This window comes from Electrophorus electricus, chromosome 1 (assembly GCF_013358815.1).
Source record: "Electrophorus electricus isolate fEleEle1 chromosome 1, fEleEle1.pri, whole genome shotgun sequence".
In the NCBI taxonomy this organism is placed as follows: Eukaryota; Metazoa; Chordata; class Actinopteri; order Gymnotiformes; family Gymnotidae; genus Electrophorus; species Electrophorus electricus.
This window is the reverse complement of record NC_049535.1, coordinates 31,042,568-31,172,567: the sequence shown is the minus strand read 5'-3', so window position 1 is coordinate 31,172,567 and position 130,000 is coordinate 31,042,568. Positions and strand designations below refer to the sequence as shown.

The following is a 130,000-nucleotide window of genomic DNA, read 5'->3' as shown; positions in this document are numbered from 1 at the left end:
TTCAAGCTGCTTGAAACCAAAACCATCACATCATGTTTAAAACGTGTTGTTTATCCCTGCACCTTGTATATTTTTCCATAATGTCACAAAGAAATGAGTGTAAACTGTTTTGTTGTGTCCCTGCTTTGCCTTGCATTCATGTACTGCCAGCATTATACTTGGTGCAGCAGTTTTCACCAGGCCAAAGCAAACTCCTCCACCTGAGAAATACTGATGAATAAAGGGATTCTGATTGTTAACGTAAGCCGTGTGTGTCTCGGCGTACCTTCTCGGTGATGTCGACGTCACAGGAGTCGATACTGTCACGGAACAGGTCTTCTGTGCTGCCCTGGCTGCTGCTGAAGTTACTGGGGTGGAACAGCTGCCTGTGAAGAGAGACACAGACACTCAGAGCCAGAGAGACACAGACACTCAGAGCCAGAGAGACACACGGACGCTCAGAGCCAGAGAGACACAGACACTCAGAGCCAGAGAAACGCAGATACTCAGTGTCACAGACACAGGCACACAGCCAGAGAGGCTTCACTTACTGCCCAGGGTTACTACTTCTTAGAGACCAGCCATTTTAGAGAAAACTACATATCTGATTTCTAAAGGAAGTGACAGACTCTGATTCTGTTGGGTCCAGACAACTTATTACTCTCTCACACAACGTATTAAAGCTGCAGTAATTGATGTTATAGCTGGACACAGTCACAGATGGAGTCGACACATGGCCTTGAATATCGTGCCATTAACCCAAACCTTCCACCCGCGTCTCTCCATCCAAACATATGCACACTTAGGGTTAAGACTGCCTTTATACATGTAAATAACTGTCAGGCAAGAAGAGCCTCTTTGTAGCGCTTAATACAGTGGGACCATGTTAAACGTTTTAGCTGCTACAAAGACAGACATGACATAAATTGTTCTTTCAATTATTTTAATGAATGCCTCTTAGGATGTGAAGACACTTTAAGCCAATGTGTTATTAAAATAAACCTTTTTGGAGAAGATTTAGCTGTGACTGCCACTTTGCCAACCAAGCCTGTTAAAAAAACAGGACTTTCCCTGGCTATTATCAGGTCTGGCAGACCTGCAGTGTGTCTGCTGCAACACTGATGTGGAGGGACTTACCGGCCAAAGGCAGTGCTGGAGATCTTTCTGTTTGGGCTGAAAAAGGAGGACAGAGAAGGAACACAACCGTGTCATGAGGAATAGACAGCCAAGCACCAGAAGGAGGAAAACACTTTAAACGAGTCTCTCTGGGAGTCCCTCAGAAGGGTTAGCAAAGAGGTATATATTTCCAACTCTGCTCATCAAAGAGAAAGTCTGTGGTGAGAAAACACTTTCTTTAGTATTAACTGACTGACATATATGTAGTCTCACCCACAAACCCACATTTGTTTTCTTGTTCAAAACTAAACATTAACTTTCACTAATAATAATTTGAATGACAATTACATTTATTGTAGTTTGTAAATGTACTGCCCGCTCCTTTAACAGAAGCCATACAGCAACACTCTGACTAAACTGCATAAGGTAATACCAACAACAGCTCTCCTGTTAATGGGGGTGGGCACAGCTGCCATGGCAACGAGTTTACATTGGCTTGCTGTTCAACAAAAACAAAAAAATACACTTCAGTCTTCATTCACACACACACACACACACACACACACACACACACACTACATAAATGAGAGAGGCTGTAGGTCTTATGTTGTCTCTTGTGGTTATCCTCCCATGATGCACTGGGGATTACACAGATAATCAGGGCAGTTGGAATATCTACAGAGAAGTCCAGTTCAGAGCCCCAGTACACTACAGAGGACTCCAGTTCATAGCCCTAGTACACTATGATGGCCTGGGTGTTTCTAGCTTTTCTGTAATGCTCTGATCACTGTCCTACTTCCATCTCTGTTAGTACTGCATCGACCAGGTTAGCCAGCCTACTAGAGGAGCTGTAGAATCTTGTAATCTGGGTAATGAATGAGACAAAACTACAGGAACCATAGATAAACCTCTACACCCCTTAATCCCTTACAGTTCAGAATGTGCCCTATCTGTAAAACATGTCATTTTCACATGGGGGTGGGGGGTGGGTTTGAACTCCAGCATTAAGATGATGTGTGTGCTGTAGATGTTCTGGCCAATAGTGTGTGGAAGATTAATGGCCGAGGGGCACAGGCTTTTTTTCTCAAGTCTTTGTCTGGCCTAACCACCCAGAGAGGAGAACACACCAGAGCCCTCGGCTCTGCACGTGACCCCTGCCACTTCCTGCGTGATCACGGTTTAGCAGAACACAGAGCAGCTCATAAAACCCCACCAGCTCAGCCTGGCTTGGTTCCTCCAACTGAAAAAAACATCGGAGAAGTTCAAATTGAATTTCTCATCTCCTGCCGAGCGCGTCTATTGTGGTAGCAGTGTTACTTTTATGTTTTCATTCACATATTATTTTTGCTCATAATTAATCAGTGTTAATTATTATAGAAAGTTCGTGCTCTGGAATGATCTGCCTGACTGTCACTGTTCCAGATCAGAGATAACGCAGGGACTGATGTGTCATTTTTACCTATTTGTTTGTAACCGGGCAGAAATGTAAATACAATATCGTATGTTCCTTTCAGTACCCAGTTGGTTAAGTCTTCTGATGACCAGTGAAGGGTCACCACACACCATACACCACACGGCCTTTAAAAGTTTACGTCTGAAGTGCCTTCATTAGAGATGGCTTAAACACATGCCACTGGCCATGCGTGCTAAAACCTGACTAAGGCTGTGTGTTTCCTGATCAGTAGGAATTATTACACACATTCAGCATAAGAATTACACGAGGCCCAGTGGAAGACATGAAGACATGAAACATGAAGACAAAGCATCTCAGAAGAGCCCATGTGACTGCACGTTACTGGGGGTGGGGTGAGTGTTCCCAGGTGACACTCACCTGTTGGCCTTCAGGTTCTTGAGTCGAGCCTCCAGGTCGTTAAGGAGGTTGACCTTCTTGCAGCACTGAGAGCAGTAAACATCAAGCAGCTCACTGTAGTACAGGTGCCTGATCTTCTGAGGGGTCTGACCAGCACTACACACCACACAGCAATCAGAGGCAACAATGACACGTATGAATGCGCACACACACACACGTGCGCACACACACACACGCGCACGCGCACACACACACACAAACGTGCACATGCACAAGGACAGTGTCCAAGCACTAGTGACCAGAGTCCCACCGCAGACATCATACATGTGTGTAATTACCATTTTTCACTTTTTGAACAGATTTAGAACAATATGCGAAAGAAACATGAAAACAGAACACAAGAAAGTCTGTACAGACTGTGACTGCACAGCTGTCTCAGACTAGGAGTTTGCGTTTATCAGTTAATCAGTTAATCTGTATACTATTCACCAAAGACACGGGCTTCACTATACAACGCCCAGCAGCACTTACAACATGCGACACTGATCCGGCGCGTGCTGGCGTGTGTGCTCTCCTGTACGCTGGTGGGCTAATATGAGAAACCTGGTCAGTCTGTGTGCGAGCTTGTGCACCAACCTGGAGGGCAGAGAGGAGCCCAGGTCTGAGAAACCATTGGTGCGAGTGTCATCGTCAGGGCAGGGGCTGCATGGTGTGAAGTCCACATCTTCGCCCTCTCCGTAGTCTTCAAACTGCTCTTCAGCCGAGATCACGGACGCAGCACCCGAAGGGACCAGCTGGCAGGAACTGCGTGGAAGAACCCTATCAGAGCTGTTGACCCACACTGGGGTTTATACCCAACAGAAGGGCATTTCCATGGCCAACCTACAATCAGCTTTTATCTGGTATATTGTAATATCTGCCACTACCTGGTTAAAGGAAAGCTGAACCCAGATCAGCACTCTTATGTAAAGTTGCCTGACACGTTACACTCACTCCTATTAGACTAGCGAGATATATTAACCTGACTATTACCATGACAGATTAAACGCTGCCCCTAGGACGCAACAACCACAATTATTCTTCTACGTTATATGTGAAGCACTCTGAACTGCCACTGTCTGTACAGATAAACTTGTCTTTCCTTGCCTTGGGCTAATATATTCTAACCATCATCAGACTGACAGATTAAATCCCAGCTCCTGGGATATTCTACACTGACCATCATCAGACTGTCATAGGAAAGCCCCTCGGGATACTGACTTGTTTCCAGGGAGGAAGAGCCCTCCGAGTGCTTCCTCTTTATCGTCATGGCGTCCCCCATCAGAGGCCTCCGACGGGGCTCCGCTGTCCATGTCGGATTCCAGGGCGTCTCGGCGTCCCAGCTCCTCGTCCGGGTACAGTGGGCACTCTGGGTATGGCTGGGTACACATGATGATGGGTGGAGCCGGGTCTGCCTCCACCTGCTGCAATGAACACAGACTCAGTATCAATTAAGTTAAATCAATTCACTCAGTATCAATTAACAGACAGACTCTGTACATTAACAGATCACTTAACAGATACCCTGAGTATGAACACACATACTCAGTATTAATTACTACACACACTCAAGAAAAGTAAACACAAACAATATCACTTAACACACACACAGATACCTACACTCAGTATCAAATAATTTACCAAAAGAACGTTAGCAGTCCCTAAAACACACTGGGCCCAAAGAAGAGGTCCAGAGGGCCACACACAGTACATTCCCTGCTGTAACACAGCTAATATACATTGGTGTAAGGGCTTGAATTCCTACACTGCGCCTACAGAACTCAGGCGGAGGACACATATCAAACAGTCATACTGACGTACATGCAAGTCACTCGGCATGCAGTGAATGGATATGTACAGTGGTTGTCTGCAGAGCTGCACAGACACTTGGCTTTACCTAAGTGCGTTCTAACACAAAGCTGTGTAGCAATGTGGTCTTCGGTGATAGAGAATTCACACAGTTATTGTGATATGTGCTTTATAACCAACAAAAAGAAGAGCAAAGCAAATTCTGCATTAAGAAACTATCTAGGGTTGTCAGACGAAGAGAAGTAGCGTGTGAACTCCTCAGTGGGTGGTCTGCTAAGGGAGAGTGGAGGGTCATTTACGGGATCACTGCCTGACCAGTAGAGCAACTCCACCAGGCTACTGGGGAGACACTAAAGAAGATGGGTCAAAGGTCATACCAGCATTGAGACCAGTGGTCCTACTGCACAAAGAGAAGTAGTGAAGGGCACTGCACTGAAGTACTGACAATGTGAGAAGAATATATCTCTCTCTCTGTCTCTCTCTCTGTCTCTCTCTCTCTCTCTCTCTCTCTCTCTCTGTCTCTCTCTCTCTCTCTCAGTCTCTCTCTCTCTCTCTCTCTGTCTCTCTCTCTCTCTCTCTCTCTCTCTCTCTCTCTCTCTGTCTCTCTCTCTCTCTCTCTCTCTCTCTCTCTCTGTCTCTCTCTCTCTCTCTCTCTCTCTCTCTCTCTCTCTCTCTCTGTCTCTCTCTCTCTCTCTCTGTCTCTCTCTCTCTCTCTCTCTCTCTCTCTCTCTGTCTCTCTCTCTCTCTCTCTGTCTCTCTCTCTGTCTCTCTCTCTCTCTCTCAGTCTCTCTCTCTCTCTCTCTCTCTCTCTCTGTCTCTCTCTCTGTCTCTCTCTCTCTCTCTCTGTCTCTCTCTCTGTCTCTCTCTCTCTCTCTCAGTCTCTCTCTCTCTCTCTCTCTCTCTGTCTCTCTCTCTCTCTCTCTGTCTCTCTCTCTGTCTCTCTCTCTCTCTCTCAGTCTCTCTCTCTCTCTCTCTCTCTCTCAGCACAGTGGACCACAACCTAAAAGTCTCACAGTTAGCGATGCAAATAAGAGCCTGTGTTGTTGGGCTTTACGAGTTTTCTCACACAGACCAGTCTCACATGGAACAGTTTCTCACAGACTGCTTTCACGCGGACGTGCTCCAGCGGAGACATGCTCCCTTAAGCCATCCCACACCATGATGACACGCCAAATAGTCATTTGCTTATCCATCTAAAATTCATATCACACTTATATGGTAACAACATAACAGGTCTCAGCCAAACCTTTATTCACAAAGACACTGCAGAATATTAATCAGGGAGGTGGAATTTTTCAAAGGCTTTGTGTGTGTGTGTGTGTGTGTGTGCGTGCGCGTGTGTGTAAATGTCCATATTTTTATCACTTTCCTACCATGTTTAAACAATGGTTTGTCTAGTCTCAGTCTTGTCTCTTCTGTGTGTGCACAGAGAGCTCTTGTGGAGATATTTATAGTGGGCTTCATTGGATCTGTGAGTTACGGCACTTCGCTAGCGTTCACACCCATCTGGAGCACAAGTACACAAACAGAAACACACACCCCAATAAATTATCACATCTAACATTAGACCGAGTGCGGAGGGAGGGCAGAGCACCTCTTGGAATAGCTCTCACAACACCACGCTTTTGGACCAAAGCACAACTTCTGTATCGGTGCTGTAAATCTCAGGAGAGGTTAGTCAAGAAGTGAAGAATTTTTACATTCAAGATGAAGTGTCTGAGTGCATTTAAGACTAATTCACACACAGCCACACTGCACTACTCTACTGACTCTACAGCTACCTTTAGTAAATAACTTTAGTAACCGTGTACAAGATGCCCATACTGAACAGAGGTCAATATACTGGCTTCCCTTCTGTTCTGTTTCTCTCTCTAAATCTCTGAGTCTTTCTCTTTGTTGACTTTTTCATGTCTGCCAAGTTTTTCAGCGTCTCTTGCCAAAGCACTAAACATCTGAATGATACTGTGCTGTTAGCATTGAATAGTTACACAGACAGTATATCCTCTCTGAATCCGGAGCTCAGAGAGTGTATCCCTTCAGAATCCGGAGCTCAGAGAGTGTATCCCCTCAGAATCCGGAGCCCAGAGAGTGTATCCCCTCAGAATCCGGAGCCCAGAGAGTGTATCCCCTCAGAATCCGGAGCTCAGCGAGTGTATCCCCTCTGAATCCGGAGCTCAGCGAGTGTATCCCCTCTGAATCCGGAGCTCAGCGAGTGTATCCCCTCTGAATCCAGAGCTCAGCGAGTGTATCCCCTCTGAATCCGGAGCTCAGCGAGTGTATCCCCTCTGAATCCGGAGCTCAGCGAGTGTATCCCCTCTGAATCCGGAGCTCAGCGAGTGTATCCCCTCTGAATCCGGAGCTCAGCGAGTGTATCCCCTCTGAATCCGGAGCTCAGAGTGTGTATCCCCTCTGAATCCGGAGCTCAGAGAGTGTATCCCCTCTGAATCTGGAGCTCAGAGAATGTATTCCCTCAGAATCCTGAGCTCAGAGAGTGTATTCCCTTCTGAATCCTGAGCTCAGAGAGTGCATTCCATGTATAACAGTGACGTTCAGAGAGCATACAGCAGTATTCATTTGTGCACAGACACAAACATTTTTCAGAGCACTTTGACATGCATGTGTGAGTGAGTGTGTGTGTGTGTGTGTGACCTTGTGTGCCACCCGTAGTGGAGGTACTAGATGTGTAACGAGACATCCTATGGTAGTGTGTCAAATCCAGAGTCTTGTGCATGTCTTTATGCAGAGTATCTTGGGATGAACAGTATATAAAACTTTGGAGAACTCTTCTGTCTCTGCTCTGTACACCTCTGTACACCTCCCTCTGCTCTGTCAGACATTTTAAACACCTTTTCTGATTGTAAATATGCGACCCTCAATGCTACTGCATAGTATATGAAGTATAGTACATCTGCTATACTAATAGGCTCTGGAGACATAAAGCTCAGCATTCTCCAAAATGAGGCTGTCAGCGTCTTCCACTGAACACGAACTGAGTGCCTCTGCACGATGCACCAGCTCAGAACGATGCCACGGGCTTCTGGAGACGTAACGGGGTGCTGTGAGCGTCTTGCTAAACACACTTCTGATCAGCATCCAAAATGAGGTCTGTGCTGCGGTCTAGGATTTCTGTATTTGCATGAGATCTTTATGTTCTGAACATTTTAACGCCGCTCTTTTCTTTGGTGCCACCACAATGAATAAAGCCTTCATCCTCGGGCAGAGAGAAAGCAATAAAATCCGAGAGAACACTCACGAGAGATCGTAATGTGCGTGTGAGGACAAGGGTGTGTGAGTAATGCGCCGTGTGCCCGTCGTTCTGAGGCTGGTATTACTGCACCTGCAGAATAGCTCCAGTCTCACATCCATAAATAATGCACACGCTCCTGTCTGTGACGTCCAGGAAGACGCAGTAAGAGTGCACACTGTGCGTGTGTGTGTGTGTGTGTGTGTGTGTGTGTGTGTGTGTGTGTGCGTGCGCGCGCGCAGATTTTAAAGAGCATAAGAGCATTTAAACTGAATTAGTTAACAATTCTGGAATAAGAAAACACCCACACCACTCACACTACAAACCACACCCCCACACCCGCAACCCAAAACACACACTACTAGCGTAACACACACAAACACACACAGCTCTACACACGGACACATGTAGCCCAATACACACAACCTCTCTACCCCCCCCACCACGTACACACACATACTCCCAGTACTAACAGTTGGAACATAACGCACAACACGCAACACGCCTCTTCCTTCAGCTAGTGCTGTTGCCTGTGCTACCAGTCAAGCATCTTTCATGGCATCTAACGAATAAAGCCCCACTAGATCCATGACAAACTTTTACTGAAGAACCTCCCAACTCCAAACCCAACATCTCTACAGCTCTTATACTTGACTTACTGGCACTAGGGGAGTTACACATTGGCTTTTTGGAGTTGCTAATAATGCCGGACTACTTGCACTGAGAAGAAAGTAGGGTTGGGAGGGAGGGGCTTTGGGGAGAGGGTGCAGGTTTGGACTGAGGGAATTTCTTCTGATGTCTGGAGGTATTTGACGAGAACTATAAAACTGATTCGAGCTGCATTAAACACCTACCCCTACAGCACTGAATTAACTCTCACTCGTCTACGTGCAGCTGCACGTACAGCCAGTAGGTATTAATTAGGTAGGTATTCATTTGACACTTGGCTTTCTGCTGTGCAGTGACATAAAAACTCATCAGCCAAAGGCAAAGCAACTGGCGCTCTGAGCAGACCAAGTGAACGGGCTCTCTCTCTGACACCACACCCACAGAGCAATTAACCTCCTGTCCAATCCACAGCACTGCCACACAGCTCCCAGGGCTCACCGCATTACCCTTCACCTCAAACAGGATGGAGATGACAACGCAGCTAGTCTCGCATGGGCTATTCGCTAGCCATGCAATAACCGGAGCTGACACAGCAAAGCGGAGCACAACAGCGGCTCAGCAGCCTGGAGATGTAATAAGGAAGTCGCACGTGTACACAATGAGCACACGAGGGCACACAAAACAGCACACGAAAGGACACGAATAAAGAGAGACTGCTTGTTGCAGAATGGAGCCGGGCACTGTACCCTCTACAGTGGCCAATGCCACTTGCACCCAGAGGCTTACAGCCCCTACAGGACGGGTGGCAGATTGCAATCCTAAAGACCGCCCCCCAGTTTTCAAAAAACTGGAATATTACAGCATAGCTATTCCTGACGCTTAGAAAGCAAGAACCTAAGAGAATCAATACATACAAGCAAACACATAATATTATTATTATTATTATTATTATTATTATTATTATAGTTATATATCAAATTTCATACAAGAAGCACCTCAAAGTGCTTTACAAATAGCACACATGCCAACACACAAAGACCAACACACACACACACACACACACACACACACACACACACACACACACACACCCATCTTTGTAGGGACCTTTAACTGACATAATGGTTACTGGAATTAAATCTACACCTACATCTATCCTTAACCCCAAAAGCACTTGTAACCAATGTGGACCACAAGGTAAAAATGCCAAATGTCCCGATCTGTGTGGTTCCCACAGAGATAAAAACACCCACACACGCAGACAGACACACTCCATTTTAAATGTCAGCTGTATGCAAAACTCCATAGCATTGCCTCACCCCCAACAGAGAGCCCCACCCCCTCTCAAAGACATAACACCATCACCAGCTCACTCTACCGTTAGTCTATTCTAAACACTTACTTTACACCAGATACTTTGGCTGGTGTTCTAGGCTAAGGAGAGCAGGACGCTACATACTCTGTCTGCTGCCCCCTACTGGACTGTTTTTGTAATTATTATCAACCATCCAAATAACCAGAGTGCAAGCTGGGAAATGGGTAACACTTTCTGTTTTAAAGTATCAAGACATGCAGAAGGAAATTCACACAACAGGTTCACCAGCTGTTCAGTAATGGTGATGAGATCCCACATGCCCCCACCCACAGAGAGAGAGACTGGGTCATTATCATTTCAATGGCGTGACCTCTTTCCCCTGCAATGAATTACCAGACAATCCACACAGACTAAAGCAATTCAAGACGCTGCAGGTGTGATGGAGTTAGACTGGAAAGGACTGAATTCCAGAGCAGAGCTTCGAGCTTCTCAGCCACATTTACTCCTCCGTCTTCTTTCAGCCAAACCATTCGGTTTCAGTATAAAGGGAAATAAAACCTGCTCCTCCCCAAAGGTAAAGTCTCTAGACAATAAACCTTTGAACGCTACACTTCACCAGCTCAGCTATGTAAACAGGTATAAAGCAGCAGGGTTGTGTGTGATGGAGTTCCGCAGAATTCCCAAGAATTCACTCATGACAGAGGTGTCGGTAGCGGGAGAGACAGGGAGAGACAGGAGCAGAGCACAGTGGGAGATTTTTGCCTGCCACAGTTCACAGCAGTACAGACAGGAAAGAGCCGAAAGAGAGATAGCTCTCACAACATGAACACACACACACACTCACACACACACACACACACACATACACTCACACACACATATATACAAACACACACACACATACACTCACACACTCACACATACACTCACAGTCACACACACACTCACACAAATATACACACACACACACACACACACACACACACACACACATACACACACACACACATATACACACACACACACATATACACTCACACACACATACACTCACACACACATACACTCACACACACATACACTCACACACACATACACTCACACATATATACACACACAAATATACTCACACACAAATATACTCACACACAAATATACTCACACATACACTCACACACACACAAATATACACACACACACACAAATATACACACACACTCACACATACACTCACACACACACACATATACACACACACACACACATCGTGGGCTATAACAATGGAGACTCACTCGACTACAGGCCCACTCCCTCTCTCTCTCTCTCTCTCTCTCCCTCTCTCTCTCTCACTCTCCCCCGATCTCAGGGCAGCCTCCTCTGCTCTTACCCTGTTGAGGGGAGCAGGCTCCGTGTCTCCTCTCTCCTCCCTGTTGAGGGGAGCAGGCTCCGTGTCTCCTCTCTCCTCCCTGTTGAGGGGAGCAGGCTCCGTGTCCCCTCTCTCCTCCCTGTTGAGGGGAGCAGGCTCCGTGTCCCCTCTCTCCTCCCTGTTGAGGGGAGCAGGCTCCGTGTCTCCTCTCTCCTCCCTGCCCACGTTGGCTACGCCTCCATCAGCCGCAGACATCCAGCACCCGGTGGCCTCCTCCGCCCGCACGCTCCACCCGCGCTCCTCCTCGCTTCAACAGGTGCACGTCAAGCAAGCCTGCGAGGGAGGCTGTTCTCGCTCAGACAGGCGGAGACGTCCGCACGGCTTCTGCTTCCCAACGTGCGGCGTCTCCGCAGCTCATATTCTCAGCCAGACTGAGCTCCTCGCTCCCCTCAGAGTCCCGCTTACACAAAGACGCACGTGCACACACGTGCACTGCTCCAGCGCTCGTGCACTTCTACCAGGTACGTTCAAGTGCACGCACGCACACCAACACGCACAGGGGCCGTGTGGATTTGGCAACAGTTGTTAGCTGTTGGCCACTCCTCCCGGCACACCGCCTCCCTGGCTCTGCTCGCTTGCTCTATCTCTGCTGTTGCTAGGCAACTATTCAGCTGGGCCATCCCCTAGCAGTGACATCAGGCAGAGTATGTGAGAGTGTTGTGCCACTGCAACACACACACACACATTGTCACAAGCCAGACAGGAATGACATGCAATCACTTCACACTTCATACAGGGTGTCAAACCATGATCTACTAAAGGAACAAAAAAGTGCTGGAAAGGATGTATGTGTGTGTGTGTGTGTGTGTAAAAACAACCAGTGAACACTCGGACAAGAAATGCCAAGAGAGTAAGTGGTTCTAAAGTGTCATTCATATTCTCCTGCAGCAAAACCCTGCAGGAGCTCTCTCTCTCACACACACACACACACACACACACACACACACACATCTATAGGCATCCCCTAAAACTCCTCCACCTGCTCGCTCCTCCTCGCTCCTCCTGTCTCTCTGATGCTCTCATTATTTCTCTTTGTTTCCATTTCTCTCTCTTTCAAGACCCATGTTGTTCCTCTTTCAAAAAACACACTATTTCTACACACACACACACACACACACACACACACACACACACACACACACACACACACACTCTTCCCTTTTCTCTCTACATCTACCACTGTCTTGCGACTGTGTTACTCATTATTACCATGGATGAAATTCCGTTCACAGTCCATTACACCTGGACTAGCTGGGATTACATGATGAAGGGAACCCTGCCACTCTGTCTCATGTTCATGGGGGTTTTTTTAATGATAATTTTGCTAAGAACTATGGTTCATTATTAAAATATAGGTGAAATGACAACTATTCTTTATTAGTATGCCTAAAACAATAACATTTTCTCTAGTGAATCAGATTTGTCTGTTTCAGAACTATTACAGCAGAAAGATATCCCTGGAATGAAACAGAGAGACACATAATAAGAGCGAGAGAGAGAGGGGTGTGTGTGTGTGTGTGGTGGGGGGGTGTGGGTGTGTGTGTGTATGTGTGTGTGTGCGCGTGTGTGTGTGTGAGTGTGTGGGTGTGTGTGGGTATGAGTGTGTGTGTGTGTGTGTGTGAGTGAGTGTGTGTGTGGGTGAGTGAGTGTGTGAGGGTGTGAGTGTGTGTCTTTTCACCTCTCACACTGTATCAGTGCTGCCCCACTTTTCCATGTTCCAGGATACACAGTACTGCAGAAACACACCCACCCACAGTCTCTCTGCAACATGGCTGCAAGCCTTAGGGGAAGCGAAAGAGTTGTACATAGAGTTGTACATAGAGTTGTACATAGAGAAGGCACAGGAGAGAGGAGAGCTGCAGAGAGGCAAGACTAGACAATCTGATTTACACAGCAGACCATTCAAAGTGCTTTCCAAATGTGAAAATACAACGATAAAATTGATTCAAATTAATTTCAAAAGGATGTAGGGTGGGAGAGAGAGAGAGAGAGAGAGGGAGAGTGGGAAAGAAGAGAATTGGAGAGAGGGAGAAGAACAGCAGAGAGAGGAGGGTAGGAGAGAGGGGGATACAAAGAGAGAGGGGAAGGAGGGAGAGAGAGCGAGGGAGGGAGAGAGGGGATGAGAAGTGCGATGGAGTTGGCCACAATTGTTCTCACGGGTCTGCTGGAAAAAACCCTGCTGCTGTGGTCCTGATGCTGCACTGATGGAGAGACCCTCCACCCACCACACTGCCTGGCCCAGTGAACCTCGATTCAACTAATGCCACATTTAAACAATCTCTTCAGGACTTCAGGACTGAATTTTAGATGAAACAATCACTTCAGGACTTCAGGATTTCAGTTTTTGATGTTCGAAAACGAGAATGACCAGCAAAAGCATATTAAAAACGGGAGTCAGGATCTCACAGCTTTCCATTTCATTTCATTTCATTTCTGAGGGAACTGGTAAAGGTGTGATAAAACTGTAAATGGAACTGCAGCTTTGAAAAGTGACAGAAAACCCAGAGCCACGCAGAGATGTTTGTTATTTCAGCACACGTCCTGCAGTTTACATTTAACAGACTCCCACACACATTTACATTTGTCACATTTGGCAGACGCTTTTCGCCTTGGGTGACTTACGTAACCCATGACTTTAGTGTTACTAGCACCCTGCACCACCTGCACTACCATGAGAGACCCCACTAATGTTTTCACTGTGAAAGCAGCCTGGAGGAGACAACCCAGCAGCTGACGGGTACAAGAACTAGCAATGTAACAACACATCGTACCACAGTATACTGATATAATGGCCTTGTATCAAATGCCATCTGCTGACTATTGAACACTAGACTTACGCCCCAGAGAGCCTCCACCCACCCACCCACACCGTTCTTACTGCCTGATACCGAGAACGGGTGCATCACAGTGTGTCAAACACTAAACCCAGCAACAATCTGTAATTGGGCAGAGTAAGATGAGGAATACCTAATAAGATTATGAGAGAGCCTTTTATTTAAGTGAGGGAGACACAAATCCAAACAAATCAACAGAGAAATTGCTAAAAAGCTAATTTACCGACCCAAAGCTGATATTGAATACACACACGTAACAAAAGGCTCATGCAGCGGCCAGAGAAATGGGAATGGAAGTGTGTGTGTGAGAGAGAGAAAGATAGCGAGACAGAGGGAATTGTGGGTAAGAATAAAACTGGCAGTTTGAGCCCAGTGTGCATACAAATGACTGTCTCCACTCAGCGCCGCAGGTCTGCTAGCGGAGTTGCAGTCAATCGCAGGCTCAGAAATGGAGCCTTTACTCCAACAGCTGCCAGCCACTGCCTTCAAACACGGGGGTATAAGCCGAAACCACAGGAGGTCTGTTACACGACTTCAGCTGATGTGAGCTTGTATGACATTTCATTATTATACTGCTGAATCCAGGCTACACTGCGTTTGGTTTACTGTATCTCGATGCCGTTGGCTGTTGAAACCCTGCTACGCTGCGATGTGTTTTTGGTTTACTGCGTCTCAATGCTGTCGGCACTATAATAATATATAATAAGGAGACGCGGCTTCAAAGACAAGTTCTAGAATCTCCAGTCAGAAGTTCGGGCCAACAGCCTGAGACTGACAGTAGCTTTGTGTTGTAGAAAACCTCTGCGTACTTAGACATGTTTTATTTATGTCAATTATTTTCGACACAACTTAGCAAAAACGTAGAAACAAAGGAACAGCTCCAACTCTGGACTTGCTTGTAACCCTGCCACAGAGGAAGGTCAGCAGTGAGCAAGCGACTACTGAGGGGCTACAGTCCGACCCTGGTACACACAAGTAAAACTGGCCTTTCTGTGTCCGCCAGCCTCAGAGATGTGATCTTGGAGTAAGACCTGAATTGGAATATATGTCCAGAAGACAGAAAGAACCGTCATTTACTCTGAACCATTTCTCAACAACAGCCGTTTCTCATGATCTGCGCAGTGCTGGAACAAGTCTCTCAGCCCCAGAGCTTCAACTGTCTAGAACAAGTCAGGAAGATCGATCCGCCCCTATAGCCCCTGCGCCAATCCGTAACTCTGCTAAGGAGCTCTCAGCCTCCAGACACAAACCCCCACAAACACCTAACAACACACACACGCTCACCTCACATACAGAAAACATTCGCATTCTAATATTGGCTTTGGGATGTTTCAAAAAGACTTACTAAGCCAAAAAGAAGGACGGAGAGTGCGTGCTAGAGTCTGAACACACACACGCTGAACTGACATTCAGGCCCACTGGGGTTGAGGGAGGATGTGGCCAATAATCAGAGAACCCATCACACAGAGAGAATGTGTAGAGAAAAGACGAGCTTAGAGCAGACATGGACGTGAATCTCACATGGTGATTAGAGCAGAGAGGCCCATTTGTTCTCCTGCTCATCCAATACCATGTGCGCACACACACTTTACAGTCATGTAGCTAGATTAGTGGCTAAAGCTAAGCCAAATTTCACACATTCAGTGACAGCAGAGATCACTTACTAAGGACCAGTGTGTATGCATGACAGAGCCAACAGCAAACTCTCCATCATGGAGAATGGCAGACACCCTATGCACAGCACAGATGCATCATGGATAAGAAGGCTAAGTTCTGTCACACAGGTGCTCAATGGACAGACCTGGGGGATCTTTTGACCCCAGAGCCTTCTAATCTTCAAGTCTTCCCAGCAGGGGGCGGACGGGAGCAGACGCTGATAGTAAAAGATAAATACAATACATTTGTTACTTAAATAATAAAGTGCCCATTCTCAAACCCGTCTATCACTCTGACTGCATAGCAGATCAAGGTACCCCGTGCACTGTTTACTATTAACCCTGTGGTCCATTGTCATAATGTGATGTAGTGGAGTATATTATGTATATAGTTGGTAATTAAGCTCACTCATACGTACAGGAATGTATATGTACCGTGTATATGTGTATGGCTGCTATATATAAACATTTGTACATATAAGAAAGTGGTCACATTGCCCTTTAACACTTTATATCTAGTCAGTTGACCACCACTGCGACAGTGCAGGTCTGCAGACTTCACATTTATTATCTCTCTGTGTATCGTGTGAAATATATTTACTGACATGTATTTTATATCAGTCTGTAAGGTTTTGTCTTGTTATGCTCTCTTTTACAATAAAGCACCTCTCTATCTATCTATCAAAAAATAAAGACACCACTACAAAATTATCAGTTTCTCTAGTTTTATAAATGATGGGTATGTGATTTGTTTTATTCTATAAACTACTGGCAACATTTCTTCCAAATTCCAGATAAAAATATTGTGTTTTAGAGCATGTTTTTTTATGAGAAATTTCAGACCACAAATAAAGCAAAGAAAACAAGCTCATATTCCTTTACAAACGACACAGTACTAATATTCCAACTTAGGATGAGTCGAGAAATCAATATTTGGTGGAATAACCCTGATTTTTAAATCACAGCTTTCATGCATCTTGGCATGCTTTCCACCAGTCTTTCACATTGCTGTTGGGTAATTTTACGCCCCTCCTGGCACAGAAATTCTAGGAGCTCGGCTTTGTTTGATGGCTTGCGACCATCCATCTTCCTCTTGATCACATTCCAGAGGTTTTCAGTGGGGTTCAGGTCTGGAGATTGGGCTGGCCATGATAGGGTCTTGATCTGGTGGTCCCTCATCCACACTTTGATTGACCTGGCTGTGTGACATGGAGCATTGTCCTGTTGGAAAAAAAAAACAACCCAGAGTTGGGGAACACCAACCATTACACGAGCAGGTGCTGGACAAAGCTGAAAACTGGACTCATCAGAGAAGATGACCTTACTCCAGTCCTCTACGCTCCAATCCTTATGGTCTTTCGCAAACTGCAGTCTGGCTCCTCTTTGCTTCTCATTGATGAAGGCCTTTTTTCTAGCTTTGCACGTCTTCAGCCCTGCCTCCAGAAGCCTGTTTCAAACCGTCCTCGCTGTGCGATTCATCCCAGCTGCTGCATGCCATTCTTTTTGTGGGTCACTTGACGTCATCTTACGGTTAAAGTGACATTCGAATGAGATGGATCATCGCGGTCGGTAGAGAGTCGTTTTTGACCTCTGCCAGTTTGGAGCATGTGTTTGCTGCTTGACCTTGTTCTTATGAACCGTAGTTTTTGAAATTTTCAAGATTGAGCGTCAGATTGCTTCTCTGTATCCCTCTGCCAGTAAAGCTACAATTGAACCCTTCTTTTCAACTCTCTTGGCATGGTCTGTAGCTGTATTTTGACTACAGTTACTTTTTGGGTAGTCCTAGCACTGCTTTTCCCATCCAGCTGGTTCTATAACGAGAACAGTGATGACAGCAGCAGAGGTTTTTATACTGTTGCTCGTTAGAACAGGATTTTGTTAAGCTGATCACCTATTCAGCATCTCATTAATTAGAATGAGGTGTGTATGTGAAGAAATTCAACGGATCAAGTGTTTGTGAATGGAAGGGCTGCTGTACATGTAGAGATGCTGATTTAAGAACAAATTGGAGTGGTCTCTCTTTTTTTTCGGAGCTGTGTGTGTGTGTGTGTGTGTGTGTGTGTGTGTGTGTGTGTGTGTGTGTGTGTGTGTTTCAGACAAAGGAAAAAGTTAAAGTTAAAGGGAAAATAAAAAGGATTTGCCAGAATACCATGGGCTAAGGAGGGATGATACGCTTGTGTGTGTAACTGCAGTGAAACTCTGAATGTAGCTGTAAATGCAGTAAGAGGCTGGTGGATAGAGAAGCATGTGGTGTCTACAGCAGTTTTCTGCCCTATCCATCAGCATGGATGCACGCAACCACCCACCCACACAAATGCTCAGAGCCTAGCGAGCATTCGTCTCCGCTTGGATCAGTCGTCCCAGTTCAGGATGCACTCAGCCTGCCCGTTTCCCACTCACCGCAGCTGCCTAGCAAGAAGACTCCACGTCCACTTCACGCGCATAGTCCTGGCTCACAATGAGTGAGAGGCAGGTGACACCAGAGCCAAACACACAGTGTTCCCTCCTCGTCCACCCCCTATGGCGTCCTGTTCACGTGTTGTGATTATCCTAGTTTTAAGTCATGATGCGCATGGTTCATAAGGCAACTATAAAGTACCAGTAATCTGATGGAAGCTGATGGATCTCGGTTTGGAGGAAACTGTAGATGGATTTATATTACACCACTTATGAAAACGCAGGAGTAGTTTCAGCTCCCTCAGGCATGCTGGGAAAAGTAATATACTGGTATGCAAATGTCTTTAAATGCTGGCAATTCTTTTGAATCTGTAGAGCAAACACAGGTGTACAGTTCAGGTGCTAAAGCCACTCCTGCCGATGTAAAGAGCTCCTGTTCTTATTTAACATCGCTATTTAGTGTTAAACAGTTTTATGAGTTGGCAATTACATGAATCGACAAATTACATAAATGGCAAACATAAGAAACAAGTCGACACTAATCTCTTCTTTTCTGATAGACTGTAAATGTTCATACATGCTTCTGAACACCAAGCGGTTACTTTCGAGCCATGACCCCCACGTTATCAGGCAGGAATGCACACAACCCCCACATTATCAGGCAGGAATGCATCCTTTCAGTGAGCGTTTGCTCACGATTGTAGAATTATGTTGTACTAGAATTTGACTGGTATGTACTGACAATTGCTGGATAATAAACAAAACTCCGGGTAACATGACATTAAAGCCATCTGGATCTCACCTGGACTGACAGTGAACTCTCCCGGAGTGCACGTGAGGGCAGCCTACCTTGGCGTGCATTTCATAGGTTGAGCCTGAGCTGCTTCACCACGACTATCTGACCCGAACCTGCCTGGGCTTAGCGAGGGTGACCGAGGGCGAGGGATTACCCAGCCTGAGTAAGACCCCTGCCTAATTCCACTAAGCTGTCAACTCCTAACTAGCACAGCCACATACACAACCTTATACTCAAACCATTCTAAGATAGCCAAGGCTTTCTCTCTCTCTCTCTCTCTCTCTCTCTCCCCTTCTGTCTGTCTGTCTCTCCCTCTGTCTCTGACACACACACACACACACACACGATAAAGTGAGGTCAGCCAAAGCCCACTATCAGTCTATGTTCACGCAACAGTAACGGTAGTGCTAGTGCTGAAGAGCTGAACCTTTCCACACAGACACACACCCACAGATCACCCACTAGTAAGCCAGCAGTCTGACCAGTCAACAGTGAACAGATTTTCATCAGTACTGAACAATAAAAAAAACCCCAGAGAACTGAATTAAGATTTTAATAGCCTTTGTAATTGTTATTGGACAGATGGTAAGGCATGAATGACAAACTCTTAAAGTCCATAAAACCAAAATCATGTAAACAACTGGTGGTTTATGATGTACATTTTAAAACCACACAAAGTTGCCGTTATGCACTGCTGCGCTTTAAAACTCCATGAGTGTGTGCCAAAGACAGATGCCAGCGGACCAGAGAGCAACAATCTCTAAACGCTGGTGGGGAAAAAAAAGAGAGCACAGATCTCCAAACACTTGTGGAAAAAACACACATCTATAATCACTGCTAAAATAAAAACAGTGAGCACAGATCTACAAATACTGCTGGAAAAAGCACAGATCTACAAGCACTTCTGAAATAACAGAGGTCTGCACGCACTACTGGAATAAGGAGAAAGCACAAATCTTAGAAAACTGAACTGCTCAAAACATGAATGTTTCATTCTTTTTTAGTAAAAGCTGGCATTAAAGAAACACACTAAAGACACACACACAGATAAAATCAGCACCTGCTCATTTCGATTTCAGTGGGACATGCACGCACACACAAATGACAGCACATATGATCACAGTACAGCCTCATTTAGCACTGCTGAACCATTTTTATTGTCGTGTCACATGCTTGTCAAGTTTTTTTCCTCTGGGTGAAACACCCTGTGTGGTTTGTTTTTGTTCCTGCATCCCCGTTCGTGTGTGAAAGCTCCGTGCGCTTGAGGTGCAATCAGATTGATCTGCAGGGTGTGGTTATCGCTCCCTCTCCCTACCACGGAGAGCAACGCCTCCGCTCTCAATAAGCCTGGAGTTCTCACGAGCTTCACGACGTACACAGCTTATTCCGCCAGCGCACGCTTCAAAGGCTTCAAAGGGATGCTGACATTCAGGAGGCCCACCCCTCCCTCCGTCTGTCTGCCTCTGTCTCTCATTCTATCTGTGCAGCACCAACTACTACGTCTTGCCTAAGTCACTCTACCTCACTTCTGGTTGGCCCTATAACCAAAACGTTCGACAAACTGGGCTCCTGCTGTGACAGAAAATCATTCGCCGCATCATCCAGAGACTGAGAGTCTGATCGAGAGTTTGGTCGAGCGTTTCCCCGATGACGCCACAGCCATCCAAAGCCTGGAGCCCGAGAGCGCAAAATCGGCTGTCTTTTCAGGGATGGAGGGGTGGCATGCTCTCTCTCTTCTGTCAGTCATGGCGACACTGGCCAATCATGGGCGTCTGTGAGCTCATGCATCAGCAGGGCTTAGATAGCACCACCCTCTGTGGTGTGACCCCTGACACTGCATGAGCTGCATCTTGAAACGATGTGATTGGCTATCCCCTGAAAAGCAGTTGTCATGTGATAGGGGAGAATTACCTGCTGGGTGGGAATTAGCTATGACTAAAATAGGGAGAAAAACTGGGGGGAGGGGGGATTTTTAATAAACTGCAACATATCCAGAATTCAGTGGAGCAGAACACCTTCAGAACACACACACACGCCTTAAGATAGCATCATCAGAATGTACTACACTTTAGTACATCGCCATTAGAACCCAAATTCCTTAACATGATCTGTCAGAGCAAGAAGACCCTGAACCGTGGCATGCCACAGGGTGGTTCTGTCCTCCCACACACGAAGTAGTGGAGTGAGTATTGGGGTGTGCGTGACACACCACACCGTCTGATGAATGCATGATACAGAACATGGAAAACACACAAGCACCAGTTCTGTCTGTACTGATGGGCACTGCATCAGAGCAGTGTTACCATACCCTATGCCTATTTGAACATTGCCACCTAGTGGAGGTAGGATGTTACAACATTCAACTGCTCATTCTGGTGCAAAACAAAGGAAAGGTGAATCGTGTTTGTTGTAGAAGTACAAAACTGAGATCTGCTCAGTGCTTCTATTGTGTTTGTAACACAAGCACACAAAGTAAAACAGAGTCAAGGTAAAAATGTCAGATGCAAAGAACCTCAATCTGTGAAGCGTTTGTGATGGAGACTTGCATGTCTTCACATGCTGCTCCTGTGCACATCGTGCAGCACATTGTGAAATAACGCCTTCAGATTGACAACTTTCTACCTCCTCAGGTGCAGTGAGGATAAATAGCCATGGAGTCAGTGACAGCAGATGGGAATGTTTCCACCAAACCACACGTTCCATATCAAAGGAGCACACCTCCTCTGCTATAAGGAGAAAGAGTTGTCACAGGTGTGTGCGGCCAGGGAAATCACCAGAGTGTGTTGAACTCCAGCCTTACAGGAGCAGAGCTAGGCACTTCTGATCCTAAAATAAGAGTGTGTTTAAAGAAACATGGATGCACGTTTGTGTGTGGGTGAGGGGTGTGCTTGGGTCTTTGTATGCAGCCATGTTCTACATTAACTGCAGTCCAGGACCTGAGTGAGAGCTGTAAGCAGGGCTGAGGTTTGGTTGTACTGACTGTGTTCCATCACACTCCCACACATTGAGTGCTGGGTCCATGATGCCGCACACACAGTCATAAGGTCAGTTTCTGCGATTTCAAAGCTGTTTTGACTTCGTGCACAGAAGTCTACATCAAAACATTGTCTCATAAAACCCACCATGAGAGTAACACTTCACAAAATGAAGGGGAAACATCTTGTCTTGTAGAGATACTGGGAACAGATCTGAAATGACAATGCTGAAATCAACCCACTTGTTTTATTGCTACAGGAAAGTAAACAACATCCAACTATCAGCTGACCAACCCACTAACAGCTAATCAACACACTAACCAACCCACTAGCAAACCCACTATCCAACTCATTATCCAAATCCACTATCAGCTAACCAACACACTAACCAACCCCACCATCAGCTAACCAGCCAAGCTGCTGTTCATGTTCCTGGGTAAGTCTATATCTGACCTGCACAGGTAATGACCAAAATTGTTCCCCTTGCAACTTTCTAATGGGGAACAGTCCCTGCACCCAGTCCCACCACAATGCAGCCAGACACACACACACACCCAAGCCGTGTTTTCATCTCATTCGCCCCGCCTCCTCACCTTTAGGGGGTCCGTGATCTTATTTGCACAGCCATCTTATTTGAAAACCCCCTACACCCACCTACCTGGTAGTAGTAGCCATCGTCTGTCTGGTACGGCTGTCTGTCGATAGTGGGCGTCCCCAGGACGGTCCTCAGCACCTCCTCACAGCCTACAGAGCAGGGAGGGAGAAGTCAACCGCACGGATGGAACAAGCAGTGTGCGAGCGCCATCACACAAGGACGACGCGACTCCATCATATCTGGATTTTGTTTTGCCATTCTTCAGTATGACAACATATTAACTCATCTGTCTGTAACTCCACCAAGGTGTTCATGAGTACACGCCCTGTGTTTAAATCATGCGTGTGGCCTCTGCCACATTTTAAACTTCCCTAGCTGAGCCTCAGTAACCTCACTGATAAAAAAGTAGGTTAGGGGATGTGACTGCAGCTACACTCCAGAGGCTAACGCTGCCAAGACTGGGGCTGTTACTCCCAAGGATCACGCAAACCGATGTGTATCTGTGCACCATCCCAGTAACATAAGCCACTATGAAAACTCTTAATTTGCCGGATGCTGTAAATGTAGAGCATCTAGACTGTTATCAGCAGATTCAGTCATTTGTATGATATAAAGCACATTGACACAACATTGTCAGCCTTGTGTACCGAGTTAGTCACTTGAGAATATCTTCTTTCCACTCCTACACACAGTAAATAAGTCACTGTGAACATCGGGCACGCCCACTCTAACACCCCACCTCCCCCACACCCAGGAGGACAGATGGAAGCACAGAGACGGAAAAGGGGACTATTAGGACTAAAATCTTTTAACATTTCAAAGAAAATGATATGATCAGATAGAGATCTTTTCTGTAGATGTGCTATGGGGTAGCACGCTTCTAGTTTTTCTCTCTTATACACACCCACACAACCCAAACTCAGATTTGAAAAAGCACACATACCCATTAATACAAGCAAAGCTCAACAGATGAGCAAAACTGCCTGCATTGCTAAGTGAATGCATGAATGGATGAAAGACATTATATAGCTTTCTCAGAATCCAAAGACATTTTACAAATCAACACTCAGCTTTCACATCCAGTCACATGCTAACTGAATATCTCAGCGGCTTCTATTCCATACTGTGCCATACAGTGAGCTGCACAGAAAGCTCCGCCCTCTGCACAGAAAAAGCTCCGCCCTCTGCACAGAAAAAGCTCCGCCCTCTGCACAGAAAAAGCTCCGCCCTCTGCACAGAAAAAGCTCCGCCCTCTGCACAGAAAAAGCTCCGCCCTCAACCTAGCACCCCACATATGAACTAGGCAGATACACCCTGCCTGCACCAACACCACAATGACATAAGTCGTCAAGTTGAAGCCCTGCAGTAGAAAGCCAAGCAGAACCTTACAGGGCCCAAAATGAGCACCTGCCTGGCTGACTAAACTAACAGAGCTGGTCTGGACTGGCATACAGAGAGAGAGAGAGAGAGAGAGGGGAAGGGTCAGCATGCTGCTGTAGGGAACTACAATACATGCTCTAAGCACACGGTCCATTCACATGGGCATCTGGGCGCAATGCCTGCTTCCTCCACTATCCGCCTGCATCCTGCGTGCTCCTCTTTAGCCCCATGCATGGTGCGTTGGCAGGGGCACGCTGACCCAGCCTGGCACTCTGCTTGCACATGCAGCACTCCAGTGCCCAAGGCTGCCAAGGACCTGGAGTGGCTCTGTCTGCCATATGCACGTGGCACACTGCTGCTCAACGGCCCCTCCCACAGGGCGGAACATGCGCAGACACCTGCTGTCAGGGCCAGGAAACAAAACAGGGAGACAGTGAGGATTCCTGGTGCTGTCTACAACAGGATCAGTGCATCTTTCTAGCACTCTCACAATATAATTATTCCCTTCTGCTATAATTTTATTCAGCTCAGTTTTATTTATATAGTGTCTTTGACAAAACAGATGTTGTATCAACAAAACTTTACAGGTATCTAAGTCTAGGCCCTATGACAATGACAATGGCAAATTAATTAATTAATTGATTGATTAAAAAAAAAAACAATAACAAAAACAAAACAAAACAAAAACCTCCCTTGGCTGCAAGGGGGAGCTTCTTGAGAGAAGTCACTGTGAAAGGCAACCCATCTTCCCTGGGCTGACACTGGATGACACAGAGGTCATAAACACACCAATCATAACATTTTGTGTGCGTATGTATACGTGTGTGTGTGTACTGACTGACCTAAAGTCTGGTGATTTCAGCACCGCAAATGCTGACCACCAGTAATGGAACTGTTCCATCACTTAGACTTGAGTTGGTTACCGGCCCTCTGTGGGCGTGGCTGATTCAGTTGTGCTGTTTTACATCTAGTAAACAAGTTAGGAGGGGATTACAGGACCCACTACCTGGCAAAAGCTCACCATCACTCCTTTGGCTCCATGGAGAGGTGTAATTAACACAAATGTAATTTCCATAGAGCGCTATGCATCTCAGCCAATGGGGGATTCCCACTTAACTCAAAATAACAGCCCCACTGGTTGATTACCACTCTAATGTTTCAGGGCTACAATTACATGATTGTCTGACTGTCCTCTAAGGGTACAATCTATCATAATTTCCTCTGCTTGGGTGCCATTATCCTAAACCAGGCTGGATATGGAGGTGGCGTCAGCCTCAAACCAGGCCTGATATGGAGATGGATCTGTACAGTTTCGCACTTGGTGTTTACATGTAGTGTAAACACACTTGAGAGTATCATGTAGTGTAAACACACTTGAGAGTATCATGTAGTGTAAATGAGCACTTTCCCCTTCAGTGGTCTTCTGGATCTTGTGTGTGTGTGTGTGTGTGTGTGTGAGATCCTGCTCTAACACTCCTGGCGCTGCTCATTAAAGGCTTGATAATTATCTAGTCAGCTGAACTGTGTGTTAGCACATGAAAACAGTAACATGTGCAGTGTAAGTTTAGCTCAGCTCTAAGCTTTGTAACATGAATAACGACTCAAACAAAGTCTCCCCCCCCCACCATATCCTTTCTGGTGCTGGGGTCTGGCTCTTCCTCTCAGCAACCAACCTCTCCCTTAAGCATTCAGCACTGCGATTCATCCATGACCAGTGACCAGGCATAAGAAGAGAGATGTGTGCTGCTGTTAGCCACTGGCTGGCCTGCGCATCCAGAAAACAGACAGGCAACACTGAACCAGCGACTCATGTAATTAGCTGTGCAGAAATGTCACATATTCAAAAATGCAAACGTTCCCTTCAGAATGTCAACTTATTCTTGGACTTCCTTTAAAGGAGTAAGAGTGAATTATTCTTGGAGTGAAAACCTCACTCACCTTTTATGGCAAACACTCCATGACAGAAGTCTTTGAAGTTGATGCGGCCGTGGGCATTGGGGTCCAGGTACCTGGCGAACTTCTTCACCTGTGAGAGATGCAGAAACACGCATCCAAACTCCCATTAACCAAGAGAGCAGCAAGAATGACCACCACATGGTACATACATCAAGCAACATGTTTTTAATCCACTTGAGCGTGCATATAACAAACACACAAATACTGAATCAAATAAATAAATACTGGTGAAAACATGATCAAACTGGGAATATGGTGTATAAATATGCTCCCCGTTGAGAAAAGTGACAGACAGATAGGATGACAGAGCCGTCTCCTGTCAGTAGCCGTCAGGACACAGAAAAATTGACAGCTGGCTCAGTGGCACACAGTAATGCTAATATGTTACTGGCCATGACTTCACAGCACATCCCAACACACCATCTCTTCAGTCGGAGGTACACAAAGGGAAGGTCATCATGGCACTCGTTTAACAACATTTCACAGCATTTTTCTTGTGAGCCGTTGTGTACGTTTAGGTGTAGGATAAAGTTATACCAGGAAGAAAATGCCCTTACACGGTGCAGATGAGAGAGATGGCACCTTTTTCCACAAAGAGGCAAATCAGAGCTCTGCTTCACACCTAACATCTCGCGCTCTCACGCGCCTCTTTTAAGATGTCAGCCTGTTCTAAATATACTCACCCAGAGGAGGCCAAGAGCTCTTAAGTCTTTTAGTGCTTTTAACACTGTTGAACTTCACATCCTGAAAACCTGAGTGTGACTCATTGCCCTGCCGTGGACACAGAGACATGGAGCGGGACCTTGAAAGGTCACAAGGCTCTTTGGAATAAAGCTCACACACATCTGGAGGTGCAGATCAAAACCCTGGATACTGTCTCTGAGACCTCAAAGTCCGTCACCCAAGCAGAGCTGCAGGCTGCGTGCAGAGGAGAAAGCTAAATAACCATCACCTTCTGTAGCACACACTTCTTGCTGACTGACAGAGCATTAGTGGTCAACATTAGACAGATGTGTGTGTGGTGTGTCTTGGTACAGAAGAATAGTAGCAGAGGTCACTGTACGACTGCAACTATGTGTTTGTATGACTGCATGTGTGTTTGTGTGTGTAGGTACAGGAGAATTAGTTGCAGAGGTCATCATGTGCCTGTGTGTGTGTGTGTGTGTGTGTGTGTGTGTGTGTGTGTGTTGATACAGTAAAAGGCCCAGTCTGCATACTGCACTCCTATAGGCTTTATAAATTGTGTCCCCCTGAGATTCAGTGCAGTGCAAACCCAGGAGACCATTAGAGTGCAGGAGCAGCCTGATCTTTAGCATCCCACAGCCACTCCATATTCATCAGTGAGGCACGTTACATAAGCACAAAACACTGCACGTCAACAGCAGCTGATGCTGTTCTGTAAAGCAGCATTGAACATCAAAGCTGCCCGTTTTTCGATGCTACACATGTTTTTCGCCCCCCGCCAAAGCGGTTTGTCTTCTACAAAATAGCTGTTTCTTATATCAACGGCTCTCGCATACATGAGCAAGCATAAACAAACTCTAATGACAGCAGAGGTGACCAGTGGCTCTCGGAGTGGAGAAGGTGAGCGGACGTAGCATTGTGGAGGGGCCGCACATGTGGGGCATGTCATTGTACAGGGCGGTGAGATAAGGGAAGAGAGAGAGGGTGTCATTGGGTAGCTGGCGGGACATGTACGGGGGGCAGGGTCCCTATAGACACCCCTGTACGGGCAGCCAGAACATTTTAAACATGTTTAAAAAAATCTCAGGAAAGCTGATGTTCACCCACACACAAAAAAAAACAGGATCACAGTGAAAACGGGGGAGATGAGAGGAAAAGAGAAAAATGGGTAGAGAGCACGTGGGAGGAATAAAGGGAAACAAAAAGAAGAGAGATGAAAGAACATTGGAGAAATGTAGATGGGATGAGAGATGAAATATGAAGGACTGGAGCCTAAGAGAAGGGCATGATGGGAGGAAGGTTTTGGCAGACAAACAAGAGAAAAAAAAGAGTTAAATAAAACAGTGAAAAGACCAAAAGGAAGGTTGATGGCAGAGGAGTACAAAGTCAGAAAAGGCACTGAGAGATGGAGAAATCCTTCCTGCTACTCTCACACACACAGTGTGTGTAACTACACACACGTACACTGGGTAGGGTGTGTGTGAGTGGTCAGCACCGACGGCCACGCGCTGACACAGGCTCGTTTGTAAGACATCAGTTCCAGCTGGGTAGTGGGTTCCATATGGTCACACTGGCACCATACACAATACGTTGTACGTGTCCGTGGGGTGAGTTAGCTGCACTTTTGATTTACCTCTTGATCTGTGAAATTAACTAGCCATTATTGAAAATTTAATTTTTATTAAAAACCTAAAAACAGAGGCAACACATTCATATTTGATGAATGAAGCTATAAGCCATCTTGCTTTGGACTGGTATCTCTAGCATACCATAATAGCACAGTTATTTTAATCGTTGTCAGGTTTAGTAGGCTATATTATAAGGTTTTGAAAAAAGATTTTTAGCTGCTCTGCTGGTTCAAATGAATGTCTTAGAGCAATTGTTTAAAAAGAATATTCTAAGGAAATCAGATACTGAAGTCATGGTCTGATGACTCAATATATTAAAAAGTTTAAAAGACCTTTACACACACACACACACACACACACACACACACACACACACACACACACACACACACACACACACACACACACACACACACACACACACAGTATCTAACCGTATCTGTAAATACAATTATATTATCTATACAGATGTTACATATCCTGTGCTAAACATTTAGAGATTCACATAGGGCATAGACTTCTCTTTTCATAAAAGAAACCACAACAGCGGTGGTTCTTCACAGGGGTCATCAGGCAGGCACCTCCCTTCGTCTGCGTTTCACTGAATTGAGCCTACAAAACCTCCAGAAGGCTCAACAGTGAGGTCTGGCATTACAAACCAATTCCCCTTCAAGCTCACTTTTAAACCAACCAAAATCCCTCTTTAGTCATAAACCCACACTGGCCTCTCTGGTGACCAAAGCCATACCCAGTCCCACTGACACCATTAATGCGAGCTCTGTGCCACCAATTCCATATGGACTTTACACACAACACAAACAGCACACACCGAGTTAATCTCCCTCCATTTACCCACTGCACTGCTCCCATGCAGTCAACCACTTCCTAACCCGTAAAATCCATACAGGCCTGCCAATATAAACACTACGGCCATATCCAGCCACACGGGCAGCGATAATGCGCACTCAGTGCCACAACTTCCATCTGGATCTACCATTGTAGACATGACGACGACATGACACGGCAGTCCACTCACCTGCTCAGTCCTCCACACACCTGAGAAACCCAACACCTCAGCTAGTCCAAGTTTCTAATGCATTCTCCTAACTGGCCTGTGCTCTGTTTATCCACAGCCACCGACCTGCCCTTTCAGCTTCAACAGAACAGTCCTCCACAGCTGCCCATAGCTTACGACCTTTAAAACCAAATATGTGGCAGACTGAGCTACATCTCCCACAGTACCCATGTCTACTGGACCTCTACATGCCTTCCTCCCATGTTCTCTCACCTCCGTCACCAAGTCTGCAAACCCCAGCTTCTTCCTTTCGAATGCTTCATCAACCAAATTCTCAAATAGAATAGTTAACAATAAAATAAACTAATCTGTTCACTTTCAGACTACAGCATAATATCCATCCTCAGAGTTCTTAAAGCAACATACACCGAGAGCTGTAGCTTTTTCTGTAGTTACCTGCATCTGCTATCGATTTGCACTCTCGTGCTTCAATCCATACACTGATATTTATAGCCTTCACTCACTCTCCAATACACTGCCCCTCATTCCCAAACTATTCATATCACTACTGGACGAGTTAAGATCTGCGATTGACTTACTATCGAACAAGCCTAGTGAACCCTAGTACCTGATTACGATCTGCTTTGGTGCATCCTCAAACAGTCAAAGCCAATGAGGCAGCACGTCAAACTAGAGGCACCACAATTCCAGTCTACCCGTATGAACGACTTCTCAGTGCCAACAACAGCCTCCACCACTGCCTCCTTCAGGCCCGTAGCTCTGCTGCACTATACCATCGACTTAAACTCCAGTAATTCCTGCTCACACTACTCATACAATGTGTTAGGTTGAGTGACGTGAGTGATGCCCCCACCAAAGGTGAAATGAAACCCACGCCACTGGTTTTATCCTTCATCCTTGCCAACCCAAGATCGTCATTCGTCTTTTCTAGCAACTGCCAGATACCTGGCGCATGAGTTGTCGGCATTGTCGTGTCATCCATATATGCCCTGACAGGACAGAGCTGGGCATCACCTTGCACCCTCCCTCCACCTACAACCCACCACCTTTGTCGCCATGAGAAACGCTGATATGGTACAGATGGCCATTATACATATTTCCAGTCACTGCCAGGATGTAACAAACTCTCGTGCATGAAAACAAAACTTAATATCCTCAAAATAAGCCTCAACAAGCCTAGTAATCCTCTCTGGTACCTTGAAGAACCCAAATGCCTTCCAGAAGAGGATATGTGGAACTCTGCCAGATGCATTAGTCAAATGCAGGAAAAGCACATGTAGGCCCCTGCTCACTATCTTCATTGTCTGAATGTGATGCCAAATCATACTGCTATGCTCCCAACTACCTGCAAAGCCAGAAATCCCTACCTTGTGCACTGATGCGTCAATTCACTTATTCACTTTCAAATACGCATGCAATATCTGTACACTCACACTAAAGAAAATCTAATCCTCTACGTGAAGAAAGCTTATAGGCCAAAACTGCTCTTTACCCACAGTGTCTTGCTCTCTTGGCATGAGAACAGGCCATTAAGTCCTGCTGCAGAACGCCCCATGTCTTGTTCCTCACTCCACTTTGGTGGGCTGACAGCCTTTTGCCCCTCTGTGTCACCCACTGGCAGAATATCTCCTGGAAACTCCAGCTCTTTTGCTTTATCCTTATCAGGATACACAACATGGATACGCTGCTCTAAACGCTTAGTTCCACCTCCCAAATGTCTCCTTACTAAAGGTCTTCATAAACTTAATTGGATTCCCAAAGAAAGCTGCTCTAGCATGCTCCTTATCCCCCCACCTTTTCCTCAAGCCCTCTGCTCTCCTCAATACTGCCAACCTCCCTTCAGCTCTATGTGCAGCGCATTAACACCCTCCTCTCCTCCTCTATTCACCTCCACCGCTTTCTAAGTGACCTCAACTCCTGAATGAGTCTTTCTACTTGCAGTGTTGTTTTTATCACGCCTTGCCTTTTTTTCCCCTTTTCCTGCAAAATTCCAAAATTATCCGAGTGCAAAATCATCCCATATTCATAAATAACCTTACCTAAGATATTCCGTTTACACTCAGATGACCCCTTCAAAACAGCCACTGTGCCTTTTCAGGTTGTCACTAACACACCTCCAAACCACCTTGTCTGCTGTGCCTGGCCAGCTTACCTTCATTTTCTGCCCAGTTCCTTTTTCATTCACCAGCTGTTTCTCCCCATCGTGCTGGGCATCATTCCTATGGCTAACATCAGTTTCCTTCCCTTCACCTTCCTGTACATCTGTACTGGAATTCTCCTCCATAGTAGAGATAGTATCATTGTTAACAACTCTCTTAGTGGTGATAGTAACCCTATTACAACACCCGAACGTTTCCTGAGAGCACCGTAGAGTTCCGGCCACCGCCGCTGTGGGAATGTGAATGTCATTTTCAACTGCTCATCCCTCTGCAGGTTTATTTCAGTCTGATGTTATTGGACCAAAGCTGGCGAGTTAAACAGTCACGTCTGCAGCGTGTTCCCACTCAGACTAACACCACGGGCCTATGCACATGCCTCTCTAACTTCCCACAACATAGATTACGGGCTTTCAATCTGATATGATCTGAGCTGAGCTCCCACTAGCTGCTTGGTCTGCTCTAGGCAGGGAAGGTGAGCAATTTGCACTGGCACAAGCATGGCTCAGTCCTAATGTCCAGGGGTTGCATGCACATGACTAGACTAAAATAAATGCGGAAAAAAAACGCAATTAAAAACTTTGCTTGGCCACATGAAATAGCATCTCGGTCAGTCAACACCAGCGCTAAGCAGGAAGAGCTGGCGCCCGGAGTCGTCAAACCGCTCATGGCCCCATTTACGCACAACTAACCTCCAGCCACTAGCACCCATCACAGAGCCATTATTTTCTGTATAAGATTTAGTGCTTCGTGCATAATCCGTCCTGGTTTTCCCCTGTCCAGAGCACCGACAGCAGAAATGAGAGGTTGTGAATCTCATTGAAACAGCCAATGTAGCAACTTAGCTCAAAAGTCACAGGAACAGCTAAAGGTATGTCTGGGCTTCTGGCTGTAATTAAGCTAACCTATATAACGAGGCATTTTCATTAACAATTCACAACATGTGAATAGAGAACAAACCACCAGGCACCAATTACTTATTTCTTCTTCTTTTTTTCATTGCATCAGTGAAGTTTTCCAACCCACGTAGGAAAGAGCCCATTGTTTTAATCCAGAATGCAAGTAATTACATTAAGTCTCAGTGCCACTCTGGCACCTATTTGGTTGTGGAGGAACACCTCTCCCATGTAGCACCTTTACAGCAGCTCCACTCAGAACACATGCTCAACACAATTACAAGTGTAGTACAAGTGACTATAACATGAATTGACATCATATACAATTTAAGGCACATGAATAGATGGCACAGAAAAAAAGTCTTTTCTGAGACACCCAATATTGCAATGCACTGAAGCGCTCCAATTTCTTCAACACCAGATTCTGCTCAAATCTTTTCAGCCCTGAAATAAGCTCTTTTTCCCCCAGGTTCCCCTGTGATTATACCACTGTCAGGTATCCACAGTAGCAGGAGCAATGGTTTCATAGTCATTGAAACAGGCCTAATGACCTGGGACATCACAGGCTAGGGCACAATGAAGGAGCTCATAATCACTAAGTACGCCATCAGTGCCTGTCTGGGAAAGGTCATCCAGTGAGCGCCAGGTGTTTCTGGGTAATGGACGTCTTAACAGACGACAAACGCAGAGTTAACGAGGCAACGGTTGCAGCCATCATCGTTCCCACTCGTGTTGTTGGTGATGGTGCTCATTTCACTGAAGGTTACCTTTTCAACCCAGTAGGGCCACCAGCAGTCAAATAAAACACACCAACGCATTTCAAAACAGAACACTGAACTGGATTGCTTTGGAAAAGGTCTTCTCTTTACAAGAGTCAGTTAGGCTCACATTACCTCCTCTTCCTGCAGCTGGTTTACTGCAATCCAATCATGAATGTTAGTAATCACATAAGGTAAAGGCGGTCACTGACAGCACACACACAGAAATCAAATCATTAAAAGACAAAGTCTGCTGTGGAGATGCTGAGCTATGCTGATGATGTTTGCATATAAATAAGCACTTCTGGAGTGAAGAACCAAATATGTCAACATAGAAAACACATCTGAACTCTCATTAGAAATCTAATCAACTCAGTATTTGAGCCATGCACAATATAATGGCCCATTACTCACAGGTGATGGAGAAATTCTCCCCATCAGACCAATTTCTGCAGACTGCAATAAAACAAATATAATGGGAGAGTCTGTGCAGACTGTGCTCTGCAAAGTATTTGCACCCATTTGCCATTATAGAAAATAGTATCCTATAGAGAGAGAGACAGACAGACAGACAGAGAGAGAGAGACAGAAAAAATTGTAGTAAAGTACACAGAGTTTCCAAAGAAACAGAACGTTTCAGACAGAGGTCTTTTATCAGCTGTTCACTTTGCTTGCACGGCTGATGAAGGAGCTCTGTCTGAAATGTTCTGTTTTTTTGGAAACTCTGTGTACTTGACCACAGTTTTTAATATCTCTACATCTCTTACTACAGTACACTGCAGTACACTGCCTAGAATCATCTTCATATTATATATAACAAAATGTATACACACACACACACACACACACACACACACAAACAAACATCTTTACATTTTAAAGTTGACTACAACTGTAAAAAATAAAAAAATTAAAAAAAGGTATAATTATGTTTAAAAGGATACAGATTAAACAGTGCATAACATGAGTACAATTACAGTATAACTGCAGTGCCATCACAAGAATGAGTCTATGGGAATGAATAACTACAGAATATCCCCAGGGTATCTTTAAATATATTCAGCTGTTTAATGCAACATAGCGCCATTGTATTTTTAATAATGCAGCTTGTCTCTGGACATTACACTACATACCATCTGTTTCATCATTCTAGACACAAAAGACTGATTATTGCCTTGATACTGCATTTAAATGGATATGAAATTGTATTCAAGCTGCATGGTTCTGGAGTTCTAAGCTGCTATGGCAGCTAAACACAGACAGTTCAGCCATTCACTGATTATTGTACCATTGCACTCTTAATAACCTTTTGATCTAATTTTTATTTCCCTTTGCTTAACTCTAATGTTTCTATTCTAATGTTTTTATTCATTTAATTCACTACATTATTTAATTATTAGATTTTTTACAATTATTTTACAATCACCTTGTATATGGAAGGTCCTATATAATCTTTTTTTTAAGCAAAAAAAAAAGAAGAAAAAAAGTGCTATATAAATAAACCTGCTTTGCCATGCTAGTTATAGTGATAGCACTGAGAAGGACAACTATGGAATAAGCAGTGTGCTAAGAGCGTGGTCAACACCACCTGCCAACACTGTGGTTCCTAATCACACCAATCTCCAGACCCAGAGAGTTGGACTGAAACACCTTTCTAACCAATATGGCACCTTGTTCTTCTTCATCCTCCAGAACGCTGAACCCTAGAGCAAAGTTCTAAAAACATCTTCTGCAGGAACGCTACAAACCCATTTATTTCTCGTACATAAGGAATAAAAAAAACAAAAAAAAAACAGGTAGGTTAATAATTTCTCAGAACTTAAGCATAATGCTTATTTCTAGAATTACCATATTTATTGTAATATTATTATTATTATTAATAATAATAATAATAATAATAATAATAATACTTTGGCTACAGGTTAGAAATATTGTTAGCTGTGGTATTATTACGTTACGATTTTGAGTGAATTATTTATATTAATATATTCATAACTCCCGGCTGTGTTGGTACACTTCTCGTATTTTTCAGGGTTATCACAGTTTACCAGTATGAGTGAAACAAAAGCATTTTCATGCATACACGCGTGAAAATATCATTCTTAAAACGCTGCTGACTCTAGCTAGATGTAGACAGTCTTATATTATTATGAGGACATGAAAACAGAAGTGTCCGTCATTAAGAGATAAGTGGCCGTCAGAGGCCTGTGTCGATCGACAAGTCGGATGAATTTCTGAGCGAATCCGAACAGCCTGAATAAAAACTGAACTGTTTGAGCAACCTGTTCGACTACCACGAACGCACGCTTCTTCTCCAGGGATTATGGAAATCTCAGATGAAGACGCAAAGCCAGACCTGGACAACAACCGGCCATTCGCAAATGAAAAACGCAGGCGATTATTTGTTGTTTCCCGGCATTAGTAAATCATTTTCATCTTACAGAAGCTTACCTCGTCTCCCTGCGCGAACTGGAGCCCGAGGTCCACGAAGTGTTCAACCCGAACGTACCCGTCAGCGTCTTCGTCGCACACGTCGAACACCTCCCTCAGCTTTTTCAGAAAGACGAGGAGCTGTGCCTGGTCCGGGAAGAGAGCGCAGTCCATCGCGGCGAAACAGGAGATGAGGCTCGGGTCGCAGATGATAACGACAACACACCGTGGTTAGCGGTAGCCCGCCGCGGGCACCGTCATCCCCGCGCTCCTCGGTCTGCTACGGACCGCGCATCTTTGGACGAGGCGGCTGCGACGTCACGGGACGCGGCGTGACGTCACGGGACGCGGCGTGGACCACCTGCCCGCCAGCAGGGTCGCTGGGACGGTTCACACGTCTCATTTGATAATGCCTCACAGTTCACGAACTGGCTACGTCCAAAATGGTGCAAGCGTTGTTCAAAATACCAGTTGTGTTCTACGTTTGGACCAGGTGATTGAGCAATAACCCCCACAAATTAAAAATAAATAAATAAATAAATAAATTAAAAATAAATTAAAAAAAACAGCACGAGAGGCCTATTCAGGTAGGCAGATATGAATTGCGTCTTTAAATGCTTACACAACCGTACGATGCGTTTTACTACAGCAAAAAAAAAAAAAAAAAAAGTTTGTATAGATGTGTATAAAATAACATTTATTCAACTAATACATACACAGCAATTTTCTTAAAACACTTTATAATACAAAAGTGCCACTTAAGAATGAAAAACTGCAATAAAACAAATTCTTCTAGCTCGTGGCAGCTTGCCGGCACGTTCCGCCTTTTAGCCCGTGCTTTCCACGATGAGCCTTGGCTCGAGCAAAGAATCCCAGCGCTCAGTCAACTGCAGAGGAGGCATCAAAGACAGGGCTGTTGCAGCACGGCCCAACACAAGCACACACATTTCACAAAGAGCTGGAAGCTTGAACTTCAACTAAAGGGGGACTGAGTTATAATAGAGATTTATTTAAATTGCATGGGCTGTACAAGGCCTCCCGAGTTTTATCACCACAGACCTTTTTTAGTCCACAATAGCACAAACCAGGGGTGTTACCTGAGAGCCATGCGTGACTGCATACTCCACTCTCTCCGAACCATCCGGATTCTGATACACCAGGTCAAACTTGCCGGGCTCAGATCGGCCTATGAGACACAAGCAAGCTGACCTATCAGAGAACAGCCGTCACATAGCTCGAGCAAAGTTAAGATTCAACAGTGTGTTCACACACATGCAATTTCCAGGTTAGAGGTCATCAGTAATTTGGTGGAGATAATTACAAAACATACACCCTTAGATCACGACAGCAGCATTTACCTGGAGTTTGGGAGAGAAGTTCCAGTTCAATCATTTTAGTGGCATGATTAAAACCAATTATCTTCGCTTCCTGTAGGAAGAAGAAAAAAATTTTATTGCAAACTGGTCTATAAAACACAAGTGCCACTACAAATTAATGTGTAGAGCTACTTTAGTTTCACCAAGACGTTGCAAGGAACTCAATTTTAAAAAACTGGGAAATGTACTTTATCATGATACCTTTCTAGAAAACTTTAAGATCAAACACTTCTTAAAAAAAAAAAAAAAAAAAAAAAAAAAAAAAAAAAAAAAAAAAAAAAAAAACCTTACTTTATAAGCAGAAACCTCTGGTGTGTAGCTCTCTGTGAGCTCCAGAAGCTGTCAAACAAAAGAAAGACCTGATTAAAATACAAAGTCAGATGAAAGAATGATCTCTTTGTAATAGATAAAAAACTGTTTCACTCTACATATAAGCTAAACAAAGCTTTATCCCCAGTGGAGATATTGGACCAAAAGCCAAAGCCCCGAGGTCTCCCTTCCAAGCGAACCTTAAATGCGATCATCTGTCCCTCTGCTGGAGGACCTGCCAGGAGAGGTAAAACGCTGTAGTCTCGTCTGGGCTCGGGCTCTGCTGGGTTCTACAGTATGCACACAGCATATGCACTCACATTTAGTACGAGACAAACACAAATATGGAACAAAAGTGTCAAAATAGATTATAGATAGACGGATATATGGATAGGAACCCGGACCAATGAGGTCTGTTGGACATGTTTGGTGATTAGCTATCTTAGTGCTGAGGTCATGGGTCACGTCATGTGCCTTAAGAATCCGAGCCTGTGGAGTTTGACCTGCGTTACACTTTGCTATGTACCTGGAGCAACAGGCTTTTATTGGTCTGAAAATCCTGTCGTCTCTGCAGCTCCTCGCCCTCATAGTTGGAATGAAAACCCTGTTTCCAAGGAGTGCCCCTGGCCTTTCCGTAGCCGCTCCTCCCCCCACTTCGACCTCGGCCCCTCTCCGTGCCCCGCGGGTCCCCTCGTCCTCGGCCCACCGCTCCACCCCCGCGATGGGCCACTCCAGCAGGGGTAAGTCCCATGGCCTTTGGATTGGGCCTCCTGATCACCAGCTCCGTCTCACTGCTGCTGTAGGAGTCAGAGCACTCAGGCTTCCTCTGAGGCTCTTTAGCTACAGGGGTGGACAGAGTGGTCAGGCCACCCTGTTCTGTGTGGGACGATAAAGCAGCAGCAGGGGGCGTCTCAGCTGGAGCCTGTGGCCCGTCAGGGGGCGGCGACGACGACGACGACGAATCCGATGAAGGCCGTGGGCGCACCGCGGGTGGTGTTTTGGAGTTGGTTGAGACGGAGGCTTTTAGTGTGGACCCGGATGGCTTGACAGGAATGCGGACTTTGCCCGCTGCAGGTGCAGCGTCGTCCTCGGAGGACGACCATTCCGACGAGGAGCCGAGGCATCCTGCAGTTGCAGCAGGCCGCCTAGCTACTGCTGTCTTCTCGGCCCTGGCCTTGAGTTTGGGTGGAGGAGGTTTCTGAAGGGCCTCCTCGCTGCTGTCTGAGGAGTCTGAAGTTTCATTAGGTTTCCCACACGAGGCTGCTGGTTCTCCACTGGCAGAGACAGTGGAGGTCGGGGTTTTGTTACTGCCTCTGGCCGGCTGTGCCTCGGAGGCAGCGACGCTTGCATGCTCAGTCTGCTCCTCCTCTTTCTTTTTCTTCTTCTTCTTCTTCTTCTTCTCCTTGACCCCCTTTTTCTTGCTTTTATCAGCAGGTGCAGTAAAACCGTTTACTTGGTTTTCTATGTGCTCCTTCTTCGCTGGTGCTTGCGATGCACCTTCCACCTGTTCTTCCTCCTCTTCCTCTCGACATCTCTTCTTACCTGCAGTACTGTGATGCTCCACCGAATTTGCAGTCGACCAGTACACACTGGAAACCTTCACCCTATCAATAAGCACAGGATTAAGTACATCTCAAATGCTTTGCCAAAGATTTCCACAACTCTCCCACACCCAAAAACATACCCATAAGGCTGAACACAGTGTAATAAACTAGAATCTAGCAGGCTTATAAGGTCACTTTGACCTGCAGTTACCTTATGCTGTCATTGTCCCGAACCACGTAGATGCTCTCTGACGGAGGAACGTAACAGTCTTCAATGAACAAGTCTAAAACAGTTTTGCGACTGTAGTCAAACTTCTCCCTGATCACGCTCGCTAGGTCTGCCGCTAAGCGACATTTGTTCAAGTCCACCAGCAGCCAGCTCATGCGGCAATCGGGCAACGACGGTGGAGGATAGTCAAAATACAATTTAACTCGAACCGCGTTCAGACAGGAGACAGCCATTTCTGTGAATGGAGAACGAATCGCTTAACCTCTCGGTCTTATTCCGCTTTTTTAATGACTGCACCGCCCTCTATAGGCGCGGAAGAAAATTGCCGGCATTTTCGCAGGGAAACGCTTCCGATTCTTCGCTTATGTCAGCTGACCAAGGAGTCATATGATGGTGTCTCGTCGGTTTAAGCTGCACGTTTAGCCACTCGGTCGCGGTGCTGGTTCTGTGGAGCTGATCTATAATTCACCTAAAGAGAGAGAGAGAGAGAGAGAGAGACATGGCGTGGTGGAGGTCTTGCTGCTTGGGCGTTGCCGTGCTGTTTGTCCTGGGCTTTAACAGAGGTATGCCAAGGCAGGTCTCTCTTCTGCCGCACTGTTAGGAGTTTGCTTACAGGCATCTCTGAATCTCTGATCAGTCACTGCTACCGTTTGAGTTAGTCACCTTTGCCCCTTTCTCACACTGCAAACTTTTCGGTTTTGAAACAGAATCGTCCTGTAGTTTGCGTGCCCACGGTACGCTGACTGTGTCGCGAATGCCGAAAGCGAAAGAATGAGCTTGAGTGAAACTTGAGGCTATCGTTGCATTTGCATCCAGTGTTTCGTTCCTAAAGTTCCAGCAAGTAGAAGCTACGGCAGTGTAGTATGCTTTCTTCACATTACAGCGCTTTGTTCAAATTCAAAACGATATCTTCTGTGTAATTCACTAGGCTAAAATGTATTTTAATGTCTTAGCGTACCCTCTCCCGTAACAGGCTGTCCGCTTCCCGTCCAAGCTAAAGAATCGTGGGGTTATGTGGACGTCCGAGAGGGGGCGCACATGTTCTGGTGGCTGTACACTGCAAACAACTCCAGCTTCGAAAATCTGCCGCTGATCATGTGGCTTCAGGTGTGTAGATAATTAGTGTTTCAGCAGCTGGCTGTGTCTGTACAAACCAACCTGGACTTTCTCAGTCTGACTGACTTAATGGAGTCTGATTGTTGTGCACTGGATAGTATTGAGTTCTTTGAGTAAATCTAATCACGCCTAAAGCAGTTGTTCCTTTGGAACAGGGGGGTCCTGGAGGATCCAGCTGCGGTTTTGGAAACTTTGAAGAAATCGGTCCTCTTGACACTGACCTTAAACCACGAGAAACCTCCTGGGTAAAACGCATGGATATGTTTTGCATCAGGCTTTAATCTGGTGATATTGAACGTTTGAATGACTTTAGAAGTGTGTGTGTGTGTGTGTGTGTGTGTGTGTGTGTGTGTGTGTGTGTGTGTGTGTGTGTGTGTGTTAGGTTAGGGCAGCGAGTGTTCTGTTTGTGGACAACCCGGTGGGCACTGGCTACAGCTACACTGACTCCCCGGATGCCCTCACCAAGGACGTTGCCATGGTGGCAGCCGACATGATGGTCCTCCTCCGGCAGTTCTTTTCAGAAAAGTCTGAGTTTCAGGTGCGTTGAGTCAATCAAACGTTAATTATTTACAAAGCAGCTTTACGAGTGTCCGGGTCCAAGCCCTCAGAGACCAAGCGACAGTGGTGAAGAGGAAGCAAGACTGAAGGGGAACCCATCCTCCTCTGGTCCACACTGGACAGCATGATGACATGAACAGAAATGACCAATACATTTCTGACATCTGCCTCTCCCTTTACACGATCCCTGTTTAGTAGGGAGTAACGTGCCACCAGGGCTGCTTTCTTCCTTCCGTGTAGGGCATTCCTTTCTACATATTTTCGGAGTCTTACGGAGGGAAAATGGCTGCTGCCATTTCAGCGGAGCTCATCAAGGTAGAGATGTTGATGAATCAATACTCCATGTACATTCATAGTCATGCACAGGGCTGATGTGACTTAGAGAGGAACACCACGTGTGCGTGCACGTCCTCAAAAGCCCTCCAAACCTTTTGTTGTCATTTTGGACTTTCATTGCTTTTTCTGATTTAAATCTTTCTATCGGGGATGACCTTCGCTCCGTAGGCTATTCAGAAAGGTTCCATCAAGTGTAACTTTGCCGGTGTAGCACTGGGGGATTCCTGGATCTCTCCTTTAGGTAGGTGTGTTTTAAAAATAAAATGAATGAATAAAATGTTCCTTGTTCGAACCAAGCAGAATAGCGAGATGAGTAGCTCTACAGTCGAGGTCCTCTAAAGAAACACTCATATTGTTGCTGTATGAAGCCATCCATATGCTGTCTTGGTTCAACATTTGTTTTGTTTTTTTCTCCATTATTTCTTTCTCCTGCAGACTCTGTGCTGACCTGGGGACCTTATCTCTACAGTACTGTGAGTAGCACACCACATGACTGTGAATCGGCACTGGAATATGCACTATCCACTAGATGGTGCTCTCTTACTGCAACTATGAGAGTTGGGGAAATGACCCAACTTGCTGCCCAAAGTTCTCTTGAAACATTTCAACTGTGAACTATTATTAGCCATCAGCATGTACACAAATGTAAAAGTTGTGTGTGTGTGTGTGTGTGACTCCAGTCCCTGCTGGATGACTATGGACTGAAGGAGGTAATGCAGGCAGCAAAAACCGTGCAGCAGTTGGTGGAGAAGGGCCAGTATGAGAATGCCACCAAGTGGTGGGCCAACACAGAGAGTGTAGTGGAGCAGGTCAGGCCACAGGCACTGCACACCAACCACATTTCATACACATGTTTGTAAACTTAGTTCCACTGCATTGAGCCAACAGTGCAAGAAAATTAAAAATTAATGATTTTTATTGTTGCTGGTGTTTTGATTTTAAAATGCACTGCTTGTAGATTTGTCCCATTCCACATCATTATTCTGTTACAGAACACTAATGGTGTGAATTTCTACAACATCCTCACCCAAGACGACAGCGATCTGGTAAAGTCCACTGTAGGAGAGCATGGCTATCTGTGTAAGACACAACAGCTTTCAAATCAATGCATTCCCCCCCCCCCCCCCATGAGATTTTCTGCACTTACTCTGAGTGGAAAAATGTTTTCAAAAATGTCCTCTTCTGGTCACAGCTTCCCTAAAACGTCACATTCGTCCCTTGCATCGCCACTCACTTGCGCAACTGATGAACGGGCCAATCAGGAAGAAGCTTGGTATCATTCCAAAAAGTGTTACTTGGGGAGGTAAATAAACATTCTTCAGTGTCTATCTGCCCTGCCCACTTCCTGTTTTATTCATTTATAACAGTGGGTTCCCCTATGGATGGGACAGAAGCAGTTATATTTATATTGGTCTATATCTATAGATACTACAATTTTTTTTTATTAGATATCTATTTCAGTTCTTTACTTAAGGACCATATAATTCTCATAACATAATTCATAACTTGTCCTTAAATTCTACACAGATATTATGAATGCTAATGTCAGCATTTGTCACTTGTCTATAGAAGTAAGTGTGTGTGTGTGTGTGTGTGTGTCAGGCCAGGCTGAGGCTGTATTTGTCAACATGGCTGGAGACTTTATGAAGCCTGTGATAGACATCGTAGATCAGCTTTTGGCTGCAGGAGTCAATGTGACGATTTACAATGGGCAGCTGGACCTGATTGTGGACACTATGGGTAAACCACATCATCCATACATGATGATATTTAGGAATGTAAGACTATGTATGTCACATTTTTCTTTGTGTTATTTTGTCTGTGAACTATGGGGCTGCTTGAACAGGTTATAATGGGAAACCATAGCTTCCAGTAGCAAGGGTCTATCATGAATCAGTTACAGCATTAGGGAGCAACACATTTTTGCGGATCTAGTGAGAAGATGCCTGTTCCCAGGTCAGGAGATGTGGGTTAAGAAGCTGAAATGGGATGGACTCCAGGCATTCAACCAGATGAAGTGGACCGCGCTAGAAGACCCAGCTGCAGCCAAACAAACTGGAGCCTTTTTCAAGATCTACAAAAACTTTGCCTTCTACTGGATCCTCAAGGCTGGCCACATGGTAATCGGCTCTAACTGACTGATTTTTAGTTTTAAATTGAGGCACATCAAGATAGAATATTCACTACTGAGCCCACAATTGAAATCATTCATGCGAGTTCACTGTAAAATCCTGATAGTTATGCTATATACTATTATAGGTTTGACCATGTACATTAGCTGCATCTCAAACGTTTTTGAGTCAGACCAATGTTTTTGCTAGACTACACAGACGTGTGTATTTGACGGTTGGACAACAGGAGGCTGGTGTTTCTGACCATTTCTTTCTGTATGGTAGATCCCTTCTGATCAGGCGCAGATGGCCCTGAGGATGATGAAGATGGTGACTCTGCAGGCGTGATGGAGTCTAAGCCATTTTGGACAATCAACACGCATCAAAATATGATTTTACTTGTGCACCTCTGATTCTCACAGCTAAACCAAATGGAATTTTTTATTTGTGCTGGTCTTCACAATAAATCCTTTTTTAAAAATTGTCTGATTGAATTCCCACCTCTGACTGTTGCCATCTCGTAACAGGTTGTTTTTTTTTTGGGGGGGGGGGGGGGGGGGGGTGTAAAGGGACATCATCTAAAAATGATGGAAACCACCAGAGAGAGATCTCAGTAATGGTGCATGACTGGCTAATACACTGGACAACAAAATGTTAACTTTTTTTATTCACAAACTGAAATAGATGGACCTTGTATAGTACTTTTTATGCTGAATTCAAATCTGTTTTTTGAATTTTCACATGGTTTAGGTGGCAGCAATTGAATTGTATATAAATTCTATATTACTTATCTGCAAATGCGTTTATTACATTTTAAATATGTATGTACAAGTCACTTCTAAAATGTACAATGTATGGTTTGGCCTTGGGAGCATTTCTCTTCAGCGTCCAGCAGTAGTCTGCCCACATAGGAGCTTTACTCTCCTGTTTCCTTCACCATACCATATACACAATGTGCAATATCTATGACATACTAGAACAACAACAAATGGTGATTGAGGAATTCTGAAACAGTTGGATTCAGTGTGCAAAAATACATAATGGGTACATAAAAGATTTTGGTGGGGAGGGAGCACAACCTATGAACATTCAGCTTGTTTTGAAACAGTAGGGTCCTATAGATTTGATAGTTCTATAGTTGTACTTCATATTCTACTTTAAGTGCAAAAATATTTTTTACTTTTGACTTGTTTTGCTCTAAAGTACTATCCTGGGACTAAACGTGGACACTAAGAAGAGATCACATTATACTGTGCAAGCATAATTACTTGTTTTCTCTATTGAAATGTCATGTATTTAAATGAGAAAACCATAACTTGAAAACTGAATTTCGTTTAGCACTGTCAGTATATAGATGAACGGGGAGCAAAGGAAAAGGCATTTGCCCTGAATCTCTAGAATTTGGAAAATAACATGACACTTCAAATCTACAGTGCAACAATGCACATCTTAGTTGCTTTACAGAATTAATAAAACAAGTCCTTACCATTGTAAAAAGAGGATACATTTTCATGGTATATAAAACTTCAAAACCACATGAAACTATAGGATATAATAAAGAATTATGTAATGTTAATAATATTAACATTAAACTTAACATGAACTTCAGTGCAGTCATTTGAATCAACACTGAGTTGTCCTCAAACACACCCTTCCTGCTATATGAAATGTAAATAAGTGTACTGAGTAAATGTAGTACAAACAAACACTCACTCCACCTAAATAACCATGACTGTCACTTTAGTTTTTTTCAAAATTACACCATTTATTCTGTTTTAGGCCATTCACACAATAATGTTGTGCGGCGTGTCCTTCCACTCGGAATCCCTACACAGACCAGACTAAATAATATAATCCAGGGCTGAAGAATTTATTACATTTACAATTAGACTTTGCTAATAAATTACAATTCGGCAATAGGCTTGTGTGGCCAATATGGATACTTCTCCTTATCCAGCTTGGTCTCAGGGAACGCTTGGTTCAGGTCGTCAGTGGTCATCTGGTCAAAGGGAATCATGTTCTTCAACTTGTCAAGCTGTCAAGGACCAAACAGGACAGATTTAGATCTTACTTCCTAACAGCACTGAACATGTGTACACCAAATTTAAATGTAAACTGTTTATAGAAGCCTCTGTGGTAGCAACTTATAATTGGAGGTTCAACATAACTCATCACTGACATACTAAACCATTCAAAACAGAACCTTATGTTATACACTAAGAGGCAGCACTCATCAATGAACTTAGTGACAATACAATGTAATGTAATGCAATGAATGCCCAGCCTACCTCCTTCTCATAGTGAGCAATGCGAACTTTGGATGCCTCCAAATAGGCTGCAGCGCTCTGGTTCTGCAGCACGGTAACAACAGATAAACGAAAGATGAAAAGAAAGATTTGACTAACCAAAAAGGAAAGATTAAGAACCTTAACAAAAAAAAAAAAAGACAAAAGTGTAAATATGCACAAACCAACAAACTACTCTGTGGCGCAAAACTATTTAGAGTTAAAGCGGCTCGAGCTTTGAGCAGGTGGAAAGTCTGTTTATGGAGTTCCACGATTCCATAAAAAGGAAGGGGACAAAATGAAAGGAGGAGACAGAAGGTGTCACTCACAGCCTCTTGCTCCTGCACACTGATCTTAGATGTCTGGGTATCCACTGGCTCAGGAATGCTCAAAGCAGCAAACTGGAATTTGTGCGACAGAAGGGAGATGTTGACATGCTACACAGGCTTTTGCAGCACTGATGATCTAGTAGTGAGTAACTGAATATGGGACTGTTAAAGCTCACCTTCTTCTCAAACTCGTCCACCATGCCTGCTTTAGCCACCGTCTTCCTGTAGTAACTCCAGTCAATGGGTGCTGGTTTCTCTGGCAGTGAAGCAAGTCTGCAAAGAGGTGATTTTTACCTTTAATGCAGCACAAATAATGGATCAAGTAAAGACATAAATACATAAAGCCAAATCAGCCTTTTCACAAAGCAAATACTTTATAAATTTTAAGCACTAACCAATGTACCCCTTAAAGTCCTCAATGCTACGTCACAGATGTAAGCCTGTAGACAGCATGCAGGCAGATCTGATACACCAACATTCGAGAGGGCTGTGACCAGCACTCACCTGGCAGAGATGGCGTCACTGCAGGTCTTCAGGTTGTTAAACATGGCTCTCTGGTTAGGAGGGACTCTCTCTGCAAAGGCCAGCCAGTCAATGGCCTTAATGGCTGTTCGTCGTCCGGCCATCTCTCTGTTACTCTACAAACATTGAGAGCATTCCAAGTCAAATGTAAGCCATTAGAAGGGTTACAATTCCTATTTAACAGCTGAGGTTGCGTATGCGATGCACGTTCACTTGCATAGATGTTTGTTTGTTTGTTTTTTAAAGAAATGATGGGCAGTTTCTTCAAGCAGACCTAGTTGTCATGTCCTTTCAGTTTTGAACATACAAATACCGTGAGAAAAATGAGAAGAAAAAAAAAGAAAAAAAACCGATGCGGGAAATGCCGAATTAAGCAGGAGGAACCCTAGACCTACCATTAAGACTACCAAGACTTGAGATTGCAGGCTAACCTAGCTAAGTGGGTAGCTATCTTACCTGAATGGCTGTTACAGGCTTTGAATGAGCTTGGCTCTCTTTATCCAAGAAAGTTATTTACTTCCTTGCTAAACGGAATTTATCAGTAAACCCGTGCAACACAAAAGCTCTAATAACGAGAGCAGCAGGGGATCCGGACATAAGCAGCTAGCTGGGTAAGCTACATGGCTGGATGATTAGCCAACCCAGCAAAACAAGGTCATTATTTAAATGATCTCACATTTGTAAATAACCGCTCGAAATAAAACACTCCTATAAACAGCCACTTACAACAAAAAGTAAGGTTCGGTATACGATTAATATACAAGTACGCCATGAACTAGTTTTTGGATAACAAATATGCCATTGAGAGTTACTTACTTGTCAAAGACTAAGCCGCTACAAGGATGATGGCCGCCAGAAACGGAAGTTCAATTTTAATCGTGTTACCTACAGACCTACAAAGCTTTACTGCCACCTAACGGACTGGCTGAAATTCCTGTTTCGTCCCAGGCGTCCCAACAGGTTTAAAATTCTAAGGCCACGTCAAGAAAACACAACTCTGAAAATCTGGTGTAACTGTCATGTCGGAATCAAGTGTGCTGGACTGCCGAAAGGGGGATGCTAGTCTTTTGTTACTGGCCACTTTGAATTCACTAACATTTTCAGAATATCCGTGTCTAACAGTGTTCAAGAGGACATTATGTCTGTCTTTTGGCTGCTTTGGGCTCTGCCTCCTATTTTAATGTAATGCCCCATGGGTTTTGCCTCCCGTCTGTAATAACATGCTTAGGCTGTAGCTGTTTATTTTGTGGTTCACTTTGTTTATTGTATTCTGCTGCTGTTAAATGTGAGGAAGCTGGACGTGCATATACAGCATCTTTACAACTTTTCATGTAGCTAAATGCGTACTGTCAGGTTAGTTGTACCCTATAACAAGACAAAGGAAAGTTAAAAGAATCATGCACAGAATAGGACATATGAGAAACTAGGAGGAGGCTTTGGTAGGCAGTTAACATCTGAAGCCATCCATTAGCGAGTTTAAAATAAAATCCATAGTGTTTTTTTCTCTTTTAAAAACACAACATATTTATGAGCTTGCAATATATTAGTGATTCAAGGACTATGTTGGAGTGAATTTGCAAACAATAAGCCTGAATAACAATTATGAATGTATTTTTAACGTAAGGTAGGACTAATTACACCTGTCCTCCAGTCACTGATTTGCGTTTTCCTGTTTATTGTCCTTCACCTGTGGACAAAAATAAGCTCTGTAACACATGGAAAAGGACTGTAAATTGCATTTATTGTGATCAGATTCCCTGTAGTGCAAACAGGTTCTGGCTTGTCTTGTTGTTTGGGGGCAAATGCGGGAAAGATGCACGTAAAAAGTGGTAAAACACATGACAAGGACAACACTTGTTTAAAATGCATTTCTCATAGCTGTTGTAATGAAGAAACATTTAGTCACCGAGACTTTTGTTCTATAATATTACTCCAGATGGGTGTGATACTGTGATGATCCACGTGCTGATTGCCAGATAGATTCCAGCTAAAACTGAGATCGGGTAATTGAAGGCGAGAATCTGATGGGGCAGCAAATTTGAGAGGAAGAGGATAAAGTTTACGTTTAGGGTAACACAAGCTGTGCTGTCCATTTATTGTGTAGTCACACCCAATACCCTATAAACACATGGACTGTGAGAGCAAAAATGGGAAAGTAATTAGGATAGAGCATCCAGAGACTTGGAACTATGGGATACGCAAACTGGCAGGACATACATATGCATATAGTACAGTTTTAAAGATTTACCGTTGGTCATTTCTGTTTTCTACACGGACTGGAAGTGGTTGTTTAATGGGATGTTGACATATTTTGACTGATAAGTTGATTAATATTAAGTAATTACATTTTCTGACATTCACCCAGTGCTTCACATTCAGCTATGCGTTTTAGTTTCCATCTCATTGGATCTAATTTTACCTCATTGGATCATTGGCGGATCCCAGGTATCTATTTTTGTATTAAGACCATTTCTCTTACATTCTAATGGAAACTTTATTGTTTAATGATCTGTAAACTTTCGTGTCTAGTGTAACGTTTGCACAACTTTGCAATCAGTATTTTTTTTTTATCAGAACGCTCTACAAAGCATTCTAAAAAGTTGTACTTCAAATATACTAGAAGCGTTCACTGACCAGATCTGCCGTATTAGTAAAATGTTTTGTTTTTCTTGGTTAGAACGTTAGAACATTTTCCAGTTTGTTTGTTTTTTCCTATCCAGAATGTGACAGTTCAAATATTCTGGGAACAAAACACCAATACTGCTGACAGCGGTCAGTGTTCATTGAGCTGGTATAACAGGCACAGATGTCACTGCTGTGCTGAAGAAAGTCATCCATCCCCAGAATGTCCCCAGAAATATCCAGCTAACGTTGTCCCTTAGTCAGACACTGATGGCAGCTGATGAAGAGTTGCAGGATGGCTAATACAAATAATTAGAAAGACTCTATTAATTCCAGAGGCGGCAGCAGTAAACAACTGGGTTTATAGAGTCTAACTAACAATGGGCACTAAGGTAGGTACTTCTAATAAATTTGCTGGTAAGTATATATTTTGGATTTATTAGTTACTGTGATATAATTAAAGCTACAGTTAAATTAAAGGTCAATTCCTAATCATATTTGTTGGCGATATAATTTTGGGTAGCATACGTGAATGCAACTTCAGAAGTTGGTTTTACAGTGTCTCAAAGCTAGTAAAAGTTTTAAGACCTTAATCTTTCTATTTAACTCATCCATGCAGCCAGAAGCTGGAACAGAAACCCATCCAGCAAACAGAATGCAACAGGATGTGGAGGCGCCCCAGGAGCAGAGGCGCACACAGAAAAACAGGTGCAGTGCTCACTGTATGAGAGCCAGTTCTGACGCTAACCAGAACCACGAGACGTGGTACCAGAGCTCCTGTCCATAGTCCTCAGATAATGGGCAAGCCTGGAAAGGCAGCCTTAAACCTGAGAAGCAGGTCGACCAACAGAAGACCCCCAGCATGTCCAAGGAGGTGCAGTGTTCCACTGGAGAAGAGAGACATGGTGAACACCCAGCCCCTGACAGAGGCTGGACTGGGTGGTGCTGGCAGCCACCATCATGGTCATGGCTCTCACACTAGCCTTCCCCACCTGTGTTGGCATCTTCTACACAGATTTGCTGAAGGAGTTCCAGGAAAGTAACGCAGAGATGCCCTGGGTGCCGGCCATCCTAACAGCACTGCTGCACGCGGGCGGTGAATATGGGGTTTACACAGAGTCCATGTTGGGATGATCGGGTGTCATTATTGAGTCCTCCCCTCTGGTCCTATATTCTAATCTCCTTTCCAGTCATATCCTTTCCCCTCCCCTGTTCTCCCATCACCTCTTCCCTCCTCTCTCCTCTCATCTCCAGGTCTCTGCTCTTCTCTGTTCTCCATGTCTTTCTTCCTGGGACTCCTTTTTTCTGCTGAACAGTCATCGATTCTCCTCTCATTTCTTTTTAGTTATGTATTTAATTGTTTTATCAATTACACACACACACACACACACACTCACACACACACACTCACACACACACACTCACACACACACACTCACACACACACACACTCACACACACACACACACACACACACAAGGGGACTACTTTATTATTACTTTATTCGTTTTTTTTATTATAATTAGGGCTTTTCTTTATATTCCATATATAATTTTAATCTATTAATTTTAATATTAATTTTAACATTCCATAGTATATATAGAATATTAAAATTAATATTAAAATTAATAGATTAAATATATTATTATTAATAATAATAATAATAATAATAATAATAATAATAATAAAGAAATATCTTACATGTAAATGTCTTAATTTAACATTAGGATGAGACTCTGATGTCATTACTTGGTCTTAACCATCAATATTTGCTCCTTTTCTCACTCACCTCCATATCACCTGCTCTCCCTGCCCTGTCAGTATCCTCATACTCTCTCCCGTTATCTCTTTACTCTGAATGAACCAGAGTGGACAGGAAAAAAATACCATCACTAAACTAGTGACAAGAAAGAATCTTGATACATATATGAAGGCTAACAGGAGTTTGTACATCAGGATGAGACTAGTGTAATGGCATTATGGGATATTCATTATTAATATTTGTTCCTTTTCTCACTCACCTGTCAGCATCCTCATACTCTCACTCTCTCTCTCTCTCGCTCTCTCTCTCTCTCTCTCTCTCTCTCTCACTCTCTCTCTCTCACTCTCTCTACTTTGAATGAACCAGGATGAACATGAAAAAAATTATCAGTAAACAAATGATATTTCTTGCCATGATGTTCAGGAATATGTTGCCATGATGTTCAGGAGTTTTGAAGATGGCGCCGGTGAGGTCGGCTGCCGTCACGACTGCTCCGTCCACACCTGGCACTTTTTTTCGCTATCTTTTTCGTTCTTTTCGCTCTTCCCGCTACCCCTGACTTCTCCGCAGCCCTTCTCTACACACCACGGCACGTATCTCGTACAGCAGAGATGCCCTTATTTCTCTTAATCTACATAGCACTCACCTCAAGCTGTCTGTAACCCCGGACCCAAGATGGCCGACGGAGATCCTGAGGGAAAACAGAAGACGCGGCGCGGGGAAAAGGCCGCGAGGGAAGCGAGCCGGCGTCAGGAACAGGCTGAGGGCTCGGGCACACCGAGCTCCCTTACCTAGCATCCTGCTAGCCAACGTCCAGTCTCTGGATAACAAGCTCGACGACCTCCGGGCCAGGATAAAGTTCCAGAGGGACATTCGGGATTGCAATCTCCTCTGCTTCACCGAGTCGTGGCTGAACCCAGCGGTACCAAACCACGCTATCCAGCCGGCCGAGTTCTTCTCGGTTCACCGCATGGACAGGACGGCAGATTCGGGGAAGTCGAGAGGCGGCGGAGTGTGTGTGATGGTAAACAACAGCTGGTGCAACAATGCCAATGTTGTTACTCTCGCCTGCTCCTGCTCACCCAACCTGGAGCTGCTCGCCCTCAAACTTCGTCCTTTCTACCTTCCTCGGGAGTTCACTTCGGTCATCATCAACACCGTGTACATCCCACCTCAGGCTAACATGGACACTGCACTGTGGGAACTTCATGAGGCTCTCACACAGTTTCAGGCACAGCACCGGGACGCTGCACTTATTGTGGTTGGGGATTTCAACAGCGCTAACCTCAAGCGTGCGGTGCCCAACCTTTACCAGCACGTAACCTTCCCCACCAGGGGAAATAGGACACTAGATCACTGCTACACCCCATATAAGGACAGCTACAAGGCACTAGCTCATCCACCGTTTGGTAAGTCGGACCACGCCGCCATCTTCCTCCTACCAAAATATAAACAACGGCTGAAACGGGAAGCTCCGGTTCAGAGGGAGGTCGCGTGCTGGACAGACCAATCGGTGGCCGCTCTGCAGGACGCTCTGGATGACGCGGACTGGGACATGTTCCGGCGCAGCACTGATGATGTCAGCGAGTTTACGGAGGCAGTAGTAGGATTTATTGGGAAACTGGTGGACGACACGATCCCAAGAATCACCATCAAGAAGTTTTCCAACCAGAAGCCCTGGGTGGACAGAACCATCCGCGAGGCTCTGAACTCTCGAACTGCTGCCTACAATGCGGGGATCATCAGCGGGAACATGGACGAGTACAAGTCTGAAGCATACGGAGTGCGCAGGGCGGTGAGGGAGGCGAAGCGGCGCTACGGGAAGAAACTAGAGACACAGTTCCAGCGGAGTGGCTCTAGATCCCTGTGGCAGGGACTACGGATGATCACGGACTACAGGAGCCCACCCTCTGGGCTGATGAGTGCGGATGAGTCTCTGGCGAACGAGCTGAATACATTCTTTGCTCGCTTCGAGGCTACATCTAGCAGCGCTAATGCTAGCAGCACAAATGCTAACGGCGCTAGTGCTAACAGCGCCAATGCTAACGGTGCTGGTGCAAGTGGCACTATCGGCGCAGCCGGTAGCACATGCGCGGGGCCCACCATAGAACAGCGCCCTCTCATCATCACGGAGAGTGACGTGAGGAGAGTGTTTAAAAGGGTGAATACCAGGAAGGCGATGGGACCAGACGGTATCTGCGGGAGGGTCCTCAAAGCCTGCGCAGATCAGCTAGCCCCGGTATTCACCGACATCTTCAATCTCTCCCTGACGCTCGGTATTGTCCCGTCCAGCTTCAAGCGGTCCACCATCGTCCCCGTCCCGAAGAAACCTCGACCCTCCGACCTCAATGACTACCGCCCTGTCGCCCTCACATCAGTCGTGATGAAGTGCTTTGAAAAGCTAGTTAGAGACTTCATCACATCTTCACTGCCAGCCTCCACGGACCCACTGCAGTTTGCATACCGCCACAACCGCTCCACTGACAATGCGATTGCACATCTGCTCCACACTACACTGACTCACCTGGACGAAGGGAGGGGAAATTATGTTAAAATGCTATTTGTCGACTACAGTTCAGCATTTAACACTATCGTTCCCTCCCTACTCACTACTAAGTTGGGAGATCTAGGACTGCATACATCCCTGTGCGACTGGATCTCCAACTTCCTAACAGACAGACCACAATCAGTACGGGTGGGCAACTGCGCCTCATCCACCCTCACCCTCAGCACTGGAGCTCCTCAGGATTGTGTCCTAAGCCCCCTGCTCTACTCACTGTACACCCACGACTGCACAGCCACTTCCAGCTCCACCATCATTGTCAAGTTTGCTGATGACACCGTTGTCGTGGGTCTGATCTCGGACAACGATGAGAGGGCCTACCTGGAGGAGATTAAACACCTGGAAAACTGGTGCCAGGGAAATAATCTCCTCCTAAACGTCAGTAAGACAAAGGAGCTGATCGTGGATTGCAGCAAGAAGCAGGAGCGGCACTACCAACCTGTGAGGATCAGTGGAACCACGGTGGAGAGAGTAGATAGTTTCAGGTACCTTGGTGTTCACATCTCGCAGGACCTGTCCTGGTCCCGCCATACCAGCTCCCTGGCAAAGAAGGCTCGTCAGCGTCTTTACCACCTCAGACGCCTAAGGGACTTCAGACTGCCCTCCAAGGTACTGTGGAACTTCTACACCTGCACTATCAAGAGCATCCTCATGGGGAACATCACAGTCTGGTTTGGAAATAGCACCAAGCAGGACAGACAAGCACTCCAAAGGGTAGTGCGTTCAGCAGAGCGCATCACTCACTCGGAACTTCCTGACCTGCAGACCACCTACTACAAGCGGTGCCAAACCAAGGCCAGGAAAATTGTGAAGGACCCCACCCATCCCAACAATAGACTGTTCTCTCTGTTGAGGTCAGGGAGGCGCTTCCGCTCCCTGAAGGCCAAGACAGAGAGGCTGAAGAGGAGCTTCTTCCCACAGGCCATTCGGGCCCTGAATCAGGGAAACTGATAAACTGTGGGGACCACCACCACCACCACGTAACATGACTGTTACGTAACATGACTGTATATCTGTATATCTGTACCACCACGTAACATGACTGTATATCTGTACATCTGTATATATAGATTTAGATTTATACTCAATTAACCTGTTACAACAACTGTAGATATGGTACTATACAATGGATCTGTACATTCTGTAGATTGTGTACATATATACTCAACCATATACATTGTACATTGTGTATATAATCATAATATACATATATTGTACATACATTGTTAATATATTTTTGTACATACATAGAATATATATTTATCTGTATATATATATTTTTTTCTCTATGCACCCCTGGTTCTCTTCCTCAGTTTGGACAGAGCACTCTCCACCATTTCACTGCGTGTTGTACTGTGTATGACTATGTATGTGACAAATAAACCAAACTTGAAACTTGAAACTTGAATAGATTACCGACCATTTCTTATTGTCAACACATTATTCAATGTTATGACTGGTAATTATTATGTCACAAAACACTGACTCAACTCTTGTACAACTCTCTTCTACTAGTACTAGTACTTATATCATCTGACAAGTACTCATTTTCTGAGAGCTTATTTTCTTTTTTTCTTAGGTTGCCCAAAAACTGCTGAATGTCACTGCCACCCTTCCTCTTACTGATGTCTTACTGTGAATAAAAATTGACAAAAGCTGACTAATAAAAATCTGCTTTCACGTTTTCAAACTAACACTATTAAAGCAATTTATCATAAGCAGGTACAGATACACAGGTTATTATACGAATATACAATAAATTAAAGCTGTCTTTCTCTGCATGTTCACATGCATCACTACAATTACTAACACATTACTGAGACTTCAAGCAAGATTACTAACAAATATAACGAAATATAAAACATTAACCTTAGTTGGATATGACCGTGACCACTGCTGGACGCTGCATGAATGTGGGACTAACGCTAATTAACTTCCCAGGGAATTTAGCTATAATAGCTAACGTCAGTAGTGATGGTTGATTCATTTCGCATTCAAAAATTGACACATTCTCACCAAAAATGTCTGTTTTCACTTCACACAATTACTGACACCTTTTTAGTACGATATTATTTATTTCTACAATTACAGTTTCAGCGTAAAACGATGGTATTGATATTAATATTACCTTTTCCTGCAGGTCAGAGGCGTTAGCAGTGGTAGGTGTTACAATAATAAGTGTCCTACCAACAACAGATGGGAACATTGACAGCTCCTAACATTGCGCAAAGCTAGTGGGTGGAATACATGTATTTTTTACTTCAGTATATAGTGGAGACATTTTGGGGACATTATTTCAATATTGGGGGGGACGTGTCCCCCCAAAATGTATTGTGACTACGGCCTTGATTTTAGTAAAATTGCGAAATTAACCGTTTCAGCTCAGTTAGTTCGGGAATTATTTTGTGCCATTTACTGCTCTTTTAAAAGGTCCATTCTGCAGGTACTGTACATACAGCAATTGTATTCTATCCAGTTATAATTATAGCTATCCGATGATATCTGGGTTTATCACTGGTAACAATCTAAATATATTCTAGAAAGTACAGAATTTGTAAATGACACAGATGTCACCACTGAGCGAAACGTATAAAATAAATAATGTCCACGGTGGTGGACATTCTCCATTCAAATTATATAATTATATATGATACTACAATTAAGCTGTCATGGATCATCACTTAAACTTTATAATTAGGTCACTGCCAAATTCACGCCGTGCAGTTCCCCTTAAAACAGGCCTACATGATTTTCCGTGAAATGATGGTAGATAAAAAGATTGGAGACGCGTCTTAATTGGATGTAGCAGAGTTTAATGCCAGACCTCATAGCAGTTTTTCTGTTGCTATGGAGAAAAGTCAAACGAGAACATCGCGCTGGGGATTTTCTAAAAGTAGCGTTCATTTTTGACCTGCACTATTTCTCCTTTTGATTTCTAATGTTGATTTATTTTTCATAAATCTGATTTTTTATTATTTTTTAAAAAACACAACCAACAACAACACTGCTTTACAAACATCGCTGTTGTATTTTGGAAGTTATTTGTTCCAGTTCCAGGCTAAACTAAAGTCAGTAAGGGGCTGCCTATCCACGAATTCTTAGGGAGAGACAATGAAGCCCAACAACGTCCCCTGATGTTCAGTGCTTATCACTCAGACAAAGGCAATTAGCTGAGCATGGCAGGCCTGGTGAGACTGACTATCCTAACTATGAAGCTTGTTAAGTGTTATTTAATTCCGTGAAATGTAGCGAATTAATGTGTCCTAAAATGCGTGAAATATTTTTGATAAAACAGGTCAGTGAAATTAACTGATTTTCTTGTGAAATTGGTAGAGCCCTACTAATAAAGGCCTATGTATAATGGCACGTCGTTGCCGAAAGTATTTCCTACCTGTGGATAGACTGTAGTTGACCTTATTTACGGATAAACCGTTCACCCAGTGAGGTGGAGATTACAGGACCAAAAGCAACACAGCACACGATAAAGGCAAACCGCCCGACTCCGTTCTGATCGTATATGATCTTTTCGACTGGCTAACTGCTAGTGTAAGGTTTTATCCACCGGTCACAAGATGAATTTTCCATTAGAGCGGGCGTAGAATTTACGTCTAGTCAGGAGCAGGTGTAAGGTCAGATTTCATAGGTAGCTTCTATGGGGACAGACTTAAAAGTTGCAATAGCAGGGTGGCTGCGATGCAGACATCGTTGCAATTCTTTAGGTGTCTAGCTATAACAACGCAGAGCTAGGCCCAATTCAGAGACTTGGGAGCAAATTGTTTGCGGTAACCGTTCTTGTTACACAGCTTTAGACGCCAGTGTGGTTTATATGAACTATATCATTAGGTTTATGTATTTCACTGTCGGTGGGTTTTGTTTTGTTCTATACTTGGTAATCTAGTAGGAAATAGCGGACTATCTTGCCAACGGTGAGTACGAGTAGCAGTTTTGCTTAGTAGCTCAGGGTGGAGGCTCAGGATGCATGCTGGTGAATACGGCCAGATGTAACCCCAGTATTTCTCCCTCCCTCACTCCCTCCCTGCTTGCCTGCCTGTCTGCTTCACCATACTCCCTTCCTCCCTTCCTTCCTTCCTGACTACCTGCCTAGTTATGATGCAAAAACAAATATGGAGGTTACATTGCTGCATTTGGAACTGCACCACGACTTTTAATCTAGCCTTCTTAAATGTGACAGTAATGACAAGGCCTGGTTGTAAGGTGAAAGGACCAGGACACACTGGTCCAAGTCGAAACCAAAACGATATCGTAGTCGAATCTGAGTCGATACCTAGACCAGGTGTTGGATAGACTGAGAACAATTTTTTAAAAATCATAATATACAAAATAACAAGAAGGAAAAACTTTACATTCACCATATATCAAAGATAATAAACAATGTTAGATTCTATGTAATATTTTGTATGTTAAGTATAATAATGATGGAAAGATGGATGAAATAAATGGTCAATATCACTACCCAGACAGAACACTTATTACATCTGAGAAAGAGAAAGTTCAGACTACATCTGGAATCCACCAGAGCCAAACTGTAATGTGGACATTGTGTGGTCCAGCTGTAGCCATGCAGATGATGGTCATTACCAAGGTAACTACGGTCATCCACTGCTTCAGGCTCACCTAACTTGGTGGCAAGCTACCATCAGACAGTATGCTCACAGATGTAAATGCAGCAATAAGCACAATACCAACAACCTGTATAACTGAAACCAAACAAACTGGTATATGCCACTGCAGTAGTTATGCTCAGGATCACAGGATACAGAATACAAACAGACCACTTCCAATGTACCCCTTGGAAACAGGCTTGAAACCAATATAAAGCTTGAAGTCAGCAAATTGACAGATCTTCAGAAGGAATTAAAGATCAAAGGTGGGGTCTGGTTACAGAAGAAATGCACTGGGTGGCCCATAACTGAGGATCTAGAGTCTGGTCAACAAAGATCGAGAGGTCAAGAGGCTTTTTATTGTCTTTCTAGCTATAAACAGGTGTACAGAGTATTCAGTTAAATAATGTTCCTCCAGGACCATGATGCAACACAAAAGGAGAACATAAGTATAAACAATAAATATGAAATACAGGACCAATATTACATATAGGCAACACCAACCAGCGCACCATACTATGGTATTCTAACATGCATGCAGCATACAGTCACCGAGGTAACAGCCGGTACACTCATTTCAGAACACAGTATTATTAAATGGAATACAATATTTAAGTATTTGTTGAAATTTGTTGAAAATTCCTCAACTCTCTGGGAGTTGAGGAATCTGATGGCATGGGGGAAGAAACTTGCACAGTATGGCTGAAAACACCCAAATGTTTTGCTAACTCTTCTGAGACGGTAAGATAGGGAAGAGTTTGTGTGAGTGGTGTGTGGGCTCATCTATAATGCTGGTAGCATTGTGAAATCAGCATGTGTTATAAATGGAGGGGAGAGAGACCCAGAGGACTGTTTCAGCTGTTCTTACTATTCTCTTCAGTGTCTTGCAGTCCGAGACGGAGCAATTCCCAAACCAGTCAGTGAAGCAGTTGCTCAGGATGCCCTCTATTGTAGAACTTGGTGAGGATGGTGGTAGTGGGATGAGCTACAAGTAGGTTTATTATTATTATTATTATTATTATTATTATTAAGGGACTATCAAAGTATAATGATACTCTTATAACCAGAAATCTATGTATTGTTATATGAAGACAAGTTCAGATATTGTAACCAAGGTTTAGGAAATTGATGTTTTTATTTATTACAAGTAGACTTGGGAGGGCGTCTGGGACATCTGCTCTGCTCCCCTCTCATTTTCACCTCTTGACTGATCTTCTCCTCTCTAGACCCTCCTAAATGAAAACCCCTCCCGCTTCAGACTTCTGACAACTGCAATCGCGCAAGAAATATTTATTTTACAGTGTGGGGGCAAAATGTTCAGATAAGATCCTCATCTGTGGAGAATGTTTACAGAGAAATATCTTTGAATATTTGAATGGAAAGGTTGAGAGGAGCATTTGCTTTCTGATGAAGGTTGCTAGTACAAGTTACCACTGTTGGGCCCCTGAGCAAGACCTTTAACCCTCATTTGCTCAAGTTGTACTCAGTCATAATTGTAAGTCGCTTTGGATAAAAGCGTCAGCTAAATGCTGTAAATGATGAGAAAGTATAGACAAGAGGTTCTGTATTGGTTCAATTGGAGAACACTGAGTCCAGGGAGACAACAGCCAGCCAGGCGGGAGGCTGTCCTAGTGGCTTCTGATACCCAGTGTTTCATGGTGAGAACATTTATTTGTTTTTCCACTGCTTCTCAATGCAGGTGATCCTCTAAAAACTGATTTCTGCACAGTGTCATATCTTCCAGACCGTTCTCAGTTGAAGCGTTCCCTTTTTAAAGGATCATGACCTTTTTAAAATAAATAAATAAAAAAAAAACCAAAAAAAAAAAACCACTGCAAATAAATTGCCCCAATCGGGACTTCAGTAATAAATGAAATGAAGTGAGCTTAAGAAGTTTATGAGCAGTCATTGCTACATTAACTGGTGCTGAAGATGTAACGATAGCTTTGCTGTTTTTCAATCCAGAACTTATAACAGGGTTGTTCTATGTGCAATTGTAAATGATGGGAGACAATTTTAATAAAGTTTGGGGTTCCTTTAAAGGATGTTTGCTGATTGTTTAAGATACAATATTTTCTAATGCAGTGCCATGACTACAATAGGAAGAGTTCAGAGTTCAGATGGTAATTGAATGAAAAAGCATAAAATATGTGATTTGAGTGTTTCTTTGAGAACATATGGCAGTGTGTTATAGTATATATGAGGTTTAGTAAGTGTGACCTTGTTTAAAGATACAGTAAAGCCTCGGCAAAGATTGCAAGGGGAAGGGATCATTAAGGAATCTACAGTGTTAAAACATTTGACATCAAAGAGCCTTCGGAATATGTTCATTAATCTGAGTCTGTACACTCAAGTTTGAGGGATCATTCTTTTTTCAATTATTATTTTAATACTGTCAGTATAGACAAATCTGTGATCAAGGGTCTTGCAATCTCACGTTCCCTTTTGTAGTGACGACAAAGCATTTTCATCAGTTCTGTGTGTACTGTGCATTGTTTGAACATTGCTTTGCAATGGGCACCTATTCTCTTTTACCAGGGTGATCTCCATATGTGTGGATTTGCTAATAGAGTTCATTTGTTATTCAAACACTCTTATTGTTATCTTTCAGTGTTTGGGCATTTGTTTGTGGGAGGCCATTTTTATTGTTGTTTTGTATTTCAATTCCCATGTTTCTCTGTAGGCCCCTTGTGTAGTGTTCTTGTGGAGTACTACAGTTGCTGTGCAACAATAATTGTGGGTGGGGTTCTGGGCGGACTCGAAACGGTGTCCAGCTTGTGTGCTCATACCACGGTCGACCTGTACATCACCGGAACCATGGAATCAGAAGAATCTTTTCTGGAAGCAACTGTGCACTCTGCCAAAGTCATCCTAGTAATCCTGAACTTCTCTCCTCATCCAACATGACTGCCCTTCTGTCTGTGTCTCCAGCCCTCAGTCACAATGCTGGGATACTATTTCGTGCATCGCTGCACTCTCGCCAACGTCCTCTCCACCACGGGCAAGGCACTGGGTCTCAGCACTCGGCTGGAGAGTGAGTTTCCTGCTACTGGGTGGGCTCTTGCTGAACTGCTGCGAGTGCAGGGCTTTGATGAGGCCACTGGGGCCTGGGCCAAAGGGAATACCAGTCCAGCCCACAAGCCTACCTGCCTGAGCTTAAGTTCTGTGCATCCAGGAGCAACAAGCCAGGTGAAAGGGGCATCTGTAGGGCTCCCTCTCCACCCTCGGGCCTTTCCTGCGCAGGCACATGGCCTTCAACTTGATGAGCTCCAACGCCTGCTTCCGCACCCTCGCCCTGGGTTTATCGTGGATGATGCTGGGCTTCCTGTTGCCAGTGGTCTACCTGTTGTTGCACGCCATGGAGCAGGACCACGGCGCTCGCTTTCGGCCTGCCGCCAGCGCCACTTCATCTACATGTTTGCCGGAGCCCTCCTGCTCGACGGCCTGAGCAACTGTGTCTGCGGCACGGCAACAGGTTTCGGCGTGCTGCCGGACTACACGCTGGCATACGGCATCCCTATGAGCGTCGTGGGTTCACTCGTCTTCACTGGGCTGATGGAGGTGGTGGAGATGAGCTGCTTCCCGTACGCCCTGGGCCTCACCACTGTGATGGAGAGCATCACGAACACGGTGGGCCCACCTCTGGCAGGTGAAACATGCCTAACAAGGTGGCAGGATGGGACAGAGTTCACGCTTTGGCAACTAAGAGTGTAAAAGGACTCCCAAGCAAAAGGAACTGGGGGGTTGGTGTGTATGTGCGTGGGACACAGAACTACAGGGCTGTGGGGAAATGAGGGTCACATACTCTGCGTTCTTCAAAGTGGGGTATAGAGGGTTTGCACAGCAAACACACTGCCTAGTCCTCGCGTGTTACCGGTGCCATGGCAACTCCAATTTCAAGTCAGACAGAAAGGCAATATCTTTGTAGCGCGGTACTAATCCGACTGCAATTCTCCTTAATTATTAGATTAGCGCTTGGCCACTTCGTGGCTTACCTCACTGTTAATGGTATACTGGTGTTGTCTTGCAGGAGTGCTGGTGAGCTGCACTGGACAATACAGCTACGTGTTCTTTGCCTGCAGCGTGCCTTTCTGCACTGCTGGCCTCTTCATTATGGTGTCTTTCTGATCAATTGTTATTCATGGCTTTTTTGTGTTTTTGCAAACACATTTTACAAAATCATCAGATATTGCTGTTCTCTTGAAAATATATTTTCTATTAGACTGTCTAGTATTTGTGATAGTACTGTAAGTCATGTCTGATGACAGTTCAACATAACATTTAGCACAGAATGCTTTGAAAGCCATGAATAGATAGCCTTGTTTTCCAACAAGACATTTACTTGTTTTGAGTTATTTTGATTAACAGACACCTTTGTTTGATATTGGAGATAATGCTTTCACATGTGTGATAATTTCACAAATGTGAAACCGTATGATAACTGAAAATGCTTTAACTTATTTAAATATCGAATCGATTTTTATAGTAACTTTATACAAATAAATGAATCCGTTTTTGTTCTGAATATGTCTACTCATTTAATATGCAACTTTGCCGTCTAGATAATTGGCTAGCTGACCATAGACTGTATGTACAATATATTCATATAAACATGTCATCATAGTCTTGTATATACAATCTATTAGCATATTTTATAAAATACATAGCATTTTACATGCATTGACAATGACAATAAATGATTCCTTTCGGCGCAGAAAAGATGTACATTTCAAAACGAAAAACAAACAAACCGCAGACTGCGTCAACTGCTCCGCAGTCTATCTGGTATGAATAAGTGTAGTGGTTATAAGGGCTGCGAATCTGAAATACACAAAAACGTTTAGAAGCAGGCGTTTGGCACTATGTAACGTCACCCTAAGGTCGAGCTGGAGTGGTCGCTTACGGCCAGAACGCCCGATCTTTCCCGAAGCTAAGCAGGGTCGGGCTTGGGTGGTACTTGCATGGGAGACCGCCTGAGAATATCAGGTGCTGTAAGCTTTTCCGACCTCCGTGCCATCTGTCCTTAGACGTTGCTCCGTGGTTATTTCTATTCTTCCTATCATTCTGACTTGAGGCAGAAGTTATTACAGAAAGGACAGTCGACATGTACCAACCTGATAATGATGACAAATAACTTTCCTGCTTAAAACATGAAGACAAATAACTTGAGCCTGTTTGGTGCTCGCAGCATGTAACACGTTTCACAGCTAGCACACTATACGCACTTGGAAACCAGCCGTTGAAAACTAAATGTTGCCCAAAATGACCACAGAATATTTGCATTAAACAATTAGTGTTTTTACATTATTTACAATGGCGCTTTCAGCAATCGACTAAACAAACAAACGTCAACTACTTCAACCGCGTAAGAGTGCGGTGCGACCAGGCTGCTATGAATAAGCATATAGATTAAAATGGGTACGAATCTAAACCACAACAAAACGCTTCTAAATCAGACGTTCAGCACTATGGAAATAGCCTTTTAAAACCTTTACGGAGGGTGAGCCGTCGCCATACCCCACTCCCATTTTCAACCAGTACAGAATAAACAGACACGCAAGCGGGACGAATTTTGCTCGTCGTGTCCAGAGGAGGCAAGACGTCGTGGCGCACAGTCCTAAACCGCATTAGTCACGCCGGAGAAACTGGCCCTGGACGGAGACTACAGGCTGCCCGTTTGGAAGGTCTGTGATTATTAGTGCCAGTGCATATATTGCCTTTGCGGGGAACAACAGGGAACACAAGAGCGTTATTTCTTTTGAGTTTCAGTGAAATGCTTTAAAAATAAGACACCACTTACCCAGCTGTACCATCCTTTATCATCTTATGAAAATGAAAGAAACCTCAACAACCAGACGGTAATTGAATGAAAAAGCATAAAATGTGTGATTTGAGTGTTCCTTTGAGTGTTTATTCTCTACACGTTGTGATTTATTCACTAATACTGAGGTCTGACCTTTCACGCTTGTGAGCAGTCATTGGGTAGATAAATCTAATATTACAGATTAGGTAACATGGATACAGGAAACAGATACCTGTTGAAAAGGAAACTGGTATGGAATCTGGAACTTGTTCCAGATATCCTACTTCAGTGTCTCATATTTTGTGTTTGCCTGTACTGTGTCTGTCTCCACTGCAGGCCTCTTCATTATGCTGTCTTTCTACTGGCTGGATAGACACGAGTTACACAAAGGAGAAGAGGGCCATTTATTGCTTTGAAGAAAGCACTTTAAAATGTCTCCCAAAAGTGTCTAGAATATGCCACATTATTAGGAGCTGACGTGTGAAAGCCTCTTCTCTGGCCCTACATTTACAGCATTTAGCAGACTTACATATGTATCTGCACAAGTGTATGCATGCACTCCCTTGGAGTCAAACCCATGACCTTCTGGTTACGGCCTGGAGCCTAGACGAGGTCATAACATATGGTAGGCGATCTCTGCTGCTATATGCTTGTGCAGTGCTATATGCAGTGCATATTTCGGTTAGCTTCCCTTCACACGGATGGACTGAATCCACCATGTAGAAGAATGGGTAAAAATTTTACTTAACCACTTGTTTTATACTTTATTTGCACATACTGAACAAACTTTTATATCATGATATAATTTATAAATGATGTACAATCTGTAAAATTCAGTCATCTCAAAACATGCAATAAAGAATGTGAAATAAATTAATGAGCTCAGGGCCCAATCTTGGTATCTATAAATTTCTTGGGAAAAACTTACAAACTTATGTACATGTGACAAATCTAACAGTCAACAGAGTGCTTTACAACTTAATATTCTGTGAAATCAAACAAGAATTGGGGGGGGGGGGAGTACTTCAAAACGTATGGTTTACAAAGTGCTGGTATAGGTGACAAAAACTGAAAGCAGCAAGAAGCAGCACTGAGAAATACAGGCAGCAAATTAGTCTCTGACTGAAATAGACCGACCGTCATCCTCAGCAACAAAACCACAAAGCACATGGTAGAAAAAGGAAGTTCACATGGTCACTAATGTAGAGGATCCTACTTCAGTCCTTGTGGACTCTGCTAGTCCATGTAAATGTTCTGTTCCAGCTTCACAATACACCCCAGCCTTCACATTCCTGGTTTAGGTGAGTTGGAGCTGGAGGGGGGAGGGGGGACTGAGCCAGGTAAGAGTCCTCAAAGAATGAATCGATAACCTTTGCACTAAAAGTCTTCAACTGTTATATTTCAAGTAACATTGCACCAAAACAATTTACACATCCAAAGCACTGTATAAATCAAACAGTTTCTTCCCCTTCCCTTGATATAGTAACTATTTTAAGGAAAACGGACAATGGCGAATATTAAATATGTACTGTTGTGGTGTTATAGTGGTGTTATGTAGTATGCAGTACACGGAAATGAACAGCGCAGATTACCACATCCCTTTGTCATTCTGATATCGCCTTCGCCAACTATCCCAGCAGGCAGGTGAAGCAGCAATCAGGGCAAAAACAGAAGCCTGGTAAGTATTCACAGGTTCTCAACTAGAAGCAGGGGATCTTTCTACGCCATTCAGGAGGCTCCTACCACTATATTCTGGGTCAACCACCTACTTTCAGCACAAAGTACTCTAATGAGAACCCAGGACTCTGCTTGCCACCTGGATCCAGTCCACGTATAATTCAGTCATGTAATTCAGTCAAGCCAGGCCACAAAGGTGGGCAGGCCTCTCCGTGCCTGCTTCTCACATACCCTCAAGTATAATGTTAACGGAAAATAACCCCTCAGCCCTTTTCTTTCTTTTCTTTTTAGACATTTGCTGAACCCCCTGCCCCATGTGCAACACCTCAACAATATCCCAAAACAGCAGAGGCCTGCCTGGGCCCTTAGATGGCTTTAAGTAGGAAAAAGGAGGGCAAAAAAAGTGAAAGTGCCGAGACCTCTTCAGAACCGGACTGGACCAACATATAGACGACTGTGCTACAGCGTCTGACCTGCATCCATCAGACACGCTTGTGAGGCACACCATAACTGCTGCCCAGTTATGAGGTCACACACACACACACACACACACACACACACACACAAGGGGACTACTTTATTATTACTTTATTCGTTTTTTTTATTATAATTAGGGCTTTTCTTTATATTCCATATATAATTTTAATCTATTAATTTTAATATTAATTTTAACATTCCATAGTATATATAGAATATTAAAATTAATATTAAAATTAATAGATTAAATATATTATTATTAATAATAATAATAATAATAATAATAATAATAATAAAGAAATATCTTACATGTAAATGTCTTAATTTAACATTAGGATGAGACTCTGATGTCATTACTTGGTCTTAACCATCAATATTTGCTCCTTTTCTCACTCACCTCCATATCACCTGCTCTCCCTGCCCTGTCAGTATCCTCATACTCTCTCCCGTTATCTCTTTACTCTGAATGAACCAGAGTGGACAGGAAAAAAATACCATCACTAAACTAGTGACAAGAAAGAATCTTGATACATATATGAAGGCTAACAGGAGTTTGTACATCAGGATGAGACTAGTGTAATGGCATTATGGGATATTCATTATTAATATTTGTTCCTTTTCTCACTCACCTGTCAGCATCCTCATACTCTCACTCTCTCTCTCTCTCGCTCTCTCTCTCTCTCTCTCTCTCTCACTCTCTCTCTCTCACTCTCTCTACTTTGAATGAACCAGGATGAACATGAAAAAAATTATCAGTAAACAAATGATATTTCTTGCCATGATGTTCAGGAATATGTTGCCATGATGTTCAGGAGTTTTGAAGATGGCGCCGGTGAGGTCGGCTGCCGTCACGACTGCTCCGTCCACACCTGGCACTTTTTTCGCTATCTTTTTCGTTCTTTTCGCTCTTCCCGCTACCCCTGACTTCTCCGCAGCCCTTCTCTACACACCACGGCACGTATCTCGTACAGCAGAGATGCCCTTATTTCTCTTAATCTACATAGCACTCACCTCAAGCTGTCTGTAACCCCGGACCCAAGATGGCCGACGGAGATCCTGAGGGAAAACAGAAGACGCGGCGCGGGGAAAAGGCCGCGAGGGAAGCGAGCCGGCGTCAGGAACAGGCTGAGGGCTCGGGCACACCGAGCTCCCTTACCTAGCATCCTGCTAGCCAACGTCCAGTCTCTGGATAACAAGCTCGACGACCTCCGGGCCAGGATAAAGTTCCAGAGGGACATTCGGGATTGCAATCTCCTCTGCTTCACCGAGTCGTGGCTGAACCCAGCGGTACCAAACCACGCTATCCAGCCGGCCGAGTTCTTCTCGGTTCACCGCATGGACAGGACGGCAGATTCGGGGAAGTCGAGAGGCGGCGGAGTGTGTGTGATGGTAAACAACAGCTGGTGCAACAATGCCAATGTTGTTACTCTCGCCTGCTCCTGCTCACCCAACCTGGAGCTGCTCGCCCTCAAACTTCGTCCTTTCTACCTTCCTCGGGAGTTCACTTCGGTCATCATCAACACCGTGTACATCCCACCTCAGGCTAACATGGACACTGCACTGTGGGAACTTCATGAGGCTCTCACACAGTTTCAGGCACAGCACCGGGACGCTGCACTTATTGTGGTTGGGGATTTCAACAGCGCTAACCTCAAGCGTGCGGTGCCCAACCTTTACCAGCACGTAACCTTCCCCACCAGGGGAAATAGGACACTAGATCACTGCTACACCCCATATAAGGACAGCTACAAGGCACTAGCTCATCCACCGTTTGGTAAGTCGGACCACGCCGCCATCTTCCTCCTACCAAAATATAAACAACGGCTGAAACGGGAAGCTCCGGTTCAGAGGGAGGTCGCGTGCTGGACAGACCAATCGGTGGCCGCTCTGCAGGACGCTCTGGATGACGCGGACTGGGACATGTTCCGGCGCAGCACTGATGATGTCAGCGAGTTTACGGAGGCAGTAGTAGGATTTATTGGGAAACTGGTGGACGACACGATCCCAAGAATCACCATCAAGAAGTTTTCCAACCAGAAGCCCTGGGTGGACAGAACCATCCGCGAGGCTCTGAACTCTCGAACTGCTGCCTACAATGCGGGGATCATCAGCGGGAACATGGACGAGTACAAGTCTGAAGCATACGGAGTGCGCAGGGCGGTGAGGGAGGCGAAGCGGCGCTACGGGAAGAAACTAGAGACACAGTTCCAGCGGAGTGGCTCTAGATCCCTGTGGCAGGGACTACGGATGATCACGGACTACAGGAGCCCACCCTCTGGGCTGATGAGTGCGGATGAGTCTCTGGCGAACGAGCTGAATACATTCTTTGCTCGCTTCGAGGCTACATCTAGCAGCGCTAATGCTAGCAGCACAAATGCTAACGGCGCTAGTGCTAACAGCGCCAATGCTAACGGTGCTGGTGCAAGTGGCACTATCGGCGCAGCCGGTAGCACATGCGCGGGGCCCACCATAGAACAGCGCCCTCTCATCATCACGGAGAGTGACGTGAGGAGAGTGTTTAAAAGGGTGAATACCAGGAAGGCGATGGGACCAGACGGTATCTGCGGGAGGGTCCTCAAAGCCTGCGCAGATCAGCTAGCCCCGGTATTCACCGACATCTTCAATCTCTCCCTGACGCTCGGTATTGTCCCGTCCAGCTTCAAGCGGTCCACCATCGTCCCCGTCCCGAAGAAACCTCGACCCTCCGACCTCAATGACTACCGCCCTGTCGCCCTCACATCAGTCGTGATGAAGTGCTTTGAAAAGCTAGTTAGAGACTTCATCACATCTTCACTGCCAGCCTCCACGGACCCACTGCAGTTTGCATACCGCCACAACCGCTCCACTGACAATGCGATTGCACATCTGCTCCACACTACACTGACTCACCTGGACGAAGGGAGGGGAAATTATGTTAAAATGCTATTTGTCGACTACAGTTCAGCATTTAACACTATCGTTCCCTCCCTACTCACTACTAAGTTGGGAGATCTAGGACTGCATACATCCCTGTGCGACTGGATCTCCAACTTCCTAACAGACAGACCACAATCAGTACGGGTGGGCAACTGCGCCTCATCCACCCTCACCCTCAGCACTGGAGCTCCTCAGGATTGTGTCCTAAGCCCCCTGCTCTACTCACTGTACACCCACGACTGCACAGCCACTTCCAGCTCCACCATCATTGTCAAGTTTGCTGATGACACCGTTGTCGTGGGTCTGATCTCGGACAACGATGAGAGGGCCTACCTGGAGGAGATTAAACACCTGGAAAACTGGTGCCAGGGAAATAATCTCCTCCTAAACGTCAGTAAGACAAAGGAGCTGATCGTGGATTGCAGCAAGAAGCAGGAGCGGCACTACCAACCTGTGAGGATCAGTGGAACCACGGTGGAGAGAGTAGATAGTTTCAGGTACCTTGGTGTTCACATCTCGCAGGACCTGTCCTGGTCCCGCCATACCAGCTCCCTGGCAAAGAAGGCTCGTCAGCGTCTTTACCACCTCAGACGCCTAAGGGACTTCAGACTGCCCTCCAAGGTACTGTGGAACTTCTACACCTGCACTATCAAGAGCATCCTCATGGGGAACATCACAGTCTGGTTTGGAAATAGCACCAAGCAGGACAGACAAGCACTCCAAAGGGTAGTGCGTTCAGCAGAGCGCATCACTCACTCGGAACTTCCTGACCTGCAGACCACCTACTACAAGCGGTGCCAAACCAAGGCCAGGAAAATTGTGAAGGACCCCACCCATCCCAACAATAGACTGTTCTCTCTGTTGAGGTCAGGGAGGCGCTTCCGCTCCCTGAAGGCCAAGACAGAGAGGCTGAAGAGGAGCTTCTTCCCACAGGCCATTCGGGCCCTGAATCAGGGAAACTGATAAACTGTGGGGACCACCACCACCACCACGTAACATGACTGTTACGTAACATGACTGTATATCTGTATATCTGTACCACCACGTAACATGACTGTATATCTGTACATCTGTATATATAGATTTAGATTTATACTCAATTAACCTGTTACAACAACTGTAGATATGGTACTATACAATGGATCTGTACATTCTGTAGATTGTGTACATATATACTCAACCATATACATTGTACATTGTGTATATAATCATAATATACATATATTGTACATACATTGTTAATATATTTTTGTACATACATAGAATATATATTTATCTGTATATATATATTTTTTTCTCTATGCACCCCTGGTTCTCTTCCTCAGTTTGGACAGAGCACTCTCCACCATTTCACTGCGTGTTGTACTGTGTATGACTATGTATGTGACAAATAAACCAAACTTGAAACTTGAAACTTGAATAGATTACCGACCATTTCTTATTGTCAACACATTATTCAATGTTATGACTGGTAATTATTATGTCACAAAACACTGACTCAACTCTTGTACAACTCTCTTCTACTAGTACTAGTACTTATATCATCTGACAAGTACTCATTTTCTGAGAGCTTATTTTCTTTTTTTCTTAGGTTGCCCAAAAACTGCTGAATGTCACTGCCACCCTTCCTCTTACTGATGTCTTACTGTGAATAAAAATTGACAAAAGCTGACTAATAAAAATCTGCTTTCACGTTTTCAAACTAACACTATTAAAGCAATTTATCATAAGCAGGTACAGATACACAGGTTATTATACGAATATACAATAAATTAAAGCTGTCTTTCTCTGCATGTTCACATGCATCACTACAATTACTAACACATTACTGAGACTTCAAGCAAGATTACTAACAAATATAACGAAATATAAAACATTAACCTTAGTTGGATATGACCGTGACCACTGCTGGACGCTGCATGAATGTGGGACTAACGCTAATTAACTTCCCAGGGAATTTAGCTATAATAGCTAACGTCAGTAGTGATGGTTGATTCATTTCGCATTCAAAAATTGACACATTCTCACCAAAAATGTCTGTTTTCACTTCACACAATTACTGACACCTTTTTAGTACGATATTATTTATTTCTACAATTACAGTTTCAGCGTAAAACGATGGTATTGATATTAATATTACCTTTTCCTGCAGGTCAGAGGCGTTAGCAGTGGTAGGTGTTACAATAATAAGTGTCCTACCAACAACAGATGGGAACATTGACAGCTCCTAACATTGCGCAAAGCTAGTGGGTGGAATACATGTATTTTTTACTTCAGTATATAGTGGAGACATTTTGGGGACATTATTTCAATATTGGGGGGGACGTGTCCCCCCAAAATGTATTGTGACTACGGCCTTGATTTTAGTAAAATTGCGAAATTAACCGTTTCAGCTCAGTTAGTTCGGGAATTATTTTGTGCCATTTACTGCTCTTTTAAAAGGTCCATTCTGCAGGTACTGTACATACAGCAATTGTATTCTATCCAGTTATAATTATAGCTATCCGATGATATCTGGGTTTATCACTGGTAACAATCTAAATATATTCTAGAAAGTACAGAATTTGTAAATGACACAGATGTCACCACTGAGCGAAACGTATAAAATAAATAATGTCCACGGTGGTGGACATTCTCCATTCAAATTATATAATTATATATGATACTACAATTAAGCTGTCATGGATCATCACTTAAACTTTATAATTAGGTCACTGCCAAATTCACGCCGTGCAGTTCCCCTTAAAACAGGCCTACATGATTTTCCGTGAAATGATGGTAGATAAAAAGATTGGAGACGCGTCTTAATTGGATGTAGCAGAGTTTAATGCCAGACCTCATAGCAGTTTTTCTGTTGCTATGGAGAAAAGTCAAACGAGAACATCGCGCTGGGGATTTTCTAAAAGTAGCGTTCATTTTTGACCTGCACTATTTCTCCTTTTGATTTCTAATGTTGATTTATTTTTCATAAATCTGATTTTTTATTATTTTTTAAAAAACACAACCAACAACAACACTGCTTTACAAACATCGCTGTTGTATTTTGGAAGTTATTTGTTCCAGTTCCAGGCTAAACTAAAGTCAGTAAGGGGCTGCCTATCCACGAATTCTTAGGGAGAGACAATGAAGCCCAACAACGTCCCCTGATGTTCAGTGCTTATCACTCAGACAAAGGCAATTAGCTGAGCATGGCAGGCCTGGTGAGACTGACTATCCTAACTATGAAGCTTGTTAAGTGTTATTTAATTCCGTGAAATGTAGCGAATTAATGTGTCCTAAAATGCGTGAAATATTTTTGATAAAACAGGTCAGTGAAATTAACTGATTTTCTTGTGAAATTGGTAGAGCCCTACTAATAAAGGCCTATGTATAATGGCACGTCGTTGCCGAAAGTATTTCCTACCTGTGGATAGACTGTAGTTGACCTTATTTACGGATAAACCGTTCACCCAGTGAGGTGGAGATTACAGGACCAAAAGCAACACAGCACACGATAAAGGCAAACCGCCCGACTCCGTTCTGATCGTATATGATCTTTTCGACTGGCTAACTGCTAGTGTAAGGTTTTATCCACCGGTCACAAGATGAATTTTCCATTAGAGCGGGCGTAGAATTTACGTCTAGTCAGGAGCAGGTGTAAGGTCAGATTTCATAGGTAGCTTCTATGGGGACAGACTTAAAAGTTGCAATAGCAGGGTGGCTGCGATGCAGACATCGTTGCAATTCTTTAGGTGTCTAGCTATAACAACGCAGAGCTAGGCCCAATTCAGAGACTTGGGAGCAAATTGTTTGCGGTAACCGTTCTTGTTACACAGCTTTAGACGCCAGTGTGGTTTATATGAACTATATCATTAGGTTTATGTATTTCACTGTCGGTGGGTTTTGTTTTGTTCTATACTTGGTAATCTAGTAGGAAATAGCGGACTATCTTGCCAACGGTGAGTACGAGTAGCAGTTTTGCTTAGTAGCTCAGGGTGGAGGCTCAGGATGCATGCTGGTGAATACGGCCAGATGTAACCCCAGTATTTCTCCCTCCCTCACTCCCTCCCTGCTTGCCTGCCTGTCTGCTTCACCATACTCCCTTCCTCCCTTCCTTCCTTCCTGACTACCTGCCTAGTTATGATGCAAAAACAAATATGGAGGTTACATTGCTGCATTTGGAACTGCACCACGACTTTTAATCTAGCCTTCTTAAATGTGACAGTAATGACAAGGCCTGGTTGTAAGGTGAAAGGACCAGGACACACTGGTCCAAGTCGAAACCAAAACGATATCGTAGTCGAATCTGAGTCGATACCTAGACCAGGTGTTGGATAGACTGAGAACAATTTTTTAAAAATCATAATATACAAAATAACAAGAAGGAAAAACTTTACATTCACCATATATCAAAGATAATAAACAATGTTAGATTCTATGTAATATTTTGTATGTTAAGTATAATAATGATGGAAAGATGGATGAAATAAATGGTCAATATCACTACCCAGACAGAACACTTATTACATCTGAGAAAGAGAAAGTTCAGACTACATCTGGAATCCACCAGAGCCAAACTGTAATGTGGACATTGTGTGGTCCAGCTGTAGCCATGCAGATGATGGTCATTACCAAGGTAACTACGGTCATCCACTGCTTCAGGCTCACCTAACTTGGTGGCAAGCTACCATCAGACAGTATGCTCACAGATGTAAATGCAGCAATAAGCACAATACCAACAACCTGTATAACTGAAACCAAACAAACTGGTATATGCCACTGCAGTAGTTATGCTCAGGATCACAGGATACAGAATACAAACAGACCACTTCCAATGTGCCCCTTGGAAACAGGCTTGAAACCAATATAAAGCTTGAAGTCAGCAAATTGACAGATCTTCAGAAGGAATTAAAGATCAAAGGTGGGGTCTGGTTACAGAAGAAATGCACTGGGTGGCCCATAACTGAGGATCTAGAGTCTGGTCAACAAAGATCGAGAGGTCAAGAGGCTTTTTATTGTCTTTCTAGCTATAAACAGGTGTACAGAGTATTCAGTTAAATAATGTTCCTCCAGGACCATGATGCAACACAAAAGGAGAACATAAGTATAAACAATAAATATGAAATACAGGACCAATATTACATATAGGCAACACCAACCAGCGCACCATACTATGGTATTCTAACATGCATGCAGCATACAGTCACCGAGGTAACAGCCGGTACACTCATTTCAGAACACAGTATTATTAAATGGAATACAATATTTAAGTATTTGTTGAAATTTGTTGAAAATTCCTCAACTCTCTGGGAGTTGAGGAATCTGATGGCATGGGGAAGAAACTGTTGCACAGTATGGCTGAAAACACCCACATGTTTTGTACCTATTCTGAGACTAACAGAGTTTGTGTGAGTGATGTGTGGGCTCATCTATAATGCTGGTAGCATTGAGAAATCAGCGTGTGTTGTAAATGTCCATGATGGAGGGGAGAGAGACCCTGAGGACCTTTTCGGCTGTTCATTCTATTCTCCTCAGTGTCTTGCAGTCCGAGACGGAGCAATTCCCAAACCAGTCAGTGAAGCAGTTGCTCAGGATGCCCTCTATTGTAGAACTTGGTGAGGATGGTGGTAGTGGGATGAGCTACAAGTAGGTTTATTATTATTATTATTATTATTATTATTATTAAGGGACTATCAAAGTATAATGATACTCTTATAACCAGAAATCTATGTATTGTTATATGAAGACAAGTTCAGATATTGTAACCAAGGTTTAGGAAATTGATGTTTTTATTTATTACAAGTAGACTTGGGAGGGCGTCTGGGACATCTGCTCTGCTCCCCTCTCATTTTCACCTCTTGACTGATCTTCTCCTCTCTAGACCCTCCTAAATGAAAACCCCTCCCGCTTCAGACTTCTGACAACTGCAATCGCGCAAGAAATATTTATTTTACAGTGTGGGGGCAAAATGTTCAGATAAGATCCTCATCTGTGGAGAATGTTTACAGAGAAATATCTTTGAATATTTGAATGGAAAGGTTGAGAGGAGCATTTGCTTTCTGATGAAGGTTGCTAGTACAAGTTACCACTGTTGGGCCCCTGAGCAAGACCTTTAACCCTCATTTGCTCAAGTTGTACTCAGTCATAATTGTAAGTCGCTTTGGATAAAAGCGTCAGCTAAATGCTGTAAATGATGAGAAAGTATAGACAAGAGGTTCTGTATTGGTTCAATTGGAGAACACTGAGTCCAGGGAGACAACAGCCAGCCAGGCGGGAGGCTGTCCTAGTGGCTTCTGATACCCAGTGTTTCATGGTGAGAACATTTATTTGTTTTTCCACTGCTTCTCAATGCAGGTGATCCTCTAAAAACTGATTTCTGCACAGTGTCATATCTTCCAGACCGTTCTCAGTTGAAGCGTTCCCTTTTTAAAGGATCATGACCTTTTTAAAATAAATAAATAAAAAAAAACCAAAAAAAAAAACCACTGCAAATAAATTGCCCCAATCGGGACTTCAGTAATAAATGAAATGAAGTGAGCTTAAGAAGTTTATGAGCAGTCATTGCTACATTAACTGGTGCTGAAGATGTAACGATAGCTTTGCTGTTTTTCAATCCAGAACTTATAACAGGGTTGTTCTATGTGCAATTGTAAATGATGGGAGACAATTTTAATAAAGTTTGGGGTTCCTTTAAAGGATGTTTGCTGATTGTTTAAGATACAATATTTTCTAATGCAGTGCCATGACTACAATAGGAAGAGTTCAGAGTTCAGATGGTAATTGAATGAAAAAGCATAAAATATGTGATTTGAGTGTTTCTTTGAGAACATATGGCAGTGTGTTATAGTATATATGAGGTTTAGTAAGTGTGACCTTGTTTAAAGATACAGTAAAGCCTCGGCAAAGATTGCAAGGGGAAGGGATCATTAAGGAATCTACAGTGTTAAAACATTTGACATCAAAGAGCCTTCGGAATATGTTCATTAATCTGAGTCTGTACACTCAAGTTTGAGGGATCATTCTTTTTTCAATTATTATTTTAATACTGTCAGTATAGACAAATCTGTGATCAAGGGTCTTGCAATCTCACGTTCCCTTTTGTAGTGACGACAAAGCATTTTCATCAGTTCTGTGTGTACTGTGCATTGTTTGAACATTGCTTTGCAATGGGCACCTATTCTCTTTTACCAGGGTGATCTCCATATGTGTGGATTTGCTAATAGAGTTCATTTGTTATTCAAACACTCTTATTGTTATCTTTCAGTGTTTGGGCATTTGTTTGTGGGAGGCCATTTTTATTGTTGTTTTGTATTTCAATTCCCATGTTTCTCTGTAGGCCCCTTGTGTAGTGTTCTTGTGGAGTACTACAGTTGCTGTGCAACAATAATTGTGGGTGGGGTTCTGGGCGGACTCGAAACGGTGTCCAGCTTGTGTGCTCATACCACGGTCGACCTGTACATCACCGGAACCATGGAATCAGAAGAATCTTTTCTGGAAGCAACTGTGCACTCTGCCAAAGTCATCCTAGTAATCCTGAACTTCTCTCCTCATCCAACATGACTGCCCTTCTGTCTGTGTCTCCAGCCCTCAGTCACAATGCTGGGATACTATTTCGTGCATCGCTGCACTCTCGCCAACGTCCTCTCCACCACGGGCAAGGCACTGGGTCTCAGCACTCGGCTGGAGAGTGAGTTTCCTGCTACTGGGTGGGCTCTTGCTGAACTGCTGCGAGTGCAGGGCTTTGATGAGGCCACTGGGGCCTGGGCCAAAGGGAATACCAGTCCAGCCCACAAGCCTACCTGCCTGAGCTTAAGTTCTGTGCATCCAGGAGCAACAAGCCAGGTGAAAGGGGCATCTGTAGGGCTCCCTCTCCACCCTCGGGCCTTTCCTGCGCAGGCACATGGCCTTCAACTTGATGAGCTCCAACGCCTGCTTCCGCACCCTCGCCCTGGGTTTATCGTGGATGATGCTGGGCTTCCTGTTGCCAGTGGTCTACCTGTTGTTGCACGCCATGGAGCAGGACCACGGCGCTCGCTTTCGGCCTGCCGCCAGCGCCACTTCATCTACATGTTTGCCGGAGCCCTCCTGCTCGACGGCCTGAGCAACTGTGTCTGCGGCACGGCAACAGGTTTCGGCGTGCTGCCGGACTACACGCTGGCATACGGCATCCCTATGAGCGTCGTGGGTTCACTCGTCTTCACTGGGCTGATGGAGGTGGTGGAGATGAGCTGCTTCCCGTACGCCCTGGGCCTCACCACTGTGATGGAGAGCATCACGAACACGGTGGGCCCACCTCTGGCAGGTGAAACATGCCTAACAAGGTGGCAGGATGGGACAGAGTTCACGCTTTGGCAACTAAGAGTGTAAAAGGACTCCCAAGCAAAAGGAACTGGGGGGTTGGTGTGTATGTGCGTGGGACACAGAACTACAGGGCTGTGGGGAAATGAGGGTCACATACTCTGCGTTCTTCAAAGTGGGGTATAGAGGGTTTGCACAGCAAACACACTGCCTAGTCCTCGCGTGTTACCGGTGCCATGGCAACTCCAATTTCAAGTCAGACAGAAAGGCAATATCTTTGTAGCGCGGTACTAATCCGACTGCAATTCTCCTTAATTATTAGATTAGCGCTTGGCCACTTCGTGGCTTACCTCACTGTTAATGGTATACTGGTGTTGTCTTGCAGGAGTGCTGGTGAGCTGCACTGGACAATACAGCTACGTGTTCTTTGCCTGCAGCGTGCCTTTCTGCACTGCTGGCCTCTTCATTATGGTGTCTTTCTGATCAATTGTTATTCATGGCTTTTTTGTGTTTTTGCAAACACATTTTACAAAATCATCAGATATTGCTGTTCTCTTGAAAATATATTTTCTATTAGACTGTCTAGTATTTGTGATAGTACTGTAAGTCATGTCTGATGACAGTTCAACATAACATTTAGCACAGAATGCTTTGAAAGCCATGAATAGATAGCCTTGTTTTCCAACAAGACATTTACTTGTTTTGAGTTATTTTGATTAACAGACACCTTTGTTTGATATTGGAGATAATGCTTTCACATGTGTGATAATTTCACAAATGTGAAACCGTATGATAACTGAAAATGCTTTAACTTATTTAAATATCGAATCGATTTTTATAGTAACTTTATACAAATAAATGAATCCGTTTTTGTTCTGAATATGTCTACTCATTTAATATGCAACTTTGCCGTCTAGATAATTGGCTAGCTGACCATAGACTGTATGTACAATATATTCATATAAACATGTCATCATAGTCTTGTATATACAATCTATTAGCATATTTTATAAAATACATAGCATTTTACATGCATTGACAATGACAATAAATGATTCCTTTCGGCGCAGAAAAGATGTACATTTCAAAACGAAAAACAAACAAACCGCAGACTGCGTCAACTGCTCCGCAGTCTATCTGGTATGAATAAGTGTAGTGGTTATAAGGGCTGCGAATCTGAAATACACAAAAACGTTTAGAAGCAGGCGTTTGGCACTATGTAACGTCACCCTAAGGTCGAGCTGGAGTGGTCGCTTACGGCCAGAACGCCCGATCTTTCCCGAAGCTAAGCAGGGTCGGGCTTGGGTGGTACTTGCATGGGAGACCGCCTGAGAATATCAGGTGCTGTAAGCTTTTCCGACCTCCGTGCCATCTGTCCTTAGACGTTGCTCCGTGGTTATTTCTATTCTTCCTATCATTCTGACTTGAGGCAGAAGTTATTACAGAAAGGACAGTCGACATGTACCAACCTGATAATGATGACAAATAACTTTCCTGCTTAAAACATGAAGACAAATAACTTGAGCCTGTTTGGTGCTCGCAGCATGTAACACGTTTCACAGCTAGCACACTATACGCACTTGGAAACCAGCCGTTGAAAACTAAATGTTGCCCAAAATGACCACAGAATATTTGCATTAAACAATTAGTGTTTTTACATTATTTACAATGGCGCTTTCAGCAATCGACTAAACAAACAAACGTCAACTACTTCAACCGCGTAAGAGTGCGGTGCGACCAGGCTGCTATGAATAAGCATATAGATTAAAATGGGTACGAATCTAAACCACAACAAAACGCTTCTAAATCAGACGTTCAGCACTATGGAAATAGCCTTTTAAAACCTTTACGGAGGGTGAGCCGTCGCCATACCCCACTCCCATTTTCAACCAGTACAGAATAAACAGACACGCAAGCGGGACGAATTTTGCTCGTCGTGTCCAGAGGAGGCAAGACGTCGTGGCGCACAGTCCTAAACCGCATTAGTCACGCCGGAGAAACTGGCCCTGGACGGAGACTACAGGCTGCCCGTTTGGAAGGTCTGTGATTATTAGTGCCAGTGCATATATTGCCTTTGCGGGGAACAACAGGGAACACAAGAGCGTTATTTCTTTTGAGTTTCAGTGAAATGCTTTAAAAATAAGACACCACTTACCCAGCTGTACCATCCTTTATCATCTTATGAAAATGAAAGAAACCTCAACAACCAGACGGTAATTGAATGAAAAAGCATAAAATGTGTGATTTGAGTGTTCCTTTGAGTGTTTATTCTCTACACGTTGTGATTTATTCACTAATACTGAGGTCTGACCTTTCACGCTTGTGAGCAGTCATTGGGTAGATAAATCTAATATTACAGATTAGGTAACATGGATACAGGAAACAGATACCTGTTGAAAAGGAAACTGGTATGGAATCTGGAACTTGTTCCAGATATCCTACTTCAGTGTCTCATATTTTGTGTTTGCCTGTACTGTGTCTGTCTCCACTGCAGGCCTCTTCATTATGCTGTCTTTCTACTGGCTGGATAGACACGAGTTACACAAAGGAGAAGAGGGCCATTTATTGCTTTGAAGAAAGCACTTTAAAATGTCTCCCAAAAGTGTCTAGAATATGCCACATTATTAGGAGCTGACGTGTGAAAGCCTCTTCTCTGGCCCTACATTTACAGCATTTAGCAGACTTACATATGTATCTGCACAAGTGTATGCATGCACTCCCTTGGAGTCAAACCCATGACCTTCTGGTTACGGCCTGGAGCCTAGACGAGGTCATAACATATGGTAGGCGATCTCTGCTGCTATATGCTTGTGCAGTGCTATATGCAGTGCATATTTCGGTTAGCTTCCCTTCACACGGATGGACTGAATCCACCATGTAGAAGAATGGGTAAAAATTTTACTTAACCACTTGTTTTATACTTTATTTGCACATACTGAACAAACTTTTATATCATGATATAATTTATAAATGATGTACAATCTGTAAAATTCAGTCATCTCAAAACATGCAATAAAGAATGTGAAATAAATTAATGAGCTCAGGGCCCAATCTTGGTATCTATAAATTTCTTGGGAAAAACTTACAAACTTATGTACATGTGACAAATCTAACAGTCAACAGAGTGCTTTACAACTTAATATTCTGTGAAATCAAACAAGAATTGGGGGGGGGGGGAGTACTTCAAAACGTATGGTTTACAAAGTGCTGGTATAGGTGACAAAAACTGAAAGCAGCAAGAAGCAGCACTGAGAAATACAGGCAGCAAATTAGTCTCTGACTGAAATAGACCGACCGTCATCCTCAGCAACAAAACCACAAAGCACATGGTAGAAAAAGGAAGTTCACATGGTCACTAATGTAGAGGATCCTACTTCAGTCCTTGTGGACTCTGCTAGTCCATGTAAATGTTCTATTCCAGCTTCACAATACACCCCAGCCTTCACATTCCTGGTTTAGGTGAGTTGGAGCTGGAGGGGGGAGGGGGGACTGAGCCAGGTAAGAGTCCTCAAAGAATGAATCGATAACCTTTGCACTAAAAGTCTTCAACTGTTATATTTCAAGTAACATTGCACCAAAACAATTTACACATCCAAAGCACTGTATAAATCAAACAGTTTCTTCCCCTTCCCTTGATATAGTAACTATTTTAAGGAAAACGGACAATGGCGAATATTAAATATGTACTGTTGTGGTGTTATAGTGGTGTTATGTAGTATGCAGTACACGGAAATGAACAGCGCAGATTACCACATCCCTTTGTCATTCTGATATCGCCTTCGCCAACTATCCCAGCAGGCAGGTGAAGCAGCAATCAGGGCAAAAACAGAAGCCTGGTAAGTATTCACAGGTTCTCAACTAGAAGCAGGGGATCTTTCTACGCCATTCAGGAGGCTCCTACCACTATATTCTGGGTCAACCACCTACTTTCAGCACAAAGTACTCTAATGAGAACCCAGGACTCTGCTTGCCACCTGGATCCAGTCCACGTATAATTCAGTCATGTAATTCAGTCAAGCCAGGCCACAAAGGTGGGCAGGCCTCTCCGTGCCTGCTTCTCACATACCCTCAAGTATAATGTTAACGGAAAATAACCCCTCAGCCCTTTTCTTTCTTTTCTTTTTAGACATTTGCTGAACCCCCTGCCCCATGTGCAACACCTCAACAATATCCCAAAACAGCAGAGGCCTGCCTGGGCCCTTAGATGGCTTTAAGTAGGAAAAAGGAGGGCAAAAAAAGTGAAAGTGCCGAGACCTCTTCAGAACCGGACTGGACCAACATATAGACGACTGTGCTACAGCGTCTGACCTGCATCCATCAGACACGCTTGTGAGGCACACCATAACTGCTGCCCAGTTATGAGGTCACACACACACACACACACACACACACACACACACACACACACACACACACACACACACACACACACACACACACACACACACACACAGTGGCAGGACACTCAAAACGTCCCTTGCGTTTGTCTCCTTGGTGTCCAGGGGCTCGTGTGGAGGAGGCAGGCGGGTCTCTCACACGCTGAGGGGCAGCATGCCAGGAGGGGACACAGCGCGCGGAGATCCTATTCCTGTCAGAGTACCGGGGTCCAGCCCGTTCACAGTCCTGCACCACAGCACAATCAATAAACAGTTGTACGGCCCGTCAGAGCCAACAGGCTAGTTCATTTTGGTCATAATCGGTAGGCATAGGGCACTTTTAGAAACAACATAAAAAATAGATTTTTTTTAAATGCAGAAAGCAATGCTTCAGTCTCAGGCAAAAGGCAGAAAGGATTATACTACTCACGCTTTGTCAAAGTATGTCGTGTGGAGCGAATGAGAGAACTTGGTTGCGTTGCTGTTCACCAGGTTCCCATTTCCTGTGCTGTAGGTCTTCCTTGCTGCCTGATCCTTGGCAAAGTTCCTGCAAGCAGCCAGCTTGGACTCCAGAGCCTGGGAGGATTGAGGAATAATGCACAGTGAATATTGTTCCTGCCCACTGTGAGGACACCTGGCGCCCGCATGCTACTCTACATGATCCAGAGCAATGAGATGGAAGCTTAAAATGGTGGACGCGGCAGAATTCCAGAAATTACCCCAACTTTCCGTAAGAGGTCTCCAACAATGTTGAGGGCAGAGATCCTGGCAGATGGGGTGAGCGAAGAGGTTCCACAACCGTTGGTCAGTGCTAAGACAAAAATAAAATCGAATGAGCAAAATGAGAAAGGGATTCAGGAAGGGATTGGCATAGGTGGGAGGAGAGGAATTCATACACAGCGTTACCTTTCTGAGTCATGAAGGGATGGTCTATGACTTTTCCCACTGGCGTAGCCGGGAGGGACAGGGAGGCCTGGACTGCAGTGTCCATTTTGTCAGTGTCCTGGGTGGGGGAGCTGGGCGCTGACATTCTGGTGACGTCTGTGGACCTTTCTCGCACAGCCAGCTCTTGCCTCAAGTCTACAGAACATAAGGAAAGACGACAGTCAGTTTGGGCCCAGTCTTTAGCAGCACGGTGCGGGTAGAGGACTTCAGTATTACCCCTGGCTTCGTCCTTCAGCCTCTGCACAGACACCAGGAGAGACTCCTTCTCATCCAGCTCACTCTCCAGGAAGGCGTTCCTCTCTATGGCCTGGTTAAGCCGCTGCTCAAAGTCCTCCAGAGACGTAATGGTGGCCCTGTATAAGTCAACCCAACCACATAAAATGTACATTTAGGAATGGTGGTCAAAACATTACTCTCTGTGGTCAGGGGCCTCAGTGACAGATGTCTGTGTGAAACTATAAACCAAGAGACACAAAGGAAGTGAAAAGCCTGGTCAGAGGCACAGTGTTGTGTGCTGGGGGCACATACCTCTTGGCTCTCTCTAGGTCATCGTTGGCCTGCTCCAGCTCACGGACGTATTTGTGCAGCTGCTCCTTGATGCAGCGCGTTTGGCCCAGATCATCCTCCAACATGGAGATCTGTTTATAGCTCTGTGCATACTGTTGCTCCAGCTTCTCCTACACAGCACAGCCAAGCATATGAAGCAGAGAGATTTAGAGCGCTGGCAACCATTGGGTGGCACAGGGAGCACGCATGGTGAGGAGGGGTTAATGGGGATCTGGCATCCCCTTCTGTGGGCACAACCCTCTAATGAATCACATTACTGAAGGGGAAGGTTTGTTTAGCACTAACAAATTGACCCCATAACTCAGATATAAATATTGTTTACTCTGGGAAGGGGTGAGAGGAAATATGTTTACTTTGTATGAATCCTTTTTTCCCCCTTTCCTTCAATGTCACATTTTCCATTTTCTTCTGCCTGATCCAATTAAGTGCAGCAAAGGATTACCTTCAGGTCTTTTATAGCATGTACTTGGCTCATGATCAGACAATATTGTTGGCTGACACCTTCTACCAAACTTAACTCCAAGCCCTTTCCTCCTTTTGGAGTGAAATGGGAGATAAAGCGTCAAGAAAGACAGAAATCCTATGAAAAGCGCACGCTGATGAAGGTGCCAGCGAGATCGGCATCCTACCTTTAAGATGTCCACCTCACTCTTTAGCCGCTGGTTCTCAGCCTGCAGGTCTCTGATGCGGTGCTCCGCCTGGCCCAACTGGGCCTCCAGCTCTGCCTCCAGCTCACGACTTCCTTCCTGGAATTCCTGTAGCTCTTCCTGGGCGTCATGGTAACTGCAAAAACGAGTACACGCCCAAATCAGACGAAGTTCAATAACCAAGGAGGAACTACTGTGGCCTGGGCCATCTGGGATGTCATGCATTCGGAACTTAGTTCACATACAAGTTTGCATGCAGTGGTCAAACTCGAAGGATGGGTCTATGATCATTTAGTCCTTGAAAGATGTGCCTTCAGTGAATAATTAATTGCAAATTACCCTGAATCAGTGGCAACCTGATTTTTACAGAATATGAGAGAGTACCCTGGTGCTGCACAAACCCAAACAAGGTTCTACTGGTTTGGAAATGCACATTGGGCTGATGTGAGGCTGACATGTCGGGTGAAGTGCAGTTACATAAAATATCAGAGTTAGAACTGTTCTGCCCATTTATAAGGCATTTTTAGTGCCAAGCAGGTCTGCACATTCCTGCCACAGCATCACCTCACAATAAGCCTCCTCAGCACAAACCCAAACAGCACTAGCACGAAAACAGGAAATGCCTCCAAACCTCAACCTACTTCCCCATTCTCTCTCTGGTACCACATCAGCCTCATTTACACAAGTACAGGAATGCTTCAAAAGGCATTAGTTCGAAATACACAAAGATGCATGACAGTGGAAGTTACAAAAGCATTCCTGGTAAAACCCCAAAATCTGATGCTGGTAAATTCTAAAAATATGCCTTCTGTCGCAACCAGTAAAAAAACTCTGCATGCTTGCCTGTGATTGAAACGTCACCTGGCAGAAAAAAAAAGAACACACTCAGTCCTCTGCAGGACATTTCTGGGCTTTTAACAGTTCCTGAGCTTCACCAAAGCTCAGGTAGGGATGGGACAGCAGGGGGATTCCAGCAAATGTTCAGAAATGTGTTTCAAGTCATCTCCAAACTGACTAGGAACCAGTAGCAGTGTATCTAAGCAAATGGGCAGCTCACAGTCTCTTATAGCTTCCTGTAGCTAAAATAAAGGTAGCTTCACGGGAAGGAATGCTGTACTTCTACAATGGTCAACATGTGAAGTTCCAATACTAAAATAGATTAAAAACAAAAACAAAAACAAAAAACCTGTTCTCTTTTAATGTTTCATTTTCAAAAATTGCTCCCAAGAAAGTTCTGACCAGAACAGGTCTGAACCCAAACACAATGACAATGGAAGCCCATATAATACACAACTCCATTTGTGTAATGTCAAATCCTGTGGGCAGACTGCCTTTAACGAAACTGGAAGCTAAGGGAGACTTGAGGCACACTATGCAAATGTGAGTCTACTCATGAAGATACTAAACACTGTACAGAACATCCTAATGTTAGTGTTTCTACTGGCCTCTCTGCTACAGTCAGAGTCAGTCAAAGGTAAAGCCCATTTTCCCCACTTTAGACCACTTGAAAAAAGGAGCCATCTGAAGCTCTTTCGTTACTGGTATTCAGTATTGATATTAGCAAAACTGAAAACCAGTGTACACATTTCACTTGCCCCATTACTTGTCCATTTTCCAGAAAGCATGTCCAATTAATATTGAATAAAGCTTTAAACATAACAAAAGGACTTTGATGGATTTCTAGAGGTAGGAAAGTATCTTAAGAAATTACTCTCTCAGGCACATGGGCTGACAGCAGACTAAAGAAAATTACAACAGCTCCATTAAAGCTTAAAATGCTAAGCTGTACACCACACTTAATTTAAAGTATTGGTTTAAGCTACTATTACCAATTAGCAAAAAATAATTAACAGCAGTCAAAAATCACTTACCTTTTCTTGTATGTGAGGGACATGTTCTTCCAGTATTCAATTTCCTCATCTTTTGAGGTAAATTTTGGCATCATCTCTGTGTCCATGGTAGAAGCCTATGGGAGGAAAAGAAACGAGAGAGTCATTTGCGGTTTGTGACTAATAATTAATCAAGGTTCACCTCATTAGGACTGCTCTGTCCCTGATCAGCACATCAAAAGACAGGCATCAGTGTTCACCATGAATCAGGAGAGCACCAGTCTGCCTCCCAAATGGCAGACTACTGTAAATACTGTAAATTTAACAGAGCTGGAACTCAGGTTTGATCTTTTAACCTCAGCCCAGAAACCACAGAAATGTTGTCTTGGTTTGTGGTTTCTGACCATGGTTTTGGCTTTAACTATTATATAGTGGACAGAAAATACCATCAATGTAATCACCAGCTAATATGCTACCACAGGAATTTAATGTTAATTAAAAAAACATCAATGAATAGCAAATGCTGATTTTTCAGTAATTTTTTTAAAATGTTATCCTCCTTGCTTAATAGCAACTACTTTATCCATCAAGATTTAAATATAACTGGAAACAGTTCTGGATTAGCCTGCCAATTCATTTCAGTGCTCACTCCCTCAGCAGTTGGGCCTGAAGCCAAACTGCCCCTTGGAGAGGTAAAATACACTTATGGACATATAAAGGCTATACAGTTCTCGGAAATACAGATAAATCACAGACCCATTACAGATAAATCACAGACCCAATAAAGTAATGTAAAAATATCGTCTGCATTGATAAACTATCATACTGTGTATTGGTGGCATACCAAACTCTTCAAGAGACTGATGTCTTAACTGACCTTTGGTGTGGGAAACCTTTTTAGTTGATGATATGCTGGAATACCCACCATTAACAGGTGCATTAATGGCTCCTGGGTGGGGTATAAGAGCTGTTGCTGGCATATGAGCTTGTAAAGGCTTAGAAGCAGTACAAGGAGAAATATTTCAGATACATGTTGTGCCCCTACAAGCAGCTCAGGGGCTTGTGTGGTATTAAGAAACAAAACAGATTTCTTCCTCATAAAAGTGTACATTTCTTTTAAAACAAGCAGAAAAACAGCAGCCTAAATAATGGCAAAACATTCGAACAGTTCTCCATACTCATTTGAATTTCTCTGACCTGTCAATAGAACATGAATTTACCATAAAAGTGAGAATAAACATCACACAACCATCTTCATTCTGAAGTGCTCCGCAGGAACACACAAGACAGGCAAAATAACAAATCCAGGAATAGAAACCACTGAAGTAGTAAAGTGTAGCACAGCCTGTTATGTACAAAAATGCAACATCTAAAGCACAAGTAAATCTCTGCTTTACAATTATATTAGATATCCTGCATTGCATTAATATCGGTGTGATTTATTTGACATTTAAAAGGCTTGCCTTTAAGTCAAAAACAATTGCTGCCACAGATTTTAGAGCCAATGCACTGCAACATACAAAGTGATATAAAGGCACATTTGAGCACTGATCTCCAAGTAAAAATGTTATATGAAGAAAAGGAAAACATTTTAAAATAGCTCAGGTCAGCTTTTTGTGATCAGTGTGGTTTTAATATTTTCCTTTTTATTCAATTCACAAACTAATATTCAGATGGTACTTTACATTGGTGTGCATCTTAGAGCATGATGAGAGCATCCATGATGTGTAGTGCTAAAACATGATTTCCTCAAATTATTTCATGCCCAACCAATCACTGACCTCCCATTTAAATATTTTCAGAATTTCAGTGTTTCTGTTCGGTGGCCTCTCAAGAATATATGAATAATTTATTTCTTTAACTTTCTTTACTCAAATGAGATGAATTTCTGTCTGCTCTTTTCATCAACTCCCTGTTATTAATTATTTTACAAACTGCAAAATCTTAAACCAAGGTGTCTTGCTGTCTTCTCTACAATGACTATGAGAATGTTCCAGGTCCAATGCCATCTAGCGTTTATCTCTGGTTACATGGAGAGTTTGTGCTCCCAGCAAAACTCTAATTTCTAACAATGACAACACAGGAAAGGAAAGCGATGATGTCCTTCACTTTCGTTTAGGTCTGTTCTGTCGCTTCTCAATGACTATACAAATGGGCATTTGCTGAGCAGGGTCAGATTAGGGCCTAGCTAGGTTATTTCCCCGTATTGCCGAGTAACAGATCAGCCATTCGCTACCGTTACATCCTGCAGGATGAACACCAGTATTGGTGTTCATATTAAACCAGCTAAGTTAGCGAATTTAGATGAACACAAATCTTCACCACGGAGCACTGTCGGAGTATGAAACTAAAATAAAACCTAGCTAACCCTATCTTGGCTACAAATGAACACCCTATCGAGGTGAACAGACACCATGCTAAAAAGGCTTCGAGGGAGCAGAATTTAGACCTTGCTTGTTGAAGCAAGCTTAGCCATAAGACAGTTAACCAGCCAACCAACTAAGCTATCTACATTCATGTCATTGCCTTTCCAAAGTCTGCTTTTTAGCCAAGCTAACTAGGTTAGTTAAGATATTTCAACAGGCCAACTTAAAGTTAACGCCTACAAAGCATTACACAGCAACGGACTGTCTAGTTAGCTAGCTACTTCGCAATAAAAATATACAGCGGACTCTCGATGTCAACACATTGTTTTCCTCCAGGATGACAGGTCTAATAAGTTACCTCGCTAACCTTGTTACCTTGGAAACCTGAGAGTGACTCTTATTTCCAGGCCAGTCCGACACGCTCGGCAACACAATTATCCGTTGATCAGCTCGCGCAGATACCTGGCCGGCTGGCTAGCTAGCTAGCTAGGTGGGTTAAGCTAGCTAAGAAGGATACTTATCTAGTATATGGATTTCAGTCAGAACACAGAAAACCACACATGTGTATCATTTACCTCGAAATTTACCTTAACATGCCCCGTCCGTGAGTTCACTTTACCGGCTCAAAATTCCCAGCCCTGTCGCGCGACTTCACTGCCGTCTACTGAGGAAACGCCAACGCGGCTCGCGATTTTTTTTTTTCTGGAAAGGGTGGTACGACTTCCGGTAAGATCGGCACTTACGTAATGACGTCACTGACGACGTGCCCAACGTTAGCAACGTAGTCGTACAGTTAACCGGTAAACGCGCGGCTCAGTTCTCACAAGCCTTGTTTGGACGGGTTTAAATTTAAAATGAGGTCCCACAGGCTAATTAAAGAGGTCGATTATAATGGCAGGTGCGGTTAAGTCATTAGTTTTACGTAAATTACTACTCGCTGTATCTTCGCCAGTTCTTCATATCGAACTTCATCTCATGTTAATTGCCGATGGGCCTATATTAATACTAAATGATTAAACGATTTAACACTGTATTAAAGCCGCTAATCATTTAGCTAGGCTATTAATTTTTCAGCATTTAATGTTAGAAATGTTACCACATGACGCTATAATTCAAATGCAATACAACCCAATTACATACAATTCATTCCTGTTGGAATTTTATTGCTGCCCGGTGAGAATTTAATAAACGTGTAAACAATGTAGGCCTATTAGAGACGTCCTGCTGATGACGTCCTGCTGGCTTATAAGCTCTATTTGTTTCTTATCGTGCTAGACATGTAGCTTGTAATTAGATAGATACGACAAATATACAAATGGATTTTTTTTTGTTTCATGCTTAGATCCTCGACTGCACACGGACTGCACGCACATAAGAGGTATAGTGGTGATCAGTAGCCTATTTTTCAAGATCTTAAAACTACCAGATACACCATTCTTCCAGAAGACATTCCATAACACTGTTACATTGTTTAATATTATTGCATTAAACCCTCTAAATGAAACGTTAAGATTATCCAATGCTTTGATGGAATATTTTTATACACCATTCAGGATGGTAGTCCCCTCAATGAGGCAATTATATCAAAGTTGTTCTGCTGTACAATCAGGCTCTATTTAAGACTAAAAAAAGAGAGAAATATTGTTTTGTAATTATGACTAATTTTATTTAAGCATACGTATATCCCGAGAAAATGGTGTCAGCTTCACCGATCCTTTTGCTCACTCTGGACACAAATACTTTCTAACAAAAATATATCCAGAAAACTGTTAAAATAACATGTGATTAAACTGACAAAAATTACAACTGTCGTAACTTTCCCAATAAGATACTTAGAAGGCAGTGCACATTTGTAAAATACAATAAACATAATAATTGCCATGAAATTAATGAGCCACCTGTTTTTAAATAACTTGTAGCGTTACAGATTCACTTTTCTGGTTTTAAATTATGTTCGCATGTTTTGATTATTTCACACATATACGACATGTTATTGTGTCTAACCTACTTGTATAGGTCCCCAAATAAACATCTTAAATAATTTTAATATTCAGCCTATCTAGTGCAAATATTTTGCCTCTTCATTAACAGTTACTGTCTAAAACACAAGATGGCGCATTTTACTATTTTACCATGGTTACACTGTTAAAGCGCATCTTTTTACTACAGATGAAAATGCTACTGTTAGAAAAAGATTAAAGACTAGGAGATATTTTAACGTAGCAATTTATTTGAATCTGTTACAAGACTTCGCAATAGACAGAGTGAAGCTAAGGTGAAAGATGTAACGTAAGCCCGCTACAGATATGCCTTCTCCAAAAACGATACCTCACCGGACCATGTGGTCTCTTCAGGTCCTTGTTAAAAAGCGAGTCATTGATACTGGTCGGTTGTGTACGTCTCGATTCGGTCGCCTTTCCAGTTTGACAACATTCCCTTCACCTGACACTGACAAGCAGCAATTTCTAAAGAACCTTTTTTTTTTTTTTACCTTCATTTTATAACTTCACGCTCAACGTGAGCGACACTTTGACTTGAAGCTTGTCGTATTTTTTTTTTACATTTTTTTTTTTAAACGTGTGTAAGGTACAGGTGAATTTAGCGCTGTCCTTCCAGAAGGGTCTTATCTGCCCAGCGATGGACGAGGAAGCGCAAGACTCCGAGTGTCCAGTTTGCTACGAGAGTCTTCAGGAATCACCCCGCACACTGAGCTGCGGACACGTATTCTGCCACGACTGCCTTGTCAGAACGTTTGTCAGCGTGAACCGGGACGAGATAGTCACCAGGGACAGTATCATCTGTCCCATTTGCAGACACGTTACATTCGTTACCAAGCAAGGACTTGGTGGATGCAGCGGCAAAACGGAAAAGAACGCGAAGATTTTGGAAGTGCCCTCGCCATCTAATTCACGCTCTCTGAATGTTCGACTTCCCTGGATAGGACAATGCATACCATGGGTTTCGTCCAGACGGAGCCGTCAGAGACTTGTCTGTCCTAAGGAGTCCTTGCAGGTTTTCATCATCAGCGACCTGGGGCGCCCCATGTCTGAAGAAGATATTATTGATGTTGGGGCAAACGCGGGGATTCAAGAAAACAGCAGGACCCTTCGGTGTGCTCTTTGTACAACCTCACATTGTCTCCTGATCCTTTTGATAGCTTTTACTTTGCTGGCTTTGGTAGCTGCAACACTCCCGTGGGTTCTGTTGGCTTGAAGTGTGTAACATTTCCAGGACCATAACCTTCTGTTTTCAACTATGGCATGACATAAAAATCTGTTACCTTCTGTTTCACTGACACCTGCTTTACTGCTAGACAGACTTTATAGTTTAAAGGAACTGTAAGAAATACAGCGAAATCAGAGGATCAATAACCCTTTTTACATTTCACTATAGCTTGCCATGTCCCCAAGGGGAAACCGTGATCTGCCCTTTATCCCCAAAGAGAGGACTGTGGATTTAAACAAAAACGGCAGGAGAAAAGTACTTCCTGGAGTACTTCCACCAAATTATTAATGTGAGAAAGAATCGTTTGAATAAGGATGGGGCCCGTGAGAGAAGACGAGCCCGGCGGGGATTGAAAGGGGAGAACTTTGTGGGCTGAGGTTATGTGGCCATTCTGAGAAAGGAGCCAGGTTTCAGCTCAGGAAGGGAGATGCTATGTGTTCGTTATGTAGGTTGCATTCCCATGTGTTTCTTTTGCAGGGGGCACACCCTTGCTTTTCAAGCACTTCAGGTCCCACAGGTTGGGAGACTCATTTTTCCCATTCGTCTCTTCTCTCGCCGCGCCTGCTGACCAAAGCGTACTGGCTGACACAGCTGAAGTACTAACTTTACATGGATATATTCATTTCACCACCTTCTTCAGTCTGGTTAAAGGAAAGCACATCCATTTTTCAAGATCTACATGGTTTTACAATTACATTAAAAAAAACAAACAAACAAAAGAAACAGCATTATGACTCTCGTGTGTGTTTGTGCATTACTAGGTTTTGCTTCCAGCACTCCAATTTGCCACCTTTATTTCTCTTATAATGGAAATGTATGATAATATTTTACACTGTATTATAAGTATAGAAATTGTATGACATTTAAACCATAGTTTGTCTTACTATAACACCAGTTTCCTAATAATTCCCCAAATTTGATTCCGTCTTCTGTTTAAACTGTCCTTTACAGGCAAGGTCTCTGGGACACAAGCAATCAGAACAGACAACCCAGAAGTATTAAAAATGTAGAGTTCTCGTTCTCTCTCTGTCTCTCTCTTTCTCTTTCTCTCTCTGTCTCTGTCTCTCTCTCGCTCGCGCTCTCTCTCTCACATTCTGAACAGGATTGCGCTAGGCTTCACGGTACACACTGTGTTGTTCCACTGATATGCTAAGCTGAAAGGAGGAGCAAAGATCGGAAGGGCGTGACTTACAAGTTGGGACGTAAGTTATGAATGGAGAGAAGAGGCTTTACATCAATGATCTGATACATAAAGCCACACCTGTTTGTTGTTGTTTGCTTTTTTTTTTAACCTGCTGGTTGTAGATACCTCACATTTTTTGGCCGCCTCTCCTGTTTGCTCATAACATTGAAGAATTTCAAAAGAAAGTGAGAAGATTTCAAAAGAAATTGGTAGTGCATATCCACTGCATTATCAAATCCACGTCCCGGTCTTAAGACCGCCAAAAAAATAAAATAAAATAAAAATAGTAAACTGGCAATGGCGATGTTTAGATTTCTGGGCAGCAAACAAATAATGAGTTTATACTGTATTTATACAACTTGTCTTGTCCATTAAATGTAATTATTTGCAGTACAACATTATTGAAGACTGAACTGCACTTTATTGTGAATGTTGTGAATGTTAGGTGATCATTAAACAATAAAAAAAAAATTTCACAGGCTCAAATGGCATATTTGTACTGAATGATTTTACTGCCACGTTGGAAGTCCTGGAGTCCTGGTACTAAGTGAAGACCACAGTCAACAGGTGGTTGTTCCAACCTTGCACATGAACCTCTTTCTTCCTTAACAAAGAAATGATTAAAAGTTGAAAGGAAATGTTGTGGTTGGTTGGTGTAAATGTTAGCTGCGTTCCCCGTGGTCCTCGATGAATTCAGCCTGGTACCTCAATCCTAACATTTACAGCAGCCACATGCAAAACAGGACAGGATGTGGCTCACGACTGTATGATAACAGTACCAGCAGAGAGCAGCAGACGAGTGCACTGGCATGTGTATCCCCTCCTGACCATCAGGGTTTACACAGGCAACAAGCAGATGAACCGCAAATCGGCACCTAAATAACGGAAACAAACCATGCGTCTGTTGCAGCTTCTGTAAGGTACTGACGAAGCCTTTACCTCAGTGTAGATCATTGTAAAGGTTGTCACATTCAATTGCCACTCTTATTAAGGATGCCCACCTGCCTCTTCATAGAACACTGAAGAAACCAGCACAGACAGGAAAAAAAAACAAACCCGAAACAAACAAAAAAATTTTTTAAGTGCACACAAAACTCGTCAATAGCTTCAGGACATAAATATCTATTGTGAGGGCACTTGCAATTATCATTGTATAATCACCACAACTATTAAAAGAGTACTCAGTCACCAATAATCATCATAATAAAAGTCACTGAGAACGCACACTGAGGCATACCATACATTTCAGCGAAGAAGTCCTCTTGTCCCTGAAGTACACAAACGCTTATTCAAAGGAACAGACGGTAACGAAGGCCGTGACTTTTGGGAAACTTTCGGAGTCAAGCTCTTAGGATGGGAAAGACACAGGGTGCTTATGGCCGCCTTCCAGTGTGCAGAACACTAGAATAAAAGTGTAGTTCCGTTCGTTCTGCTTTCACTTCAGACGAGACCGACCGAAGCGTCGGTGGTCTGAGGTGCAGAGTGTGCAACCACATGGATAGCACGTCTAACCCACTTTCACAGCCTGCGTTTGGCTGTGGCTTTGAACGCGTTAACCCTGGAACACTTCGTGGAGAAGGCAGTGAGACTAGGGTGAGATTGGCGCTTTAGAGCCTGGTCTTCTCGATACTGACAGCCTGGAAACGACCCCTGAAGCGTTTCTGATTTGTAAAATAGGCTATTTGTTTGATGGGATAGTACAACGGAGAATACAAAGGCCCCTCAAAATGGCAACGAGGAGAATAAAGGTAATAGAACAGCTTTGGCGACCTAAAATATGACTATATATATGGCTACAAAGCACATGGTTTGGCTTCTGGCACTGGTATTCCTGTTTCAACTCCATGTGCCATAAAATGACCCCAGCATCAAAGAGAATCATGGGTTTCATAGCCATTTATGGTGTTTTTACATTTTATTCTCGTTTAGATAAACTTTACTTGTGCAATACTGGCCACCTCCATCCTTTTCTTTATGGGAAAATGCAACTGCATCCAAAAGCAATTCTACTCTCAAAAGATTCAGAACGTCTCCAATTTCTAAAACAAAGTGTTGCACACAATAGATACATTTCTTATACATTTACATTTCTTCATTTCTAGTGATGAATGTAGTTCACTAGTAAAGTATTTCAATATTGTTAAGTTTGATTAAGGCTGTATGAGACCTGCAGGAGTTCAGATTTCTCCAGGGTTAAGCTCCATCTCCACTTTTAAGATATCCACATTCCTATTCTTATAGTTAGTATTCATGGCTTACAAAAGTGCAAAAGCTCGCTCTCTGTGTGAATCTGGCAACAAGGATTTAGGGACAAAATAATACTCAATTATTATAGAACATTATTTCTATACAAGATAAATATGGCATATCACACATATGAATATATAATTCATTATTTGCCTTTACATTTGTCTTCTCGTGAACACGTATCTACAGGTCTTTATGTACAGTCTTTGTATTTACACAGAAGCGGAACCTGTCAATACTCTTAAATTCTCAAAAGTGTAGCTGGAATGGGAGGCACAAAATATATCAGATTTGACCCTTAGTGACCAGTGGAAGTGACGCGTTTTACGTCTGGGCACTGGAAGAGTGAACAGTAAAGGGTTGTGTACCACTGACCTTAATGTAAAAGTCCTAGTAAATTTTATAAGAGTGAAACAAGAAATATTTACTATAAGCTCTTATCTCATTGTGTTTTTAGCCTAGTACGGATCTTCCAAAATAGTGTCAGGCTGTGCTAGATAAAACCGGTGCACACGTCAAATCTAAACATTGAATCAGAAATAGAGTCATGGTACTGACTGAGTGTTGTATATATACGTGTGCGTGCACGCTAGAACAACAGAGAGATTAAAAAAAGACAGAGAGTAACAGAGAGAGCTGGAGAAAAGAAAAGAGGGAAACTAGAGAGCCAAAATGAGGCCTGAAAAAAATCTGCATGCTTTATGTCTTCAGTAAATCTACAGGAATCGAAGCCTGTCTGCTGTCTTTGGCCCCTGTAAGGACAAGCAAGCACTACCCTCTTGGACCACAAGGGGGCGTTTTGATCTTATCCTTCCAGCGTAAGGAGGGATACGAGGTTCCTTTGGAGTTAGCAAACACCCTAACATGTCCATCGTATCGGAATTTAACTGCAGGCTCCAATAAGTCAAACTGAAAAGGAGAGAAAGAGAATACAAGAAGAAAAGGGAAAAGAACCCCACAGCTGCTCGGCGTGAAAACAACATAGGTAGTATGGTACATCCACCAAGAAACACAGCACGCTCTAGCTGTGACATTCGGATGCTTCTCCCTGCCTTGCTTCTGCAACGGCACAAGTTGTGCGCATGTTATTACATATCGCGTGTACTTATCAGTGAGAAGACGTGGTGGTGTTCTTGTTAGCCGTTGGCGGGTGTGAAAGTTGGAGCAGGTGTGTGTTGGGAGGGTTGGGGTCCAGCTCCAGTGGTGCAGGTGTGAGAAGGTTGCGGGGCGGGGTAAGGGGGCGGGTGGTCATTCGAACGCCCTCAGCTGAAGGCGGGGGAGGCTCGGCAGTGCTGGGCATCTGCTGGCTGGGCTCAGGGGTTACAGAGTGGTGCTCTGGCCCTCCTCCTCGGTCGCGGGCTTCCGCTCCGGAGAGTCGGCCAGGGGCCGGGAGACCCGGCAGGGTACGCCCACCCTGAACTCGTCCAGCAGGCTGTCCAGGTTGACGTTGATGGAGGGGATTTCCAGACTAAAGAGATCTGCTGTGGAAGACAATGAATGGGCACAAGGGCGTGGCGTGGAATGGTGTGTGTGTGTAGGGGGTGTTGGGGGGGGGGGGTTTAGGACAACACGTTCAGGGTCAGATGGAAACAGGGTTATGGCAGTGAGGGTGATGATGGAAGATGAAGAAAGACAGAGGAGAGAAGAAGGGAAAGCAAGTTCAGTCCTTGTTGCATCGTTCAAGGCACAGCCAGCGTGAGTTGTTGTTTTAATGCGATTCGCTGAAGGAGAAGGCTGGAAACAGGGTTTGTTCCCTAACATTCTACACAGGGATTTCGTCACACTGAGCCACTGGTGAAACGTCTTTTGTCATCTAGAGGTGTCCTCTACTGCTTAAGCATAGCAATTGATGGCAACAGATTAATCATTGGTACTCAATCAATGACGACATGGTACGGAGTCACCACGGTTGACGTTGGCTTGATATCCACCACAATGACCGTAACACTTTGACACACAGACGATGGGATGGGTGTAAAGTGAGCCAGAGAGGACAGTGCGAACCTCTTCACTCGAATGGTGTGCAGCTCTCTGAGGAACTGCTGCATGGCCTGGGTTCTGATTGTGATGACCTCCCCTGTGTGAGAATGAGATGGGTTGTCACAGCGACTGGGGTGGGGCGGGATGGGGGCTGGGGGCATTTCAGAATCAACCCCCATGGTGGGCCCAGGCTCAGACAGGCTGGGGGTTGGCCTGGGCCCACCTGCGTGGTGAGGAGTTGCCACATGGCTGATAGAGGAAGGGTTCTGGCGTGGGAGACGGGGGGGGGGGGGGGCCGGATAAAGAGGGCGCGTTTGTAACAGCGGACCTCAGAAGCGACGACATCAGCAACGCACGGGGGCGCTCCAGGAGGGTCCGTAAAGCCATGCAGAGCCCAGTCCCGGCACCATGCACAGATCACACGGACAAAATAAGGCAGCGGCGTACAGCTCCGCAAAGAGAGAGAGAGAGAGAGAGAGAGAGAGAGAGAGAGAGAGAGAGAGAGAGAGAGAGGGAAAGAAAAAGCAGAGAAAGAGAGAAACAGAGAGCAGGAGGGTGCGAATATGAGAGAACTGGCCAAAAAAAACCAGCGTGATGTACATGGAGGGGGGTGGAACAGGCTGAAGGACGCCCATACTCAGCCACAGCACCAGGCCTGACGGCGTGAGATGAGGCTACGGCGTGGGGCACGGCTGCGCGGCAGGTTTCGGGCTTACCCTAAACGTCCCCTCACACTTAGCCCACACTCAGTGCCTGGCCTCACACAGCTGCAAGGTGCACAACGATGGCAGGGGACAAGAAAGTCATACATCAATCAGAGTGATCAGGAGAATGACTGACAGACACACCTCAGAGGCTCACATGAGGAAACATACACGTCAAGGCCCACACAGCTGATCGCTAGAATGAGAGACAGACCACGAGCCTCACTTAAGGACAGAGTCTGACAGTAGTGGAGGGATTACCCAGACAGTTACTCAACATTACAGGTAAGACCTAGGTCCCTGTAGTCAGAGAACATTCCCTTTTTGTTCCTTGTTCAAGTGGTTTATTTAACCCTGAAGATGAAAAATCATTAACAAATGACTGATCTTAAAGGCAACCAATCGCTAAAGGCACCTCGTACTAAGGAGAAGAGAATTTCAAAATATGACGAAAATGTTTCACATTTTACAGGAGACCGGGCTCTTCAAAGTCCGTCCCCTGCATAGGACGGTGACACGGACAGTTTGAGAGAGGGACGCTGTCCTTCTGCTTGTGCGGTCGCCACGGAGACATGTTTACCTGTGGACATGCTCTCCCCGGGGGACAATCCGTCCAGCAGGCCCTGCTCCATGGGCGGAGGGCCAGCGGGGGGGACAGTGGGCGGCTGCGGAGGAGGTAGACTGGGCCTCTGGCGCGGTTTGGGCGTGGGCCGCGACTTGGTGAGCGTGCCGGTCAGAGAGGGAGGGGAGGAAAGGGCATGGGGCGTGCCCAGCGGGGCCTGCCCAGGGGAGGAGGCGGGTGCCGGCCCGGGCGGGCAGCCCAGGCCGTACGGGGAAGGGGTGCTCGGGGGAGTGGGGGACAAGCTCACTGGCGACAGCTGACCTGTGGACTGGTCTGACATCGCCCCCGACTGGCCATACGGGACCTTGGGCGGCACAGGGGCCAGCTTCTTCGAGCCTGCCGTGACAGAAAGAAAAAGAACAAAATCAGACTTTAAGCGACGGAGTCAGACGACTTTATGACGGACGTCCCGAAAGAAACCACGTGGGACAGACCTTTGCGCAGGGTGTGCGGGCTGTGCTCGGCCGAGCGTGGTGATTGGCTGTTGCTCTGCTGGCCGCCAGGAGGGGGCACAGTTGGTCCTGTCACCTGCACAGCCTTGTGGCCGATCACAGGCGACAGTTCCTTGCTCTTCAGGGTGCTGGGGAGAGACAGATATGTGATGGCCTGCCAACGAACCACACCCACCATGACGAGATCTCACACCCACCACACCCACACTGCAGACGAGTGCACAAGGACTACTCGCTCTGCTCATACCAAGCTTGCTCCACCCCCTCACACAGGCCAAAAATAAGTCCAGATTCCTCTCATCGAAAAAAAAAAGAAGTTGGAATAGATATGATACTTGCTGTGGGTGTGAGAAATCATCTGTGGTGTTAATGAGGAATTTATTGAGTCTACCGGTTTTCGGTTGGTAAATGTTTATCATGTGAAAATGATACATAATGCTCACATGTCATCAAATATTACTTAAAATATTACATCACTGACATCATCCTTAGTATCTTTATTTGCCCTTGACTTCAACGATAAAGACACATGAAGGTGGATTTAGCCTGAATGCAATTCTCATCTGCGTCAGCATAGTGTCCTTGTATAGACCAACCACCCACCCACCCACGACGGAGCATGCACACGCGCACGCACGCATGCACGCACGCACCCGCACGCACCCGCACGCACGCACCCACACGCACGCACCCACACGCAAAACCTTTTATCTGTAATACAGCTGAGCATGTGGGGGCTATTCTTCACACTGACAGCCCTACTTAAGATCCCAGGCTGTCACGTCTGCAGCTACATGGAGAATGGCTTAAGTTTCTGCAGCTCCTTGAGCCTGACATGAAGAAGACCTGAATGAAGACTCATGGAAGGAGATGGGTAATGCGGAGACCCTATCAGGCAGGCTGGTTGTCACACACAGGGGGCACAGTCAGGATGCTTCATGCTGCCTTATAGCTAATGACTCCGAATGGGCTTTCCGCCAGCGCCGACCATGGGCACGGTCGTGCTGCATTCTTCGGACATCACGGCACTGGCATTCCAAAAGCAGTGCAGAAACGGGCGCTATTCCTGCCTCAGTTACATGGCCGGGCCTTTATGCGCGAGGCGGTGCGTCGTTTCGTAAGTGTTCGTAAGCGATCGAAAGGTTGCTTTTAGTGCGCACAGTAAATGCCGCGGAAGATGTGTCGTATCGAGCTGCACAGCCGGAAAAGGCATCTATGATGTGCAAACGGAACTCGAAACGCCCCATGTGACACACTGTACGCAATACATTTATATGCCTCTATGTAACCGTATGCAGGGTTATCCATATAGTTATCACTAATCTACAGCAGGATTCACTTTCTCAAAAAGCTGGTAACATCCCCAGTTGCTAGGCAACCTCATGAGAGGCTAGCCCGAGCAAGGAGAATGTTACAGAATCTGAGGCATGGCACTGAAGAAAGCATTGTCAACACACTAACCAAAGATAGAGGGAAAGGTAAAGGTAAAGAGCCAGTGTGGAGGCTGGGGCAGTGTGGGGGATCCCTGCTTGCCCTCTCAGTGTGTGGCTGAGGTGGGTTGGATGGGCACAGGCGCGCGGTATTTACCTAGTCAGCCTGGGGGGTCCTCTCTCACGGGCACACGGACAGGCAGCCCACGGTGGTGGGCCGGAGGTGGGGAAGCTAGGGGGGTTAGCGAGGGCCAGCTCGTGGCGCGTCAGCACCAGCGGGGTTTTAACATAGAGAGGGGATGCATTGGCGTCGGGCGCGGCGGCGTGCTGCAGCTCGCCCGTGGGGCCGTGTTTGGGGAAGTGCAGGCCGCTGGGTTTGGGGTTGGAGTTGATGTCAAGGGAGGACGAGGAGGAGGAGGAAGACGAAGATGGGGGTGGGAGCTGGGGCTGGAGGGGGCCGAAGCTAGACCAGCGCGAGGGGGGAGGGGGCGAGTCGGGGGGCTGGGACTCGGGACCGGGGGCCACGGGGCGTGCGCAGGGTGGGGGTTTGGGGTAGAAGTGGTGCGGGGCGTGGGAGGTAGAGGAAGAACATGGGTAAGGAGGGGGTGGCCGCTCCTCCCCGTGGGGCACATAGGCATGTGAGGGGTCCGGTCGGTGGGGCGACACCTCGTCGGAGCTGCAGATATTAAAAAAAAAAAAAAAGCAAAACAATAAAAGAGCAGACAGAGAGAGAGAGAGAGAGAGAGAGAGAGGGAGAAAGAGAGAGAGAGAGAGAGAGAGAACTCGAGTAACTGTATACGGACACGCATGAAAGCACTAGACGAAAGTGGACTTTGTCAGATCGACTACTGCGCCCTCTAGTGTTACCCCAGAGTTCTACTCTCATTCAGATATTAGGATGTAAAAAGGCTGTCTGTTAAAATGGGCTGTGATGAGGGTTCAGCCAGTTCAGTGCGATGGGGAGCTGCTAACAAGCAAAAGCAAAGTGGTAAAAAAAAGGGGCGGGGCTCACCACCACCGTTCAGATTCCACCAAAGAGCAGCACAGAAAACTGAATGACCTTGTGTCTGCGCACTGCACCAAGTCCAGAACCGCTCGGACGGCCAAGCTAGGCACTGACCGTCACAGGACGCTAATAGTTCACCTGAATAGTTTACCTGTCACCACATAATCTCCCTTTCTCTCTCTCTTTCTCATTCTCTCCCCTCTCTCTCGCTCTCTCTCTCTCTCTCTCTCTCTCTCTCTCTCTCTCTCTCTCTCTCTATCCTTCCCTTTCTACAGTAGAAAGAGCTGGCAGTGAAACAGCCTTGAGTAGCCTGATCCAGCTCCTAAACCCAGGGCAGTTAAACACAGACACAAAACCCTTTCATTGCCTGAAAGAGTCGCAGGGAGTAGAGGGAGCAAGCCAGCCAGACCTACAGCCGTCACAAACCCGTGGTGCAGTATGGGAGGGTGGCCATGGCAACTGGTCAGATGCGACAGGATGAGGAAGCCAGTGGGGTTCAAAGAAATCATCAGGCCAGCCGTCGCTCATGGAATGAGATGATCCGATAGCTAACACAAACTGACGTTCCTAACAACCTGCACGCGTTTAACACATAAGAACGTAAATTGTAAATGCAGTGAGAGAAACCGGAGTGGAGAAAGGCGCCAGGGGATGTTAGGACATGACGTGGACGTCTGTTTGGAGGAGCTGCAGTGTTGATGGTGGGGATTAGAGCGAAGAGGCACAGGCTTACCTGACCCTGTCTGCCGGGGGAGGGGTGGGAGTGGGGGTGGGAGAGGTGGCCAGGTCGCCGGGCTGCTCCAAGACGAGGGTGTCGGCGGGTGACCCGGGCGGCTGAGCACTGGGCGGCGTGGATGAGGCTTTCCGGGCGAGCGTGGACGCGCCTTTGCCCTTCACCCAGGACGTGTCCATCACCCTGACGCCCATACTGCCACACACACCGAGAGCAGAGCACACACATTCAGCCGACGGCCGGGACGGCGTTTGGATCCTCTGCGGACACGCATGCAGAGAGTTGTTGCTGGTTAACATAAGAGATACTTCGAGAGCGGGCAAACTGTACCTTTGTATTTTCCTGATGCTGCATTATTGAGGGCAAAGGAACGGATGTTAGATGTCAGATTAGAGTAGCATCGAGACACAGGGCGTTGATACGCCGCCAGACTGGCACAGAGAGCCACGATGCAGGCGCACTGGCGAGCCACTGCGCCGCAGACAACAACGTGAGTGTGGGGCATGCACATCGCTTAAGTGGGAGGTGAGAATTATGTGGTACAGAAGCGTTCTGACACGGTCAGGACGAGGTGGGCATGCAGAGCGGAGAGAAGCGGCACCGATCGAGCAGCTGGCAGCTCCCCCGCTGGGAGGCTATTAGGCCCCATTAGCTCCAATTACCCCCACCCTGAATCCCGTGGACAGACACACACACAAACAGAGCAACGCCTCTCCCATTGAGGCGGCACTGCAGCTGCCTATAAACACGTCACGTATCGGCTGGGTCTTACGCTGTCGTGATGCCAAACAGCTCGAAAGAGAGCGCAGGAATACGGACGAGAGCATAGCCGAGCCGAGTCTCCGGATGAGTGTTCCAGACGCCGCCTCCGTACCCGCTCCCTCCCCACCTGCTGGCGTGCCACAGGCGGCGGGAGGTTGAGGAGGCTGGATCTGACAATCCCCCACTAACCCCCCCACCGCCCGCCCGCTCCTAACATCCAGTTCTACTTGCCAGCCGGTTGTCATAGAGACCGTGCCGGTCCGGCAGCCTGTGGCAGGCTCCATTCGGTCGTCTCGGACTCCGAAATGGGACAGGCGAGGGCGAGACCGATGCCGACTGACTGTGACTGACGCGGCCCCCCACCCCCCCAGGCGTTAGCTTCAGATTTCAGAAGCTGCTCCTCCGCCTCTGATCTCTACGAGAGTTGCCACGGAGCCCATCGCCATGGTGAGCTATGAGCGTGGTGCTGCTCGGGGACTCAGCTGAGTCTGACAGGAGGAGAGATGCAAGGAGGTGGCGAACGACAGAGAGGAGAGGAAAAGAGGAGTGTGTGGGAGGCACACAGAGGGAGCGAAGGAGAGGAACAGCTTGCGCAGGGAAGAAATAAAATAAAAAAAAAAAACACTTCCCCTACCCGTCCTTTTTGTAGAACTCCAGCATCATGTTGTCGGTGGCGACGCTGAGGGGGCGGCGGCTCTGGTCGTGCGGCTGCTTGCGATCTGATTGGTCCATGTCGGGAGAGGGCATGGAGCCATAGTTGGAATTGTGGTTGGTGTGGATAGGGCTACCGTAGCTGCCTGTCAGGTTGAACGCAATGTCTAAAAATACATGAGGAGAACCAGTTCAGATCTCTCGGGGTGGGGGGTGGATATGCTAGCACACACGCGTGCGTGTTTGTGTGTGTGCGTGTGTGTGAGAGAGAAAGAGAGAGCGCATGTCTTTCTCACCTCCTGGGAAGAACCAGTCAGCATGCTGGATGATTGGCTCAATGATCCCAACGATTTGCAGGGATACCGTGGTCATCATCTCCGTCATGTTCCTAAGCACAGCACTGACACATTTAACCATTTCGTTTCTAATAAAAAGCATTTCATCTCTACTAAAAAAAGCCACCAATTTTTCACACAGCTCCACAAGGACACAGAAGGTTATTGCTTCAAATTTAATATGCCCCCCGATACAATAAGATAGTGAGCAGGAGCTCTGTAAAGCAGAATGTGGATGGGCACTCACGCTTCAGAATGTGACCACAGCAGATTGGGGCCCAGAACAATTGCAATGTTACCAGGAGTCATTTTGTTGGCATCCTGGTACTCGGTGAGCTTGGAGAGGAATTTAATTAAGTATCTGGAAAGCACAGGAGTAGAGTACAGGTGTTGAATCTATGGTGTTTAATCCATGGTGTTTACAGAGAAAGTCCAAGTCCACAGCCTCCTGTCACATTCAGTATTTCTGTGTCTATTCCAGCAGCCTCGGCACTGGACCACAGTAGAGACATGGTCAGACCCACAGTTAACCCCGAAACAGTGTTCAAGTAGACAGGCAACATTAAAACATTCATTAGCATGCATATACATGGGGCATGCAATCCCACGTTTGTCTAATTGGATTTGGAAAGCTCCCCAAGATCAATAACAGTATAATACAAATGTTATTAGATAAACGGAATTACAGAATTATTAGCTGGATGTGGATGTGGATACATGGTGGCATGGGACAGGAGTTATTCCAGTGCTGCAGTCTTTATTCCGAGAGAGGGATCAGCTGCTGACCTATTTGTTATGACTGTTTCAGTTTTTTTTTAAAACAAAAGATCCACCTTTGTCAAATCTGAATCAATCTCCCACTCAAACTTCATTTGCTGAACTAATCTCATTATGCCTTACCTCTGTCAACAGAAATGATACCGCCACGGCAAAAAGTCACAATTTCTCCAGTGAGCCAGCATTGCGGTATAGTTAGGTCTATATCTATGCACTGAAAGCAAGCAACTTTCTTTCCCCCACACAAGCAGAGCTAACAAGCTAGTCTGCACATCTAGCCCACACAGGTAATCAGATGAAATTTGCCCACTGACTGCCACGGTGGATCCCGCTAGATTCTGACACATTTCTCCACTAATTTGCTTTCATCTGCCTGACTGATTCACGGGCTCTTGGCTAATGAAGGCACCTGGCAACCAACCAGCAGCACTGACCTGAAATTGTTTAAATTGTCCGCTGGAAGTTTCTCGCAGGCCGTCAGCAGGGCTTGGAGCCTCTTGTCCATGTCTTGAACACTAAAGATGGGGAAGGAAAAGCATAAGGGCTCAGGTACAGCCAGAGCCGGAACAAATGGCCCAGGATGACAGAGTGTGAGGACGGCTATCACCATGTAATGGAATCCTCTTATATCATGAAGAAATTGAGTGGTTACCACGACACACTGAATATGGACTCTGTGTAAAGGCTGCTTTCAGTGATTTAGGGCTACGGTTCTGTACCCTTTGGGAACAGGAACCCTTCTGATTCACATTAAGCCTTGATCTTAATCAGATGCATTACATTAGAGAAAATTCCAGACTATAAAATACTAAGGTGTACTAAGGCCTAAGGGCCGATGTCACAACATGAGCTGCACACCATGTCCACTTACTTCGAAGCCTGAATCCACTCATCGTAGAGTTCAGAGGTCATCAGAGGTTCGGGGAGTTCACGGAGATAGGACTTCAGGGCCCCTGCGACACAGAAAGGGAAGGAAGAAGAGCGGGAGGAGAAAGAGAAAGCGAAGCATCGTCAGGCACGAACACGTCTGACCTCTGCGACCTCGTTGTCGGGCGTCATGTAAAAGAGTGAGGGGGGGGGGGGGCAGCCAAAGAAGAGATCATACCGGGCTGAGCGTAACGGAAATGAGGAAGCGTCCCGACCCTCGATCGTGGGGTCGTAGGTGAAAGGGCAGGGCTGGGCGCGGTGGAGCGGCCTACCTGCTATGGCGTGTGGGTCGGCGGAGTACTCCTGTACGTCCAGCACCCCGCAGTCCAGCGACGCCTTCAGCTTCTTCAGTTTGGAGGCAGAGGGAGCCACTCGGAACAAGCCCTGCGAGCAGAGTTAACCCCGCCCTCGTGAGACAGGCTAGCGTCCTCTGTTGTCGTAGCAACGGCGGCTCGCATGGAAGGCTCTCGGCAATAAACAGACAGATGAGGAAAGGAACCAGCCAGGACTATTTGACGAAACCGGACACTGCAAACGCAGCTGTTGTTTGCACCGCATCCCACCACGGATGGTCCGCACTGAAGTCACGCAGGGTAACTCAGAGCCCAGCCGGGGTCCCGTGGCCAACTAATAATTGCGCAGCACAGCAGCAAGCAGGCAGTGAGCAAGGTGTGTTAACGAGGTGTGTTAACGAGATGTGTTAACGAGGTGTTTTAACGAGTGGCGCCCACCTCCTCCTGCATACCGCACTCCAGCAGCATGGTCACGCAGGCCTCAATGGGGAAGGCGATTTCGCGGCCACTCAGGCTCAGGTGCTCCTCCAGCGGCTTGCCATAGGACGGCTTCTCGATCCAGGCCTCTGAAACGCACGGCACAAACCACACATGCCACATGACATAAGCACTGATGTTTAAAGTGACCAAAAATAATAATAGCACAAATATGTATGCACAAACTTCTTCAGTGAAATTTCTCATACCTGCACAAAGAAGGCAAGTAAACAGCCAGTTGGAACTTTTAGGGTGTAAAAGAACTATGGCATAGGGTGTAAAAGAAGTAGGGTGTAAAAGAACTATGGCATGGGGTGTAAAAGAAGTAGGGTGTAAAAGAACTATGGCATGGGGTGTAAAAGAAGTAGGGTGTAAAAGAACTATGGCATGGGGTGTAAAAGAAGTAGGGTGTAAAAGAACTATGGCATGGGGTGTAAAAGAAGTAGGGTGTAAAATAACTATGGCATAGGGTGTAAAAGAAGTAGGGCATGGGGTGTAGAAGAATGTGAGGTCCTCACCCTGGTGAGCTTTGATCTGAGGCAGCACACTCTGCAGAATCTCCAGAGACTTCCTGTGATATTCCGCCTGAATGTCTATAAGCTGTGAGGGAGAGCGGTGAGAGAGCACATAATGTCAAGACTGTCCTTGCTGTTCCTTTCTATAATCACGCATCACCACGCGCCACGCAGACCTTCTGCCAGTACATAAAGAGAACTTGCCGTCTGAAAGTAGTTTGCATAGTCTATTTCTTTGGCCACAAAGTTGTACATGTCTGCTGATAACTGGTCCTATGGGAACGAAATAGACAAATCATTACTGGCACACACAATGTGACTGAATTAATGGATTAACACTGGAGGTTTAGCTCAAAAATCAATGTATTATTTTACTCCCATTGTTTTTATGTAAAGCGGATTTGTTTTAAATAGAGATAATGGCAATATTTGGAGCAGAAAATGGCAGTTACATAACAGCAAATACATGCATTCTGTGGTGCGAGAAAGAAAGGAAGCGAGATACCCTGCAGATCTCCATCCTATTGGCTGTCTCCTCCATCTCCTCTCTGAGAGCGTCTGCTTTGGCCCCGCTCGGCTGCAGGTTGCTGGGGTGACTGGAGGATTTGGACGATTGCTGCCACCTACAGGCAGGGAATGAAAAGGACACCGTGAGCCCAAGAACCGGTGAACGGGGAAGAAGCTCCTGCGGTTTTCACGCTGATGTGTAGCACCTTGTCCGTGCTGAGTCCATGTCCAGAACAAGCTTGGCTAGATGCTTCCTCTGTTTCTGTATGTTGGGAATCTCCACCTAAAACGACACAAAAACACGAGGATCAGGGTTGTGAAAGCTTCCGGACATTAAAATAACGAGTAATTAGCATAAAAATGGGAATTATTACAATTCTAAATAAATAAACCTCAGCCAGCATGTAGATGGGCTCCACCACGTCCCTCTCCATCTGGAACTCGAAGAGGATGAGTTCTTGGGCCAGTTTCTCCTCAGTCTCTCCACACAGTTTCAGCATCTTGCTGTGGGCAGACGCCGGTGCCGTGCCGACGTGAGAGAAGACAGCTTTGGTTATGGTCAAACGGTAGCCCGCCAAACCCCGTCGGAGGACACAGCTGAGGGGCGAGGCCTTACCCGAACAGGGAGTCGTCTCCCAGGACTGAGGCTCCCTCCACCATGCACTGGGCCAGTGTGGAAAGGGGCAGCTTTTTCTGCTCAGGGAGAAAAGCAGCTTTATGGCACTACGGTATTCCTGATTCTTAGACATCTCACTTAAAAGGTCCATATCAAAGGGACGGACCGAGGGGGACTTAACGGATCGCTTGTCCACATCCGTCCCTTGTTGTCCTTGGAGACAGGCGGTGAGCTTCTTATGTGTGCTGTGAGAGACTTGCTTCACCAAGTCCAGACGCTTCTCCACCTGATCCACAGACGCGCGCGCAAATACACACAAACACACCGAGGGCGTGCATGTCACAGCTCACTCACCTGCGCACTACACCAAACAAGTTAGGCGTGAAAAATACTATAATATTCATGTCAGCGGAAAAATCCCACACATGCTCCAAACACTGGAGGGGCGTCGCACTTTTCCCAGGCTCTCACCTGTAGCAGGTCTTCACTCAGAACTTCGGTTTTTTCCGCCCTGAAATGCGGAGAGAGTGCAGCAGTTAGGGCAGCAGGCTAGCGCGGGCCTGAATAATTTAACCAGTATAGGACACCAGGGGAATCAGTCCATGTTGCTCCAGCAATTAATTACACTCGAACGAGCTAGACTATCAACATGTTGTATGCATGATTCATTTTTGCCTTTCATATCCAGATCGGTCTGAAATTCAGTCTGCCCCCTGAGTGCAGACAGGATGGTAATCAACAACAGCATCGCTCACTACTTGGCGGACATTCAAAAATAATACTGTCTGTCAGGCTCGGTGCAACAGGTCGGCACGCTGAGCGGAGATGAGGGTTACCTCTGCCCTCCTGCTCCACCTTTTCTGGCATGAGAGCGCGCTGAACGGCTCTTTCAGCACTTCGACCGATGTGCGAGGGAAAGCGATCAGCCTTGATCCCAGCAGGGGCCCACCGCACACCTACACATGTGTCCCTGCAATCACGGGTACATTATGCCATGTTTAGCACGCGGGTGGCCAGTAAAGGGGCCGAGCGCTGACCCGGGGCCCAACGCGTGCGTCCGCGCTGCCAGCTCCAGCGCTGGTGACTTCATTTGCATGTTGGGTTGCCAACGACGACACCTGCACGGTGGGGGGTTGGGGGCTCGTGTGAGAACGGACATGTGTGGTCGGCTCTCGTCCGCTCCCTCCCTCACATTTTCTTCCTCGCTGCTCTAGTTTTTCTTCCACAATCCAAACCGGGCCGCACGACCCATATGCTTCACACATACACACCAGAGAACAAGTTGCCATGGCAGCAAATGTTTGCAAATGAAAATAGACACCAACACATCTGGGCCAGGACGGGGAGCATGGCATGGTTGGGGTTGCTAGGTGGCTGCTGGTGTAGAGAAGAACAGCGACTCACAATGCACATGGACAAAGAGCCTGTCAAGTGCGTGGCTTTGGTGAGTGCTGCAAGTCAGAGGCTGACAGAGAGCCAGAGGTAGGCAGCAGGCTTGAGACTGTCTTAACAGCCTTTGCAATAGCGCAATCATTTATTTGATCTGAAAGCAGCGTCGTTTTAATGATTCGGGTTGATTCAGTGCAGTCGATTAGATTTTGTAAAGGACTTGTTTTGCTCATTTCCATTAAATGGCTGGACTGCCGTGGCTTTCTTGGGAGCAAAAATAAAGAATGGTCATATAATGTAATGATATTATGTTTATTTAGACCAAGTGACTCAATAGTGAATTCTCAAATGAACGCTTCTGAAATGTGTTGTTACCTTAGCTGCCAGTGCGCTTGTGTGCCCGTGCAGAGCAGTGCCTGCATCTCACTGCTAACTTACTATTAACAGCAGTAGCAGTCCTGTTTATATATGTAATAAATGAAAAGATATATGTGTGGCAGTCGTCACATGTTGGTGGATTAGATGAGGAAACGTTGTCTAGCAGAAGGATAGAATGACTCAAATATCTTTTGATGTTATATGAATACTTGATTAAATTTAAATTGAACAGAGGATTGGCGCTAGATAAACATTTGCTATGGCTCACTGCATTGGTGACTTCATTCTGAGAGAACGTGTGCGTTCAGTGTGCCTTAAAAAGAAAGGAGTGGAAATTATAGAAGCGCCTTGTTTGTGGGTATTTCACAGGGATTGTTAGGTAGCTTCACACAGGTGAACACTGGCTAGGGGCGTAAAATTCCGCGTCCGGCCTCTCGCCTTTATCTGCCTTGTGTTTCAGAACAATAAATGGAAAAGAACCAGCAGCTCCTGCAAGCTTGAGCACAATGATATCTCGCCACATACAGACAAGCTGGCAGTGGAGAGCAGACGGCGCGTATGACCGAGGAGGAGGTCCCGATGGCACCACTGCCATGGGCCAGCTTCGCCCCTCTGACCACCAGGGCACTTAGGACAGACGCGCAAGGCAGGTGGAGGGAGAGGTCAGCTGAAACACGCTCAGCTACGGTGAGAAGGCTCGCACAAAGCTCTGCGGCGAACATCACCGGAGTGGCCCGAAGGCTGTGGGGGGAACCGCAGACGTAGCGGTCGGTGTTTACGCAGAGAAGGAAAGGGTCAGGGCTCAGACGGTTTGTGAGGTATGCTTTTCTTTGCCTCGTCTTTGAGGAAAGAGGCTGCGTCAGCCAAGGCTGATTTCCAATTATATGGACTGCTCCACAGAGTGGCGCATACCCGTCTCGCAAGAGAGGAAGAGAAAAAAAAACAACCTTAACATTTACTTCTCTTATAGGCATACGCCCACTAATAACCAAAGACTTCCAAGGCATAGTGGGATGCAGCCAATCAGAGCATACGTTGTTAGGCCACGCCCTAGAATGGCTAAAGGAGCAAGGCGACCTCGTTCTCTCCTTCCCACTTCCTCTCCTGACAGCTCCTTCCAGGTATTGTGCCCAGAGTGTGGCCACACCAGTGCCTGACCATAATAGCCATTCTACAGGATTTATTTAAAGGTCCAATAAGACGCTTATCACTGTGGAGAAGAATGAGTTTGTTTTTAGCATCTTTATAACAGGGCTGCCATCAGGATTCTATCCGATGCCAACAGGCCATCTGTTCCTTTGCCCCCATTTCTTGTCCCTTGTTTGAGTTACTCTTAAGACCTAAACATGTTGGTCAGACCCTGCAGGGACATTTCCTTAGACCTCAAAACATCTAAGAAACTATATATTAAATCTTATGTGGTTATCGAGGTAGCATAAAGGTTTTTATTACCATTATGTTTCTTCCCTTTGGTCTTAAATATCATGATCTACAAATGAGAATAACAAGTGCAATACTCTTACATCAGGGGTGAGGAAATAAACTTTAACGATGTCACGGATTAGTGTCCCGGATCGCAGGCCAAGACGTGAGGATGTCGCCATGGGAACTGGGGCATTTAATGTAAACGTGACCTGATAAAAGCCAGTCTAGTGGGAAGCAGCTCCACGTGCAGCCAAGACTAAAGGCAGCGAGACAAACTACGAGAAAACGAGGGAGCAGCCAGAGCAACGGCAAACACAACCCAGCTACTTCACTTGTTCATACTAAAAAGACAAATCCAGACACCACTCGCTTCCGATATACCAGCATTTGGGAGTCTATTCTGCGTACGTCATTTTGCATTTTCGAAGCACAGGACATATGCGCTGGTATCTTGTCGCTCCGCATGCACGCGGACAGCCGCTGGCAGCGTTTTCCAGTGCTCCCGCTGACACCGGCAAATAGATCATCCGTGCTGTAAGCAATGCAGCAAAGGGGAAAAAGGCCATTGGAGATTCATGGGTAGCTTAGTTACTTCGCACACGCTGGGCGATAAGCCCCCCAAGGCACGCGGGATATGACAAGAGCATATGTTCCCGCGGAGGTCAAACTCATGTCAACCGCATGGAAAACCAGAGCGGTGGACCTGCACGGACAGGGCCGAACAAACGAGGATTCCCCGAACAGGGAGCGACGCGAAATGCCGCTGCCAGCATGCACCTTTAACAAGACCCACCGGGGACCACGTTCATTGGGAGGTACATCTGGGGAATTAGATGTGCTGCTAATTAACCTACCAAGGACCAATCCCATTTCACCCCTCGCCCAATTAGCCCTACCCCTATGTTTTGTACGTTCATGTCTGGGGGAAGAGTGCCTGGTTTTTGCTGGGATAAAGGGCAGGGCGAAATGTTGAGGCTACGTGGCCCTCCAAATGTCTTAATGTAATGAGAAATGTCTCCGAATGCATTGCGAATCACTAGCAAGATGGCTGCATAAGCAACCAATAAAACCCTTGCATATTTTCTCTGTTAATAAAAATATCCATTGTATTATCTTAGTTTAATGTCATTTCAATGTATCATGGTCATTTTGTTCATAACAAGCATAAACATCGTTAGTAGTATGCCGATGTCTTGGTAGCTAGCTAGCGAACCTTGCATCGTTATTGCTGGTTTGTGCATTTTGATATATTTTCATGTCACATTCCAGGTTGCTGACCTTTGCGTTGATATCGGTGCAGACTGGCAGTGTTGCCTACAGAGTACCACCAGTACCCTGGTAATGAAGCAGTGTTTTTTTAAATTTGGTGACCGATTGATGCGTGAAATTGAAGTCATGAACGACAGCTGCAGACAACCGTTAAAGGATGCCTGTAGCCCACGCAGGAGAGATCGCCACAGCTGAGGATGCCATATTGCCAAAAAAAAACCACCCCCCCCCCTCCAAAACGTATTCTGGTTTTTGAAGGTTTGTGCCATTTCGTGGGTGAATATTTCAAACCTTTTGTAACTCAGCTCCAAGGGTCAACAGGACACTTGAAAACAAGTGGTAGGGGTAAAATAAATGGAATTGGGCCCAGAGTCAGTGCTGAGGGGACCATTACACAGACTGGCTGGCAGTCTGGAAATAATACCGGAGGGAGAGGAGGGAGAGGCTATACAAATGGGAGAGCTTTTCCAAAGTTGAATATCCACAGAGGTAAATAAAGAGGTATAGGCTATATTAGTAGTCCTGTGGGTGGAATTCCAAGGGGAAACCATGGAAAATCACCAGGCCTGAGAAAACCATCTGTTACTTCTCTCTCTCTCTTTCTCTCTCTCTCTCTCTCTCTCTCTCTCACTCACTCACTCACTCACACACACACACACACACACACACACACACACACACACACACACACACACACACACACACACACACAAACCTGGTAAGCATGAGTGGAATTTGCTGTCATCACACAGTTCACACAGCATATAAATATAACGTATGTAACAAATGGCATGGAAGTTATGCTTCATCAATCTAGAATCAGTTTCCACTGATACAGCATTGATGCTGTCACAATATGAAAAAGCGTTCGTATCCTACAAAAATATTCTTGCATTATATATTCAGTAACAGCAGTCAGATGTCTCAGTAGCACCCACATGGAGTCTGCACACCAGTGTTTTTGGTGTGGCCTTTATTGGGTATTAATCCAATCACGCAAAAAATCCACGAATTTAATGAGCACAAATCATCTTAAATATGACCAGAGGCTTAGTTATGTTGCCAAAACTATGTATCCAAAATATTAACACCAAACTAAATAAAATCTAATGGGGACCAGTCAGTATTATGTATTGAGATTACATTCCAGCTGGTATGCACTCGTTTTCAATAATTATTTGTCTTTTTGAGTGGAGCTGTTCTTTGACATAAAGAATAATAACACTTCCACACAATCTCCAAACCATAAGCACTTTCACTTTTAAGGCAAAATTCCTATTATAGTAGAGGTATGAGACACACATAAGCTAAATATGTTTTTATCCTGCTAAATATCCAACAGTCCTCTCCAGCTTTAGGCGCACTTCAGTTATGAATGTATGAATAATGCACATAATGTACATATTGGCATGTGCACAGGGTGGCGAGTGTTGTGGAGCCCACAGCCTGCTCAATCTGCACCTCCTCCTCCGCCTTACTGTAGATGGCATCAGAGCAAATCTGACCTGGAGAGTCTGTGCTCATGCAGTCCCGTCCCACTTAGCCAACACGCCCACACACACACGCACACACACACACGCAGCCAGAGATGCTACATCCTGATCACACTGGGGATAGGATGGAGCGACGGATTGGAGCGTTGGCGTGGCACTGGGAGACATTTTAATGCAAAGCCTGCTTTTAAAATATTTCTCTGTAGAGTTTTCGTTAAATAATTTGCTATGAAACCCAGTGGAAAAACTTCAAAGAGTTCTCCGTTATTACAGGGCTGATAGGAAAGCAGGGTATCATACAGAAGTAAATCCCACTTAAATGCTCAGTAAACTAGGTTAGTAGCTATGTAACTTGCATACTTTGTTAAGAATGCAAGAAAAATGCATGGAGAATATGCTCAACTCTTATCTTTGCTGTTTGCTGTCAACTATTATCTTTGCTGTTCATGCCAGCACCGTTTTAAAACGTTTTTCTACGTTTCTTACTTTTGTTTTTTTCTTTTTCGGCAAGATGGTTCCATCTCCTATAAAGTCATGTTAGCCTTTCGGGAGATGCGGCTGTCTTGGCCTATGCAGAGTCAACTCCAACGTGTAAGTCCTCCTTCTTTAGGCTTCCCGAATGCAGAAGCAAACATGAAGCATTGTAGGGCTCTTAGTAATATGTTATACTGAAATACTACATTATGACCCATATTCAGGAAGCTTCTCAAAGTAGTAGCACTGAATGTGTTCATGTCAGTGAATTCTTAGTAAATGACAGAGGAATCTGATCCAAGAGCAGCAATGTCACTCTAAGAAGCTTCATGAATCTTAGAGAGAGATAAAATCACACATGATGATACGTTTATATATTATATTATTATGCGTTATTATGACACATGTTTTGCGTGATTACGGTTCTTTTTATATAGGGCTTGTTAACAGATATTGTAATATTGTCCTTCACCATACTGATATCAGACAAAGATGCAAAATTAGTTTTCTAACACAACATTTCATCATGTGTGTTGTGAAATTCTTAACCAATATCAGATGATCGTAATCTGGGCAGTTGTCACAGCGTATACATGATCTGACAAGTTTAATTAATTTTGGAAAAAATAACACTCAAAAATTACAGTCAGTCTATAATCATATCAAGCAATCACCACAGTGTCTGTCAAAATATATTGTAACTGAAATAGGTAGGCATTTGATCGCAACATCTTAAACCTCTCATGCAGCTTCATATTTTACACAGTATAAATTGTTTTTATGTGTCCCTTTACATACAAAAGCCATCTAAAGCCATATATGCTTGTATTCAACACTTGCAATTATTATGGTAATAAGCACCCTTTATGTTAAGGGGCTGTTATAATTGTAGTAACGTATGTACCCATTAGCTTTGTACCACGCTGAATTTTTAAGTATTTTTTACGGAGAGCTCTTGTGTGATGGATCTAACAGTACTACCCTGCTGGCTTAAACATTAGCACAAGACAGCAGGCTGGAAAAACATTACCCTGACGGTTGTGTTTCTCGGACGTGTGCAGCAAGGCTAAAGGCACTTCATTTGGAGTTCAGAAACAAGATTCTGGAAGCATCCATCTAGCTGCGATGGTGCCTGACACCAGACTGGCCCCTAAACCCCACAGCTTTGGCCCCAGCTGTCATTCAGAACCGGATTCCCCAACTCCGGCTGCGAATGAGGGATTCACGAGAATGACAGTTAAAACCTTCTTTGAACTGCTTCCAGGTTTCACTGCATCAGGAACTCATTACTGCTGTTTTTTTTAATGCTGTTTAGGCCGCAAATCAGTATTGTTTAACTTGTCTTTTCACCTTTTCAGGAACACAGGCTGTAATTATCAATACCATGTAGGCGGCAGGCGGCAGAGGAACTGAATATTACTTTTAAAAATGAGGAGCACGGTTACCAGGCAACCAAATCAGACATTCCTATGTCCACAACAGCCTGAGATAAAGGTTTAGACAAATGTGATTCACGATGGTATAATTACACTTTGGAAACAGCCAAGGGGTTGCATGCACCGAGCATCTCCAAGGGATGCTGCTGTAGCAGGGGAAGACTCCCGTTAATGGAGACACGCCCGATGCTTTCAGGGAACATGAGACACTGCGTAAATAACAACCACCTGAAAGATGAAAGTGAGAGTTTTGTCCCAGGTAGAGAGTACTAGTCATCACCCAAAGGATCCAGTCTGAAGAAGGGGTTACAGAAAACTGGCACTGAATTCTGGTCTTTGTAGTAATTAGGTTTACTCATATTCTCATATGTTTGACATATGGGTGAACATGCAGATATATGATGACAGCATGGGTATCTCATGGGATCCTTCATACTGTGTGATCACGACCCTATAACTCTATACGCAAAAAGGTTGCCATATATTTTACAGTCAGTGGTTGTAAAGCACCGCTGTTAGCAGCCCTATTGGGGTCTAATGTTAGTCACTCTGAAGTCTGTGTTTTGTACCTCGGTATGTTATTTCATGAGTGACACATGAGTCTAAGACAGGATGGGTCTGTTCTTTATTAAGTATTGGTATTCATATGTTGAATGTTGAGCGATTCCATTACTGTTTCCAGTTCGTAGCCCTCTCCTTATTCCTGATCTTCTTGATCAAAGGTTAAATGGAACTTTGAGCTTGCTGACATGCTGGTGACAGCACACATTTTTAAAAACTGACATGCTGTACCCAAACTGCATTTAGTAAAAGGGACAAATGACTGCTTTAATCCTCACCTGCCTTCAGTAGCAGTCACAGATCATTCTCATGCCAGTTCTGCATATTCCCACTGATCTCCAAATACAAACCGCTGCTTGATTTAGGCCGCACCCGCCGCACGGCCTTTAACGTGGCCTTAGGATTAAGGAGTCTTAAGGGAAAGAGAGCCAGAGTCCACTGTGGATCCTGGTCAACCGCTACACTATCCTGTGGTCAGGGAGAGCGGAGCACTTACTGGCGCCCTTTGCCATCTTGGGCCTCACGAGCGCTATAGTCGGCTCTGCTGGGAGCGGTCCCAAGCCACGGCCGGTTCAGAGGTCCAGACACGAGGCTTGAAACGGGCAGGTCTGCCCGGTAGTCCCAGCAGGCAGCGGGTGTCTCTGCTAGGGTTCACGGTGCTGGCCTACTGATTGATATGACCTAACTGGAGCTGGTGGTATGGATCTATCTGTCCCCCCCACCCCCACACACACGGCAGGGGCGGTAGCATGACAACGGTTAAAGACTCCCGACATCTAAATGATCACAACTGTAGTATGTGATTACTTCATAATGTGGTTGGCTGTGGTCAGTGTTCCATAGTTTAGACTATAGTGTAGATACCAGTGCTGAGCCGCTGCCTCTGTGTTTCTGGGCACATGACCCCCCCTACCCCCAATGTCCAGCAATCCTGCAATAGCAGGCCTCCACCTGGCCTCCACGCCTCCACTCACACCGCTGATCCCGGTGCACAAGTGTTAGCTGTGTCTCTGCAGGCCTGTGCTCGGCAAGATGTTGTGAGGGGATACCAGAAGGCGCTCCAGCCCGAGCCAGTCCTGGGAACAGGAGGAGGCAGAGGACGAAACGGGAAGAGCTCTCCTGCAGACGCTTGCTCCGGGCTCGGAACCGGAACCTGTGTGGGAGAAGCTGCTTCCACGGACCCCGATGCCGTGCAGAACAATTTTGCGTTCCTTCACAAAGCCAAGGATCCGGGAGGGAGGCTGAGAGAGTGTGTGTGCATCACAGCAGATGGGAGGGGAGTGGGAGGTATTCCTAGTGGAAGTGCTGGAAGATTCCGTAGCTAGGGCTTGTATATTCTTTGCCTCACTCTGTAATGCTGGAACAATCACAGCACGATGCTGTTTATTTGAAAAATGAATTACTGTAATCCGTATCAGTGATAGGTTATTCATTTTTTTTAAATTGGAAACAGGAGCTTCTTTTCCCAATTGTTCTTAAATGCTCAAATTGCTCAAGCCATAGGCGATAGACCAAATCAATCTCATGGCAGTATCAATGAACTAGCCACCATTAAAAAGGCTGTGATTTTACCAGCAAACTTTTAGTGTCATCAAAGTTTCACACACGATGTACAAATCCATCACAGTAGTAAGAGCACTGGAATGTCATGAAGTTTGGAACCGTGCTCACAAGACATGATAGTGATGCATTTCTTTAAACTTTAAATTCCTTATGGTGAACAGGAGCATTTTATAGCAATTTCAAATGGACAATGCTAGAAGGCTGTTGCAATATTCTGTCCCCTCGTGACTAACAAGTTTGGAAGGGGGTCTTCCCTTTGCATCCCTTCTGCATCAGTCAACGATCATTTAGGCAACAGAACTATTAGCAATATATATTTTTTGAGAAACCCATGGGTGCTGAATAACACCAGAAAACCACTGAGGAACAAAGACATTGAAGTAACACGATCAGCAAATGCTCCAGTTTCTGGAATATTCCGAAGCTGATCGGCTGGACTCCGACACGAGCCGCCCTTGCAAGCAAGTGATGACCCAGTGGTGCGTTACACTTGCTGGTGTCCTATATTGAGCTGAGCTGCATGTCATCTCCGGGTGGATCCACTGCGGGGACTGACTGCACCGTATCGGTAATGACTCGCGGAGGAGCCTCCCCCGGCGTGCATGGAAGGTGCCAAGCTGCTGACACAGTGCACCTGCAAAGCCTCTCCCCACCTCCCCCTCCTCCCCACCGCCACAGCCGGCAGAGCGTGGGAGGCTAGGAGACGAGATGGAGGAAGAGGAGAAGAGAGGAGGTGCTTCTCGCAATGGCGTCGCCCATCTAGTAAAAATAAATAAATAAATAACAGCACAAAACTGGGCCACTGCAGAGAGAGAGGTGGAGTAACGTGTGAAAAAAAAGACCCTAGACCCGTGACTTATATCAAATATAGCTGTATGATACTGTTACTGAGCCTGGCTCGCCGCTGTCTCACTGTTCAAGGTGGGGCAGATATACGGTACACAGGGACTATTTTGGTTATTGTATGTAAAAAACCTGCTGCTCACATTTCATTTGTGCTGCCAAAAAATGTTATAGGATGTCCAGGCCACAGATAATAGTCTAGACATTACTATTATTTTAATCAAATAGCATGCTAGGACCTAAAAATATAGTCATACTGGATCTCACAATAATCTGCTGAGAATAATCCCTTAGGTTTGAAACCCAAGATGAGGGGCAATTCTAGTCTCCAAAGACCTACATGGTCCACCACGGTTCCCAACACTGACCTTGGGGCATGGCTTATCCACATGTGATGACAGAAATCTCTGACCTGTCGCAAAACAATCCAATCTGAAACCAAGCGCAGAAAATGCAGCGAGAGAGTACAAGAAAACAGAATTTCAGACTAAGGCACTGATTAAAAAAGGATAATTATGTTAAAAATGTCAACTTCAAATGGACATCAAATGTTTGATTTTTTTTCTGATGCTAATCAAAAATCAAACGTTTGATTTTTTCTTGTGACGCTAAGCACATAGCAGCGATATGGGCCCCTACGTAATCATGACTGTGCACCATGACTTACATAATAACTTATGTAAAGAACACCATTGATTACTAGAAACTCATTTTGTACCTACAACAGTCATGGTTCATTAGGTAAGCTGTGAGTGTCCACCGGGCTGTCCTAGCCAGTGACTGAAGGGTTTCGTGGGCTGAATAAGAAATAATTCCCTCGGAGTGTGTGGGGAGGCCCTGTTGGGTGAGTATGTCTTTTAGACAGACTCATTTATCAACACACACACACACACACACTCACATCCTATAATGTATTTGCTTTTCTTTGTGCTGCTGCCAAACAAGACAGTGCCTCCCTTCCTGTAGGAAAGATCAGATGAGGTTCCTCCCCACCACTCATAGAAACACTGCCCCAAGAGCAGCAGTGGGATCAAGGCCTGCAACGACGGGTCCGATGAGGTCGCAGGGAGCCCGGGCAAAGAACACACACTGCCCCTCTCTCTCTGTCTGTCTGTCTGTCTCTCTCTCTCTCTCTCTCTCTCACATACACACACACACACACACACACAACACACACTGCAGGAGACGGTAATTTTCTTCACAGTAGGAGAAGGGTTCAGTGCAATGGAGATTATAAGAAATCAAAGACTGTGTGTGTATGTGTGTGTGTGTGTGTGTGTGTGTGTGTGTGTGTGTGTGTGTGTGTGTGTGTGTGTGTGTGTGTGTGTGTGTGTGTGCGTGCGCTCATATGCAACACTAGGAAATGGGAAACATCGAAAGCATAACTATAAATATTTTTCCAGCTCTTGGTCGTTGCTGTTTGGTTTATATCTTAAAATCGAATGAATAATTTCAATTACTCCAACAGTTAGCCTGCTTGGACTCTCTCGTGTAATCATGCTGAGTGTGTGTATGCTATGGAGTAGCAGCTAGATCTGCCGCTCCTTAACCCAGTAGGGCTGCATCCTCAGGACCCCCCCCAGGACCTCTGACCAGGACACAGTCATAGTACCGTTCATCACCCACACATCACCCCTCCCATTCTGGCAGAGTGCCCCTCCCATTCTGGCAGTGGTATCTCAGTGGTTAAGGTACTTGAGTAGTAATCGGAAGGTTGCTGGTTCAAGCCCCACCACTGCCAAGTTGCCACTGTTGGGCCCCTGAGCAAGACCCTTTACCCTCAGTTGCTCAAGTTGTACACAGTCATAATTGTAAGTCATAATTGCTTTGGATAAAAATGTCAGCTAAATGCTATAAATGTAAGTTCTGAATGGTATCTTATCCTAATGGCTCAGGATAAAACACGACACAGTTGCTAATTGATAACAGCGGTTGGTGTGATGCCCACTCCATCGGTGGTGCTCCAGTTCTGGAGAAATCCGGTAAGGTGTCATTCTGGGGTCTCATGAAGTGACAAGTTGTGTATTAGTGGCATGCAGTTAAAGGACACTGTGACCACACACACATGCGCGCAGCCACACATTCCCACGCTAATCACACACAGACTAGCATGGCCTCTCTGGCCTCAGTGCAGTTATTAATGAGGGTCGTGAGTGCGGTGTTTAGGGAGCAGGATGTTGGTCATTACTGTGGGGCTGTGGACAGAGTGTCTCAGCTACCACTGCTCCCTGGACACAGAGGAGAGACAGAGGGGGAGAATACTAATGCATGCATACAAGCTGAAAAGACACACACACACACACACACACACACACACAGACACCGAGTAATTCCCTGAGGAAGGCTGGAGTTGGGTCAGAGGAACCAGGGTTGCCATGTTCCCAGAAGCCCACTGATGCCAGCCAGAGGCAGAGAGAGGGAGAGGGAGAGAGAGAAGGAGAGAGAGCATGGGAGAGAGAGCAAAAGAGAGAGAGAATGAGAGATCGAGGGCTGAAAAGAGCAAGAGAGAGAGAAAGAGAGAACATGCTACCATTTGACGACTCCATACATGCGCCAGGGTCTTCAAAGTGACCCACAATGCTGTGTGGCATAATCTCCCAGCATGACACGCATCCAAGGCAGGGCACACCTGGCCACCACACACACCTCCTGTATAGCGAGCTCATTTGACTCCACAAGGGCTGGGGTGGGGGGGCAAATATTGCGTTCTCTGGAGGGAAACTACAGACCACTACATTTGCAGTGCTGCTTTATCAGGGCAACTGCGATACACGGCACGACCCAAAATTCCAGCTTACAGTACCATTATTAGAACTTCTAAAAATACCACACGGTTAATGATTGGAGCTGACTTTTCACTTTGTAATATTTCTATCCGAGACTTATGAAATTGTAATGTTTAATACAGTGACGCCTCACAGATATTTATGGCAACCAGCTCCTGCAACCAGCTCCTCCTTTTCCTGAGATTGCTGCGTGATGAAAACATTGCGCCTGTTCCATTTCCCTCTCACGTCGCATCCTCTGCATCCGTCTGCATCAAATCGAACATAGCCGACGCCGTACGCATGCGATCCTACGACGTCCCATTCGTAAGTCAGTGTATGATTTCAAGCATAGAAAAACGTTAGACTGGATGTCAAAATGAACGCGTCGTGCGGCTTTGGGTAGGGGGTGCGTGCCTTAGGGAAACCTCCGAGGGCACTGCGCCTCCACGCTGCCTCTGCAGTATTCTAAACCTCTACGCAAAACAGTGTTACCCACGGTAAAACAAACAAACAAACAAAAAAAATGTAATGAAAAGAAATAATAATTTAAGTGTTTTAATGTAAGTCTGTGACTTGCTATTATAATCCGGGATGCATTGCGCAATCAATAATCGCAGTTCCAACAGCTCCATTGAAAACATACGAATTCAGATAGAGACGGATTCCCATTCAAAGTTAAACTGCTTTCTCAAACTCGCCGATATGTAATAGCACGAAACCTCTTAGATAATATGACACTTCTTACCTGCCAACAGTTTGGTTGGCGAGCTGTCGCATTCGATTGAATTGCTTCTTCATCTTCTATTTTTCTGCGTTAACACCTCCGGCGAAAAAGACTCCGCATTTCTCTCAAAATAGAGGCCCGTATTCCGGTGCAGCACACGACAACATCCACATCGTCCCAGACCTTCTCCTTCATTGCAAACAGAGGGAAAACACAAATGATCCGAAAGACATTTCAAAGCATTTTGTTCTGCATTTGACTACTCCCCGTGAGGAGATGCTGGGTAGTTCTCCGCGATGGGCAAAGTGTCAGCATAACGTCAAGGAGCTGCTGCGTACCAGTGCAATATGGGAAAGGTAGTTTTTAGACTACGAATCCGAAAATCCGTTTTTATTACATTTATTTTTTATTTTTTATTTTTTTTTTGTAATTATCCAATCAAATACCATGACTCAATTTATCTTATCTTTAGCGATCCAGTTTTTATATAGGTAGGCATTTTGTAGCGCTTTGTAGACTACTTATAACTTACTGGTGATGTACTCCTATTTTAGTCTAACTGGTACATTTTATAAATGAACTGAAGTGAAATTGAAAACCAACTCTTAACGTTAACAGTTCATCAGCCACCGACCACATCCACTTCATCGACATATAACCCAGGTCTATATTTTTGGGGGTGAGGGAGCATTCTCAACACATCTGCACTGACATGGCAGCAGCACCGTGTTGAGCCGCAACGTTTAGCAGTAAAACTGAGAAGCCCACGGAGAAACTCACCACCCATAAAAGGCGTGACCACAGACTCCCGTGGGATCCCCGAGGTGTTTCTAATAAGACTGAGCGAGCGTACGATGGAGTATTTCTTGTCTGAACTGTCGCAGGGGACCTGAGATGAACTGCTGATGTGGGTTAGAAAACTGGCAGCGGAGATAACACCGCCATCCCGTGGATATATTAATTCACACGCGTACAGATTTATTGCACTAAGGAATCGGTTACAGTCCATGACACTGAGAGTTTGGCTCATTTACACAGTTTTCGAGAGTAAATGATTCCGTTAGTCTACTTCAGCTTACAGTGCCTCAGTCGGGAAGCAGCTACTGTGGCCTGCAGAAAACCCAACGAATCAAAAAAACAAAACATTTTGTATCACAAATAGTACCATTTATTTATTTATTAGAAAACCTTTTCACACTAAAATTAAAAGTGTATTAAAAAGCTTGGCCCTTAAAACCACATAAAGTTAAACATAAGGAACTGAAACACTATATAAATTAAAATCTGAACATATTCAACCACTAGAATAATCTAGAGATTTCAAAAAGACATCAAACAAAGCGCCCCTGCTTGAGCGCTAATAGCACCCCACTGTGGAGAAACGTCCGTCTGTTAAGTGTGAGCGTAGGTGGGGGGAAATAAAAACACTTTCTGTTTTTGTGCTTTGGCCAGGGCTTAAAACCTCATATTTTTGGCAGTAACCTCTCTAAGGTTGCACGAGGATGTGTTATTCATTGAGTCTACAGCGCGCTACTGATAGTCGCTCTCAACAAGGGCGTCTGCCAAATGCTATAAATGTACATGTAAATGTAGGTGGATGACAAGCCAAGTCCATTAGGGGCTGCGTACCGAAAACCGGAGCCATGTTGCATTAAATAAGGCTCTCCATGAGATGGCGCTGTCGCGTAAAGTACAGCAATTCTTGCGCGTCGCGTTGCGAATGCGTTAATTAAGGAGCGGGCCAATGAATCAATTAAGTAGTAAAATGTCTCCAGTGGAATAAAAAAGACGATGTAATGTCAAATAAATAAACGCTTAAGTGAAACAAAGTGATTTCCAAAAGAGTGAGATGTACTTGGAGACAATACAAAGTGCATTTCAGAAATATTAGATTTATAGTAAAATATCTAGAATCAAAAATCCACTTTTGAAAGGTGGATGTTATCGGTGAGTAATTACTTTCTTGATTTTTGCCACATTGTAACCTTGACATAAGAAAATGTATCAGATGGACTCAGACAGAAAGTTGTGAAAAACTAATGACCAAAAACAAAAATGAAAGAAAAGATTAGCATAGAAGGACAGATTCTGTCATAAATGTTATTTTTGACCAGTTTGCTACCTAAAAATATGCGAAGTGTGAATAGCCAAGAGGAGGTGGTGTAGAAATGTGAAAGCTCTCGTGTGAAAGCTGTAAGACAGAACCATATGGCGCAATTCTGATTGAGTTACAGGAGCTAATAATGTTGCTAATTACACATCTGAGCAGACTGGTGAGCAATGCAAACAAACAAACACACCTACAGACAGGAAAGTCCACCCAGACCAACACACAAACCTTAAAACGAACACACACCCAGACCAACACACAAACCTTAATATGAACACACACCCAGACCAACAGACAAACCTTAACATGAACACACACCCAGACCAACACACAAACCTTAATATGAACACACACCCAGACCAACAGACAAACCTTAACATGAACACACACCCAGACCAACAGACAAACCTTAACATGAACACACACCCAGACCAACACACAAACCTTAACATGAACACACACCTAGACCAACAATCAAACCTTAATATGAACACACACCCAGACCAACACACAAACCTTAACATGAACACACCCAGATCAACACACAAACCATAAAATGAACACACACCCAGACCAACACACAAACCTTAACAGAAACACACACCCAGACCAACACACAAACCTTAGCACAAACACACACCTAGAACAACAATCAAACCTTAATATGAACACACACCCAGACCAACACACAAACCTTAACATGAACACACACCTAGACCAACACTCAAACCTTAACACGAACACACACCCAGCCCAACACACAAACCTTAACATGAACACACCCAGATCAACACACAAACCATAAAATGAACACACACCCGGACCAACAGACAAACCTTAACACGAACACACACCCAGACGAACACACAAACCTTAACACAGATACACACCCAGACCAACACACAAACCATAAAATGAACACACACCCAGACCAACACACAAACCTTAACATGAACACACACCCAGATCAACACACAAACACACAACACACAAACCTCAAATCTCCTTTGATGTCCTGCCATTTATGTCTGGACTAAATAGAGTGTCCCCTCTCCCTTGGACAGCCGCAACAGCCATTTCAGGAGGTACAGTTACAAAGACAATACCACGTAAAAGCGGACCGCTGCTTTGTAAGATCACCTCCACACAGGCAATGCTGGCCCTGGCTTGCTGGTGTGTAGTCCGTCAGGTTGTAATGGGTCGACAGGTGGGCAGTGCTCCGTGGCCTCAGGGCTCAATGGCCCGCTTGAGTATCTGATACTGAAAAACGGCTCTGCTCTGCTCCCGTCACGCGGACCTCATTAATCTAGGCTCCTGGAAACAGATAGGAGATTGCTGGGGCCTTGATGTAGCCCCTCTGACCTGGCTCCTCTGCCATTTGTTTTCATTAGCTTGGACACGCACGTTATGCTCACAGCAGCCTAGCTCTTCTGCAGCCGTGTGCCTTAAAGTTCTGTGCGGGACCCCTTCGCCTTTAACCTGCAACCTGGGAGCCTCTCCAGACGCCTCTAAATCAACACAAACAGAAGCCTTGACATCTGTGCTCGGGCAAGAGACCCCTGCTGCTGAAACTTCTGGAGAAAGCCTCTCCGTCATCTTCTCCGGGTTGGAAGAAGGGGAAAGTTTGCGAGGAGCAGAGGAGTGAAAGGGCATGGCGTGTATTGTAGCTCCTCTACTATCAATGGGAATACCGAGTGTGCCAGTTTGGCAGTGCAAACAAAGCGCTATTAATAATTTACCCTTATGATGCTGGTCACTCTTTACTGACACAAGCAAACAGCACTAGACTAAACCCCAGTCCATGGACGTCCCAGCTATGGCCACTGTTTTATGTTACCGGTCAACATCTTCATTTGATTGGCTGTGCTCTTTCCTTACATCTAGCACCCTTTCACTGGGCCTAATGGTTTCCATGAAGGTCATGACCCCTGTAATCTCTGACCTCTGCAGCCACTAATATCTGAGCTGGACATTGGCAGTGACCTGCCCTGACAGGCCTACAAGACAAGCTTTCTTTTCCAAGCCTCTTTCATCTGAACAGTGTGCTTCCAAAACCTCAAAAAATTCATCCTTCATCAGTTGGTGAATATATATTTAGTTTAGTTTTTTGTTGAAAAGCCGTATCAAAATCTGACCTTTTATACTGATTTGCTATATTTGAGCAATGCAAGTGATGAACTGGCATATGTACTGAGCATATCTTCTGACTGTATACAATTATGTGCAAAATAATAGCAGTCTAACATCACTAATGTATTTAATTACTGATTTTGGCAGAAAAGATATTACAACATGGGAAATATTCATGAACAGGTGTAGCCGAGTAATGGGCAACCGATAGAATCAACAGTCATGACATGCACGCTGCTAATTGGGTGTAACTGACTCATTTAATGAAAGGGGCGTGTTCAAATTAATAGCAGTGTGGAGTTCGATTAATGAGGTCACTCATTCTATGAAGAAACGGGTGTCAATTATGACCCTTATTTAAAGAAGGAGGGCAGCAAATGTTGTACCTGCTGGTTTTAGCCTTTGCTCAGTGAGTAAAATGGGTCATTCCAGACATTGTTCTGAAGAAGAAAGAACTTTGATCAAGAAGTTGATTATAGAAGGGAAAACATATAAAGAAGTGCAGAAAATAATTGGCTGCTCAGCTAAAATGATCTCAAATGCTTTAAAATGGCAAACAAAACTCGAAACACGTGGTAGGAAAAGAAGTACTACCATCCGCGTAGATCATAGAATAACAATGGCAAAGAAGCTTCCAATGATCAGCTCCTGGGAAATCAAAGAAGATCTTCAGTTACCTGTGAGTACTGCAACAATCAGAAGATGCCTACGTGAAACCAAACTATTTGCAAGAAACCCTCGTAAAGTACCATTGCTGAAAAAAAGACGTGTTGAAAAGGTTACAGTTTGCCAAAAAACACACTGACTGGCCTAAAGAGAAGTGGCCAACATTCTATGGACAGATGAGAGCAAGATTGTTCTTACTGGGTCTAAAGGCCAGTTTGTGAGACGACCCATAAACACTGAATTCAAGTCACGGTACACTGTGAAGACTGTAAAACATGGAGGTGCAAGCATAATGGTTTCTCATACTTTGGAGTCAGACCCATTTATCGCATACCAGACACCATGGACCAGTTTGAATATATCCCAATACTGGAAGAGGTCATATTGCCTTATGCTGAAGAAGAAATCCCCTTGAAATGGGTGTTTCAGCACGACAACGAGCCCATACACAACAGCCAGCGGACAACATCCTGGTTCCAGACCAACAAGACTGATGTTATGAAGTGGCCAGCCCAATCCCCAGACTTCAGTCCGATTGAGAATTTGTGGTGTGACATCAAAAATGCTGTTTTTGATGCAAAACCCAAGAATGCAGAAGAACTGTGGAATGTAGTCCAGTCAGCTTGGGCTGGAATATCTGTTAGCAGGTGTCAGTTGACTCCATGCCACACAGATGTAAAACAGTTATCAGAAATAAAGGTTATACCACTTAGTTCAGTGATCAACAGCTAAATCTGTAAACAACTTTCAGTTTATACTGTAAATATTTGAGTTTGTAATGAAAATGAAGACGCTGCTATTTTTTGAACAGCTCATTATTCCTTTTTCTTCATTTTTAGTTTAAAAATTGATATTTTGTTCATGTTTTCATTTGGAATTGAATGTGCAGTGCTCCGAGTGCCTTTGTGTATATGGAAATAGATGCTATTATGAGGACTGAGCTTTTATATGGCACTCTTTCCACCACAGGCTGCATGGATTAAAAGCTTCTTCGAGCCTGCATCTTAGGGACGTGGGGTCATCCTACTTGTTGTGTCTTTAAAGCAGCGCCAGGTCCATAATAATCCCTCACACTGCACTTAATGAAAACGTTGAGCTGTCTGAGGGACACGCTGCAAGCCTTAACTGGAAGGCTTGTTTCTACAGGGATCCAATGGCAGAAAATGATGACTATCTCAACACCTTGGGGAGCCTTATGACTAGCCTAGAGATGGACTTAAGAGTAGCTCTGTGAGGAGTGGAACCGTCTCATTACAGCCCTGGGTGTGACCCCCGCACACATTCAGCATTGGCTCTCTCTCCTCAGAGCAGAAAACACACACGGTGTACACGTTACACAAACATATCACTCTCTCTCACACACACATGAAATTAAAAGAACCCAAAGACCCCACTTCACAGCATCTTTATACTGAATTTTAAGCATTTTAAACTGTCTATTATTTTATCACAAAGAAACTGTAAAACCTGACCTCAGTCAATCTTCATAACTACACACAGATGTCTGGGATTAATCTGTTTGTCTTAAGGTACTGTTCATTAGAGTGGCATTCCATGACAGTTGATCGACGCTATGATATGCAAATGCGGTCACACAATCCTCCGCATAATGTTAATAGCGTGATCGCGGTCTCTGCATGCGACTGATCCGTCTCCCAAAGGAACACATTAATGCTCACTTCTTTGCATGCTTCAGAGATTAGTCCTGACACCTATGTCATCCCAAGCCACTTTAAAAGCTTCTTCAGTAGTGAAGAACTGTCACGCAGGAAGGGGGAGAGACAGCGCGTGTCCCGGGGCTGCGGCCCACCCGCACTGCACAGCACCCACCAGCCGTGTGCCACACACACACACACACACACACACACACACACACACACACACACACACACACACACACACACACACACACACACACACACACACACACACACACACACACACACCCAGCCGATGATGTGTATACAGGGAGTGGCAGCTGGCGTGTGTGAATGTGTACATTTTTGTGGTACACATGTTGGCACAAAGACCTGACTGACCTGACCTAACTTCTTTTTTGCATTTCTATAGTCCCATTAGACTGAAGCCATTCACTATACTACATAAAATATTACAGGATTACAGTAAGAGCATAGAAGAGTGGGGTTTTGATGGGGCACGCCCATACTGGGTATAATAAACTTCTGATCTGATCCAGCTATTGCCATGCACAAACCAATATGCACTGTGAACATTAGACATGGTTTTCTTTGATAGAACATTTTTAGAGTTTATTAGTTTAGTTTAGTGCTGCATATATTTATAATCAAGGTCCTACTGTTTCGTAGCATAAACGGACTAACATGTTAACATAACGGAAAAGCAGGGTTCGGGTAAGGGGTGGGGTGGTGTCACTTCTCCTCAGACGGACCTAAATTCTTGATATGGTTGAATGACAGTGGAACTCCTTATTGGTCTCCAAGCTCCCTGCGCTGCCAGTAGTGGAATTTGCAGTTGGGCTTCTGATGTGGACGATTTCAATTCAGAGTGGTGCTAAAATGTCCAGCATAGTCTCAGCAATAATCCCAGGAAGAGCCATTGGTCTCAGGAAGAGCCTTCGGAAGAACGCCGCAGTGAGGAATTCTGAAGCTCGCCTTGCTCCCGGTGCTGTGCTTTCCAGTAAGCGAGCCCTAGGTTTTCCGCCGTGAAACCGTACTGTTGCTTACAGACACTCAACAGCTAAATTTGCCTTAAATCATGCGCTTACATGGTTGCTGTTTGTGTTCTGCTATCTCTGCTTCTTCCTGGATTTCCCCTTTCTTTCCTGTCTATGATTTTAAGGTCATTTTTGACCCTTGCTGTTGTTTGTGAGTCTTGATTTGGACAATATGCCAACTGTGGAATTAACCAACCAAACAATGTCTTTTTACTCAGGAGATGAAAGCCTCACATGCACTGAGGGCAAAGCGTAATTAGCTTTCATTCCTGCTGAAGTCCGTCTTCAGGTATGCAGGCTGATCTTTGGACTGGGCCGCATAGTGTGACCGTAATTCTCTCAACCCCTGCTTGAACTGCTTCTACAGGCCGTGGTCTGTAATTTGAGGACACTTATCAAGTGCAGCTTTTATCTGACCCGAGGGGAATGTCGGTGACAGTTCAACCAATGACAATAAGCAGACGCATGTTTCTCTTTTTTTCCATCTTTTTTCTTTTTTTGCAGGCAGCTCAGATGCACATGACATTTTCTCATTATCGTTTATGCAATTTAAGAAACCCTGATGAAAATCAAGCAGCGCCTAGAATGTCTTTGACTGCCGGCATTATCCAGCCTCTTCTCCTTCTCTGTGGTTTGACAGCAGGATGGCAGCGACAGCCAGAGGTTACCCTCACATGAAAGGACGCGACGGCCCTGACTTTTAGTCAAGGTCAAGGTGCGTCACGCTGAGAGGCAAATTCCCACGTGCTGAAGCAGAGTGGAGGTTTGCTGAATGTGTCTTTAGCTTGGCAAAAGCATCCGCTCACTGACTGAGAGGTGAACTGGAAACACGTTCCTGTCTCGGTCGGCTCATGCATCCAGGGCAGTTCATCAGCAAGGCTGATACAACTCCACCTGATCTTCAGAGGTCTTAAGGACTTTGAGTAATCAGCATGATCAAACATTTG

General features: G+C 44.9%; 7 protein-coding genes and 2 pseudogenes across 14 annotated transcripts in view; 4 read left to right on the top strand and 5 right to left on the bottom strand.

The window, feature by feature from the left end:
• rab11fip4a (RAB11 family interacting protein 4 (class II) a) overlaps window positions 1–35,816 on the bottom strand; it is a 44,763-nt gene extending 8,947 nt beyond the window's left edge. Inside the window, exons 1-8 of the mRNA XM_035524650.1 lie at window positions 35,545–35,816; window positions 25,918–26,005; window positions 22,663–22,748; window positions 4,166–4,368; window positions 3,542–3,709; window positions 2,927–3,061; window positions 1,117–1,152; window positions 266–365 (exon numbers count right to left, since the gene is read on the bottom strand). Coding sequence (XP_035380543.1) covers window positions 266–365; window positions 1,117–1,152; window positions 2,927–3,061; window positions 3,542–3,709; window positions 4,166–4,368; window positions 22,663–22,748; window positions 25,918–26,005; window positions 35,545–35,697 — 969 coding nt within the window. The 5' untranslated portion in view covers window positions 35,698–35,816. The remainder of the gene's footprint in view (window positions 1–265; window positions 366–1,116; window positions 1,153–2,926; window positions 3,062–3,541; window positions 3,710–4,165; window positions 4,369–22,662; window positions 22,749–25,917; window positions 26,006–35,544) is intronic.
• A 387-nt stretch (window positions 35,817–36,203) lies between these two features.
• Window positions 36,204–39,303, bottom strand: coil (coilin p80). The gene is made up of 7 exons (XM_026995932.2): window positions 38,964–39,303; window positions 37,735–38,812; window positions 37,409–37,498; window positions 37,191–37,238; window positions 36,882–36,951; window positions 36,621–36,709; window positions 36,204–36,410 (listed from the first exon to the last, which is right to left on the bottom strand). Exons 1-7 carry the CDS (start codon window positions 39,212–39,214, stop codon window positions 36,351–36,353), a joined length of 1,686 nt encoding a protein of 561 aa, XP_026851733.2. The 5' UTR covers window positions 39,215–39,303; the 3' UTR covers window positions 36,204–36,350.
• Window positions 39,304–39,380: 77 nt separating this feature from the next.
• scpep1 (serine carboxypeptidase 1) lies at window positions 39,381–43,586 on the top strand. The gene is made up of 13 exons (XM_035532232.1): window positions 39,381–39,544; window positions 39,955–40,088; window positions 40,253–40,342; window positions 40,480–40,635; window positions 40,896–40,970; window positions 41,160–41,232; window positions 41,427–41,464; window positions 41,672–41,800; window positions 41,984–42,071; window positions 42,184–42,294; window positions 42,594–42,731; window positions 42,948–43,111; window positions 43,388–43,586. The coding sequence occupies exons 1-13, from the start codon at window positions 39,481–39,483 to the stop codon at window positions 43,448–43,450; spliced, it is 1,323 nt and encodes a 440-aa protein (XP_035388125.1). The 5' UTR covers window positions 39,381–39,480; the 3' UTR covers window positions 43,451–43,586.
• Window positions 43,587–44,948: 1,362 nt separating this feature from the next.
• Window positions 44,949–47,124, bottom strand: atp5pd (ATP synthase peripheral stalk subunit d). Its single transcript, XM_026995930.2, has 6 exons — window positions 47,055–47,124; window positions 46,221–46,354; window positions 45,893–45,989; window positions 45,717–45,788; window positions 45,391–45,453; window positions 44,949–45,137 (listed from the first exon to the last, which is right to left on the bottom strand). Exons 2-6 carry the CDS (start codon window positions 46,340–46,342, stop codon window positions 45,006–45,008), a joined length of 486 nt encoding a protein of 161 aa, XP_026851731.2. The 5' UTR covers window positions 46,343–46,354; window positions 47,055–47,124; the 3' UTR covers window positions 44,949–45,005.
• Window positions 47,125–49,240: 2,116 nt separating this feature from the next.
• Window positions 49,241–64,950, top strand: LOC118241058 (annotated as a pseudogene).
• Window positions 64,951–66,565: 1,615 nt separating this feature from the next.
• LOC113577887 lies at window positions 66,566–79,776 on the top strand (annotated as a pseudogene).
• Window positions 79,777–79,853: 77 nt separating this feature from the next.
• ndel1b (nudE neurodevelopment protein 1-like 1b) lies at window positions 79,854–88,377 on the bottom strand. 2 transcript variants are annotated; one of them, XM_027010812.2, is made up of 9 exons: window positions 88,263–88,377; window positions 85,364–85,458; window positions 83,475–83,628; window positions 82,807–82,955; window positions 82,495–82,631; window positions 82,240–82,413; window positions 82,053–82,144; window positions 81,764–81,909; window positions 79,854–81,580 (listed from the first exon to the last, which is right to left on the bottom strand). In XM_027010812.2, exons 2-9 carry the CDS (start codon window positions 85,447–85,449, stop codon window positions 81,490–81,492), a joined length of 1,029 nt encoding a protein of 342 aa, XP_026866613.1. In that variant the 5' UTR covers window positions 85,450–85,458; window positions 88,263–88,377; the 3' UTR covers window positions 79,854–81,489. The 2 variants fall into 2 exon arrangements, with proteins under 2 accessions (XP_026866613.1, XP_026866612.1); XM_027010811.2 differs by having other exon boundaries at window positions 88,275–88,377.
• A 1,014-nt stretch (window positions 88,378–89,391) lies between these two features.
• On the top strand, window positions 89,392–93,891 carry LOC113577886 (RING finger protein 222). The gene has a single exon (XM_027010794.2). It carries the CDS (start codon window positions 90,325–90,327, stop codon window positions 90,898–90,900), a length of 576 nt encoding a protein of 191 aa, XP_026866595.2. The 5' UTR covers window positions 89,392–90,324; the 3' UTR covers window positions 90,901–93,891.
• A 117-nt stretch (window positions 93,892–94,008) lies between these two features.
• si:ch211-114m9.1 (rho GTPase-activating protein 44) lies at window positions 94,009–121,811 on the bottom strand. 7 transcript variants are annotated; one of them, XM_035524641.1, is made up of 22 exons: window positions 121,474–121,811; window positions 107,601–107,640; window positions 107,296–107,415; window positions 107,130–107,206; window positions 106,906–107,017; window positions 106,720–106,796; window positions 106,512–106,629; window positions 106,211–106,279; window positions 106,010–106,091; window positions 105,453–105,580; window positions 104,994–105,105; window positions 104,666–104,747; window positions 104,229–104,309; window positions 103,265–103,378; window positions 102,979–103,070; window positions 102,666–102,849; window positions 101,600–101,617; window positions 101,270–101,464; window positions 99,688–100,206; window positions 98,083–98,228; window positions 97,607–97,984; window positions 94,009–95,823 (listed from the first exon to the last, which is right to left on the bottom strand). In XM_035524641.1, the coding sequence occupies exons 1-22, from the start codon at window positions 121,524–121,526 to the stop codon at window positions 95,663–95,665; spliced, it is 2,958 nt and encodes a 985-aa protein (XP_035380534.1). In that variant the 5' UTR covers window positions 121,527–121,811; the 3' UTR covers window positions 94,009–95,662. The 7 variants fall into 7 exon arrangements, with proteins under 7 accessions (XP_035380534.1, XP_035380544.1, XP_035380552.1 ...); XM_035524651.1 differs by having other exon boundaries at window positions 97,910–97,984; window positions 121,474–121,810; XM_035524659.1 differs by having other exon boundaries at window positions 94,009–95,820; window positions 97,910–97,984; window positions 121,474–121,810.
• Window positions 121,812–130,000: the final 8,189 nt, after the last annotated feature.

Bases quoted from the DNA above. Each gene is read 5' to 3' on its own strand.
- ndel1b (XM_027010812.2), bottom strand. From the start codon at position 85,449: ATGGACACAGAGATGATGCCAAAATTTACCTCAAAAGATGAGGAAATT. The intron at 82,632-82,806 runs GTATGTGCCCCC...TGACTTATACAG, and splicing joins GACCTAGAGAGAGCCAAGAG to GGCCACCATTACGTCTCTGG. The intron at 82,145-82,239 runs GTAACGCTGTGT...TTTTTGTCTTAG, and splicing joins TCCCTTCATGACTCAGAAAG to CACTGACCAACGGTTGTGGA.
- coil (XM_026995932.2), bottom strand. From the start codon at position 39,214: ATGGCTGTCTCCTGTCTGAACGCGGTTCGAGTTAAATTGTATTTTGAC. The intron at 38,813-38,963 runs GTAACTGCAGGT...GCTTATTGATAG, and splicing joins CGGGACAATGACAGCATAAG to GGTGAAGGTTTCCAGTGTGT. The intron at 37,499-37,734 runs GTACATAGCAAA...TGCATACTGTAG, and splicing joins ATAAAAGCCTGTTGCTCCAG to AACCCAGCAGAGCCCGAGCC.
- LOC113577886 (XM_027010794.2), top strand. From the start codon at position 90,325: ATGGACGAGGAAGCGCAAGACTCCGAGTGTCCAGTTTGCTACGAGAGT.
- si:ch211-114m9.1 (XM_035524641.1), bottom strand. From the start codon at position 121,526: ATGAAGAAGCAATTCAATCGAATGCGACAGCTCGCCAACCAAACTGTT. The intron at 106,092-106,210 runs GCAAGTTCTCTT...TCTCCCTCACAG, and splicing joins ATGCAAACTACTTTCAGACG to CTTATAGACATTCAGGCGGA. The intron at 103,379-104,228 runs GTCAGTGCTGCT...TGTGCTTTCCAG, and splicing joins GACAATTTAAACAATTTCAG to ATACTTAATTAAATTCCTCT.
- atp5pd (XM_026995930.2), bottom strand. From the start codon at position 46,342: ATGGCCGGACGACGAACAGCCATTAAGGCCATTGACTGGCTGGCCTTT. The intron at 45,789-45,892 runs GTGAGCTTTAAC...CACAAATTCCAG, and splicing joins TGGACGAGTTTGAGAAGAAG to TTTGCTGCTTTGAGCATTCC. The intron at 45,454-45,716 runs GTGAGTGACACC...ACCGTGCTGCAG, and splicing joins GTGTGCAGGAGCAAGAGGCT to AACCAGAGCGCTGCAGCCTA.
- scpep1 (XM_035532232.1), top strand. From the start codon at position 39,481: ATGGCGTGGTGGAGGTCTTGCTGCTTGGGCGTTGCCGTGCTGTTTGTC. The intron at 41,233-41,426 runs GTAGGTGTGTTT...TTTCTCCTGCAG, and splicing joins TTCCTGGATCTCTCCTTTAG to ACTCTGTGCTGACCTGGGGA. The intron at 41,465-41,671 runs GTGAGTAGCACA...GTGTGACTCCAG, and splicing joins GACCTTATCTCTACAGTACT to TCCCTGCTGGATGACTATGG.